The following is a 133,948-nucleotide window of genomic DNA, read 5'->3' as shown; positions in this document are numbered from 1 at the left end:
CGCCCCTGTTGAAACATTTTGCATATATTTATGAAAATGGGGGAATTTGTCAAATAGTTTTTTGCAAAAAAAATTCTAAATGTTCTGCTTGTCAAACAGATGGACGTACCACCAAAATCTCTGCTTTATAGCAGCATCATTTTGTAAGACTGTTTGTAAGAATGTTACTTTAATTATAGGGACTGCAGGAAACTACCAGCCCCCTTAAGTTTGGTAAGAAATATCCTTTTCTATAATTTGATCTTTCATGGGAAATCTCACCTGTTTATCCATTAAAAAAATTACCTCCAAAGTCTTATGAAAATGAGCAGAGAAGAGTATTTTTTTGTCTCACTTTGAAGAGCTGAGGGGGAGAGTCACTTGAGAAGACCTACCTTTGGATCTTTAATACGTAGATTTATCATAGTGACGTCACATGATAGAGGCCACGCCCCTGAGCCCTCTCCATAGCAGGAAACAGGCGCTGACTTACTCGGAAGCTTTTCCTTAAAAAAGGCTTTTTTTTATTTAAGCCATAAATGGCGATAAAACAATAAAAGGTTCTTACAATAAAAAATTGGAATAACGCGTTTCGCGCTAGGACTTAGCGCTTCCTCAGATTCCTTGACATACAATTAGCTGCTTGACATTTATAGATGACAGGGAGCAATCAAACAAACAAACAAACAGGAAGTCCAACAGTGAGACTTCCGGCCCAGAACCGCATAGGGATAGGCGGGCCAGTGGCGACATCAAAACCGTAGCTAACAACAAGTTAAAATAGGTTTAAATAAAATCAAGTATTAGCAGGTGAAATACATGGCATTTTTCGGAGTAAAAAACATAAATATGATTTAGCATGATTTGATTGAAGTCCTAGGACTACAAAAATGAAGCTGCCCTTGGAACTACAACTACGGAGGCCCTGACGGACCAAGTGTGGATCCACTGGCATGGCTATAGTTGTACAGGGGAGTCGGGAACTACAAATATGGGGTAGTAAGGTGGCCTGACGGGATCAAAATTAGACTGGTTCCTGCATCAGTGTGGATGTACTCTGAGGGTATCTAGTGGTCATTTTGCAGATTTACTCTGGGGATAAGAAATTAAGCCCGGAACTCATGAATGATGTGACTAGATGGACTTGTTTTTAAGGAAAAGCTTCCAGTCCCGGGTTGCGGCTTGTACTCTCTCAATCTCCCGCGGTGGTCCAGAAAGTTCACTGGTCCACAGACTCCTCCCTCCGGACTCTTCCCATAGAGACTTTTAGTTTAGTTGTCTGTGTGACCGTTACAGGAGGCTTTATGAACCAGGCAATATCAGGATTTTCCATAGGCTACTGAGGAAGGAGCTAGTAGCTCCGAAACATGTATAGTATAGCAGAGCTTAGTAGAGACATTGATAAGATGCTCCATTCTGATGTTCCTTTGACTCACTATTTGGTATCCATTTGTTGTAAGTTACAAGTGCATCGATACTCGTCTTCCAAATACTTGGAGACATCACTTATCGTAGAGAAGCACACTCAACTAGTCGTTCTGCAGAACCTTGTTTAATACGATAGTGGCGGACCTTCCGCAGCTTGTACCATCAAACGCATCTTACCAATGAGTGTACCTTATACATTATTATTCTATATTCTATTTTATATATTCAAAATAGTTGTGTGGCAATAATATAAAATATACTGAACTTGGATGTCCATTTTTGAGTATAGTGAGGGTGCCTGAATATCTTTGTTCATTTACATAATCTCTGGAATTTGCGTTGTGTTAGTTTTCCTCCAAACTGTCAGGCTCCAGGGGTAGTGGACCCACTGGACCACTGCAGATGGTGACGTAAGCTGGGACCTTGGACCGGAATCTAAGTGGAACGCCAGCATGTCGGGCGAGGGAGCGCAGCTACGAGAAGCTGCGCGACGCACACAACAGGGTAGGAGGAGTAACGTGGCTACTGGGGCATGGAGTAGCTGCGCCGTGTAGCCTCGTGCCCGGCTACTCCACGACCCAGTAGCCGCATAACAAAATTTACATATTAGTTGAATAAAGTTTACCAAAAGTTAGCGGGGATGTGAGGATTAGCTCTAAAAAGAGCTATCCTCACGTCCCTTACATCCACCTACCACCCGTTCTACCTTTATAGGTAGAATCGTGGTGGTAGATTCCCTTTAAAGGGAGAGAATTGGCTCTGCTGACGAGGAACAGACGATCCAGTGTAATCAACTTGAGGCCCAAAGCTGAGACTAAGGCAAAATCAACTAAATTGGTTACAGACCCAGAATCAATCAGGGCCCATCCAGGCACAGACTTATTTAGCATTCAATGGACTGCCGATAGAATCTTAGCATCAAATGGGACTTGGGTGGCTGAGAGGCCTCCTCGACTACAACTCAGACACAGTAGATTTTCTAGTGATGACCTGTGTATAGTGGGACAGTTCTGCAGGTAATGACCAGACAATCCACAGTAGAGACACAAAGCATTATTCAAACAATGTTCCCTTCTGACTTTAGCTTCCCTGGTCCCCAGTTGCATAGAATCAGGTTCAGAGAAAAAAACATGAGGGACAAAGAGGACAGAGAAGGTAAAACATAGGGCTGATAAGGATCTGTTCAAGCCTTGCATCTATCTCTGACTTTACGGTCAATATGGACTGCTAGAGCAATAGTTAGTTCTAAGGAACTGGGATCAGCATGACCAACCCAGGCAGCTCTAATAGGCTTTTGGTGCTGGACAGCAAGAGGTGCTGCAGCAACTTCAGACAGTTGTGCAATGGTATGGACCTGGGTAGCCAACTCAGAAACCAGACCTCCCAACCCCTCTACCCAGTTCACAAGATCTAAAATGGTGTCCATTCTGGACGGGACCAGAAGGGGATTTGATTATAAGGCCGGTTTAATATAATGAGGGCTCTGGACCCGGGAAGGACAGACAGGACAGTGAGCCCTAAACTGAGTATCCCAAACAAGAGGGTTTACTGAATGCAGAGGAGAACATGGGGGGGCTCACTGAATGAAGAGGAGGAGAACATGAAGGGGGTCTGAGTGACGAGAGGGGAAAACATATGGTTTTGAAAAAGCTATGGAGCCCTCTCCATACAAGCCAGTTGTTTTCTGTTTATTGTCAGCTCTTGTCCCGCATAAAATAACACCTTCCTCAACTCTGTACACAGAAATACTGAATGTAACAGATTTGGATGTCAGAATATGGAGAAATAGCAAAAAAAAATTTCATTTTGATTTAAGGGTATCAAAACATAACAAACTAATACATTTGTGTGACATAACAGACCCAAAGAATAAAAGGGGGTGTCTTATAGAACAGGCAATGAAAGCTAAAAACGAAACACATAAGGTTTTTTGTGAATTCTACTGCATTAGGATATTTTTTCAGCTTCCCGGGACATTGCATTGAATATAAAATGGTACAAGTAGAGAGCACCACCTGTCCTGCAGATAACAAAGCCTAATATCTGGACATGTTAAAATAAAAAGTTATGGAAGGTGAGGAGATATAAACAGAAAAGTGCTGTGTATTCAAGTGTACAAGAATGGGGGTCCATTGTATCCTAAATGACTGGAGTGGCAGGGTGGCTATGTTCACTGCTCCATTCACTGTCTACACACTAACAGAGATAGCTGAATACGGTGCTGAAGTATCTCCGTCAGCTCCATAGATACAAATAGAGCAGCAGGGCGCATGTTGTACTTTGTTCATTTCAGGTACAAATTCTCATGTCCCATGTGAACCCCAATGGATTATTTGCAGTGATCATAGTATATAACCATTTGTCTGGGAGTGGGGGTGCCATTCTATAGTTCGGCTCAGGCAGCAAAGAGGCCAAGTTCACATGCCGGGTGCCGGTACATGGAGATGGCTCACGGGCTGAGCCCTCTCCACAGCTGGTAAGTCTTTGCTACATATTGCAGCAAAGACTTACCAGTAACACACGCGATCGGTGCCGCCATCTTGCCGAGGATCGTCGCTCCCCAATGACATCGTCATTGGGGAGCTGCGATTCATCGCCATTACAGCCAATGTGCTATCAGCACATTGTAATAAATAAGGAGGAAAATCCCCATATACTGACAAACTGTAGTATGGCAGTTTATAATAGGATTGTACAGACAACCTAGGGTTAAAGTACCCTAGGGAGTCTGAAAAATAGTAAAAAAAAAAAAAAATTAAAAAAAATAAATGATGATAAAAAAACATAAAAATTATAATCACCCCACTTTTTCTAGAACTGATATAAATATAAATAAACAGTAAAAATCCTAAACACATTAGGTATCCATGTATCCAAAATGCCTGATCTATCAAACTATAATAACGTTTTTTTCACTGTGTTTAACCCCGTAACTGAAAATAGTGTCCAAAGTCGAAAATGGCACTTTTTTACTTTACTTTAACTTTTTTACTTTATTACCTTTCTTCCCCATCAAATTCTAAAAGCTGTATCTTTTAAATTTTTTGGTATCTTTACCTTGTAGCTGTATCTTTTTTTCTTTTGCGGTGTCCATTTGGGGTGCCTATAATTTATCCTTTTTTGAAAGGATTTGAAAAAAAACCTCACTAATTTTGGCATTTATGTTTTAATTTTAAATTTTTCAACATATTGCATATAAATTATTAATTCTGCGGGACAGTCAAATTCAGATGATACCAAATTTACATTTTTCCAAACATGCCAAAAACAGCATTTTTCCGCAATTCTGTATTTTGTTTACGGTGCTCACTAAGTGGGTTAAATCATACAATATATTTACAGATCTGATTTTTAGGGATAGGGATTTCAGTAAAGAATAAAGGGGCTTCTTTTAACTTTTTTTATTTTGTGTCAGGTGGGTACTGGAACATGTGACACACTAGGCCCCCAGCTGTTGTGGCAATGCATCACCACCCTCGTGGCACGGGGGGGGGGTAATGCAGGGGGGTGGGGGGCAGCTGTATAACTTTATAGGTGCTGTGGTCACTACTTTTAAGGATTTAAAAGGCCTTGATCAGTACATGACTGTGGACACTGCTGCAGAACCCTGGATGTCAGTATATGCCGAACTCCTTCTCCAACCGCACAGATTCTGATTCTGTTGCGATCACCACGACAGTATAGTACATCATGGTGCTTTAGAGCAGCCCTCACCACAATGTACTTTACTGTCCTAATGTGTGTACAGGTTAGTGGAAACCCCCTTTAAAATTTAAATCTTCAAACTTTGACTTAACAACCAGAGATGTTGGAGTTGACTATGATTCTCCGGACTGGTTGAGTGGTCAAGTATCAAGGTTCTTTCTTATGCAGATGAGGTAAGGCCAAGTGAGACAATGTAAAAACCTGTTTTTTCTCTTTGCTGTGGGTCTAAATAAGAGGAGGGGGTTGATTAAGGTGTTTTTTGGAGAAATATCATACTCATTCAGAGTTTGGTCATTGGGTTTGCTGAGAAAGTTGCTGGTGGATAAATGAAGTTTAAGAACTGGAATTGAGTTCTCATTTAGGTAAGTTCTTCACCTTACGGTTATTCTTTATGGGATAAAAGCTATAGATTACAATTTGTCTGCAAAACTGTAGTAGGGGTGGAACAGTAAATCCCTCCATAACGAATATGAGCATGCTGCCCAAATTCTGCTCGAGAAATAGAGGTGCAAAATGAAAGTCTGAAGGACATTGGAAATGTTGTGGTGAATTTGCTGCTCACCGAGAAATAAGTTTGTAGCGTAGATACAGAGGGTGGAGGAATAAACCTGGAACAGTATGTATACCCATATACTCGCATATGCATGTATGTGAAGATATAGCCAGGGGCTGGAAAAGGGAACCCACTCCTGCATTTGTGCTTACTAGTAGAGTTGCAAATTGGGTGCAGGGATCCTACATTGACCAGCTTTTTGTGCCGCCTACAATTAAGAACATGTAGGAGTTGGCTCCCATTGAACTTATGGCTTTGGGCTTCCTTCTTATATAAGCCAAGGAAGCACTTGCCAAATAGTGTTGTGTAATTCTAGATACAACTCCTGCAGATTATATGATTAATACAATTTCCTAAGGGTCTGCAGCTTTTTGGGTTAGGTCATTTAATGGTAGAAGACAACCCATTTGGACATTGGAATGATCCATCTCAATAGAGGTAACAATTAGTTCTTAGCATTAGCATATTAGTGATACGAAACACAAACAGACTACATTCTGTTGTTGAAGAAAATGCAGTAAGACTTGCTTTCCTTGTGATCTTGTGCATGTGGGCAATATCACTGTAAACATTCAGCTTTCCCAGATTCTCCTACAACAAGATACAATGCCCTTGAAGAAGTGGCTTCTCACTAGCATACAACCCATTAGGAAGATGGAATGGGAATTCATTTGAATCAAAACTAGAGAGTGATATTCAGAAATTAAGTAAAACATACTTTATGTTTTGGGTGATAATTAATTTAGTCTCATAAGTAAAATATATTTTGTGTTTTTTTGTCGTAGCTACAACAAAATTATTGAAACATATGACCACAAAGTGACTTGTTATCCAAAGTGCTTCCTGAGATTCCAAACGCACATCTTCACATGTCTACCACAGAGCAAATAGTCAAACTAAACAAGATCTTATTTCTGATCTTATTACAAATATTCCTTTCTATGACATTTTTCACAATGTTCTACAGAAGAAAAGTTCCTGCTTCAACCAATGAAAATTCACACGAGAATTTGTCGAATGCAACCATTTTATCAAGAGAACCAACCCTAGTTATCCTACTGTGGACATTTCCCTTTGGAGAACAATTTCCCCTTAATAAATGTCCTCAGCAATTTGATGTTTCTGATTGTTTCTATACAGCAGACCGTACCCAGTATACATCAGCACATGCGGTTGTACTCCACCACAGAGATGTGTGCACTACTAAGACACAACTACCTCAAGCACCAAGACCATCTAACCAGCGCTGGGTCTGGTTTAATCTTGAATCTCCAAGTCATTGTCCAAACCTTGCAATTATGAACGATCTTATCAACCTCACCATGTCCTACAGGGTTGACTCTGACATCTTTACTCCATATGGTTGGATAGAAAAACACAATGGGCCGACTAATTTTACCATCCCCAAGAAAACAAAGCTAGTGGCTTGGGTGGTAAGTAACTGGAACCCAAATACTAGAAGAGTCAAATATTATGAAGATCTAAAAAACTATTTACAGGTTGATATTTATGGGCGACAGCATCTCCATCTTCCAAGAGATGAACAATTAGAAACACTTTCCACTTACAAATTCTACTTTGCGTTTGAGAATTCTATACATGTAGATTATATAACAGAAAAATTCTGGTACAATGCACTTTACTCAAGATGTGTTCCAGTTGTGATGGGTCCACCTCGCGAAAACTATGAGCGTTTCATCCCCAGAGACGCCTTCATTCACGTTGATGACTTCTCAAGTCCTCAGGAATTGGCTTCTTATCTTCTGAATCTGGACAAAGATGAAGAGAAGTACAAGCAATACTTCAACTGGAGATCAGAATATTATGTGCCACCTAAGGACAACCCCTGGACTGTGTCCTACTGTAGAGTCTGTAAGGCCCTGAAAGAAGCTCCACCTTATAGGACCATAGCGAGCATTGAAAAGTGGTTTAAATAATGGACAATGATTAAATGTATATGTTATATTTGTCATACTCATAAGATAAGTTAGTGTCTTGATTGAGAAGATATGAGAAGGTTTGTGACATTAGGTCCAATTCTCAAGCACAATAATAGGACCCAGAGGTCCACCAGTATCAAGGATTGCAAACTGAGCACACTGACAGACGAAGGCTCATTTGGAGCCGAAACGTGCGTCGGGGCGGGCAGCCATCCCGGGCAGTGGAACACTCAAGCTCCCTCTACTTGGTAAGGACTGCTTCTTTATTTGAGTAGACCTCCATACTACTTATTTATTGTTCAGGCACGGTATTCCCCACCAGCATGTACTTTAGAGGTCCCCTCGGTATACATATTGACCCAGTCCTGTGTAACATTTCATACCACCATGTTCCTGTACTGTTCCGGTTCTTGACTGCTATTTTTCTGTGACCCACCGCACTGTGTGCTATGTATCTTTTTCATGTATTTTTCATATTTTATGAAATTCTTTCTTGGTATAAATAAAATTTCTACTTTTTACACTATTGTCATAAATTAGTCGTTCCTCTCTTCCCTCCACTTTCGTTGGGGGGGATACCATTGGTTTCATTTAGTGTCTGAGGTACTAGACTTCATGCGTACACCATATGAGGGGTGCCACTTGGGCACTGAGTGAGGGATCCAGTACTATACACTTATAATTCATTATTTTTCCCCCTTGTTCCTTCCCCTCGATCTGCTCCTTCTCGTTTGGTTCAGTGTGCCCCCTTTGGTACGATCTGCTCTTCTTTTAGCTTCATATTCCGTGTTTTTTTTTTAAAGGATTTAAAATTTATGTAAATGAGCCTGAGGGGCTCTGGGCTCCATAGGTTTAAAAGGATTTTATTCTTAAAAACAAGGGCATAATGAACAATATATTGTTCCAAATACTTTCTGTATCAATTCCTCACAGATTTCTAGATCTCTGCTTGAGGCATTCTATAGAATTTAGAATTTCCAGTGGACATAGAAATCCGACCGTGGTCACACAGGTTCACAGCTTGTTAATATCAAAGAGTTAGCAGTGGCTTATACCGAACCATGCACCTGTGACCATGGTCAGATTTATGTCCACTGGAAGTAAACATAGAAGCTTCCTATAGAAGGACAGCAAGCAGAGATCTAGAAAACTGTTACAGATACAGAAAGTATATTGGAAAATTGTATAACTTTTCATAATACAAACAATATCATTTTTTTTTTACTGAAATGGGAACACCCCTGTAAGATAAATGTACATAGTGGGGCTCATTTACTTACCCAGTCCAGTCGCGATCCCGCGGCGCGTTCTCCGACTTTGATTTGGGTCTGCCGGGGTTCACTAAGGTCGTGCGCCCGATATCCAGCAGGTGTCAATGTGCAGCAGTGTGTCAGGTTGGATGCTGGGGCCCCCTGACACTGTGGGCCCCATAGCGGTTGCTATGGCTGCTAGTTACTGTAGTTACCCCCCATGGGTAGGTTGATTGGATTGTGAGCCCCATTGGGGACAGGGACCGATTTGGCAAACTCTGTGCAGCGCTGCATAATCTGTGTGCGCTATATAAATAAAGGAATTATTATTATTATTATTAAACAGTGATGTACAGAATCTAAGACAATATAAAAATGGAAGGAAGAGAGAGTACAATTAAATAATAGCAACATTAGCAGATTATATATATATTTAAAGTTTTTAAAGATTTTGTAATTGATGACCTTCAGATAGATGATCAATATCAGAATGGTGGGGGAAGACTCCTGGCAACCTCAAAATCAGCAAACATAATCAGAAGTATATCATTGGCAAAAAAACAACAACGTATGGCCAAAAAATCAAAAAGCAAAAAATAGATACATAAAAATAATAACATATTCAAATAAGAAATTTATAACTTCATTTATATGTACAGACAGTAAAGTGGTTATTAACCGCTAACTCACATGTTACACAGTACATGGGGCACTAGATGGCAGCACTGCACTGTTTTTATGAGGATATACTTCCTTGTCTGTAAAATCCAATAATACAAGGTTTGTACATATACACAGGTAAGTTAATGCAGATGAAACTACACTCCAAAGATAAGATTAACAACAAGAAATATATTCACAATTGTTAGGATCCCAAGTGAAGTCACCAGGGCAAGAATATTAGTAGTTATATAGTCATACAAAAATCTTAAAATATATTGTAATATATTGTACAAAATAAAGTACTATTGGGCCCCTGTATGAGAATACATTATGGGGCAGATTTACTTAACCGGTCCTGATGCAATCCCGTGGTGCGTTGTCCGATGAGAATTCGGGTCTGCCACGATTCACTAAGATCGTGCGCCCGAGTTCCTGCATCCGTCGCTTTCGCGGCGAGGTCCGATGGAGTTCACTTTCCTCTTCCCGGTGCATGTAAGTGCGTGTCTTGCGACACAAATCTAGATGTTACATCTTGCGTGTTGTCCGAATCCATCGGGTTGTTTGACGGCCACGCCCCCCGATTTCTGTTGCGTGCAAGCTGGCGCCGATGCGCCAAAATCCCGGGGGAATTCAGCACAAAACGGAAATAGTAGGGAAACCCTACGAAAATGCGCTCCGCGGACCCTTAGTAAATGAGCCCCAATGTATGCGCCCCCTGCGGCCGCACTTTAGTTGGATTTTCCGACATTTCCAGGGATCGCAGTTCTGTCACAGGTATTTATATTTAGCAGAGGATTGCGTCATGCGCGATTGTATTTTGGTGCAGTTGTGCTGGCTTTCATTCAACAGAAATGGGGGGGGGGGGGGGGGCGGACGATCCGACTGATTCGGACTGAGTGCGGGATTTAACATTCAAATTGTGTCGGAATACAATGAACTTACATGCACCAGGAAGAAGGTGAACTCTAACGGACCTGAGCAGGGGAAGTGACACATGCAGGATCTTAGTGAATGGCCGCACAGGGCATTCTCGTCGGACAATGCACTTTTGGTGAACTCCTCTGGACGGGTAAGTAAATGTGCCCCAATGTGCAAGAAAACAGTATCTATAAACTTCTGTTCACGAAAAGTATGTACTGGACCTTGTATAAGCATACAGTACATATGGGCTACCAGTGCAAAAATACATTGGGGCACATTTACTAAGGGTCCGAACGCCGCATTTTCGCGATCGGATTGTGTCGCATTGGCACCGGCTTGCATACAACATGAATCAGGGAGGCGTGGACTTTGGACAACCTGACTGATTCGGACGAGCCGCGGAATTTAAGAAGCAAATTGTGTCACAAGATCAGCACTCACATACACCGGGAAGAAGAAGGTGAACTCCGGCGGACCTCAGCGGGGAAGCGACACATGCAGGAAATTGGACGCACGATCTTAGTGAATTGTGGCAGACCCGAATCCTCATCGGACAACGCACAGCGGGGATCGCGACGGGACAGGTAAGTAAATGTGCCCCATTATGTCTTTAGCCGCAGGCCTAGGCATAAAAAGATCTTTGTAGAGATCCTTGAACTGCCCGTTCAGGTATTTGTACATTGTAATGAGGTCTATCCTTAGGCATCTTTTTCCTAAACTGAATAATCCCAAATTTAGTAATCTGTCCTTGTATACTACTCCGCCCCTATCCCTTAATAATCTTGGTTTCCTTTCACTGCACCCGTTTCAGTTCTACTATGTCTTTTTTATACACTGGAGCCCACCCATGTGTGGTCTGACCAGTGATTTGTGTAAGGGTAAAAATTCTCTTGAGAATCTGTTCCTCTCTTGATACATCCCATCATTTTATTTGCTCTATAGGCAGCTGTCTCGCTCTGGTCACTAAAATTAAAGGGAACCTATGGAGACATAAGACAATGGGACACTAAATGGGACATGGGACACTAAACCTGCCATAGGTCCCTACAGACTGGTGGTTTAGTGTCCTAAATCAACCTGTATGATTTTTAAAGGACATCTACCACCAGGATGAAGGATTGTAAACCAAGCACACTGACATACTGGTGTGTGTCCCCTCCGGCAGGTTCTGCTTTTCTTTAATCTCCCTATGCCCTTGTAAAGGTTTTAATAATTATGCAAATGAGCATGAGGGTTAATATGCATAATTTTTAAAACCTTTTTTTCCCCACAAAAACTAGGTCATAAGAAGCTAAAAGAAGAGCAGATCCTGCCAGAGGGGACACACACCAGCATGCTTGTGTGCTTGGTTTACAGTCCTTCATCTTGGTGGTAGATGTCCTTTAAGCATTCGGGGGAAGAAAACTTTATACTCACCTTGTCCCTTGTTCCTTGGTGTAGGACCTGTAGTTGGTGTAGGGTCCCAAATTGACGCAAAAGGTCCTTTTTAAGTTTACTGTCCACAAATTACCCCAAGTATTTTTATGCTGCAATTTTATCAAGTAAATGATTGTTTAGAACATAAATGTACTTTTTGTTTCTATAGCCCAAGTGCATAACTTTCTATTCTCCTTCCTTACTACAATCCTCTGTATTAAATACTTTACAGCTCCTAGTATCAAACTCTACTGTGTAAACCCTCCATAAGGTCAATCATAAAAATATAAAATAGAAAGGGGCCCAATACTGACCATTGGCACTCATTTTATGTACCAACCTTTTATGCAGTATTGTATTGAATACCTTGGAAAAGTTTACATACACAACATTCACAGCCTCCCCCAAGTGCAGTCTACAACTGACATCCTTATAGAAGCCAATCAGATTAGTCTGACAGGACCCTCATAAACCCAAGCTGATGCTGTGTTATAAGGTTATGTATAGTGAGATACTCCAGGATAGCATCTCTATCAAACCCCTTAAATATATTCCCCACAATCAAGGTTAAACTCTACAAAATGATATTGGTTCCAAAAATCAAATAACTGATGCAGGTTCTCCCCATCAGACTATCCAACCATTCATTCGACTCATTGAGGAAAGCTGCCCTCTCATACATCTGGGACAAAAAAGGGCACAGATTGGCCTACTCAATCATGACAAGCCCACGACTGAAAGGAGGACCAACTGAAAGGAGGACTAGGTTTAACCGATCTTAAACAATTTTACAAAGCCATCCAATTGACAAGGCTACGGGACTCGTATAAAAACTACAATTCCAAAACTTATGTCCACATTGATGAGGAAATTTTAGGCATATCTCTAACCCAAATTCTAATTCACAAGGATCACCCAGCAAAATATGAAAATCACCTTACACAAGCGGTGACTAACACATGGACGACATTCTCAAAAGTTCCTAGGATAGGGAAAGTACCCCCCCCCCCCCTTAAAAAAATCAAAGATCTTTTATGCTTAGAAGATGCTCTTTCAACAAAATGGCTCCTACCCCAGGCATCAATGGGTGATAAAACAGTCGGTGACATCTTACTAGACGGTTCCTCCCCACTCTTTGCTGATTTTCAACAACAATTCCACAGGTCCAACTTTATCTGGTACTCTCAAATCAAAGCTAATTTTTAAATAATTGTTTCCCAAACTCACATCCACAATCTACAAAAAATTATCAGGAAAGCTCTTCTGGAAAGCTCTTATAATCCACAATACATTGCGGCATGGGAAAAGGAGCTACAGATACATATTGAACCCGAAAAATCAAACATATTGTCATGTGTGTCCCTGCGATCCACGCCCCTCTCAGTGGCGGCGTGACCGTGGGCCCTCACTTACCTCTCCACGCTCCTGCTTCCTCCTCGTCCGGTTGGCGCATGCTGGCTCTCGAAGATTTAAACAGCCAGCGCACCACTGAGTAGCGCTGGTCACTTCTGGGTTTTCCATAAAGGCCAGCTGCTCCCATTAATCCCCGCTGGATCTTTGAGCTACATGCCTGAGAGATAAATTCCCATAATAATAATAATAATAATAATAATAATTCTTTATTTATATAGGGCCTACAGATTATGCAGCGCTGCACAAAGCATGGCAAGTTGGTCCCTGTCCCCAATGGGGCTCACAATCTAATCAACCTAACAGTATGTTTTGGAGTGTGGGAGGAAACCGGAGGAAACCCACACAAACACGGAGAGAAGGCACAAACTCTTTGCAGATGTTGACCTCGGTGGGATTAGAACCCAGGACCCGAGCACTGCATGGCAGAGGTGCTACCGTGCCACCCATGCATAGTGATTCCTGATATCCTGACCTCATGTTGTGACCCCAGACCTGACCCTGACTCTGCATCTCTGCCACCTGCCTTGAACATCTGCCTGCTTCTGACCATGAGATTGTCTGACGTTCCTGTACCCCGACTCATACTTCACATATAAACCCCCCCCTTTTCTCTGGAGACAAGGTTAGTCCCCACTCACCCCTCCCCCCTACCAAGTACAGAGCACCTAGGATAGGCCGACTACGCCTTCTGAAGGTCCTCATTCTCTTCTTACTTTCAATATGTATCACCATTATATTGAGCATTTGTACTGTCGTTTGTATTTCATTCCTAAAGTTTTCTATTCTAAAGCATACTTGCCTAAAAAATGGGTTTTCATATTATGCCTGTAAATCATCATTGTTATATGTATACTATATTGTAGTTTGTTAACTGGAGTATAAAATGAAAAAGAATCAATAAAAAGATTTTAAAACAAATGCTGAAAACCTTTACAACAACTCATGACAATAACCCTACATATTGGAGGGGAGCGCTGATCCTGACTTTGGCAATGGTAAACAAAACTGGGTCATGAATTTCAGTACTGGGCCCCCTGGAATAATACATGCTGAGCCCCCTGATAAATTTTATACCCTGGGCCCCTCATGAATTTTTACACATTGAGCCCCCTCAAGTATTCTATATACTGGACCCCTTCATTAATTATACACATCGCCTCCCCCAAATATTACATAATAGGCCCCCTCATTATACAATCAATTTTATAAACTGCCTCCCTCATTATTTTTTATTCTGGGCCCCTATATTATACAAAATGCCCCTGCCTGAATTGTAAACACTGACCCCCATGGATTTTACATAGGGCAACCTCATTATACACACTCCCCCCATGGATTTTACATAGACCAATATTGTGTCTCCCTCATTATACACACTGAGCCCCCCCATGAATTTTACATTGGGCCCCTTCATATACACTGCCCCCCTCATTATACACACTCCCCCCCAAGAATTAAACATTGGGCCCCCTCATACACACTACCCCCCACATTATACACACTCCCACCAAAGAATTTAACATTGGGCCCCCTCATACACACTCATTATGAACACTCCCTCCATCCCAAGAATGTAACATTGGGCCACCTCATACACACTGCCCCTCCTCATTTTACACACTGCCACCCCACCAACAATTTAACATTGGGGCCCCTCATACACACTATACCCACTAATTTTATATGATGCCACCCTGCATGAATTTTACATTGGGCCCCCATGAATACTTGATTTTACACACTAACCAGATTTTAAATAGGCCGCCTCATTGTTCACACTAAACCCCAGGACCCCTCATACACACTGCCTCCCACCTCTCTTTTGCCAATAGCAAAAAAAATCATGTACTTACCTCGCCCTGCGTCCTGTCGCTGTTGCCACTGGTGCCTCTTCAGCAGGCGCCTCTGCAGTCTCTTCTGCTGTCTCTTCATCAGGCATCTCTGCAGTTTCTTTTGTTCTTTTGCTGTCTCTTCAACAGGCACCTCTGAAATCTCTTCAGCAGGCACCTCTGCAGTCTCTTCTGCATTCTCTGAATATCTCTCATCTTCTGTCCACCAGGATGTGGCCATTGATGATTTCTATGAATGAAATGAAGTCACATGAAAGATCTGCAGATCCCCCCATGTGTTATCCCCAAGATCTACTACATCCATTATCCACTATGCGCTCAGTCACACACATAACTTACATCACAATATACATTACCTCATGTTCCCTTAGGCCACAAAATTTGATGAGGTCTTTGTTCACTTTTCATTATTTTGAAATAAAGCAAGTTGATTGGAAAAGTGTTAAGCTCGCAACCCACGTCAAGGAGCCTCTCTTGCGAGACCCTACACTAACTACCAAAATAACAAATGTAGAAAATAAAAAAAACTAAACTAAACTAAGATTCCAAAGACATAACATCCACATGGTCTTTAGATGTTACGTGGCAGGTGGATGGTAACCTGCCTCTTCCCGCTTGGTCTTTAGATGTTATATAGCAGGTTGATGGTAACTGCTTCTTTAGGCTTGATGTTCGGAGCCTACATGGCAGGTGGATGGTATCAATCTGCCCCTTGTGATTTGCTGTACAAATCCAGAATTTTGTCTAGCGGGATCTTGTCGGCATGTGTATCAACCATGTCTTTGGAATAACGGAGGCAGAGAATCACACAGATGACTATGGCCACGAAGACAAATATCACTATCTGCTTCATAGTTGATAGAACCTCCTCCAGTCCGCTCTTTTTAGGAGGGGGAGGAGGCGGCCTGTTCAGGATGTTAAATAGGCGGAGGTCTCTTACACGCTGTTGGGTTGTTGTTATTATCCCATGGTGAGCGGCTAGTCTTTGCTTGATCCTGTTTCTGAGGGCGTTCCGGTTATAGATGTATTCTGCCGCGCGCTGGTTACCCAGATCAGGATCCAAGATGACTTTATAGCGATGAAAGGGGCCGCCGTCAGGTTCATCTGTGGTAGCAAGATGAGGACTATCTGCCTGCTCATCCATCTGGGGTCTTGGATATGGTCTTGCTTCCAGAGGACCCAAGAGGATCAGGCAGAGCAGTAACAAAAGGCATGTGCCGCTCATTATATGCAGAAGTGCGTACAAAGTCGGGGCACTGGGTGAAGAACAAGGTTCTGTAGACTGTGAAGTCGCAGAGAGAGAGCTGGACACTGTTACTCCGAGAGAAGTCAATGAACAACTGAGAAAATACCCCGGCGTGTCCTTATTTATAGGCTGCGGCTTCTGTGACATCATCGATGACATCACAATGGATTATGCAAATTAGGCAGTGTGAAACTAACCCAGGCTTCTTAGAATTATCTGCTGCTTGTTCTGTGACATCACAATGGATTATGCAAATTATGGAACTAGGGAATTTTTTATTTTAGCTCAGCATTAAAAAAAGGATTCTCCATTCATATGTCATTGGTCAAATCCCAGATGTATGTTGGCAGGTGGGAAGGGGAATATGCAGCTCATGGGCTGAGCCCTGCCCTCACAGCCTAGGTGTTTGCTGCTTATTCAAACACACAAAATGTAATACAAAGTTATCAATAGGTTATATTGGTAGCAATAAAAACGTCAGCTTGTTCCGCTAAAAGTGACATCTCACACAGCTCCCTACACCGAAGTTTAAATTAATAATAAGTGTGAGAACATGGCAAAACCAAGATATTTGTTTGGGGGGGAAAAGGTTTTCATTTTTTCAAATCAAACGGGAGTAAGTCCCTATGTAAATTGAGCTATTTTGAAGCCTGTATAAAAGTGGGTTCGTTGTGTATATTCCTATCTTGAGCTTGCCATTGGTTTGTCTCAAACATTGTAGTGTACGTTTTAATTAGAGATGAGCAAGCACTAAAATGCTCGGGTGCTCGTTATTCGAGACAAACTTTTCCCAATGCTCGAGTGCTCATCTCGAATAACGAGCCCCATTGAAGTCAATGGCAGACTTGAGCATTTTTCAAGGGGACCAAGGGTCTGCACAGGGAAGCTTGGCCAAACACCTGGGAACCTCAGAAAAGGATGGAAACACCACGGAAATGGACAGGAAACAGCAGGGGCAGCATGCATGGATGCCTCTGAGGCTGCTTAATCGCACCATTATGCCAAAACTATGGGCAACAGCATGGCCATGACAGAGTGACCGAATGAAGCTAGATAGCATCTAAAACATCCAATAATTGACCCTGACACTATAGGGGACGGCATGCAGAGGCAGCGGCAGCAGCGGCAGGCTAGAGAGTGGCATGGCGACATACCCCAAATGAACTCAGGCTTCAAATCAATTAAAAAAAATTCCTTTTGGCGAGGATAACATGTAGCACTGTATGTATCAGTATTTTGCCTGGTTAAGGCGGCAGAGAACCAAAGGAGGTGAGCAAGAAGCGCTGAAATGATTTCCTATGTGAACAAAAGGTTGACGGAATATTTAGTTAAAGGGCACCTACCACCACGAATCTACCTATAAAGGTAGATCGGGTGGTAGGTGGATGTATGGGACGTGAGGATAGCTCTTTTTAGAGCTAATCCTCACGTCCCCGCTAGCGTAGTATAAACTTTATTGCCCTAATATGTTAATTTAATTAAGCGGCTACCGGGGCGTGGAGTAGCCGGACACGAGGCTACACGGCGCGGCTACTCCACGCCCCAGTAGCTGCTTTCCCCCGCCTACCCTGTGATCTTCGGCGCGCAGCTCCTGGCAGCTGCGCGCCCTCGTCCGAGAAGCCGGAGTTCTGCGCATGCGCAGTAACTCCGGCCTCGTTCCCGAGATCGCGCATCTTGACCGGAGTTACTGCGCATGCGCAGAACTCCGGCTTCTCGGACGAGGGCGCGCAGCTGCCAGGAGCTGCGCGCCAAAGATCACAGGGTAAGCGGGGGAAAGCAGCTACTGGGGCGTGGAGTAGCCGCGCCGTGTAGCCTCGTGTCCGGGTACTCCACGCCCCGGTAGCCGCTTAATTAAATTAACATATTAGGGCAATAAAGTTTATACTACGCTAGCGGGGACGTGAGGATTAGCTCTAAAAAGAGCTATCCTCACGTCCCATACATCCACCTACCACCCGATCTACCTTTATAGGTAGATTCGTGGTGGTAGGTTCCCTTTAATAACACAGCATGGTGGCGACATAGTGACCAAGTTCCATAATGTATCTGGTGAAACACGCGAAAAATTAGCCTGACACAGCTCGTTTGATAAGGGGACGACATGTGGAGGGAGCCATGGAGACTACTTCCTTGATTAAGAGCGACAGTATGGGGCATCTATATTGTGCTGCTATGATTGAAACTTCAGGTCTCCAGCATGGCGGCGACAGACGCGCCGAGTTCCATTGTGTATCTGGTGAAACACCTGAAAACTCTGCCTGACACAGCTCGTTTGATAAGGGAATGTTGTGCTGTATTTCCTCTCGCGCTCCAGCGTCTGGGGTATAGAGAGTTGAAAGTTGCGCATGAAGACATTGGTGGACGCTGTGGAGGATCGTGGAGGCGAAATGGACAGGAAACAGCAGGGGCAGTATGCATGGATGCCTCTGAGGCTGCCTAATCTTGGGATGGAGCTGGCGGTCCGCTGCCAGGCGAGCTTTCTCCTGTCCAAGCCCCTGCCTCTCGGCTCCTCCCCACCCAAAATGGGCCTGGGGGCCAGAAGTGTTTACTTTGAAAAAATTATAATTTTCAAAGCAGGCGGCGGCTACAAACAGCACTTCTAAGAACCTTTTGTATAAGATCAAGTGTAGTACTGTTCTTATAAGTAATTGGCTTGGTTATGGCGGTTATTTAGGTTGAGCTTCTTTCACCTGGTGGAGAATGGAAATCCTGAGAAATCCAGGTTTTATTCATCTTGATAAGCGTCAGCCTGTCAGCGCTGTCAGTCGACAGGCGTGTACGCTTATCGGTGATTATGCCACCAGCTGCACTGAAAACCCGCTCAGACAACACGCTTGCGGCAGGGCAGGCAAGAACCTCCAAGGCGTTCAGCGCCAGTTCGTGCCACATGTCGAGCTTTGAAACCCAGTAGTTGTAGGGAGCTGTGTGATCATTTAGGACGATGGTATGGTCAGCTACGTACTCCCTCACCATCTTTCTGTAAAGATCAGCCCTACTCTGCCGAGACTGGGGACAAGTGACAGTGTCTTGCTGGGGTGACATAAAATTGGCAAAGGCCTTGTAAAGCGTACCCCTGCTAGTGCTGGACAAGCTGCCTGCTCGCCTACTCTCCCTTGCTACTTGTCCCGTAGAAGTACGCCCTCTGCCGCTAGCACTGTCAGAAAGGAAATACTGTTTCAGCTTGTGCACCAGGGCCTGCTGGTATTCATGCATTCTCACACTCCTTTCCTCTCCAGGGATAAGAGTGGAAAGATTTTGCTTGTACCGTGGGTCCAGGAGGGTAAATACCCAGTAATCGGTGCTGAAATAAATTCTTTGAATGCGAGGGTCACGGGATAGGCAGCCTAGCATGAAATCTGCCATATGCGCCAGAGTCCCAACGTGCAAGAATTCACTCCCCTCACTGGCCTGACTGTCCATTTCCTCCTCCTCCAACTCCTCTTCTTCTGCCCATACACGCTGAACAGTGAAGGACTGAGCAATGCTCCCCTCTTCTGTCTCGCCAACATTCTCCTCCTCTTCCTCCTCATCCTCCTCCACCTCCTCCGATATGTGCTGAGAAACAGACCTGAGGGTGCTTTGGCTATCAACAAGGGAATCTTCTTCCCCGTCTCTTGTGATGAGGGCAAAGCTTCCGACTTCATGCTGACCAGAGAGTTTTTCAACAGGCCAAGCAGCGGGATGGTGAGGCTGATGATGGCGGCATCACCACTGACCATCTGTGTTGACTCCTCAAAGTTACTCAACACCTGACAGATATCAGACATCCACGTCCACTCCTCATTGTAGACTTGAGGAAGCTGACTGACCTGACTACCAGTTCTGGTGGAAGGTGACATCTGGCAGTCTACAATCGCTCTGCGCTACTGGTAAACTCTGGATAACATGGTCAATGTTGAATTCCACCTCGTGGCCATGTCCCACAACAGTCGGTGAGCGGGCAGTTGGAGGCGGCGCTGCGCTGCCCTGAGAGTGGCAGCATCTGTGCTGGACTTCCTGAAATGCGCACAGATGCGGCGCACCTTCGTGAGCAAATCAGACAGATTGGGGTATGTCTTGAGGAAATGCTGAACTATGAGATTTAACACATGGGCCAGGCATGGCACATGTGCCAGTCTGCCGAGTTGTAGAGCCGCCACCAGGTTACGGCCGTTGTCACACACAACCATGCCTGGCTTCAGGTTGCCAGTCTGCGCCGTGATGCCCTGTAATAGCTCTTGGGCGGTGTGCCTTTTATCGCCTAGGCTCAGCAGTTTGAGCACGGCCTGCTATCGCTTATCGACGGCACTGCTGCTGTGCCTAGAGCTACCGACTGATGGCACCATGCCCACGGATGGTAATTCGGAGGAGGAGGTGGAGGAGGGGTGGGAGGAGGAGGAGGCATAGTAGGCCTGAGAGACCTGGACCGAGGTAGGCCCCGCAATCCTCGGAATCGGCAGTATATGACCAGTCCCATGGTCAGACTCGGTCCCAGCCTCCACCAAGTTAACCCAATGTGCCGTCAGCGATATATAGTGGCCCTGCCCGGCAGCGCTCGTCCACGTGCCCGTAGTCAGGTGGTCATTGTCAGAAACGGAGTTGGTCAGGGCACGGATGATGTTGTCTGACACGTGCTGGTGCAGGGCTGGGATGGCACATTGGGAAAAGTAGTGGCGGCTGGGGACCGAATACCGAGGGGCGGCTGCCATGAGGTTGCGAAAGACCTCGGTCTCTACCAGCCTATAGGGCAGCATCTCCAGGCTGAGTAATTTGGAGATGTGGACGTTGAGGGCTTGGGCGTATGGGTGGGTTGCAATTTATTTCCTCTTGCGCTCCAGTGTCTGGGGTGTAGACAGCTGAACGCTGCGCATGGAGACATTGGTGGATGCTGTGGAGGATCGTGGAGGCGAAGATGTGGTTTTCGCACGGGAGGTGTTTGGGCCGGGGTCCTGGGCAGGGGGCTGACTAGCAGAGGCAGCAGGTGACACAGGGGAAGGAGCAGTGGTGTGCCCGGCCGGAGGTGAACGGCATTGGTTCCATTGAGTGGGGTGTTTAGCATTCATATGCCTGCGCATACTGGTGATGGTTAAGCTGGTAGTGGTGGAACCCCTGCTGATCCTGGTGTGGCACCTGTTGCACACCACAGTCCGTCGGTCATCCGGTGTTTCTTTAAAGAACCTCCAGACTTCCAAAAATCTAGCCCTCGCCACGGGAGCTTCACTACGTGAAACATTTGGCGCTGATGCACCAGCTCTGGCCCTGCCTCTCTGTCTGGCGCCACCACTGCCTCTTTCAACCTGTTCTCGTCGAGGACTCGCCTCCGTCTCAGAAGCACTGTGTTCACCCGGCCTATCAACCCAGCTTGGGTCTGTCACCTCATCATCGTCCGATCCCTCAGTCTGCTCCCCCCTCGGACTTCCTGCTCTGACAACAACTTCACCAGTGTCTGACAACCGTGTCTCCTCATCGTCCGACACCTCTTTACACACTTCTTCCACTACGTCAACAATGTCATCATCACCCACAGACTGCGACCGGTGGAAAACCTTGGCATCGGGAAAGAGCTCAGCAGCATCCGGACAAGTGGTTTGTGACTCTGGGAAGGGTCCAGAAAACAGTTGCTCAGAGTATGCCGGTTCAAATGCCAAATTTTGCTGGGAGGGGGCAGACTGGGGGGAAGGAGGCTGAGGTGGAGGAGCTGGAGGAGTGCTGATTTCGGTGACATGGGTGGACTGCGTGGAAGACTGACTGGTGGACAAATGGCTAGAAGCATTGTCCGCAATCCACGACATCACCTGTTCACACTGTTCTGGCCTCAACAGTGCTCTACTACGAGTCCTAGTAACTTGAGACCTGAACCTAGGGAGTGTAGCTCTGTGGCGTTCCCCTGCTCCCTTATCAGCAGGTGGTGTCTCACCCTGCCCAGGACCACGGCCTCTGACTCCTGCAGTAGTTGAATGCCCACGCCCACGCTCTAGTCCTCTACCCCTACCCCTAGCCCTTGGGTTCAACATTTTCAAAATTAAAGTGTAAACTGTTTTTTTTGTGTTTTTTTTTTTTTTTTGTGCCACAGAAGATGATTGCTATGGCTAGTTTCTAACCTACACTGACAGCACACAACAGGATTTTGTGCTGTGCCTGTGATGACTTTCAGTTTTGAAAAAAAAAAATAAAAATCGGCCGAGTGTGCCTTATTCAATCAAACCCCTAATAAATTGTCCCACTTAGGTGTTTGAGATGGATATGTGTGTCACTAAGAGCTAAATAGAACGTTCGCAAGTCTCACTGCAAATTCCTCACAATATGGTACTAGCTGCACTACTAGTGCCAGCAAGCCCAGCCAGCAAACAAAAAAAAAAAAATATTCTAGCCCTAAGGGCACATTCACATGGCCGTCTGCGGGGACGTACATGCGGCCGCAAATTTGCGCCCGCATGTACGTCCCCATAGACGGCAATAGCGGCGCGGCGCAGATGCGGTGCCACACATGTGTGGCACCGATCCGGCCTGCACACCGCAAAAAGATAGAGCATGCTCTATCTTTTGGCGTGTGTGCGGCCGTGCGCCACTATTCTCTATGGAGGGAGGAGGGGCCGCCTCCTCCTCCTCTCCAGCACACGGCGGTATGTCCGCACGGCGGGCATACCGCTGTGTGAATGTACCCTAAGAAGGGCTGTTGGGACTCACTTCTGCTTAACATTAAGTCAATATAACACCCTAAAGCTATCCCTGCAGCAGCAGCAGCTCTCTCCCTAATGGCATCCAGACAGAGAATGATGCGAGCAGCGCGGGCAGGGGCTATTCTATTTCAGGGTCACCTGATCAGGCCAGCCAACCACTGCTATCGACGTGTAAGGGTACCACGTCATGCTGGGTGGAGTGCAGAGTCTCCTGGCTTGTGATTGGCTCTGTTTCTGGCCGCCAAAGATGGCGGGAGATGCCATTTTCTCGAACTGGCGAAATATTCGTCCGAGCAACGAGAAATTTCGACTACGCTAATGCTCGAACGAGCATCAAGCTCGGACCAGTGTGTTCGCTCATCTCTAGTTTTAATGCTTTCGTTCTCTAGCAGGGAGTGAAAAATCAGCTGACCATTAGTCCGTAGGGGCAAGACTTTTTTTTGCCAGGTAAAATGAAAGTACCATTAAAGGGAACAAATCAAACAAGGGTCTAGGTCGACACTCATTGTAACAATTTTGCCTATGTTTACATTACAGTTACTGAAGTAACCAAACGTTTTGAAAGTCTCCATCAATGCCGGTAGAGATGAAAGCGGGTCAGAATGAACGGTAGCAGTATGAAATTTAGTGGACATGAAACATGACTGCAGAATGAAAGCTAGAGCTATATGGAGGGGGTAGAGTTGAGAGTTGAAAGTTGAGTTGAAACCGGAGCTGTTTTGGGGTCTGCATTTAACAAGTCAGCAGCAGTGGTGGCTAGGAGACTGGAAGCGGTGGAATTTTGGTTTAAATTAAGGGGGTTAAAGTCATTTACAGTGTGTCAGGCAATGAAGGGGTTTGGTAGGCTGATGTTGGTTAGGGACACTTGCAGGCCTGTATCATTTGAGATACAAGGAGAGAGTTATTTAGGGATTTAAGAGATTGCCTCCGGGAACTCCCAATTTTTGGGATTTTGTAAATGTTTTGTTTTTGTTAATTTAATGTTAAAGAAATAAAATGTTGTTGTTTAATAAATACAGGCCGCGGTGGCCTTTCACCCAATAAAGTGTCTGTCTTCTATTTGGGAGAGATAGATGGGTGGGAGGTTGTCCTCACCGGTAGGTTTTAAGTCCATAAGTCCATGAAACCCTTGAGGAAGTCACTGAATAGTGACGATACGCGTGGGGAGCCTCCCACCCCTACCGGAATTTAGTGTGCGGTGTGTAGTGTGGCCTTGGTCCTGAAGCACACTGAGCACATTTACTTACCCGGTCCAATCGCGATCCAGCGGCGGGTTCTCCAACGCTGATTCTGGTCCGCCCGGGATTCACTAAGGTCCGTGCGCTGATATCCTCTAGGTGTCACCGCTGCGCCGAGGTCTGCTGGAGTTCACCTTCTATTTGTTGGTGCGTGTCAAGCGACACTTTAAAAAAAAAAAAAAAAAACGTGTTTTTTCCGAATCCGTCGGGTTTTCCGACAGCCACGCCCCCGATTTCGGTTGCATGCAACCCGGTGCGATTGCGCCAAAATCCGATCGAGTACGCAAAAATTGTGGCAGAATTCGGCGCAAATCGGAAATCGTCGGGATACCTGACAGAATTGCGCAATTCGGAACGTTAGTAAATGAGCCCCACTATGTCCTGTTTATTGGTAGAATTGGGCACTTTTGCAGGAAAGGTTCCATCCATCATGATTTACCTTTGATCTAGATGTTGACTTATTATATGTGCATTGTATTTTTGCCACACACCAGTTGTAACCCGGACATTCTACCTTGTTACTCAGGTCTGACCGACTTGTTAGCACACTTGCGGTTCCACTCACTCTACCATGTGTTTTCTTGGTATTTTTAATTGATTTGAGTTGTGTATTTCATGAATTGTTCAATAAAGATTATCTTGCTTTATGCTTTGGTCCTCAGTAGCACACTTCTTTTTCTTCCAGTATTTATATTGCTAATTGTTGGTGTGCGGACCAGTTTGCACTCTAGCTGTGCACGCCCAAACTGTGTTTTGTGTCCATAAGTCACGTGATGTATAGGATAACATGGTCTGCCAAAGCAGAATATTTGAAGTGCTTTGATGTCATTATTGCCTCGGATAAGGCTTTGATGTCATTATTGCCTCGTATAGCTACCAGTAGGTGCTATATCAGTAGAGCATATAACGTGGTTGAGAAAGGGCACCCTTGCCTTGTGCCATTTCATATAGTGATGGGTTCCAACATATTTGTGCTAAGGAATCCCGATAAAGAGTCTTACTTGCGTTATCATATTAGGTCCTGTCACAAACCCCACACCCGGGGTCCAAACACGGAGTACCTCTGCTCTACACAGTCCGAGACTCTAGCCCTTAATTTCCGCCCACTTCCATAAAGTGGCGTCCTAACGTTAAATTTACTCCATGTAATCTCAGCACCCAATCCATACTGCCACCACCCATGAGTTACTTACGCAAAGAAGGCCGTGGGCACCTCAACCACACAGACAATGCACACTGATGATTTGCTTGTGACCTCTGGTAACGTAATTCCCTTCAAAGACTCAGATCCTTCAAGGCTACAAGCAGAGGCTTATTAAAGTTAAGACTTTAATATACATTAAAAATACAGCACACTCAAAAACAAAATTCTCAGATAAAACAATTCACATGTGAAACTTACAAACAGTTAGGGAAACAGAAACAAATACTCTTGCCATGGAAATAGGTAGAAGTTCCTTGGTCCAAGGACAGGGCATGGAGAGCAGTCCAGTCTTCTAATGTATAGAAGACACTGAACGCCGATAATTTACAGTTAATGTTTCGATAATTTAAAGCCAGGAGGTTTTTGACCACCAACTATGGCGGTGATGTCACTGTGAGGGGGAGATTTTCTATCCCCCTCCCATCAGAGAGGTACTCTCTGGGTCTGGGGTTTTATTAAAACTCCATAACTTTTGAGTGGAAGATAGCAAAATTGTACCATTGCTTCCAATCAAATGGGTATCGTATTACCATTTACCCCATACCAAACTCGGGGTGTCTAAGCTTAACATTAGGGTTGTTCTGCAGAGTTCAGCAGAGTTCCCCTGCTGCTAGGCTTTCAATACTCCATCTAGTAGTGTATCTAGATCCTATAACTGCCTGGTGTAACTGGGGTCCCATAATTATGAATTATGCCCCAATTATGGACAGCTATGATATTCCCTTTGTCTGAATTTTGGAGGGAAAGTTACACACACAATGAAACACAATCAAATGTACAGTTGGTGCAATATTATCACACCTTTCTCCGTAGATTTGAAATAGGATTTTGATATTCTAACTAATATCCCTGTAGTCATACCTGGTGAAGTCTTACCGCTGTAGGGCTGGACCCCATCTCAGCAGCTGCAGTTTCAGTAGGGCCCACAGAATGGCCATACATATTGTTATTGTGGTGGCATTGGCCACCTCCTCTGGTCGGAGTTTCCTACTCAGGGGTACTATCCCTGGCTTTAGTGTCCCCCCCACCTGGTGGATATCCCAGGTACTGCACCTTAGTCATGCTTTTCTGACACTTTCCTGGCTTGATAGTCAGACTGACTTTCTGGGTGTACTGGGACACCTGTGACAGACGGGTCAAGTGCTTCCCCCGGATCCGGCAGAACATGGCAACGCTGTCCAAGTATGCAACAGCTGAAACTTCAGACACGTTTATTTGCTTCTTCATCAAGCGCGGGAAGGTGACAGGTGTTGTGCCACCGGGAATGACTTTGGACTCATAGGGGCTTATTTACTAAGGGTCCCACAGCCGCATTTCCATTGGGTTTTCCGACGCTTTCTGGGATCGCGCCACTTGGACAGGTGATTGTGTCGCACGTGATCAGATTTTGTTGCAATCGCGGCCGCTTTCATGTGTCACAATTTAGGGAGCGGGCTGTCGGACGATCCACAGATTCGGACAAACCGCAGGATTTAACTTAAAAATTGTGTCGCAAGCCAATCACTTACATACACAAGGAGGAATATGGTGAACTCCAGCGGACCTGATCGGGGAAGCGACACATTCAGGAATCGGGCGCACAATCTAATTGAATTACGGCTCAGTGCATTGTCGTGGAATCCTCCAGATCGGGTAAGTAAATGTGCCCCATACAGTCCAACTAGATTGCACATTGCTAATTTTTCCCGGGTGTCTGGGAACATGGGGATTGGCCAATGCCCCTTATTCCAATCCTTAATCTTGAGGGGGTTGGCACAGGCTAGATCAGTGATGGCGAACCTTTTAGCGGCCGAGTGCCCAAAAAGACACCCCAAACCCCCTTTTTTATTGCGAGGTGCCAACCAAAAATTAAAGCGTAACTTACTGCTCCATGTTCTTCAACAATCATATTGGCCTCCTGAGGACAGCAACACAGTAGAAAGATGGAAAATTTGCATGATTTTAGCTTTCCAGCGTCCCTCTGTAGACCTGTAGGGGCCAGCAGGAGGTCCTCCAAAAATAATTCGGCCCTGTCTATTCATTCTCCCTCTTCATACAGTCCCAAGTAGCGAAGTAAGTATCAAAATATGACTGAAAGCAGCATCTTTTAAATTGCGTGGAACTGCAGGAAGATTCTTCGAGTCCTGTCTGGTGTGCCAGGGTGATGGCCCGGGTGCCAACAGAAAGGGCTCTGAGTGCCGCCTCTGGCACCCGTGCCATTGGTTCGCCACCACTGGGCTAGATGATCCAACATCTCAACTATGTGGGGCTTGGGGAATGCGTAAGAAACTGTGATGCGGTTCTAGCCCCTGTAGTCCACACAGATTTTTGGACCACCCCCAGTCTCAACACCTCTTCAACTTCTCTCCTTTTGTCAGAATTCACCTTTACAAAGGCCTGACACATAACTAGTGTAATGAATAGGTGGTCCCCTGTGTCTATGTGTGGTGTAACTAATGGGATCCCTCCTTATCTCCCTGTAGTAAAGGCAGGGAAACAGTTACCTACCTCCCTTAGCTGAGATTTCTGAAATCCCAACAACTGGGTACTAACTATGGCCTCCTCTGTGCCCCCTCCCTCCTTTGCTGACACCTCTACATTAGACACGACCTTCCCTTCTCTTTCCCTGACCATGTGATCTGACCACCCCTGCAAGTTTGATGGTGTGTGTATCATATCTCCCGGGACCATTACTGTCAGGTTATCCCCAGAGTGAAGGGCAGCCTGGGACAGGTGATAACCTTACTCTACAGTGGTTAATGACAATACATCAGGACTGACCTCCGCCACTGATGACAGGCTGTCAGTCCCCTCTGCAACATCCCCCACTGGGGCCTAGCCTTTTCTTGGGGTCTGGAGTCAGCCGGGGCCCGCAGTACCTGAGTGGCTGGCGGTTGCGGCCTAGGCACACTAGTGTCACGGTGCTTGGTATGGGGACCGGAGGGCTGTCCTACAGCCTGGCAGGTCTCCAGCAGGGTGGTGTAGGCAAGAAATGATGAGGGAGAGGCTGCTATAGCGGATCTCCCTTGGGCAACCCTTTGGTGTCTAGAGTATGGGTCTCTGTGTGGTGGACAGGGTGCCCGTGATGGTGACAGCCGTGGTAGCAGGGACCAGACGGAGGCAGACGTTGAACAAAAACAACTTACAGTTCTTTATTGGAACCGACAGGAACCGCAGCAACGTGCCTTAACAGAATGGTAGATTGCTGAGATGGAGTTGGAAGGAGCCACAGGATGTGGTTCATCAGCCTGGATGCAAGGGCAGGCTGGGAGATAGCTGTGTCCTAGAAAGATGCTTCAGCTTGTCCTGGGTTGCTTCAGATATCACCCTTGAAGGTAGGATGATATCCCTTTCTTAACTAACTGTCTCACTACAGTCTTCAGCAGGGAGCTGGGCTCACCTGCTCTGGTCTGATGTGCTAGCTGCACTGACTCCTCAGAGTCTCTAATCTGAGAGAGTGAACTCTCTCCTCACACTGCACTCTCTTCTGAGAGAGAACTGACTTCACTGGATTAATTCCAGTCTTCTTCTGCTTCTAGAAGATTCCTGACCAGGGGTTTTGTTACTCCCACTGGTCAGGTGGTGGCTACTCCTCCAATTACATCTCAGCTCACAGAAACAGAGTGTAACACATGTGATTGGCTGACACATATGATATCACACAAAACACTTAACTCCTGTCTTACCAGGCAGGTTCTACCACTGCAATGCCCATCTATGTAAGGTATTTGTTATGTAGTGACCTGCTGTGGGATTGATCAGACCCTACACAGGCTGCAAGCTACATGGTGGGACGTATTCGCAACCACTCCTCTGCCTTGCATCGGCGAGGGTGTTGCACCTCTATTTCATATGTAGCCACAACAGCAGAAGGCTCCAGCCTCACAGACCAGGGAGGTTCTGGGACAGTCTGGCTGCTGGTTACAGAGGACACCCCACACTATTCATCTGGGGGGCAGAGCTGTGGATATGCACATACCACAATCCATATGTACAGTTATCACATTTCCTGATGATAGATATTCACTGGCTTCCACACTACTGCTAGACTGATCAACATCATCCATGACAGGTGTATGTACATTCACATTAACAGCAGTGTCTAATGCTATGTCATCTATAGCTTCCACATCACAGTTATACATGACATCACTACCTACTGCACATGAAGTGACGATCATGCTATCTCTAGGCAGGGACATACTATCTACAGGATTGGATAACACATTGCAGTCAGAGCCTGATGATACATCACTACTAGTCATATCTATGTTCGAACTATGCATGCAGACATCATCTAACAGAGTTGGTATTACTTTTACGTGAGTATTATGCAGATAATCAGTAGACAGTTCGGACATATGACTATCACAGTCCTTGGTGGGCACAATTTCCATGTCAGGTACCACAGTACCACTCAACTCACATGTGGTACCGAGTGTGCCAGGGTCCTCCTTGGCATTCATACGCACATATTTGGACACTAATCGTCCCAAATCAGTCCCCAACAAAACTTTGGTGGGAAGGTTATCCGTTACCCCCATGTCCATCATCCCACTTCCCGCCCCACAATCTCACACGTGCAATGGCCAGTCCCCCCCCCTGCACCAAGTAGAGGAGCTGCGGGGGAGAGTCGGAAAGGTGAGTACATAGTTTTTTATTTTTCCACTGGTGGCCAGTCCGTCCCACGATAGAAGCCCTGGCTGCGAGCCAGATGTGGCCATCAGAAGAGCAACATCTGGCTCACGAGCCATAGGTTCCTGACCCCTGCTTCAAGCTACAAACTACAAGCAGAGGCTTGTTAAAGTTAAGACTTTAAAATACATAAAAAATACAGTACACTCAAAAACAAAATTGTTAGGTAGACGTTCCTTGGCCCGAGGACAGGGCATGGAGAGCATTATTGAAAGAGCATGAATCACATTACATGCATTTGCATGATATTCACAAGAATAAATTAAGATTCACTCTTAGCACTAACAGCTTTATTGAAAGAGCATAAATCACACATACATACATTTTCACAGTATTTACAAGGGTACATACATACAGCATATACTGGGGCTTATTTCCGTTGGGTTTTCCAACGTTATCGGGGATCGTGCTGCTGGGAGAGGTATTTAGTAGGCGATTGTGTCGCACGCGATCAGATTTAGTCGCAATCACGCTGGCTTTCATGCGACACAAATCGGGCGATCCAATGGATTCGGACTGAGCATGGGATTTAACTAAAAAATTGCGTTGCAAGTCATGCACTTACAAACACCGGGAGGAAGATGGTGAATTCTGGCAGACCAGATCGGGGAAGCGACACGTTCTGAGCTTCAGGGGTAGTGAACCAGCTCACAGCAGGGGGTCCATCAAGTTGGGCATAGCCTGATCTGCTCTCACTGCTTCCTTGCAGTAAAAACATAGACTCCTGCTTGGGCAGCGTCGTCGTCCCCTCCGCCCCTTAAAAAAGCAGAGAGGGGAGGGGTCCCGCCAAAGAGCTCCTCCTCTTCTTTGTCTCACTGTCTATTGCACAGTCCTGTAGGTTGCTGAAGACCAGTCTGTAGCAGTCCAATGTTGTCAAGGTCGTCTTGTGCAAAGTGAGGAGTCTCCTGGCATACCAGATAGCATCCTTAAAGCAATTTATAAGGAGCCAGGTGTCCTGGGTGTCCTCAATGGCATGAGTGCCCTGAAACAGATCATAAAGTACTGCATGGTGCAGAGGGGTCTCCTCCTTCCAGGGGCACCTGGGGCAGTAGAGAGTGTTGCTCAGTCTTCGGGCATACATGAACGACTGAAGGGGCAGCCCTCCCCCCTCCTGAATGGCCATCCACGATAAGTCCTTGTGCCTATTGAACAGTCTGCTCCAAGACACATTGGCCCAAACAGTCCTGACCGTGTCCAGGGTGACTCCCAGAACAGATTTCAACAAATCTTTTGCTCGGATGAGCATGTGCACTGACGTCGGCTTCCACAGATAAGGTTTGAGTCCCTCCAGTTGGTGATCCCTCGCGAAGCAGACGGCCAGGGCATAGCACGAAGGAGCATCCCAGTTTTAAGGGAAGGAGCTGTCCCACTTGTCCCAGCCGAGGCCCCTCCAGCGGGGCAGGAGGAAAAAGCGAGACATGGACTTTCCAGCAGATCTTGCAGAGTTCCTCAGGGTCCTGCTCACACAGTCGCAAATGAAAAAAATCCAGAGAAAGGTTGAGATGTCTGGGATGCCTTTGCCACCCTTGCTTGGCTCCTTGAACATGACTGTTTGCTTGACCATGTCCATCTTTGAGTCCCAAACAAAATGTAAAACGGTCCTGGTAACCGCCTTGTAGATGGGGGTGGCCACACCTGCGCGGCATACTGGAATACGAGCAGCACCTCGTTATACAGGACAAGAGTTTTCCCCTCCAAGGAGAGCTACCTGTGGCCCCACAGGGTGACTCTGGTGTTGTCTTTGGACAAGTATTCTTGCCAGGTCTTTAGGGCTGTGCCTTCCTTCCCGAACCAAATCCCCAGAACCTTCATGAATTCCTGTTGATTGGTAAAGCGGAAGGGGTTAGAAGAAGCAAGCTGCCAGTCTCTGAAAAGCATGGCCTCTGACTTCTTGCAGTTGACTTTCGCCCCCAAGCCTGTCCAAACTCCTCACAGGTCTTCATGGGCACCATCACTGAACGCTGGTTGGAGCAGAAGTCACGTCGTCCATGTACAGCGAGCACTTGACCTTGTCGTGTCCTGGGCCCGATGACTTCCTTCAGCCTGTTGGCCAGCACCTTGGCCAGGATCTAGTAGTCCACGTTGAGCAGAGAGATGGGACACCAGCTCTTCAGGTCGCACCTCTCTCCCTTCCACTTGTACAAGACCGTGATCAGTCCTTGCCTCAGAGCTAGCAGTATCCTGCCCTTCGCCACCATCTCCTCGTAGAGCATCAGCAGGTTCCCCAGCTCTACGTAGAGCTCGGCCGGGCATCCTGCCGGGTCTGAAGGATTTAGCGGCAGAGAGCAGCTCATCTGCCATATGAGGGGCATCTGTAATCTCAGCACCTGCAAGATGAAGGGTGTTAGCGATACCTGACAGGAACCACTTTGGCATGAAAGATGATTTGCTTGGATTCCTCCTCAAAGTGACTCTTCAGGCCCTTCTTGGTGTCCTCCAGCATCTCTCTGAAGTCCCAGCCGCAGCTCTGGAGGTCCTACAGGGATCTCAGCTTTAGCTGGAGGTCTCTAAGGCCTCTGTTTGCTGCGGCATATTCCCACCACTCCGCTTACACTTTCAAACAAGCATGGGAATCAGGGGAAGCATATATGCCGATTAGCCGCATGGGCTTGCCTGCCTAGGAACTGTCTACAACCAGAAGTCGGACGCAGACGAGCTCCTGGATGGAATCAAGCATGAAGGCGGTCCCCTTGATTGCCAGCATACCTGAAATCGCCCCCATCGGACCAGTAGGAAGAACCGTGATTCCATCTCCTAGCCAGATGGTTGTTGGACCTACAGGAGGGGATATCACATTCCTGTAACATGTACACCTCACGTGACTGGGAGGCAAGGTAGGTTAGTCTGAGAACGAAACTTATCTCTAATGCTTCTAACATTGATGGAGAAAATGATTAGGTTGGCCATCATGAGGGAAGAAAAAGAGGGTGGCAACCCTGGTTTCTTTTTCAGAGCACCCAGGCCTTCTGCGACCTGTTTGTGAATTGTTAGTAGAGAGGAGAGGAGGGAGCCCAGTAGTTTGCGCAGCGCCCTGCAAGCCGGCTGCTGCACAAACTGAAGATGTGATGCACAATGCAATACAGCTCCCGAGATCTTGGTGACATCACCGACTCCTGGGAGCAAGGGAGGTTGGAGAGAGCTGGGGACGCCAAGCTAAGTTCTCGGGAGCTTGGTGATGTCACCGGCTCTTGGGAACGAGCGGGGAGGGGTGGGAGAGGCAGGGACTTCAAGCTATGCTCTTGAAAGCTCTGTGACGTCACAACCTCTTGGGAGCAAGGAGGGGAGGGTGGAGGAAGGGGGGGCGGCAAGCTACGCTCTTGAGACCTTGGTGACATCACCGCTTCTCAGGAGTGAGGAGGAAAGGGTGGGGGAAGTGGAGACTGCATGCTACATGCCTGAATAATTATGCTAATGCAAAAGCGGGATCGGCATGTGTGACTCACATAGAAGCGCCGAATGGGAACTTAGCATAATATAAACGGACGGTTTCTGTGGTTAAAGCAGATATGTTCTTGCATCATCTCATCTAGAGCTATGTGCAGGTATGAGTAGATCAGAAGACCATTTTCATATGGTAGGTTTCCTTTAAGCTATTTCTTACGTCAAGTGGGGACTGGGTGTGTTATTTTGCACATGGTACAGAATGTTTTTCGTTTGAAAAGGAAGGTAAGTGATTAGGAATGACCTTAATTGTAAGAATGCATGCCTCTTGCTGTAGCTACCACACCTTTGCCATTCACAATCTTTAGACAGCAAATGTAATTATAAATATGTAGGACTAATGTAGGAGTGAGGACTAAATATCATGTCAAAATATCATGCATCATAATGTTAGGTATACCTATATAGCTAAGGAACTGTTTAGTGGAATCATCCTTTTTAGTTTGGCAATACAGTCTCACAGTCGACTATTAAGCGGAAAAACACCTTGATTACAATATTCAGATTTTTGTGTTAAATTAGCCTAACCTGCTCTATATATTTACTAATATGCAAATTTCAGGCAAAGGCTACTGGAGCATGGAGTAGCCTCTCGACCATGATCCCAAGCACATCGCTAGGACAATGAAGGAGCAGCTTCTGAAGAAGAAGAATTTCAAGATCCTGGAGTCATGGCCAACTACGAGTTTCGGTAGACTCAAGTAGCAGCATTAAAAATTCAGAAACTAAAAAAGTCTCCTGTTGTGCAGTTCTAGGGTAGATGAGTAACTTGAAGCTGTTGGGCACCAATGTACAATCTGTATCAGATCCCCACTCGTATAATGTATTATTTATAGTACTTCATAGTACTATAGTACTATAGTATATTCCAGATATAGTGCAATTTTAGTACTGTTTTACTCTTGGTGAAAGTTTTGTATGGGGGTTATTCCTGGGTGTCCTGGATTCTCTATACTTTTTAGTACCTGGATAACAGATAAATTGGATGTTTAATAATTGCCCCTATCACTGTCCCATGCACAACAAAATGTTGTGTAAAACTACTTCCTATTAAACCCTAAAATATTATCATCCCAAACAACCCCTCACGGTTATATTATACACAGCCCCACATGATTATATTATACAAAGCCCCACATGGTTATATTATACACAGCCCCACATGGTTTTATTATAAACAGCCCCACATGGTTATATTATACACAGCCCCACATGGTTATATTATACAAAGCTCCACATGGTTGTATTATACACAGCCCCACCTGTTTGTACTGTACACAGCCCCACATGGTAATATTATAAACAGCCCCACATGGTTATATTATATACAGCCCCACATGGTTATGCAACACCCTCGCCGATGCAAGGCAGAGGGGTGGTTGCGAATACGTCCCACCATGTAGCTTGCAGCCTGTGTAGGGTCTGATTAGCCTCACAGCATGTCCCTACATAACACAGATGAACTCTGCAGTGGTAGATCCTGCCTGGTAAGGCAGGAGTTAATTGCTTTATGTGATGTCATATGTGTCAGCCAATCACAGGTGTTATACTTTGTCTCTGTGAGCTGAGCTGTGAGCTGAGATGTAATTGGAGGAGTAGCCACCACCTGACCAGGGGAGTAACAAGATCCCTGGAAACTTCCAGAAGAAGTTAGTTCTCTCTGAGAAGAGAGTGCAGTGTGAGGAAAGACTTCACTCTCTCAGATTAGAGACTCAGAGGAGTCTGTGCAGTCAGCACACCAGACCAAGAGCAGGTGAGCCTAGCCCCTGCCTGAAGAGTGAAGCTAATAGCTAGTTAGTGAGGAAAGGGGTATCATCCTACCTTTAAGGGTGATACCTGAAGCAATCCAGGATAAAGCTGAAGCATCCTATTAGGACACAGCTACCTCCCAGCCTGCCCTCTGCATCCAGGCTGAGAATCCCTCCTGTGGCTCCCTCCAACTTGCATCTCAGCACTCCACCACTCTGTTAAAGGCACGTTGCTGCGGTTCCTGTCGGTTCCAATAAAGAACTGTAAGTTGTTTTTGTTCAACCTCTGCCTCCGTCTGGTCCCTGCTACTACAGCTGCCATCATCACCGGCACCCTGTCCACCACACAGAGATTCAAACTCTAGACACCAAAGGGTTGCCCCAGGGAGATCCGCTATAGCAGCCTCTCCCTCATCATTTCTTGCCAACACCACCCTGCTGGAGACCTGCCAGGCTGTAGGACAGCCCTCCGGTTCCCCCATACCAAGCACCGTGACACTAGCGTGCCTAGGCCGCAACTGCCAGCCACTCAGGTACTGCGGGCCCCGGCTGACTCCAGGCCCCGAGTAAAGGCTAGGCCCCGGTGGGGGATGTTGCAGTTATATTATAAACAGCCCCACATGATCATATTATGAACAGTCGCACATGATTATATTATACACAGCCCCACATGGTTATATTATACACAGCCCCACATGGTTGTATTAGACACAGCTCCACATGGATGTATTATGCACAGCCCCACATGGTTGTATTATACACAGCCCCACATGGTTATATTATACACAGCCCCACATGGTTGTATTATACACAGCCCCACATGGTTATATTATACACAGCCACACATGGTTGTATTATACACAGCTCCACATGGTTATATAAGAAACAGCCCCACATGGTTATATTATACACAGCCCCACATGATTATATTATACAAAGCCCCACATGGTTATATTATACACAGCCCCACATGGTTGTATTATACACAGCCCCACATGGTTATATTATACACAGCCCCACATGGTTGTATTATACACAGCCCCACATGGTTATATTATACACAGCCACACATGGTTGTATTATACACAGCTCCACATGGTTATATAAGAAACAGCCCCACATGGTTATATTATATACAGTCCCAAATGGTTGTATTATACACTGCCCCACCTGTTTGTATTATACACAGCCCCACATTATAATATTATGCACAGCCCCACATGGTTGTATTATACACAGCCCCACCTGTTTGTACTATACACAGCCCCACATGGTTATATTATCCACAGTCCCACATGGTTATTTTATACACAGCCCCACATGGTTATATTATACACAGTCGCACGTGGTTATATTATACACAGCCCCACATGCTTCTATTATACATAGCTTCACATAGTTATATTATTACAGCTGACACCGCACTCTAACACTCGCGAGTCTAGCTATTATTTAGGCCTCTCACAGCCAATTAAAAGTTAAGCAGGTCCATCTAAATAGTGATTTTTCCAATAAATGCAAAAATATGGCACCCAAATTCTAAGCCTCATAACATTCTAGTAAAATACATGGAATGTTAAAAAACCATGGCAGCATAAAGCAGACATTTGGAAAAGGTAAGTTATGAATTTATTTGGGTGCAATGACTATCTGCATCAAAAGTAGAAAATTTAGAACTTTGAAAATAAAGAATTTTTCATAAATTTTGATAAATTTCTATTTTATTTTAAAACTAAGCACAAAAGATCTTATCCAATGTTTTAAACTAAATTGAAGTCAAATGGGGGTTATTTACTAAGGGTCCACGAACCGCACTATCATCGAATATCCAGACGATTTTCGTTTTACGCCGCATTTAGCAGGGGTTTTTGGCGCACACAATCGGATTTTGCCGCATCGGCGCCAGCTTTCATCTGACACAAATCGGGGTGGGGGAACCGTTGGGCAATCCGACTGATTAGGACTAATCATTATATCGTTATATCACACAGCTCTGAGTACTGCATCGATCTGTGCACCTGTGTGACCATGGTCAGATCTCTGGCCACTGGAAGTAAACATACAAGCTTTCTACAGAACAACAGCAAGCAAGCAGAAGTAGAAAACCATGAGGAATTGATACAAAAAGTATCAAATGGCAATACCCCTTTAAGGTCTACCTATGATGCCATAGGTGTCATGATGTATATAATATCAAGATGGCAGCCGTCTGTAGCCAACATACTGCTATCATGTTTATATTATATACCCTCTTATACCTCTAATAGTCTCTACTATTGCCCCCATTCACCGTATCTCTCTGACTCCTGTTACGGGTGCTGTTGTTCTCTTCTCTTAATCTCTAAGCTTTCATAGCGTTTCTCTACAGTTTCTTGGGGCTCATTACTGTCAGCACATTTATTGATTAGTTTCTCGCATTTTGACACTTCTCAGCACCATGTATATGTTACCAGGAAGCTTGTTTTCATGAGAATTTTTCATAATAATAATAATAATATTTCTTTATTTATATAGCGCACACAGATTACGCAGCGCTGCACAAGCATGTCAAATTAGTCCCTGTCCCCATGGGGCTCACAATCTAAACAACCTAACAGTATGGGGGTCATTTACTAAGGGCCCAATTCACGTTTTCCCGACGTGTTATCCGAATATTTCAGATTTGCGACGATTTTCCCTGTATAACCCCGGGATTTTGGCGCACGCGATTGGATTTTGGCGCATCAGTGCTGGCAGAACGAAAACCCGACGGATTCGGAAAAAACGCCGCATTTAAAAAACAAAAAGTGTCGCGGAGCTTGCACTTACCTTCACCAGGAATAGGCCGGTGTGCTTGAGTGCATTTCAGCGGACTTCAGCGCAGCAGCACCACCTGGTGGACGTCGGAAGAACTACCTTAGTGAATCCCGGCCGGACCCGAATCCACCGCAGAGAACACGCCGCTGGATCGCGAGTGGACCGGGTGGGTAAATCTGCCCCTATGTTTTGGAGCGTGGGAGGAAACCCACGCAAACACGGAGAGAACGTACAAAATCTTTGCAGATGTTGACCTGGGTGGGATTCGGACCCAGGACCCCAGTGCTGCAAGGCAGAAGTGCTACTCACTCAGCCACCGTTTTTCATGAGAAGGATGAAGCAATTTCCCCTGCTGATTAAGAAATTCTGGCGCTACAAGAACTTGAGGAACAGAATGGGGACAACAGAAAAGGTAAGTTCCCAGCGTCTTTACTTACAAGATCATGCAAATTTCCAGTATTATCTAACCGTCCGGATATTGAACTGTTTGTGAAATTGGTTACCCAAGAATTGAAAAAAATCCCTAGGGTTAGCCGAGACAGTAACTGTACTACGATACGGAGAAGGGCAATTACGGAACTTAGCAAGATGAGAGATTTTGTGATCAAACCCTCTGACAAATGGGGGAATGTAGTTGTGTGGCCCACTAGGGACTACGAAAAAGAGGCCTTTCGCCAACTTCGTGGCTTCGAGGCTGTTGAATGCAACATCTTATCAGAACAACAAATGACTAGCTTAATAAGAAATAACCTAAGGTCTCCTTATTTTACCTGCTTCCCAAGGTACATAAGCGCCCCTTGAATCCACCTGGTCACCCGATTGTTTCGGGCATGGAGAGCTTGTGTGAACCAATTTGCGAACTGATTGATTATCATCTCCATCCTTTGGTAGAAACATTACCTTCATATTTGAAGGATACCAAGGATGTGTTGAGGAAATTCAATGGTTTACACTTAGATCACGATATGTATATCGTCACGTGTGATATCGAGTCATTGTACACCTCGATTCGCCACAGTGATGACATTAAAAATTCTTTCTTGAGTCTTCTAACCTTGACCCAGATATGGTTACGTTTTTGGTGAGGCTCCTGGAATTTGCCCTCTCCCGTAATTTTTTACTTTCAAAGGGAATTTTTACCTACTGCTACAGGGCACAGCTATGGGGGCGCCTTGTGTGCCCTCATATGCTAATTTGTGCCTGGGGCTGTGGGAGAGGGAGATTTTCCTCACTAACCCTTTGTGTCATATAGACAAAGTACATCTTTATGCCAGGTATATTGTTATGATCTGGCAGGGACAAGAGACCGAGCTCCACAAATTTATACTGGAGCTGAATAACAATACAATCAATGTGAAACTAACCTATAAAATGGGACGAACGAATATGGAATTTCTGGATTTTCTCTTTAATGTGGACAATAATGCTACGGTGTCATCTAATGTTTACAGGAAATAAACGTCAAGCAACACACTTCTTCATGCCAGCTCTTTACACCCTTAAAAATTAATTGACAGCATCAACATTGGTCAGTTCCTCCAAATTCGTCGATTCTGCTGTAATGATTCAGATTTTGAGAACCAGGCCATTGATTTACAACAACACTTCAGTGAAAGAGGATATTCCGATCGATCTATCAGGAATGGATACCTCAGAGCGAAGAAAAGTAGGAGGGAAGACCTACTTGCTCCGAATTGCAAAGTTGAAAAGAAAGGGAACATGGTAAGATTTATAACTACTTACAACCCCCAGTGGGACAAAATGAGAGAAATTCTGGCCAAGTATTGGCCGATATTGAAGAGCGACCATATGTTGCACCCTATCTACCTAGGAACCCTTCTATTACATACCGTCGTTTTAGAAACTTGAGGGACTATTTTTTTTTATAATGGAAAAACACCAATTTTGGGATCCCGGGGTTCGAGATAGGGCAATCGCCCATGTGGTAACTGTGTAGCCTGCACTAATGTTGAGAACATCACTTTCTTTGGCTCCAACAGACAATGACAGTACAACATTACCCACACTACCACATGTACGACAATAGGGGTAATTTACTTTGCGACTTGCCCGTGCGATTTGATCTACATTGGACTTACCTCCAGGGAACTTTGCCGAAGAGTAAGAGAACATGTATTAGGCATTTAAGCAGCCAAAGATGAAGAGGTCTGAAGACAATTCCACAACATTTCAAGCTACATCACAATTGTGATAGATCTAAATTGAAGGTAAGAGGGATAGACAGGGTACTGGTGGAAACCAGTAGAGGGGGAAATTGGAAAAAGAACTTGGCACAGAGGGAAGCAAAATGGATATATTTGCTTGATAAGGTATCCCCTAAAGGGCTCAATGAGCATTTGAGTTTCGCCCCATTCTTATAAATAGTTTGGTCTTAAATACTTGGTTCCGCTAATATCCGATTCCTCATTTTTATTATAATTTGCTTTTAGTGTTTGGTTTTATTATGTTGACTAATTGTTTTTCTGTATTTTTTTCCCTTTGTTCCCCTATTTCCGTTTTTTCCAACCATATTTTAGATTCGTATTGATGTATTCCAGAAGATCTTGCACTGGTTTTATTACCCGCTGTTTTTCATCTTATTTTTTTTTTTTATATTTTATTGGAGTTTCAACATTTTAACAGATCCACAATTGTACAAGCATTTGGCCCATTGGACCACAATAATTCTTCAGGGTTCCCTTTTGTCCGCAACCTCTCCAACACCCCGGGGGGTGTAGAGGGATAAATTTTGCTTAATCTAGCGGGGGTGAAATACCACCTCATATGTGTTTTGATAAAAGCTTCCACATGCGATATGCTTCGGAATGTGTTGTGTGCTAGCTTTTGAGATTGCTGCCATTGGAGGGGTGTGTATGAGGTATTTAAATCCTTCTCCCAAGCCAACATATTTGGGAATTTCTCTGCTCCTGTTTTGTTACCTATGTGATTATAAAAGAAAGAGATCCCTTTTCTCCTAAGAGAATTATCTTTTAGCCATGAGATGATTTGCTCATTCAGCAAAGGTATATGTTTTAGTTTGTTAGTTAGAAAATTTCGAATTGCAAGGTAGTTGTATATTTCGCTCTGTTCAAGAAAGAATTTTGAGACTAAAGTGCCAAATGGGCTTAGGACCCCATTCTTTACAATATCTGCAAGATTATTTATTCCTTTGTTTTTCCAAGTGTTCACATTCTAGAAGGTTAATGGGTATTAGGTCTAGAGGTAGTTTTTCTGTTCCTGAACTTGTTGTGGATGTTTTCCAAGCCTGTTCTGTAGTATGCATTGTCAGTAAGGGAGATGGGAGACTTTGTAATTGCCATAAAGAGTTAATTATCCTAAGATTTAGTGAGTGTCCTTTATTATAGTGTTGTTTAATAGATTGCCATTTATTATCTCCTAGATCTCGTCGCCAATGCCCTGATTGATCTAGGGTTGCTGCGTAATAATAATCTTTGAGCTCTGGTACTGCCAATCCTCCGTTCAGTTTGGGCCTTGTTAGGATGTGGAGAGCAACCGTAGGTTTACTATCCTTCCAGATAAATTTCCTAGTTTGTGATCGAGCTTTCCTAAAATAAGCTTCCGGTATTGGGATAGGAAGGGTTCTAAAGAGGTATAAGTATTTGGGGAGTATCATCATCTTATAAGATGCTATCCTGCCGCACCATGATAAGAGACCTTTGGAGTATTCAGCTAGCTCCTTGTCAATCTTATTCATTAGGGGAACATAATTATATTTAAATAGATTAGAGGTTGAGTATGCAAGTTCAATCCCAAGGTAGGTGACGTGTTCTTTCTGCCAGTCCACCAAGTATTGTTCTTTTAATTCAAATTGCTAATGGAGTTGGTCGGCACTCGGTGACTCTTCCCTCGTGCTCGTGGATAAGTGTGCTGATTCCAATAGAAGAAATGATCCCGGCACTTCGAGGTAGGTCAATCTTAGAAAGGTTTTTAATTAACGCAATTTCAAGTATAATACAAAGCATATCGCGTAAACACGTTTTTCGGCTCTTCCCGAACCTTCGTTAGCTGATTTACTGCCGATTGTTTCAAAGTTTATAAAGAAAGTAAGTGTCCAATGATTGTTTGATACGTCGTCTGCTGCGTCATCTGTCACGTGACTTCCGGGTCATGTGATCGATCGTTCTTGTGCGTCATCCGTCACATGATCTTGTCATGTGATCCATCTTCCGTGACGTGCTTGTCGGCCACATCTCCGTGAGTGTATCAAAAAGATATACAGTGTAACATCTACAGGTATGTGCATAACAACTTCAATCTTGTCTTAAATCTTATAATTCTATTACATTGGTAATTACAGCCTGGTTATATTAAATATCGCCTATAACTTGCAACCAAAATAGGTAACGAAGGATATGAAAAGAATGAAGGAAAAAGGGAAAGAGGAACAATATAGTTCATTTCTCGGAGGGTTAGTAATGGTTATAATTAGAGATGAGCGAGCACTAAAATGCTCGGGTACTCGTTATTCGAGACAAACTTTTCCAGATGCTCGAGTGCTCGTCTCGAATAACGGGCCCCATTGAAGTCAATGGGAGACTCGAGCATTTTTCAAGGGGACCAAGGCTCTGCACTGGGAAGCTTGGCCAAACACCTGGGAACCTCAGAAAAGGATGGAAACACCACGGAAATGGACAGGAAACAGCAGGGGCAGCATGCATGGATGCCTCTGAGGCTGCTTAATCGCACCATTATGCCAAAATTATGGGCAACAGCATGGCCATGACAGAGTGACTGAATGAGGCTAGATAGCATCTAAAACATCCAATAATTGACCCTGACACTATAAGGGACGGCATGCAGAGGCAGCGGCAGCAGAGGCAGGCTAGAGAGTGTCATGGCGACATACCCTAAATGGACTCAGGTTTCACCAAAGGAGGTGAGCAAGAAGCACTGAAATGATTTCCTATGTGAACAAAAGGTTGACGGTATATTTATTCGATAACACAGCATGGTGGCGACATAGTGACAAAGTTCCATAACGTATCTGGTGAAACACCCGAAAAATGAGCCTGACACAGCTCTATTGATAAGGGGACGAGATGTGGAGGCAGCCATGGAGACGACTTCCATGATTAAGAGCGACAGTATGGGGCATTCATATTGCGCTGCTATGATTGCAACTTCAGGTCTCCAGCATGGCGGCGACAGATGGGCCGAGTTCCACTATGTATCTGGTGAAACACCTGAAAATTCTGCCTGACACAGCTCGTTTGATAAGGGGATGATGTGCTGCATATCCTCTCGTGCTCCAGCGTCTGGGGTATAGAGAGTTGAAATGAGACATTGGTGGACGCTGTGGAGGATCGTGGAGGCAAAATGGACAGGAAACAGCAGGGGCAGCATGCATGGATGCCTCTGAGGCTGCCTAATCTTGGGATGGAGCTGGCGGTCCACTGCCAGGCGAGCTTTCGCCTGTCCAAGCCCCTGTCTCTCGGCTACTCCCCAAACAGCACATCTAAGAACCTTTTGTATAAGATCAAGTGTAGTAGCGTTCTTATAAATTTGGGAGGGTGAGGGGAATGTAAACAGATGCGCAAGAAGCGCTGAAATAATATCGGTAAATGATAAAAGTTTGCCAGTATATTTTGTGGATTACACAGCAGGGTGGCGACAAAGTTAACAAGTTGGATGTGGAAGCCATGAAAACAACCCAAAATTCTGCCTGACGCAGCTCGTTTGATAAGGGGACCATGTATGGAGGCAGTGAACTAGTAGATTAAAGGTGCTGCAGTTAAAACTATGTTAGTTGGATCTTGGGATGGAGTTGGCGCTCCGCTGCCAGGCGAGCTTTCGCCAATCCAAGCCCCTGTCTCTAGGCTACTCCCCAAACAGCACTTCTAAGAACCTTTTGTATAAGATCAAGTGTAGTAGTGTTCTTATAAGTTTGGGATATGGCGGGTGAGGGGAATGTAAACATATGCGCAAGAAGCGCTGCAATAATATCGGTAAATGATTAAAGTTTTCCAGTATATTTTGTGGATTATACAGCAGGGCGGCGACAAAGTTAACACGTTTGATGTGGAAGCCATGAAAACAACCCAAAATTCTGCCTGACACAGTTCGTTTGATAAGGAGATGTATGGAGGCAGCTATATGGACGACTTTTGGAGACAGCTATGGCGATGACGTGTGGAGGTAGCAATGGAGACAACGTGTGGAGCCAGCTAAAAAGACGACATGTGGAGGCTGCTATGGAGACAATTTAATTTGGATAGTGCCTGTATGTGGCAGTCCCAAAAAGTTTTCAAACCAGAGGAGCAGGTAGGTGGTCCTCCAGAAAAATTAAATAAATTGAGTGCCTGTATGTGGCAGTCCAAAAAAGTTTTCAAACCAGAGGAGCAGGTAGGTGGTCCTCCAGAAAAATTAAATAGATTGAGTGCCTGTATGTGGCACTCCCAAAAATTGCTTAAAACAGAGGACCGGGTAGGTGGCCCTCCAGAAAAATTAAATACATAGAGTACTATAGCTAGAGCAGGTTGGCCCTGGCAAAAAATAGCCAGTTTCCTCTGCTTTAGTGTACATAGAGGAGGAGAAGGAGGACAATGAGGAGGAGTGCATACATTATTCAGGTTCAGCTTCTTTCACCTGGTGGAGAATGAAAATCCGGTGAAATCCAGGCTTTATTAATCTTGACAAGCGTCAGCCTGTCATCGCTGTCAGTCGTGTACGCTTATCGGTGATGATGCCACCAGCTGCACTGAAAGCCCGCTCGGACAACACGCTAGCGGCAGGGCAGGCAAGAACCTCCAAGGCGTACAGCGTGCCACATGTCCAGCTTTGAAACCCAGTAGTTGTAGGGAGCTGTGTGATCATTTAGGACGATGGTATGGTCAGCTACGTACTCCCTCACCATCTTTCTGTAAAGATCAGCCCTACTCTGCCGAGACTGGGGACAGGTGACAGTGTCTTGCTGGGGTGACATAAAACTGGCAAAGGCCTTGTAAAGCGTACCCCTGCCAGTGCTAGACAAGCTGCCTGCTCGCCTACTCTCCCTCGCTACTTGTCCCGCAGAAGTACGCCTTCTGCCGCTAGCGCTGTCAGAAGGGAAATACTGTTTCAGCTTGTGCACCAGGGCCTGCTGGTATTCATGCATTCTCACACTCCTTTCCTCTCCAGGGATGAGAGTGGAAAGATTTTGCTTGTACCGTGGGTCCAGGAGAGTGAATACCCAGTAATCGGTGCTGGAATAAATTCTTTGAACGCGAGGGTCACGGGATAGGCAGCCTAGCATGAAATCTGCCATATGCGCCAGAGTACCAACGCGCAAGAATTCACTCCCCTCACTGGCCTGACTGCCCATTTCCTCCTCCTCCAACTCCTCCAACTCCTCTTCTTCTGCCCATACATGCTGAACAGTGAAGGACTGACTGACCTGACTACCAGTTCTGGTGGAAGTTGACATCTGGCAGTCTACAATCGCTCTGCGCTGCTGGTAAACTCTGGATAACATGGTTAATGTTGAATTCCACCTCATGGGCACGTCGCACAACAGTCGGTGAGCGGGCAGTTGGAGGCGGCACTGAGCTGCCCTGAGAGTGGCAGCATCTGTGCTGGACTTCCTGAAATGCGCACAGATGCGGCGCACCTTCGTGAGCAAATCAGACAGATTGGGTTATGTCTTGAGGAAACGCTGAACTATGAGATTTAACACATGGGCCAGGCATGACACATGTGTCAGTTTGCCGAGTTGCAGAGCCGCCACCAGGTTACGGGCGTTGTCACACACAACCATGCCTGGCTTCAGGTTCAGCGGTGCCAGCCACAGATCAGTCTGCGCCGTGATGCCCTGTAATAGCTCTTGGGCGGTGTGCCTTTTATCGCCTAGGCTCAGCAGTTTGAGCACCGCCTGCTGTCACTTAGCGACGCCACTGCTGCTGTGCCTAGAGCTACCGACTGATGGCGCCATGCCCATGGATGGTAATTCGGAGGAGGAGGTGGAGGAGGGGTGGGAGGAGGAGGAGGCATAGTAGGCCTTTGAGACCTGGACCGAGGTAGGCCCCGCAATCCTCGGCGTCGGCAGTAAATGAGCAGCCCCAGGGTCAGACTCAGTCCCAGCCTCCACCAAGTTAACCCAATGTGCCGTCAGCGATATATAGTGGCCCTGCCCGGCAGCACTCGTCCACATGTCCGTGGTCAGGTGGACCTTGTCAGAAACGGCGTTGGTCAGGGCACGGATGATGTTCTCTGACACGTGCTTGTGCAGGGCTGGGACGGCACATCGGGAAAAGTAGTGTCGGCTGGGGACTGAATACCGAGGGGCGGCCGCCGCCATGAGGTTTCGAATGGCCTCGGTCTCTACCAGCCTATAGCACAGCATCTCCAGGCTAAGCAACTTGGAGATGTGGACGTTGAGGGCTTGGGCGTGTGGGTGGGTTGCACTATACTTCCTTTTGCGCTCCAGCGTCTGGGGTATGGAGAGCTGAATGCTGGTGGATGCTGTGGAGGATCGTGGAAGCGAAGATGGGGTTTTCGCACGGGAGGTGTTTGGGCCGGGGTCCTGGGCAGGGGGCTGACTAGCAGATGACACAGGGGAAGGAGCAGTGGTGTGCCCGGCTGGAGGTGAACGGGCTTGGTGCCATTGAGTGGGGTGTTTAGCATTCATATGCCTGCACATACTGGTGGTAGTTAAGCTAGTAGTGGTGGAACCCCTGCTGATCCTGGTTTGGCAAAGGTTGCACACCACAGTCCGTCGGTCATCCGGTGTTTTTCTAAAGAACCTCCAGACTTCTGAAAATCTAGCCCTCGCCACGGGAGCTTGACTACGCGAAAAATTTGGTGCTGATGCACCAGCTCTGGCCCTGCCTCTCCGTCTGGCCCCACCACTGCCTCTTCCAACCTGTTCTGCTATAGGACTCGCCTCCGTCTCAGAAGCACTGTGTTCACCCGACCTATCAACCCAGCTTGGGTCTGTCACATCATCATCCTCCGATCCCTCAGTCTGCTCCCCCCTCGGACTTCCTGCCCTGACAACAACTTCCCCACTGTCTGACAACCGTGTCTTCTCATCGTCCGACACCTCTTTACACTCTTCTTCCACTACGTCAATAATGTCATCTTCACCCACAGACTGCGACCGGTGGAAAACCTGGGCATCGGAAAATAGCTCAGCAGCAACTGGACAAGTGGTTTGTGACTGTGGGAAGGGTCCAGAAAACAGTTCCTCAGAGTATTCCGGTTCAATTGCCAAATTTTGCTGGGAGGGGGCAGACTGGGGGGAAGGACGCTGAGGTGGAGGAGCTGGAGGAGTGCTGATTTCGGTGACATGGGTGAACTGCATGGAAGACTGACTGGTGGACAAATGGCTAGAAGCATTGTCCGCAATCCACGACATCACCTCTTCGCACTGTTCTGGCCTCAACAGTGCTCTACCACGAGTCCCAGTAACTTGAGACATGATGTACCTAGGAAGTGTAGCTCTGCGGCGTTCCCCTGCTCCCTCATCAGCAGGTGGTGTCTCACCCCGCCCAGGACCAAGGCCTCTGACCCCTGCAGTAGTTGGACGCCCATGTCCACGCCCTCGTCCTCTACCTCTTGCCCTCGGGTTAAACATTTTCCAAATTAAAGTGTAAACTTAAAATATTTTTTTTTTTTTGTGTTTATTTTTTTTTTTATTTTTTTTTTTTTTAAACAAAACGATGCTATCCTATTGCTATGGCTAGTTTCTAACCTACACTGACAGCACACAACTGGATTTTGTGCTGTGCCTGATGACTTTGAGTTATAAAAAGAAATAAAGGTAAAAAAAAATAAATCAGCAGACTCTGCCTAATTCTAATCAAACCCCTAATAAATTGTCCCACTTCGGTGTTTGAGGTGTATATGCGTGTCACTAAGAGCTAAACACAACGGTCGCAAGTCTCCCAGCAAATTCCTCACAATATTGTACTAGCTGCACTACTAATGCCAGCAAGCCCAGCCACAAGCAAACAAAAAAAAGGAAAATATAACGCTATTGTAGGCCTAAGTAAGCCATTGGGGTTCTCCTATGGCTATTTTCTAGCCTACACTGAAAGCAAACTGCTTTGCAAGATGACTTTGAGCTATAAAAAGAAATAAAGGTAAAAAAAAAATAAATCAGCAGACTCTGCCTAATTCAAATCAAACCCCTAATAAATTGTCCCACTTCAGTGTTTGAGGTGGATATGTGTGTCACTAAGAGCTAAACACAAGTCTCCCTGCAAATTCCTCACAATATGGTACTAGCTGCACTACTAATGGCAGCAAGTCCAGCCACAGGCAAACCAAAAAAAAGTAAAATAAAACGTTATTGTAGCCCTAAGAAGGGCTGTTGGGTTCTTGTAGAATCACTCCTGCCTAACACTATTCTAATAGAACACCCTAACGCTTTCCCTGACCATCAGCAGCTCTCTCCCTAGCGGCATCCAGACACAGAATGATCCGAGCAGCGCGGGCAGCGGCTAGTCTATTCCAGGGTCACCTGATCTGGCCAGCCAACCACTGCTATCGACGTGTAAGGGTACCACGTCATGCTGGGTGGAGTGCAGAGTCTCCGGGCTTGTGATTGGCTCTGTTTCTGGCCGCCAAAAATCACAACGGCGGGAGATGCCATTTTTTCGAGCGGGCAAAGTATTCGTCCGAGCAACGAGCAGTTTCGAGTACGCTAATGCTCGAACGAGCATCAAGCTCGGACGAGTATGTTCGCTCATCTCTAGTTATAATGCAAGTTTCATAATATCTCACATATGGTACAGTGGCATATTGGTTAGTATTTAAACAAAACTGAATGAAGAAATTTTCTATACCATTCATACTATATCTTCTCCCCCATATCCGTGGAGCTCAAATATTCTGTGTCTGTAAAAAAACAATATGGAGTCAGACTAGAAGTGACAAATTTCATAATCCCTATTAAGACCATGCGGTTCCAGGGTTTTTAACTCATGTATCCAATATGCCTCTTTCTGTAGAAGTAATTTAGTAATGTCTCCACCTCTTCTAGGAGGATTGATTTTGTCAATTAGCTGGTATTTTAATTGAGGTAAGGAGTGATTACATTTAATTGAGGTAAGGAGTGATTACATTTTAATTGAGGTAAGGAGTGATTACATTTGATTGTGGGAGGAGGAGGAGGCATAGTAGGCCTTTGAGACCTGGACCGAGGTAGGCCCCGCAATCCTCGGCGTCGGCAGTATATGAGCAGCCCCAGGGTCAGACTCGGTCCCAGCCTCCACCAAGTTAACCCAATATATATAGTGGCCCTGCCCGGCAGCACTCGTCCACGTGTCCGTGGTCAGGTGGACCTTGTCAGAAACGGCGTTGGTCAGGGCACGAATGATGTTCTCTGACACGTGCTTGTGCAGGGCTGGGACGGCACATCGGGAAAAGTAGTGGCGGCTGGGGACTGAATACCGAGGGGCGGCCGCCGCCATGAGGTTTCGAATGGCCTCGGTCTCTACCAGCCTATAGCACAGCATCTCCAGGCTAAGCAACTTGGAGATGTGGACGTTGAGGGCTTGGGCGTGTGGGTGGGTTGCACTATACTTCCTTTTGCGCTCCAGCGTCTGGGGTATGGAGAGCTGAACGCTGGTGGATGCTTTGGAGGATCGTGGAGGCGAAGATGGGGTTTTCGCACGGGAGGTGTTTGGGCCGGGGTCCTGGGCAGGGGGCTGACTAGCAGATGACACAGGGGAAGGAGCAGTGGTGTGCCCGGCTGGAGGTGAACGGGCTTGGTGCCATTGAGTGGGGTGTTTAGCATTCATATGCCTGCACATACTGGTGGTAGTTAAGCTAGTAGTTGTGGAACCCCTGCTGATCCTGGTTTGGCACATGTTGCACACCACAGTCCGTCGGTTATCCGGTGTTTTTCTAAAGAACCTCCAGACTTCTGAAAATCTAGCCCTCGCCACGGGAGCTTGACTACGGGAAAAATTTGGTGCTGATGCACCAGCTCTGGCCCTGCCTCTCCGTCTGGCCCCACCACTGCCTCTTCCAACCTGTTCTGCTATAGGACTCGCCTCCGTCTCAGAAGCACTGTGTTCACCCGACCTATCAACCCAGCTTAATTTTCCAATTTAAAGTGTAAACTTAAAATATATATATTTTTTTTGTGTTTATTTTTTTTTTATTTATTTTTTTTTTAAACAAAACGATGCTATCCTATTGCTATGGCTAGTTTCTAACCTACACTGACAGCACACAACTGGATTTTGTGCTGTGCCTGATGACTTTGAGTTATAAAAAGAAATAAAGGTAAAAAAAAATAAATCAGCAGACTCTGCCTAATTCTAATCAAACCCCTAATAAATTGTCCCATTTCGGTGTTTGAGGTGGATATGCGTGTCACTAAGAGCTAAACACAACGGTTGCAAGTCTCCCAGCAAATTCCTCACAATATTGTACTAGCTGCACTACTAATGCCAGCAAGCCCAGCCACAAGCAAACAAAAAAAAGGAAAATATAACGCTATTGTAGGCCTAAGTAAGCCGTTGGGGTTCTCCTATGGCTATTTTCTAGCCTACACTGAAAGCAAACTGCTTTGCAAGATGACTTTGAGCTATAAAAAGAAATAAAGGTAAAAAAAAAATAAATCAGCAGACTCTGCCTAATTCAAATCAAACCCCTAATAAATTGTCCCACTTCAGTGTTTGAGGTGGATATGTGTGTCACTAAGAGCTAAACACAAGTCTCCCTGCAAATTCCTCACAATATGGTACTAGCTGCACTACTAATGGCAGCAAGTCCAGCCACAGGCAAACCAAAAAAAAGTAAAATAAAACGTTATTGTAGCCCTAAGAAGGGCTGTTGGGTTCTTGTAGAATCACTCCTGCCTAACACTATTCTAATAGAACACCCTAACGCTTTCCCTGACCATCAGCAGCTCTCTCCCTAGCGGCATCCAGACACAGAATGATCCGAGCAGCGCGGGCAGGGGCTAGTCTATTCCAGGGTCACCTGATCAGGCCAGCCAACCACTGCTATCGACGTGTAAGAGTACCATGTCATGCTGGGTGGAGTGCAGAGTCTCCGGGCTTGTGATTGGCTCTGTTTCTGGCCGCCAAAAATCACAACGGCGGGAGATGCCATTTTTTCGAGCGGGCAAAGTATTCGTCCGAGCAACGAGCAGTTTCGAGTACGCTAATGCTCGAACGAGCATCAAGCTCGGACGAGTATGTTCGCTCATCTCTAGTTATAATGCAAGTTTCATAATATCTCACATATGGTACAGTGGCATATTGGTTAGTATTTAAACAAAACTGAATGAAGAAATTTTCTATACCATTCATACTATATCTTCTCCCCATATCTGTGGAGCTCAAATATTCTGTGTCTGTAAAAAAACAATATGGAGTCAGACTAGAAGTGACAAATTTCATAATCCCTATTAAGACCATGCGGTTCCAGGGTTTTTAACTCATGTATCCAATATGCCTCTTTCTGTAGAAGTAATTAAGTAATGTCTCCACCTCTTCTAGGAGGATTGATTTTGTCAATTAGCTGGTATTTTAATTGAGGTAAGGAGTGATTACATTTAATTGAGGTAAGGAGTGATTACATTTTAATTGAGGTAAGGAGTGATTACATTTGATTACTTTTAAGTGTTGTAAATTTGTTGGGTGGATATTAACAGGGAGAATTTGGGATTTGTTTTTATTTATTTTATAGTAGGAGATATCTCCAAACTCATTTAAGGTGTCAAATATATGTTTTAGAGAGGTTTCAGGGTTCGTAGATGTTAATATTATATCGTCGGCGAAGAGGGCAACTTTGTGCTCCTCTTTGCCAAATTAATGCCAGATATATTCCGGTTGGATCGTATGGCTTCAGCTAAGGGCTCTATTGATATCACAAAAATGATCGGGGAGAGGGCGCAACCTTGTCTGGTGCCTTTTGACAGGGTGAACGATTGGGACAGCGTGCCATTACTAAATACTTTTGCCGTTGGGCATGAATAAAGAGCTTTAATGGCCGATATGATGTGACCTTATAGGCCATATTTCTGTAGAGCTTGAAACACATATTCCCAGTTCACCCTGTCGAACATCTTTTCGGCGTCTACCGTAAGAAAGGTTGCTGGGGTATGGTTGATTTCACATGTTTGTAAGAGATTTATTAGTTTCCTTGTGCTATCTGATATTTGCCTCCCAGGTATAAAACCTGTTTGGTCAGGTGTTATTATGTTTGGTAGTATTGTTTTAAGTCTGTTTGCTAATATTTTTGCATATAATTTTACATCTTCATTCAGCTGTCTGCTGTCTTTCCTTGTTTGGGTAGGGTTACTATTAGAGCAGATAGCATTGCTTGTGGAAATGTTACTGATTGTGATGCTTTTTCAAATACTTTCCTCAAGTGGGGGGAGAGAATGTGGGGGTATTTTTTATTGTAAGAGCCTGGAAGTCCATCAGGTCCGGGAGTCTTATTAGCTTTTAAGCTTTTAATAGTGCTGAGAATTTCCTTCTCAGTTATAGGGGTATTAAGTTTTGTTAATGTTTCTGGGGATATTTTGGGGAGGGATAATCTATCCCAGCGATGGCGAACCTATGGCACGCGTGCCAGAGAGGGCACGCAGAGCCCTCACTGCTGGCACGTGGGTCCTTTGAATTTAACTCAGCTTTAAGCAGTATCGGAGCCGCACTCCGATACTGCTAAAAGCCATGACAGAGCAGGGCGCTGACACTGCCTGCTCTGTCTGATCATTACAGCGCACAGGACGGTAAGCGTCCCAGTGCTGGCAGCGTAATGATGTCATTACGCTGCCAGCGCTGGGCACCTTGCTCTGTGTGCAGAACAGAAGAAGCCGGAGGAACGCGGAGTCTGAGGTAAGTTTATTTTTTTTATTCAGGGCATAATATACCAGCAGGAGGGATGATTTCCTGCTCGCTCCCGCCCCTCCCCTAAACTCCGCCCGCAAGCCGCCGAAACTACCAGCACAAACTGCGCCTGCAACCACAAGCCCTCCCCCCGCCCGGACCCCAGCCCGCTATCGCAAACCCACTATTGCGAACCACCATGGCCGCTACCACAAACCCCACCACGGCCCAAACTTCGCCCGCTACCGCAACCGACTCCGAACGCTACCAAACGGCCCCTCCGCCCGGACTCCGCCCGCTAGACCCCCCCCCCCCCGGCCGGACTCCGCCCACTACTGAAATTCGCCCGCCCGAACTCCGGCCGCTATCGCTACCCCCCCACCCCAACTCCGGTCACTGCACCCCCCCATCACCCCCTCCCCTGGAACTCATGCCTCATAAACCCACTGCCCAGATCTCCAGATGCCGCATTCCCCCCCCCAGCCCTAACTCTGGCCACTCGCCCTCTGCCCATCTACCCAACCGACCCCTCCCCCCCCCCCCCTCTGCAACACCAGACACCTGAACTTTTGCCCGCCAGCACAGCCGCCACCTTGGACAACCAAATAGCAAGTAATATATGTATTTCTATGTTTGTATGTATGTATGTATATACATATTATATATTTATATCTGCATTTATATATAGCGGTGTGAGGGCTTATTTTTTGCGTAACTCAGTTATTTATTATTCCATGTCGTGTACTAGGAAGCTGGAAAAAAAATGGTGAAGATGGCGGAAAAAAAAATTGGAACGCTGTGTGCGTTCCAATCATTTGTCTCCTTTATTCTTTGGTTCGATGCAATCACAGTGATACCAGTTTTGTAGGTTTTATTGTGTTTTAAAACTTTATCAATAATTAAAACAGTGTACGAAAAAGAAAATGGTTTCGCCATCTTGTGACGCTAATAACTTTAGTGCACGGAGCTGGGGAGGTGTGATTTTTTGCTTAATGAGCCGTTGTTTTCATTGCTACCATTTTGAGGACTGTGCAACCTTTTGATAACTTTTTATTACTCTTTTACATGATGTAAAATGGTGTAAAAGTGGCGTTTCAGTGTGTATAGGACTGCTGCCTCTTCCTCAATGTATGAAACAAGTATAGGAGTTTTGAAATGCAAATAAAATGCAATGGGAGGCAAGCTACCTCTGATTGGGAATGTATCATTTTATTGATTCTAAATAGAGATGAGCGAGCACTAAAATGCTCGGGTACTCGTTATTCGAGACGAACTTTTCCCGATGCTCGAGTGCTCGTCTCGAATAACGAGCCCCATTGAAGTCAATGGGAGACTCGAGCATTTTTCAAGGGGACCAAGGCTCTGCACAGGGAAGCTTGGCCAAACACATGGGAACCTCAGAAAAGGATGGAAACACCACGGAAATGGACAGGAAACAGCAGGGGCAGCATGCATGGATGCCTCTGAGGCTGCTTAATCGCACCATTATGCCAAAATTATGGGCAACAGCATGGCCATGACAGAGTGACAGAAAGAAGCTAGATAGCATCTAAAACATCCAATAATTGACCCTGACACTATAGGGGACGGCATGCAGAGGCAGCGGCAGCAGGCTAGAGAGTGTCATGGCGACAAACCCTAAATGGACTCAGGCTTCAAACCAATGGGTGGCAGAGAGGAACCAAAGGAGGTGAGCAAGAAGCGCTCAAATAATATCGGTACATGATAAAAGTTTGCCAGTATATTTTGTGAATTACACAGCAGGGTGGCGACAAAGTTAACAACTTTGATGTGGAATCCATGAAAACAACCCAAATTTGTGCCTGACACACCTCGTTTGATAAGGGGACGATGTAGGGAGGCAGCTATATGGACGACTTTTGGAGGTAGCAATGGAGACAACGTGTGGAGGCTGCTATGGAGACAATTTAATTTGGATAGTGCCTGTATGTGGCAGTCCAAAAAAGTTTTCAAACCAGAGGAGCAGGTAGGTGGCCCTCCAGAAAAATGGAATAGATTGAGTGCCTGTATGTGGCAGTCCAAAAAAGTTTTCAAACCAGAGGAGCAGGTAGGTGGCCCTCCAGAAAAATGGAATAGATTGAGTGCCTGTATGTGGCAGTCCAAAAAAGTTTTCAAACCAGAGGAGCAGGTAGGTGGCCCTCCAGAAAAATGGAATAGATTGAGTGCCTGTATGTGGCAGTCCAAAAAAGTTTTCAAACCAGAGGAGCAGGTAGGTGGCCCTCCAGAAAAATGAAATAGATTGAGTGCCTGTATGTGGCAGTCCAAAAAAGTTTTCAAACCAGAGGAGCAGGTAGGTGGCCCTCCAGAAAAATGAAATAGATTAAGTGCCTGTATGTGGCAGTCCAAAAAAGTTTTCAAACCAGAGGAGCAGGTAGGTGGCCCTCCAGAAAAAATGAATAGATTGAGTGCCTGTATGTGGCACTCCCAAAAATTGTTTAAAACAGAGGACCGGGTAGGTGGCCCTCCAGAAAAATTAAATGCATAAAGTACTATAGCTAGAGCCAGTGGGCCCTGTCAAAAAATAGCCAGTTTCCTCTGCTTTAGTGTACAAAGAGGAGGAGAAGGAGGAAAATGAGGAGGAGGAGTGCATAAATTATTCAGGTTGAGCTTCCTTCACCTGGTGGAGATTGGAAATTATGAGAAATCCAGGCTTTATTCATCTTAATAAGCGTCAGCCTGTCAGCGCTGTCAGTCGACAGGCGTGTACGCTTATCGGTGATGATGCCACCAGCTGCACTGAAAACCCGCTCGGACAAGACGCTAGCGGCAGGGCAGGCAAGAACCTCCAAGGCGTACAGCGCCAGTTCGTGCCACATGTCCAGCTTTGAAACCCAGTAGTTGTAGGGAGCTGTGTGATCATTTAGGACGATGGTATGGTCAGCTACGTACTCCCTCACCATCTTTCTGTAAAGATCAGCCCTACTCTGCCGAGACTGGGGACAGGTGACAGTGTCTTGCTGGGGTGACATAAAGCTGGCAAAAGCCTTGTAAAGCGTACCCTTGCCAGTGCTGGACAAGCTGCCTGCTCGCCTACTCTCCCTCGCTACTTGTCCCGCAGAACTACGCACTCTGCCGCTAGCGCTGTCAGAAGGGAAATACTGTTTCAGCTTGTGCACCAGGGCCTGCTGGTATTCATGCATTCTCACACTCCTTTCCTCTCCAGGGATGAGAGTGGAAAGATTTTGCTTGTACCGTGGGTCCAGGAGAGTGAATACCCAGTAATCGGTGCTGGAATAAATTCTTTGAACGCGAGGGTCATGGGATAGGCAGCCTAGCATGAGTCCCAACGCGCAAGAATTCACTCCCCTCACTGGCCTGACTGTCCATTTCCTCCTCCTCCAACTCCTCCAACTCCTCTTCTTCTGCCCATACACGCTGAACAGTGAAGGACTGAACAATGGTCCCCTCTTCTGTCTCGCCAACATTCTCCTCCTCTTCCTCCTCATCCTCCTCCACCTCCTCCGATATGTGCTGAGAAACAGACCTAAGGGTGCTTTGGCTATCAACAAGGGAATCTTCTTCCCCCGTCTCTTGTGACGAACGCAAAGCTTCCGACTTCATGCTGACCAGAGAGTTTTTCAACAGGCCAAGCAGCGGGATGGTGAGGCTGATGATGGCGGCATCACCACTGACCATCTGTGTTGACTCCTCAAAGTTACTCAGCACCTGACAGATATCAGACATCCACGTCCACTCCTCATTGTAGACTTGATGAAGCTGACTGACCTGACTACCAGTTCTGGTGGAAGTTGACATCTGGCAGTCTACAATCGCTCTGCGCTGCTGGTAAACTCTGGATAACATGGTTAATGTTGAATTCCACCTCGTGGGCACGTCGCACAACAGTCGGTGAGCGGGCAGTTGGAGGCGGCGCTGCGCTGCCCTGAGAGTGGCAGCATCTGTGCTGGACTTCCTGAAATGCGCACAGATGCGGCGCACCTTCGTGAGCAAATCTGACAGATTGGGGTATGTCTTGAGGAAACGCTGAACTATCAGATTTAACACATGGGCCAGGCATGGCACATGTGTCAGTCTGCCGAGTTGCAGAGCCGCCACCAGGTTACGGCCGTTGTCACACACAACCATGCCTGGCTTCAGGTTCAGCGGTGCCAGCCACAGATCAGTCTGCGCCGTGATGCCCTGTAATAGTTCTTGGGCGGTGTGCCTTTTATCGCCTAGGCTCAGCAGTTTGAGCACCGCCTGCTGTCGCTTAGCGACGGCACTGCTGCTGTGCCTAGAGCTAGCGACTGATGGCGCCATGCCCACGGATGGTAGTTCGGAGGAGGAGGTGGAGGAGGGGTGGGAGGGGGAGGAGGCATAGTAGGCCTTTGAGACCTGGACCGAGGTAGGCCCCGCAATCCTCGGCGTCGGCAGTATATGACCAGCCCCTGGGTCAGACTCGGTCCCAGCCTCCACCAAGTTAACCCAATGTGCCGTCAGCGATATATAGTGGCCCTGCCTGGCAGCACTCGTCCACGTGTCCGTGGTCAGGTGGACCTTGTCAGAAACGGCGTTGGTCAGGGCACGGATGATGTTGTCTGACACGTGCTGGTGCAGGGCTGGGACGGCACATCGGGAAAAGTAGTGGCGGCTGGGGACCGAATACCGAGGGGCGGCCGCCGCCATGAGGTTGCGAAAGGCCTCGGTCTCTACTAACCTATAGGGCAGCATCTCCAGGCTAAGCAATCTGGAGATGTGGACATTAAGGGTTTGGGCGTGCGGGTGGGTTGCACTATATTTTCTTTTCCGCTCCAGCGTCTGGGGTATGGAGAGCTGAACGCTGGTGGATGCTGTGGAGGATCGTGGAGGCAACGATGGGGTTTTTGTGCCAGGGTCCTGGGCAGGGGGCTGACTATCAGCTGACACAGGGGAAGGAGCAGTGGTGTGCACGGCCGGAGGTGAACGGGCTTGGTACCACTGATTCGGGTGTTTAGCATTCATATGCCGGCGCATACTGGTGGTAGTTAAGCTAGTAGTGGTGGAACCCCTGCTGATCCTGGTTTGGCAAAGGTTGCACACCACAGTCCGTCGGTCATCCGGTGTTTCCTTAAAGAACCTCCAGACTTCTGAAAATCTAGCCCTCGCCGCGGGAGCCCTCGCCACGGGAGCTTCACTACGTGACACATTTGGCGCTGATGCAACTGCTCTGGCCCTGCCTCTCCGTCTGGCCCCACCACTGCCTCTTCCAACCTGTTCTGCTATAGGACTCGCCTCCGTCTCAGAAGCACTGTGTTCACCCGGCCTCTCAACCCAGCTTGGGTTTGTCACCTCATCATCCTCCGATCCCTCAGTCTGCTCCCCCCTCGGACTTCCTGCCCTGACAACAACTTCACCACTGTCTGACAACCGTGTCTCCTCATCGTCGGACACCTCTTTACACACTTCTGCCACTACGTCAAGAAGGTCATCATCACCCACAGACTGCGACTGGTGGAAAACCTGGGCATCGGAAAATTGCTCAGCAGCTACCGGACAAGTGGTTTGTGACTGTGGGAAGGGTCCAGAAAACAGTTCCTCAGAGTATGCCGGTTCAAATGCCAAATTTTCCTGGGAGGGGGCAGACTGGGGGGGAGGAGGCTGAGGTGCAGGAGCTGGAGGAGTGCCGATTTCGGTGACATGGGTGGACTGCGTGGAAGACTGACTGGTGGACAAATTGCTCGAAGCATTGTCGGCAATCCACGACATCTGTTCGCACTGTTCTGGCCTCAACAGTGCTCTACCACGAGTCCCAGTAACTTCAGACATGAACCTAGGGAGTGTAGCTCTGCGGCGTTCCCCTGCTCCCTCATCAGCAGGAGTTGTCTCACCCCGCCCAGGACCACGGCCTCTGACCCCTGCAGTAGTTGGACGCCCACGTCCCCGCCCTCGTCCTCTACCCCTAGCCCTCGGGTTAAACATTTTGAAAATGAAAGTTATAACTTTAATTTTTTTTTTACTTTTTTTTTGTGTTTTTTTTTTTTTTTTTGTGTTTTTTAGTTTTTAAAACCAAACGATGCTATCCTATTGCTATGGCTATTTTCTAGCCAACTATGAAAGCACACTGATGAGATGACGCTGAGTTATGAAAAAATAAACGTAAAATAAAAAGGAAATGGCAGACTGTGCCTAATTGAAATCCAACCCCTAATAAATTTTCCCACTTCGGTCTTTGCGATGGATATGTGTGTCACTAAGCGCTAAACACAGCGGTCGCAAGTCTCACTCCAAATTCCTCACAATTGGCTAGTATATGCACTGCAGCAAGGACAGCCACCAGCAGATCAACCAGAAATAAAATATATATAACGCTATTGTAGGCGTACATAAGCCGTTTGGATTCTCCTTTGGCTATTTTCTAGCCAAGTATGAAAGCACACTGATGAGATGACGCTGAGTTATGAAAAAATAAACGTAAAATAAAAAGGAAATGGCAGACTGTGCCTAATTGAAATCCAACCCCTAATAAATTTTCCCACTTCGGTCTTTGCGATGGATATGTGCGTCACTAAGCGCTAAACACAGCGGTCGCAAGTCTCACTCCAAATTCCTCACAATTGGCTAGTATATGCACTGCAGCAAGGACAGCCACCAGCAGATCAACCAGAAATAAAATATATATAACGCTATTGTAGGCGTAAGTAAGCCATTTGGATTCTCCTTTGGCTATTTTCTAGCCAAGTATGAAAGCACACTGATGAGATGACGCTGAGTTATGAAAAAATAAACGTAAAATAAAAAGGAAATGGCAGACTGTGCCTAATTGAAATCCAACCCCTAATAAATTATCCCACTTCGGTCTTTGCGATGGATGTGTGCGTCACTAAGCGCTAAACACAGCGGTCGCAAGTCTCACTCCAAATTCCTCACAATTGGCTAGTATATGCACTGCAGCAAGGACAGCCACCAGCAGATCAACCAGAAATAAAATATATATAACGCTATTGTAGGCGTAAGTAAGCCGTTTGGATTCTCCTTTGGCTATTTTCTAGCCAAGTATGAAAGCACACTGATGAGATGACGCTGAGTTATGAAAAAATAAACGTAAAATAAAAAGAAACTGGCAGACTGTGCCTAATTGAAATCAAACCCCTAATAAATTTTCCCACTTTGGTGTTTGAGGTGGATATGTGTGTCACTAAGAGCTAAACACAACGGTAGCAAGTCCCCCTGCAAATTCCTCACAATATGGTACTAGCTGCACTACTAGTGCCAGCAAGCCCAGCCACAAGCAAACAAAAAAAAAAAAAGTATAACGTTATTGTAGCCCTAAGAAGGGCTGTTGGGTTCTTGGAGAATCACTCCTGCCTAACAGTAATCTACCTGCACACTAACGCTAACCCTGACCAGCAGCAGCTCTCTACCTAGCGGCATCCAGACTCAGAATGATCCGAGCAGCGCGGGCAGCGGCTAGTCTATCCCAGGGTCACCTGATCTGGCCAGCCAACCACTGCTATCGACGTGTAAGGGTACCACGTCATGCTGGGTGGAGTGCAGAGTCTCCTGGCTTGTGATTGGCTCTGTTTCTGGCCGCCAAAAAGCAAAACGGCGGGAGCTGCCATTTTCTCGAGCGGGCAAAGTATTCGTCCGAGCAACGAGCAGTTTCGAGTACGCTAATGCTCGAACGAGCATCAAGCTCGGACGAGTATGTTCGCTCATTTCTAATTCTAAACTAAACCGTCAGTTTTCAGGTTAAATTGCCGTACTGGCACTTTGCGATAAGTAATTAGGTTTTGGGTTGCAGTTTGGGCACTCGGTCTCTAAAAGGGTCACCATCACTGATCTATCCAAAAAATTTTTGATTTATTCTGAGTTTGGTATATATAAAGAAGTATCTTTGTTAAGATTATATAGGTCTGAATAATATGTCATAAATAAAGTTGAGCGAGCACTAAAATGCTCGGGTACTCGTTATTCGAGACAAACTTTTCCCGATGCTCGAGTGCTCGTCTCGAATAACGAGCCCCATTGAAGTCAATGGGAGACTCGAGCATTTTTCAAGGGGACCAAGGCTCTGCACAGGGAAGCTTGGCCAAACACCTGGGAACCTCAGAAAAGGATGGAAACACCACGGAAATGGACAGGAAACAGCAGGGGCAGCATGCATGGATGCCTCTGAGGCTGCTTAATCGCACCATTATGCCAAAATTATGGGCAACAGCATGGCCATGACAGAGTGACCGAATGAGGCTAGATAGCATCTAAAACATCCAATAATTGACCCTGACGCTATAGGGGACGGCATGCAGAGGCAGCGGCAGCAGTGGCAGGCTAGAGAGTCTCATGGCGACATACCCTAAATGGACTCAGGTTTCACCAAAGGAGGTGAAATGATTTCCTATGTGAACAAAAGGTTGACGGTATATTTATTCGATAACACAGCATGGTGGCGACATAGTGACCAAGTTCCATAACGTATCTGGTGAAACACCCGAAAAATGAGCCTGACACAGCTCTTTTGATGAGGGGACGACATGTGCAGGCAGCCATGGAGACGACTTCCATGATTAAGAGCGACAGTATGGGGCATTCATATTGCGCTGCTATGATTGCAACTTCAGGTCTCCAGCATGGCGGCGACAGATGGGCCGAGTTCCACTATGTATCTGGTGAAACACCTGAAAATTCTGCCTGACACAGCTCGTTTGATAAGGGGATGATGTGCTGCATATCCTCTCGTGCTCCAGCGTCTGGGGTATAGAGAGTTGAAATGAGACATTGGTGGATGCTGTGGAGGATCGTGGAGGCAAAATGGACAGGAAACAGCAGGGGCAGCATGCATGGATGCCTCTGAGACTGCCTAATCTTGGGATGGAGCTGGCGGTCCACTGCCAGGCGAGCTTTCGCCTGTCCAAGCCCCTGTCTCTCGGCTCCTCCCCACCCAAAATGGGCCTGGGGGCCAGAAGCGTTTACTTTGAAAAAATTATAATTTTCAAATCAGGCCGGGTTGTTTGAATATTTCACCTAGGAATAATGGAATAGCCTAGTGGTTCTATTTTTAATTGTTTTTATGGAAATGGTTCCATGATTAAGAGCGACAGTATGGGGCATCCATATTGTGCTGCTATGATTGCAACTTCAGGTCTCCAGCATGGCGGCGACAGATGGGCCGAGTTCCACTATGTATCTGTTGAAACACCTGAAAATTCTGCCTGACACAGCTCGTTTGATAAGGGGATGATGTATGGAGGCAGTGAACTAGTAGTAGATTAAAGGTGCTGCAGTTAAAACTATGTTAGTTGGATCTTGAGATGGAGCTGGCGCTCCGCTGCCAGGCGAGCTTTCGCCAATCCAAGCCCCTGTCTCTAGGCTACTCCCCAAACAGCACTTCTTAGAACCTTTTGTATAAGATCAAGTGTAGTAGCGTTCTTATAAGTTTGGGATATGGCGGGTGAGGAAAAAGTAAACAGATGCGCAAGAAGCGCTGAAATAATATTGGTAAATGATAAAAGTTTGCCAGTATATTATGTGGATTACACAGCAGGGTGTCGACAAAGTTAACAAGTTTGATGTGGAAGCCATGAAAACAACCCAAAATTCTGCCCGACATAGCTCATTTGATAAGGGGACAATGTATGGAGGCAGTGAACTAGTAGTAGATTAAAGGTGCTGCAGTTAAAACTATGTTAGTTGGATCTTGAGATGGAGCTGGCGCTCCGCTGCCAGGCGAGCTTTCGCCAATCCAAGCCCCTGTCTCTAGGCTACTCCCCAAACAGCACTTCTAAGAACCTTTTGAATAAGATCAAGTGTAGTAGCGTTCTTATAAGTTTAGGATATGGCGGGTGAGGGGAATGTAAACAGATGCGCAAGAAGCGCTGAAATAATATTGGTAAATGATAAAAGTTTGCCAGTATATTTTGTGGATTACACAGCAGGGTGGCTACAAAGTTAACAAGTTTGATGTGGAAGCCATGAAAACAACCCAAAATTCTGCCTGACACAGTTCGTTTGATAAGGAGACAATGTATGGAGGCAGCTATATGGACGACTTTTGGAGGCAGCTATGGCGATGACGTGTGGAGGTAGCAATGGAGACAACGTGTGGAGGCAGCTAAAAAGACGACGTGTGGAGGCTGCTATGGAGACAATTTAATTTGGATAGTGACTGTATGTGGCAGTCCAAAAAAGTTTTCAAACCAGAGGAGCAGGTAGGTGGTCCTCCAGAAAAATTAAATAAATTGAGTGCCTGTTTGTGGCAGTCCAAAAAAGTTTTCAAACCAGAGGAGCAGGTAGGTGGTCCTCCAGAAAAATTAAATAGATTGAGTGCCTGTATGTGGCACTCCCAAAAATAGCTTAAAACAGAGGATCGGGTAGGTGGCCCTCCAGAAAAATTAAATACATAGAGTACTATAGCTAGAGCCAGTTGGCCCTGGCAAAAAATAGCCAGTTTCCTATGCTTTAATGTACAAAGAGGAGGAGAAGGAGGACAATGAGGAGGAGGAGTGCATACATTATTCAGGTTGAGCTTCTTTCACCTGGTGGAGAATGAAAATCCGGAGAAATCCAGGCTTTATTCATCTTGATAAGCGTCAGCCTGTCAGCGCTGTCAGTCGACAGGCGTGTACACTTATCGGTGATGATGCCACCAGCTGCACTGAAAACCCGCTCGGACAACACGCTAGCGGCAGGGCAGGCAAGAACCTCCAAGGCGTACAGCGCCAGTTCGTGCCACATGTCCAGCTTTGAAACCCAGTAGTTGTAGGGAGCTGTGTGATCATTTAGGACGATGGTATGGTCAGCTACGTACTCCCTCACCATCTTTCTGTAAAGATCAGCCCTACTCTGCCGAGACTGGGGACAGGTGACAGTGTCTTCCTGGGGTGACATAAAACTGGCAAAGGCCTTGTAAAGCGTACCCCTGCCAGTGCTGGAAAAGCTGCCTGCTCGCCTACTCTCCCTCGCTACTTCTCCCGCAGAAGTACGCCCTCTGCCGCTAGCGCTGTCAGAAGGGAAATACTGTTTCAGCTTGTGCACCAGGGCCTGCTGGTATTCATGCATTCTCACACTCCTTTCCTCTCCAGGGATGAGAGTGGAAAGATTTTGCTTGTACCGTGGGTCCAGGAGAGTGAATACCCAGTAATCGGTGCTGGAATAAATTCTTTGAACGCGAGGGTCACGGGATAGGCAGCCTAGCATGAAATCTGCGATATGCGCCAGAGTACCAACGCGCAAGAATTCACTCCCCTCACTGGCCTGACTCTCCATTTCCTCCTCCTCCACCTCTTCAACTCCTCTTCTTCTGCCCATACACGGTGAACAGTGAAGGACTGAACAATGGTCCCCTCTTCTGTCTCGCCAACATTCTCCTCCTCTTCCTCCTCATCCTCCTCCACCTCCTCCGATATGCGCTGAGAAACAGACCTGAGGGTGCTTTGGCTATCAACAAGGGAATCTTCTTCCCCCGTCTCTTGTGACGAGCGCAAAGTTTCCGACTTCGTGCTGACCAGAGAGTTTTTCAACAGGCCAAGCAGCGGGATGGTGAGGCTGATGATGGCGGCATTGCTACTGACCATCTGTGTTGACTCCTCAAAGTTACTCAGCACTTGACAGATATCAGACATCCACGTCCACTCCTCATTGTAGACTTGAGGAAGCTGACTGACCTGACTACCAGTTCTGGTGGAAGTTGACATCTGGCAGTCTACAATCGCTCTGCGCTGCTTGGGATAACATGGTTAATGTTGAATTCCACCTCGTAGGCCTGAGAGACCTGGACCGAGGTAGGCCCCGCAATCTTCGGCGTCGGCAGTATATGACCAGCCCCAGGGTCAGACTCGGTCCCTGCCTCCACCAAGTTAACCCAATGTGCCGTCAGCGATATATAGTGGCCCTGCCCAGCAGCACTCGTCCACGTGTCCGTGGTCAGGTGGACCTTGTCAGAAACGGCGTTGGTCAGGGCACGGATGATGTTGTCTGACACGTGCTTGTGCAGGGCTGGGACGGCACATCGGGAAAAGTAGTGGCGGCTGGGGACCAAATACCGAGGGGCGGCCGCCGCCATGAGGTTTTGAAAGGCCTCGGTCTCTACCAGCCTATAGGGCAGCATCTCCAGGCTAAGCAGTTTGGAGATGTGGACGTTGAGGGCTTGGGAGTGTGGGTGGGTTGCACTATACTTCCTTTTGCGCTCCAGCGTCTGGGGTATGGAGAGCTGAACGCTGGTGGATGCTGTGGAGGATCGTGGAGGCGAAGATGGGGTTTTCGCACGGGAGGTGTTTGGGTCGTGGTCCTGGGCAGGGGGCTGACCAGCAGATGAGACAAGGGAAGGAGCAGTGGTGTGCCCGGCCAGAGGTGAACGGGCTTGGTGCCTGTGAGTGAGGTGTTTAGCATTCATATGCCTGCGCATACTGGTGGTAGTTAACCTAGTAGTGGTGGAACCCCTGCTGATCCTGGTTTGGCACAGGTTGCACACCACAGTCCGTCGGTCATCCGGTGTTTCTTTAAAGAACCTCCAGACTTCTGAAAATCTAGCCCTCGCCACGGGAGCTTGACTACGTGAAACATTTGGCGCTGATGCACCAGCTCTGGCCCTGCCTCTCCGTCTGGCCCCACCACTGCCTCTTCCAACCTGTTCTGGTATAGGACTCGCCTCCGTCTCAGAAGCACTGTGTTCACCCGGCCTATCAACCCAGCTTGGGTCTGTCACCTCATCATCCGCTGATCCCTCAGTCTGCTCCCCCCTCGGACTTCCTGCCCTGACAACAACTTCACCACTGTCTGACAACCGTGTCTCCTCACCGTCCGACGCCTCTTTACACACTTCTTCCACTGCGTCAATAATGTCATCATCACCCGGTGGAAAACCTGGGCATCGGAAAATAGCACCGGACAAGTGGTTTGTGACTGTGGGAAGGGTCCAGAAAACAGTTCCTCAGAGTATGCCGCTTCAAATACCAAATTTTCCTGGGAGGGGGCAGACTGGGGGGAAGGAGGCTGAGGTGGAGGAGTGCTGATTTCGGTGACATGGGTGGACTGCGTGGAAGACTGACTGGTGGACAAATGGCTAGAAGCATTGTCCGATATCCACGAGATCACCTGTTCGCACTGTTCTGGCCTCAACAGTGCTCTACCACGAGTCCCAGTAACTTGAGACAACCTAGGTAGTGTAGCTCTGCGGCGTTCCCCTGCTCCCTCATCAGCAGGTGGTATCTCACCCCGCCCAGGACCACGGCCTCTGACCCCAGCAGTAGTTGGATGCCCAAGTCCACGTCCTCGTCCTCCACCCCTAGCCTTCAGGTTAAACATTTTCAAAATTAAAGTGTAAACTGTAAATTTTTTTAGTTTTTTTGTGTTTTTTTTTAAATGTATTATTTTTTTAAACAAAACGATGCTATCCTATTGCTATGGCTAGTTTCTAACCTACACTGACAGCACACAACTGGATTTTGTGCTGTGCCTGATGACTTTGAGTTATAAAAGTAAATAAACGTAAAAAAAAAAAAATCAGCAGACTGTGCCTAATTCAAATCAAACCCCTAATAAATTGGCCCACTTCGGTGTTTGAGGTGGATATGTGTGTCACTAAGAGCTAAACACAACAGTCGCAAGTCTCCCTGCAAATTCCTCACAATATGGTACTAGCTGCACTACTAGTGCCAGCAAGCCCAGCCACAAGCAAACCAAAAAAAAGTAAAATATAACGCTATTGTAGGCCTAAGTAAGCCGTTGGGGTTCTCCTATGGCTATTTTCTAGCCTACACTGAAAGCACACTGCTTTGCCAGATTACTTTGAGTTATAAAAAGAAATAAACGTAAAAAAAAATAAATCAGCAGACTGTGCCTAATTCAAATCAAACCCCTAATAAATTATCCCACTTCGGTGTTTGAGATGGATATGTGTGTCACTAAGAGCTAAACACAACGGTCGCAAGTCTCCCAGCAAATTCCTCACAATATGGTACTAGCTGCACTACTAGTGCCAGCAAGCCCAGCCACAAGTTATTGTAGCCCTAAGAAGGGCTGTTGGGTTCTTGTAGAATAACTCCTGCCTAACATTATTCTAATAGAACACCCTAACGCTTTCCCTGACCAGCAGCAGCTCTCTCCCTAACGGCATCCAGACAGAGAATGATGCGAGCAGCGCTAGTCTATTCCAGGGTCACCTGATCTGGCCAGCCAACCACTGCTATCGACGTGTAAGGGCTTGTGATTGGCTCTGTTTCTGGCTGCCAAAAATCACAACGGCGGGAGATGCCATTTTCTCGAGCTGGCGAAATACTCGTCCGAGCAACGAGCAGTTTCGAGTACGCTAATGCTCGAACGAGCATCAAGCTCGGACGAGTATGTTCGCTCATCTCTAATCATAACACCTCTTTTCTTTTTCTGGAAAGAAGATAAAAAAATATGCGGAAATAAGGGGTGGGATATATTAGGAGGGTTGGAGGTTCCCACGTGAATTTTCTGAATACACAGGATATAACATTTTTCTTTAACTGCTTCTCTCCAGAGTTTGTTACGTTTATATGGACTATTAAGTCCTTTCACATTAAGTGATAGGAGGGTCACTGCCATGATTTACATTTTTAAACAGAGATCATATTTTTGAAGGATATGTTGGTGGTACTAGGGTAAAGCATATTTGTCTGTAGAGAGTGAGTTTTGTACAGTCTTGGATATTGAGCTAGGCTTGAAAACAAAAACTTAATAACAATTACAACAAAAACAACAGGGTTATACAAGTTTTTTGCTACCCACGATACACGCAGTAGTTCATCAGGGGTCATCTGTCCTTGTGGAAACATGAGGTCCAGGACCTGCCCTTATTCTTGTTTTTCCGGCTACGGAGAAAAGTATCTGGATGACTTATTTGACTTGCTATTCTGGGTCAATGCGGTCTTGACGTTGTGGTCTTGTTGGAGAGATAGATACTTCTTTTCCTAATCCCCAGGATTCCAGGATTTTTGCTCCTTCTTCCACTGATTTGATGGGGACTATGGAATTTTGCCATTTCACGAGAATCTTCGTGGGGAAGCCCCATCTGCATGGGATTTCTTTTTCCCTTAGGATAGATGTAATGGGTTGGAATTTTCGTCTTGTTTGGAGTGTTGCCGCGGACAAATCAACAGTACCTATATACAGTCCCCCAGCATTAACTACATGAACTATATACTCCCATAATAACTATGTACCCCCCTATAATAACTAACTATATACAGTCCCCCTATTGTAACTTTATACACCTCCTATAATAACTAACTATATACAATCCCCCTATAAAACCTATATACAGTCCAAGGTAAAATAATAAAATTATACTTCACCTTTCCCTGTTCCCGCAGTGGGGGCGCCGACCTCATATTCTTCCCTCACGTTGTCCCATGGAAGTGTACAAAGGCGGCGGCATCCTGTCGTCAGGAAGCGCATTGACGTCACTCTCTGCATAGGCGCAGTGATGTCCCACACTGCGCCGGCACCAGCGGCATGGCGCCACCATCTTGGTTTACCTCAGACGGTCTAATGGCAGAGCAGGGAATTTATTGTTCCCTGGCTCTGCCATAGGCTGAAGTCGGAGCATGCCCCATGTCTGCCTGGTACGGCCCGGGAAGCCCAGATCCAAATACACAGTGGACACAGACGCATGACTGCCCCTTTGGGGGCCCCTTTAAGGGTAAAGTGGTGGGGGCCCCCTATAATCTGGCGCTGAAGCTGCTTGATTGGCTGCTTCATCTTGGCCCTTTTTCCCAAACACAGACCCGGATTCCGAACAGAAGCACTTGTTTAGTCTCTGGCTCGTTGGGTGCCGAACCTGCCAAATTCAGTATGGACCCAAACTTTGCAGTTCAGTTTTGCTCATCTCTACTGCTGACGTAGATCACTAGACATGCAGACACTTCCTCCAATACATACCTTGACTATCTTGGATGTACTGTGCTAAATCCACATGCTGTATTTTTATGGTATTTGCCCTTGTTTATATGTATGCTTTGTATGATTTATGATTCAACTGATCATTAATATCAAGATAATATTGCAGGACCTGAAAGTGCATAATTGAAGCAGGAAGTGTTGGGAAACGAGCAAACAGAGACTCATTAAATCTTTATACAGGCTATTCAACATTCTTTTAGACTATTACCATATATATTAATTGAAAACTCCCTAAGCATAGAAAAGGTTCTTTTTATCTGAAGATCTGTTTAGAAGTACCGTGTATCTTCTTAGGAGAAGGGGTTTGGGTGTGGATGTGTCTTATTTAGAAATATTCACATTCGTTGACATTCGGAGTTTGTTCATTGGGCATATTTGTAATTTAGTGGAGTTTACGAACTAAAACTGAGGAGCAGACATTATCATCCAAGTAAGTTCTTTAATTTTCTTTTGCTCTTTAATCTTCATAATATTGGAGATTTGCTTCGGGGGGGGGGGGGGGGTATCATATACTATATTAGATTTTAAACTACCTGTTGACATAGAAGAGTATTTTTACTAGAACCATTTGACATTAATTTACCCTTTCTAGAGGATAATGAAAAAAAAATTCTACTACAGTTTTGTGCATATTTTACACTTTTTTCAATAAATTACACGTTGTCTTAGTTCATTATTGTTAAAACCAGTAATGTCATTATAATATAGATTTTTGGTATCTAATAGTTTTGCACAATAAAGGCTCTTTTCTTATAAAACATAGCTTTTGAATTTCTCCTTTTAAGTCCCATAACTTTTAAATTTCTCTTACATTTTACTTTGTGGGAAGACACACAATTTGTATAGCTGTGTGAGTTGTACAGCGCCAAAAATGGCAAACTATAAAGGGACGATTTATTTGTTACATTTTTCTCATTGTCTTTTTAGATTTATAAAATTGTCTTCATAAACGATTAAGAATTCAATAATGTTATGTCTGGTAACGCATTTGAGAAATTCTTATTCTTTTATAAAGAGGAGTTTTCATAAATGAACTTTGGACTATGCTTTTCAGGTTTATTCTTTTCCCTTTCTTTTACTGATCTCAAGGGCCAGTCTGTATCTTCTTTTGTTCTAATTCTAGAAGAATTTGTGATATATTGATTCAAGGCTACGTTTATGGGTGAGGTGTGTATGAACACAACAGTGTAGTGTTTATACAGGTCACTAATAAAACTTTATACAAACTTTCGAGAATTTGACTGTTTCAGTTTTTCCAGTTGCTCAGGTTATATGTTGCTATATAACTGTGATGACGAATTATACTTTATTGTGTGTTTTTTAGCAAAGTTATGGAAAATGTTATGATTTTTCATTGATTCTTGTATATATCCTTTCTTTCCTTCCTATATTTTGTATAGGTCATCTGACAATCAACACTAGGGTTTTTTTATGTTCATAGTATCATAGTATCATAGTATATAAGGCTGGAAGGAGACGCAAGTCCATCAAGTCCAACCTTTAAGAATTAAATAAATGTTTTATCCCCATAACCCGTGATATTTTTTCTCTCCAGAAAGTCATCCAGGCCTCTCTTGAACATGTACATAGAGTCCGCCATTACAACCTCCTGCGGCAGAGAGTTCCATAGTCTCACTGCTCTTACAGTAAAGAACCTTTGTCTATGTTGATGGTAAAATCGCCTCTCCTCTAGGCGTAGAGGATGCCCCCTTGTCCTGGTCACAGGCCTAGGTATAAAAAGATCTTTGGAGAGATCCTTGTACTGTCCGTTCAGGTATTTGTACATTGTAATGAGGTCTCTCCTCAGTCGTCTTTTTTCTAAACTGAATACAGGCGGTCCCCTACTTAAGGACACCCGACTTACAGACAACCCATAGTTACAGACAGACCCCTCTGACCTCTGGTGAAGCTTTATGAATGTTTTACTATAGTCCCAGGCTGCAATGATCAGCTGTAAGGTGTCTGTAATTAAGCTTTATTGATAATCCTTGGTCCCATTACAGCAAAAAATGTTTAAACTCCAATTGTCACTGGGGCCAAAATTTTTTTTGTCTGGATCTACAATTATAAAATATACAGTTTCGACTTACATGCAAATTCAACTTAAGAACAAACCTCCGGACCCTATCTTGTACGTAACCCGGGGACTGCCTGTAATCCCAAATGTTGTAATCTGTCAGTGTATTCTAATCCCCCCATTCCCCTAATAATCCTGGTTGCTCTCCTCTGCACCCGTTCCAGTTCTCCTATATCCTTTTTATACACTGGTGCCCAAAACTGTACACAATGGGGGTCATTTACTAAGGGCCCGATTTGCGTTTTCCCGACGTGTTACCCGAATATTTCCAATTTGCGCCGATTGTACCTGAATTGCCCCGGGATTTTGGCACACGCGATCGGATTGTGGCGCATCGGCGCCGGCATGCACGCAACGGAAATGGGGGGGGGTTGGCTGATCGAAAACCCGACGTATTCGGAAAAACCGCTGCATTTCAAAACCGAAAATGTGTCGCTTGGGAAGCGCTTACCTTCACCTGGTCCAGCTCGGTGTATTCCGGCGCGTTCAGATGATTTTCAGCGCAGCAGCGCCACCTGGTGGACGGCAGAGGAACTACCTTCATAAATCCTGTCCGGACCCGAATCCTGTTCAGAGAACGCGCCGCTGGATCGCGAATGGGCCGGGTAAGTAAATCTGCCCCAATATTCCATGTGTGGTCTGACCAGGGATTTGTATAAGGGCAAAACTATGGGGGATATTTATCAGGACCTCTGCGCACCGCCAGTGGCGCAGAGGCCCTGAAATAATCGCAAATGCTAGCTTATTGCTAGCTTTTGCGATTATTTTCCCCAATCCGTCACCTTCACGCCAGTGGGGCGTGAAGGGGCGTGAAGGGGGGGCGCGGCCGGCCGAGCGGGGGGGGGGGGGCGCGGCCGGACAGGAGTGGGCCGGCGCGGGGACAGTAACGCACTCGCTGCTGCCGGCGACTTTTCAAACGTGGCGTAGGATAAACGCTGCGCAGCTGGCAGCCCGATACATCAAGAGGCAGAAGCCTCTTCATGTATCGGGCTGCGAATTCGGGCTGCGCACGAGCGCCAGCGTATGATAAATATCCCCCTATGTCTTTATCATGAGAATCTATTCCTCTCTTGATACATCCCATAATTTTATTTGCTTTAGCAGCAGCCGCCTGGCTCTGGTCACTAAAATTAAGTTTACCATCCACCAATACCCCCAAGTCCTTTTCAGCTCCAGTTTTACTAAGTAGTAGTGTCTGTGAATTTAAGAAATAATTGCAACTTTGTATCTTCTATCACATTTGCATACTCTCCAATAACTTGCATTATGTGTGTGAATTTAACAGATTGCCATATTCCTTATGGCCTTGTATTCTTCAGCGCTTTTGCATGCGCATACTATTTTATACCATGTACATAAAATCTGCATAAAAGACTCAATGGCCATACTTACTAGTGGCAAAGTACCTTTAGTTTAGTATACTGTGCGCACACACATAAGCAATGCATTTACAACTCTTTATTGCTCATGCCAGTGTGATGGGAAATTCGCCATGGCGGAATGCATAGGCCTCTCTTCTCTTCACATTGTGCCCTTTGACTTTTTTTGGATTACTTAAGTTTCCTCTTATATTCAAACCAATTTTTTATTTGTTCTACAGTTTACTGTGTACTGTTGTCTGCTCATTGTTATCATTGATCCCCTTTTATCTAAGGAGGACTCATGCATGCATGTTTACATGCTCATTCACTCCTGAGAAGGAAATTACTGTGTATCTTCACAGTGACAGGAATTTTGTAGGTGGCAGCCCTCCAGGTGCCCTTCAACTTGTTGTCAGTAGCTTTTTAGCTCTTTTTAAATGTTTTTATCTATTTGAGCAGAGTCCCCCTTTACAGAAATGTCCACAGCAGAGCCCTCCTTTACCGAAATGTCCACAGCAGAGCCCTCCTTTACCGAAATGTCCACAACAGAGCCCTCCTTTACCGAAATGTCCACAACAGATGCCTTCTTTAATAAAATGTCCACAGCAGATGCTCCCCTTTAACCCCTTCCCGACATTTGACGTACTATTACTGCATGGCGGGAGGTGCGTTCCCGCAAAATGCAGTAATAGTACATCAAGCTTCTGACGCCGGCTCCTAAATGGAGCCGACACCAGAAGCTGCGGGTGTATCAGCTATATATTATAGCCGACACCCGCCTCTAACACCTGCGATCGCGGCGTGTCAGGGGCATTTAGCTGGAATTGGACCCCCCCGCGGCGCTTGCCGGGGGGTCCGCTGCTCCGATCGCAGCCCCGGGACTGCCAGTGCCTGGGGCTTCGCGATCTGCTTCCGGGGAGCCGGGTCCTGCCTTCTGCGCAGCATGCTCAGTGTGTCACATAATACAGGGTAATACATCTGTATTACACTGTATTAGGTGAAGAATAGCTTGAACAAGCGATCAGTGGATAAAGTAAAGAAAAAAAGTAAAAAACACTAATTTAAAACACTTTTGAATAAAAAGAATTAATTGAATAATGTTAAAGTCCCCTAAACACAAACATTGCCTATACACATCTAATAAAGTGAAAAAACCTGAAAATCACCAAAATACCCCACATATTTGGTTTCGCCACATCCGTAACAATCTCTACAATAAGTCAGAAACATTATTGGACCCGTACAGTGAACGCCGTAAAAACAAAACGCGCAAAACTCGCCAAAAATGTAAATTTTCATAAAATCCCTTCACAAAAATGTTCCAAAAAGTGATCAAAAAAAAATTATGTGCACCAAAATGGTACCACTGAAAAGGACAACTCAACACGTAAAAAATAAGCCCTAAACCAGCTCTGTCAACCAAAAAATATTAAAGTTATATCTCTGAAAAGATGGCGATGCAAAAACAAATGAGATTTTCTTTATATTCGTTTTTTTCCTGTAAAATTGTAAAATATATAAAAAAAACTATATAAATGAGGTATCACCGTAATCGTAGTGATCTATAGAATAAAAATATTCTAGTATTTTTCGTGTACGACCCCCAAAATATACAAAAAAAAAAGAAACCCAAAATTGACAATTTTCTTTTCCTCCATACATTAAAGAGTTAATAAAATCTCATCAAAAAGCTACAGACCCACTAAAATGAAGTATTTGTAAAGTGCATCTCATGTCGCAAATAACAAGCCCTTATATGTCCAAATTGCCAAAAAAAATAAAGATTGTATAGCCAATAAAATGTGACAATGCATAATCTACTCTGAATGGCGCAGCTTCCCTTCGATGCCACCACATATGGGGTATTGTTACACTCGGGAGAGTTTGGGTATCAAATTTTGTGGAGCGTTTTGGTATTTTATCCACTAAGAATTTGTACATTTTATGAAAAACACATTAATTTAGTAAAAAAAAAAAAAAAATTTAAAAATTGCATCCGATTTTGTTTAATCCCCTGTAAACCAATTAAAGGGTTAACTTCATAAAAGTTGTTTTACGTACGTTGAGGGGTGTAGTTTCTATAATGGGGTAATTTATGGGGTTTTACTTTTATTTAGGCCTCTCAAAGTGACTTCAAACCTGAGCAGGTCCCTCAATAGCAGGATTTTGCTTTTTTTATTTTGCTTTTTTTATGAAAATGTGAAAAATTGCACCTGACGTTCAAAGCCCCATAACATCCTACAAAAATGATAGTATGCATAAAAAACCACGGAGGTATAAAGTAGACATTCGGCGAATGTTAGTTATTACGTTTTCTGGTGTTATGACTTATATGTGGAAAAAGTAGAACATTTTGAATTTAGAAAATTGAGAATTTTTCCAAATTTTCACCAAATATCTGATTTTCTCATAAATAAATGCAAAACATAGCACCAAAATTTTGTAACTAACAAGAAGTACAATGTGTCATGAGAAAACAATTTCAAAATCACTTGGATATGTTAAAGCGTTCCAAAGTTATAACCACTTATAGTGACACAGGGCAGATTTGAAAAAATGGGCGGTGTCAGGAAGGTGAAAAGTGGCTTCGGCGTTAAGGGGTTAAATAAACCTAAAACCCCAGACAGTGTATATATTTATTTATTGGATATGTCTAGACTGCCAGCTAATCACAGCCTGCTATACCTCAGGAAAGTTACAATTGTTTCAGACATAAGATAAATAAAATCATTTTACTTGTGGCAGCACAGCATGAAATACTTGTACACACACCCTTTTAGACAGTATATGGAAGCAATGTATTAATATAATTTAGAATAGGTAAAGGGGGAAAAGGCTCTTAAAGGGGTGACCCAGCACCAAGGTGCTATGAGCTTGAAGGTGGCATGGGAGAAGTCTGCAGTCCTCTACAGCCAGCACCAGTAAGGTAACTCGGTGCAGAATTTATTAAAGACGCATCCTGCCAGACATTACATACCCTCCAGGTAGAAGAACGAGCTGCTCTGGCTTGGCTATGGACCTGATGAACAAGAAACTGGACCTAGGGAAATAAGACAGGACTGTTACATTTGGTCACCTGTTTGTGGCATGGGCCCCCCAGTGATGTAGCCTCTTGAAAGGACATATGTCTATGCCATGGCTAGGATTGGTGCATCGGTACCCTTACTACAGCCAAAAGGGGAGCTCCATGTCCCTCAGAAGCTGTGTTTTCCAAAACACAATAAAATGCACAATTACATACACATAGGCTCAATGAGGTCTGACTCCTCTGCAAAGCCTAAGGGAGGTTAGTAAACACTAGTGCAAATACACTGCACAAATTTAATACCCAGGATTTTAACTAGGCGCTGTTGTTACAACATGTATGATCTCTATAGACCACTTAGGACAGTGATGGAGAACCCTTTAGAAATCGGATGCCCAAACTACAATCTTTACAGCTCTAAAGATAATCCACCCCTTTCCACATGTTCTACCTCTTCCTGCAGTCCGAAGCAATCAAGAACGTGTTGCTTTAAAATAGCACTGAGAGCACTTGATTCGCCTGGAACTGCAGGATAATTCTTTGAGTTCTATGTCGAGTGCTATGTTGATGCCTTGGGTGCCCAAAAAGAGGGCTCCAAGTGCCACCTCTAGCACCCGTGCCATGGGTTCGCCACCACTGATTTAGGAAGTTAAGTTCCACACTAGACATGAATAGAAGGCAAAGACCAATAGGACTTTAACCAATCTACCAAAGACACAGGAGCTGAACTCAGATAGGTGAAACATACAGAAGGCAAAGGTTAGTATAATAAAAAAGGGGTGTCTTGATCCTGTAATCCTGTTGCATATACATTCAGTTAAAACATTTTTAGCAGCAAAGTTCACAGGGATTTCTTGTTAGTAGTAGTGTAAGTATCGCCGCGTCCCAAAATGTCCGATCTATGAAAATATAAAAATGTTTTTTCCTGCCGTAACGAAATATTGCACCCAAAGGCCTTATAGTTCTTAAAATGGTAGAATTGAAAACGTCATCAAAAGTCACAAAAATGACAAGACCCACAGCTCCGTACACCAAAGTATGAAAGACAGAAAATGGCAAAATGAAGAACTCTTTTCTTATACAGGGGGTTTTAATTTTTCTAAATGTATAAATATGTTTTTCTGCACTTCCCCTGCATATGGGATTTTTTTTTCCTGATTCCCAATACATGGCATGGAATATTAAATACCATCACTATGAAGCGCAATTTGTTACTCAGAAAAGAAGCTATCACACAGCTCTTTACATGGAGAAAAAAAAAAAGTTATGGATTTTTGAAGGGAGGAGTGAAGCGAGTATGCCAGACAGATTATGCTGCTCTACAATAAAATAGTATTGTAGAGCAGTGTATTGAACTTGAACCAGCGATCAGAGCATCACTGGTTCAAGTTCAAGTATGTCTAAGTAAAGAAAAGGGAAAAACACTGAACATTACACATTAGAATAAATAAAAAATAAATACATTAAAATATAAGCCCCTAAATTGTCACTTTCCCATAAAAACACTTAATAAAGTATAAAAAACACAAAAACACAAAAACCCCCCGCATATTTGGTATTGCCGCGTCTGTAACAATCTGTATATTAAAACAGAATCTTTACTGGACCCGCACGGTAAACGCTGGAGAAAAAAAACGCAATTTTTAATTTTTAAAAAATGCTCTAAAAAGTGATTTAAAAAATGTTATGCACTCTAAAATAAGCCCACTCAAAAGAACAACTCTTCTCGCAAAAAATAACCCCTTAACCAGATTTGTCAGCCGAAAAATAAAAAAGTTATGCATATGAAAAGATGGTGATGCAAAAATTAACAAGATTTTCTCCAAATTAGTTTTTATTCAGTACAATTGAATAAAATACACAAAACCCCCACATATTTGGTATCCCTGCGTCCGTAACAATCTGCATAATAAAACAGAATCATTATTAGAACCGCAAAGTGAACCCCGTAAAAAAAAACCCAAAAAGCTCCAAAAAAAAGATAATTTTCAATTAATACCCTATAAAAAAATGCTCGTAAAAGTGATTTAAAAAATGTTATGCACTCTAAAATAAGACCACTAAAAAGAACAATCCTTCTTGCAAAAAATAAGCCCTTAAACAGATTTGTGAGGCGAAAAATAAAAAAGTTATGCATATGAAAGACGGTGATGCTAAAATTAACAACATTTTTGCCAAATTACTTTTTATTCAGTAAAAATGGGAACAAATAAAAAATCTATATAAATGAGGTCTTTTCGTAATCATGGCGACCCATAGAATAAAAATAATATACCATTTTTACGGTATGGTTAACGACCAAAAAAAAACTATAAAAATTTTCCTAAAAATTGATGATTTTCATTTCCTCCACCAACAAAGAGTTAATAAAATATCACCAATTAGCTATAGATGCCCCAAAATTACCTACCAGAAAAGTGCATCTCATGTGGCCTCCTTCCCTTCTATGCCTGGCCGTGCGCCCATACAGCAGGTTACCACCACATATGGGGTATCAGTGTACTCGGGAGGAATTGGGTATCAAACTTTGTGGAGCCTTTTTTCATTTAATCCATTGTAAATGTTTAATTTACCACCCAAAATGAGTGTATTGTGAAAAAATATTTCAATTTGCAGACTGCACCTCCATTTTGTTTTAATCCCTATAAAACACCTAAAGAGTTAACAAACCTAAAGAGTGAAAAAAGTGGTTTTTCATACGTTGAGGGGTGTAGTTTCCATAATGGGGTAATTATTTAGGCCTCTCAGTGTCAATTAGAAGTTGAGCAGGTCCATCTAAATACGGGTTTTGGTGATTTTACAAAAAATTTGAAAAATGATACCTAAATTGTAAGCTTCATAACATTCTAGTAAATTATGTGGAATCTTAAAAAAACATCCAACATAAAGCAGACACTTGGGGAATGTAAGTTATGAATTTATTTGGGTGCTATGACTATCAGGATCAAAAGTAGAGAATTTAGAACGTTGAAAATAAAGAATTTTTCCAAATTTTTGCCTAATTTAGTTTTTTTTCATAACTAAACACAAAAGATTTTATCCAAATTTTTAAACCAATTTGAAGTACAATGTTTCACGAGAAAACAGTCTCAAAATCCCCTGGATATCTCATAGCGTTCCAAAGCTATAACCACTTATAGTGACACAGGGCAGATTTGAAAAATGGGGCCGCGTCCTTAAGACCAAAGAGGCTGAGTCCCCTAGGGCAGTGTTCCCCAACCACCGGTCCGCGGCCCAAGACCGGGCCTTGGAACACCTGGTACTGGGCCGCGTCTGACCTCTGTAAAACAAAAAAAACCCCACCAAATAATGCACTGCTCTATTGACGACAAGCGTCATGATGTCATAACATCATGCTATTAGTGAAGGGAAGGAAGAGAAGACTGTTGCAGGGGAATGAGGAAGGTAAGTATTTTTGTTTTTGACAGAGTTCGGCTGGGAAAGGGGACATTGGAAGCATATGGTGAGGGTAGCAAAGGAAAGGAGACATGGAGGGAAGACATAATGCAGTAAAGGGGACATGGGAGGGGAGCATGCTACAGGAAAAAGGACAATACAAGTTGGGGTGCTTCTTCAGGAAATGGAACGATGTAAGCTAAGCACACAGGGAGTTATGGTGGAGCATTCAAATATACATTTTTAGCTATGAAACTATGACACCAGACCGCAACCCCCCACCGAACTGGTCCCTGAAGAAAATGTATGTTTACAGCTGGTCTCTGGGCAGAAAAAGGTTGGGGATCACTGCCCTAGGGGTTAAACTGGAGAGACCTTTCTGCTGGGCAGACACAGCAGGGACAAGAGAGAATGTAGTAGCTGGTGTCCTGCTATGGATCGCGCGATCCTGGGGACAAAATAGATCATCCAAATGCGGCAACAGGCTGCTAATTTGGACAATCTATTTTGACCATAGTTATTAAGCAGTTAAAGAAAAAATAGGAAAGGTGATTTTAATGCCGGATATGTAAAAGCACAGGTGACTTAGACACAAGTAGTGAAGGCCCTGGGGCTGTATATTAGTGGGTATATAGATAGTAAATGTTGACCCCAGAAATAATAGTGCTTCTAAAGAGATCTCATATAATAGCATTGCTTTAAACTGATACATAGTAATATCACAATAATTGACAGCAGAACCTCATCATAAACACCTCAGCTGCTACAGAAGATCACCTCAGCTGCTCCAAAACATCACAAATCAACAGAGCATCGAAATACACACCCCAGCCAGAGCCGTATTTAGTGTTGGTGCTGCCCTAGGCACTCTCAGCGCTTATGTCCCCTATTGGAGCCGTGAACCCTCAGCACGTTGCTAGAAGAAATCAGCACCGGACCCAGGAGGAGTTTCTCTAATGATTCACTGTTAGCATTAGAATCAAAACTGCTTACGGCTCCGTTCACACAATGCGTTTGCATTGTGTTTTGAAATGCATTGGGCAACATACTTCATCACATGTAAATACATTTTTATTAGTAGCAGCATGTGTGTGACATAGTTAATCATCACTATTAAAGGGGTTGTCTCATCTACAGAATGGCAGCTGCCATGAGGCAAGAGGAAAATCTTGCCTCAGGCGGCAGAATGCAGAGCCCTTTAAGGAGCGGCAAAATTTGCTGCTCTAAAGTGGACGATTGCGCCCGTTTCCGCCCGAAATCCCCACCAGATAAATAAATCGCACCTGTCTCTTAAAGATACAGGTGCGATTTATATGCGGAGTGACACAGCGCCTTTCCAGATGATGACGTCACGCCGCCTGTGTCTCTGAGTGGAGCTGCAGCTGACAGAAGAGCCGTGAGAAGACAGGAGCTGCGTGCCGTGGGTGAACCCTGCCTCGAGCTGAGCATAAGTTTTATTATTTTTCATGTACACTTATAAATTAAAGGTGGCTCTCTATATATTTCTAAGGGGTCCAATGCTAATATGGCAAATTATAGGGATAAGGGGCTGTATACTTATATGGGGCCAGATTATTTTTTTCCTGGGGGGCTGTATATATTTATATGGAGCCAGATTCTGTTATACTGGGGGGGGGGGCTGTATGTATTTATATGGGACCAGATTCTTATTTTCCTGGGGGGGGGCTGTATATATTTATATGGGGCCAATTATTTTTATCCTGGGGGGGGGGGTTATATATACTTATATGGGGCTGGATACTGTTCATACTGGGGGCCTATATACATTTATATGGGGCCAGATATGGTTTATACTGACAGGGGGGGATATGTATATAGGGTACAACAGATTATTTTGCACCAAATGTTGGGGGGGGTTGTATTAATAAATAAGGGGTGTTGTATATTGATTGGTGCTGTGCATGCTATAATTCCAGTAGAATATATACATATATATATATATATATATATATATATATATATATATAATGTAGGGATGTTTTATATGTGAGGGAGAGTAAGGTCAGTTGTGTTGTGAGGGGTATATATTATTTAGGAGCACAGTGTTGTTAAACAGGAGACTTTGTACTGTAAGTTACAGTGGTATTTTTAGGGACGCCAGGTGGAGTTGATACGTCAATGCTGATACTAATGGAAGAGATTGTCATCTATAAGTTACTAGATGCGATTAACGACTCTTAGAACCTGTAGTCAGTCACACAGTGTCAGTGAGCCTGTCTGTGGGGATGTTAATTGTTAGTGAAGTTTTCAGCATTTACTGAACAGGGAGCGGGCAATGGAATAGGAGCGGGGGGGGGGGGGTTTGGGATGCAGCATTTTAATCTTCGCCTCAGGCAGCAAATATGCAAGAATTGGCCCTACCCATCTAGCAAATACGGCGATCAGCAATCTCCGTCAAATCCATAGAGATACAATACAATACAGTACAACTTTATTGATCCCTTGGGGGGCAATTATTTTGTACATAGTGTTCCGGCGATTGTTACACAGTTAGAGACAGGTTTAACAAAACAAATATATAAATACTTATAGAGGCGCATTCTTACATGTTGCTACTTCTGTGGTTGCAAAAAACAGTTCCAGGACATTACAATACAGGCGGTCCCCTACTAAAGGACACCCGATTTACAGACAACCCATAGTTACATAGTTACAGACAGACCCCTCTGACCTCTGATGAAGCTTTCTGGATGCTTTACTATAGTCCCAGATTGCAATAATCAGCTGTAAAGTGTCTGTAATGAAGCTTTATTGATAATCCTTGGTCCCATTACAGCAAAAAATGTTTTAACTCCAACTGGCATTGGGGCCAAATTTTTTTTTGTCTGGATCTACAATTATAAATATAAAGTTTCGACTTACATACAAATTCAACTTAACCAGTTGTGCGTAATAGAGCCCCTACTGCTCATGGTGGGGAGTGATAAAGTGAGAGGCCAAGTTAATGCCGCCGGGCGGGTAGGGGGTTCAAAAGGCAGAGCCAATGCACAGGCAGCCACCTACAGCGGCAACATCTTGACAGTGCCACCAGAAGTACGCAAAATTTGGAGTGAAAATGTGATGGAGGAAAGAGGTTATTTTATTTTTCATTTGAAAGAGTTAAGCATGTTCTTACAGATAATGGAGCTCATTTACTAAGGGCTCTGCGGCCGCACTTTCGTTTTCGTCAGGCTTTTGGCGCACGCAATCGGATTTTGGCACAATCACGGCGGCTTTCACGCGACAGAAATCGGGGGGGGGGGGGGCGTCGGATTTGGAAAAACCGCAGAATTTAAAAAACTAAAAGTGTCACAAGATCAAGCACTCACATGCACCGGGAAGAAAAAACACAAGCCCGGACAACCCCTTTAATCATGAAGTCCTTGTATTTTTGATATTTTGAGACTTTTTAGGTGCATTTTTGTCAAGGTTAGCAAGTGGGCGTGTCTGTAGCACTGTTCCTAAATGTATCCTTCCAAGACAGATCGTTATTGTTACTATTATTATTAGAGATGAGCGAGCACTAAAATGCTCGGGTGCTCGTTATTCGAGACGAACTTTTCCAGATGCTCGAGTGCTCGTCTCGAATAACGAGCCCCATTGAAGTCAATGGGAGACCCGAACATTTTTCAAAGGGACCATGGTTCGGGAATAAAATGTGTTATTTAATTGAAAAAGAATGTCTTCTGATAAGTGATCAGATGTATGCAAACATCTGTAATCTATTCTTCACTGTTCCGTGCGTATATTATCTCCCGACAAGTTAACAGATGTGAAGAACAGTGAAGAATAGAATAAAAACAGTGAACACAGGATGATTTAAGTGAAAAACGCAGTGAAAAACACAGTGAAGAATAAATTACAGATGTTCTGCACATCTGCTTACTTGTCGGGGTGATACGTTGTCCCGGGATCCGCTCCTCTTCTTCCACTGAAGTCTCCCCGTGCTGCCCGATGTCTGTCTCCCCCGTGCTGCCCGATGTCTGTCTCCCCCGTGCTGCCCGATGTCTGTGTCCCCCGTGCTGCCCGATGTCTGTGTCCCCCGTGCTGCCCGATGTCTGTCTCCCCCGTGCTGCCCGATGTCTGTGTCCCCCGTGCTGCCCGATGTCTGTCTCCCCCGTGCTGCCCGATGTCTGTGTCCCCCGTGCTGCCCGATGTCTGTGTCCCCCGTGCTGCCCGATGTCTGTCTCCCCCGTGCTGCCCGATGTCTGTCTCCCCCGTGCTGCCCGATGTCTGTCTCCCCCGTGCTGCCCGATGTCTGTCTCCCCCGTGCTGCCCGATGTCTGTGTCCCCCGTGCTGCCCGATGTCTGTCTCCCCCGTGCTGCCCGATGTCTGTGTCCCCCGTGCTGCCCGATGTCTGTCTCCCCCGTGCTGCCCGATGTCTGTCTCCCCCGTGCTGCCCTATGTCTCCCTGCTGCTTGATGTCTCCCTGCTGCTTGATGTCTCCCCGCTGCCCGATGTCTCCCTGCTGCCCGATGTCTCCCTGCTGCCCGATGTCTCCCTGCTGCCCGATGTCTCCCTGCTGCTTGATGTCTCCCTGCTGCCGTTCCGCGCGTATCTTCCGACAAGTAAGCAGATGTGCCGAACATCTGTAATCTATTCTTCACTGTGTTCTTCACTGTCTTTTTCACTTAAATGATCCTGTGTTCACTGTTTTTATTCTATTCTTCATTGTTCTTCACTGTGATTTTTTAATTAAATGCTCGATCTCGAGCAGGGGAAATACTCGTCCGAGCAACGAGCCGTTTCGAGTACCTTAATACTCGAACGAGCATCAAGCTCGGACGAGTATACTCGCTCATCTCTAATTATTATTTATTTATAGAGCACCATTAATTCCATGGTGCTGTACAATCAGTAAGGGTTCCCATTAGAGATGAGCGAGCACTAAAATGCTCGGGTACTCGTTATTCGAGACGAACTTTTCCCGATGCTCGAGTGCTCGTTTCGAGTAACGAGCCCCATTGAAGTCAATGGGAGACTCGAGCATTTTTCAAGGGGACCAAGGCTCTGCACAGGGAAGCTTGGCCAAACACCTGGGAACCTCAGAAAAGGATGGAAACACCACGAAAATGGACAGGAAACAGCAGGGGCAGCATGCATGGATGCCTCTGAGGCTGCTTAATCGCACCATTATGCCAAAATTATGGGCAACAGCATGGCCATGACAGAGTGACCGAATGAGGCTAGATAGCATCTAAAACATCCAATAATTGACCCTGACACTATAGGGTACGGCATGCAGAGGCAGCGGCAGCAGCGGCAGGCTAGAGAGTGGCATGGCAACATACACTAAATGGACTCAGGCTTCAAACCAATGGGTGGCAGAGAGGAACCAAAGGAGGTGAGCAAGAAGCGCTCAAATAATATCGGTACATGATAAAAGTTTGCCAGTATATTTTGTGGATTACACAGCAGGGTGGCGACAAAGTTAACATGGAAGCCATGAAAACAATCCAAAATTCTGCCTGACACAGCTCGTTTGATAAGGGGACCATGTATGGAGGCAGTGAACTAGTAGTAGATTAAAGGTGCTGCAGTTAAAACTATGTTAGTTGGATCTTGGCATGGAGCTGGCGCTCCGCTGCCAGGCGAGCTTTTGCCAATCCAAGCCCCTGTCTCTAGGCTACTCCCCAAACAGCACTTCTAAGAACCTTTTGTATAAGATCAAGTGTAGTAGCGTTCTTATAAGTTTGGGATATGGCGGGTGAGGGGAATGTAAACATCTGCGCAAGAAGCGCTGAAATAATATCCGTAAATGAAAAAAGTTTTCCAGTATATTTTGTGGCTTACACAGCACGGTGGCGACAAAGTTAACAAGTTTGATGCGGAATGCCCTGTAATAGCTCTTGGGCGGTGTGCTTTTTATCACCTAGGCTCAGCAGTTTGAGCACCGCCTGCTGTCGCTTAGCGACGGCACTGCTGCTGTGCCTAGAGCTACCGACTGATGGCGCCATGCCCACGGATGGTAATTCGGAGGAGGAGGAGGAGGTGGAGGAGGGGTGGGAGGAGGAGGAGGCATAGTAGGCCTGAAACACCTGGACCGAGGTAGGCCCCGCAATCCTCTGCGTCGGCAGTATATGACCAGCCCCAGGGTCAGACTCGGTCCCAGCCTGCACCAAGTTAAGTGTAGGAGCGTTCTTATAAGTTTGGAATATGGCGGGTGAGGGGAATGTAAACAGATGCGCAAGAAGCGCTGAAATAATATCCGTAAATGGTAAAAGTTTGCCAGTATATTTTGAGGATTACACAGCAGGGTGGTGACAAAGTTAACAAGTTTGTTGTGGAAGCCATGAAAACAACCCAAAATTCTGCCTGACACAGCACGTTTGATAAGGCGGCCATGTATGGAGGCAGTGAACTAGTAGTAGATTAAAGGTGCTGCAGTTAAAACTATGTTAGTTGGTTCTTGGCATGGAGCTGGCGCTCCGCTGCCAGGCGAGCTTTCGCCAATCCAAGCCCCTGTCTCTAGGCTACTCCCCAAACAGCACTTCTAAGAACCTTTTGTATAAGATCAAGTGTAGTAGCGTTCTTATAAGTTTAGGATATGGCGGGTGAGGGGAATGTAAACAGATGCGCAAGAAGCGCTGAAATAATATCCGTAAATGGTAAAAGTTTGCCAGTATATCTTGTGGATAACACAGCAGGGTGGCGACAAAGTTAACAACTTTGATGTGGAATCCATGAAAACAACCCAAATTTCGGCCTGACACACCTCGTTTGATAAAGGGACGATGTATGGAGGCAGCTATATGGACGACTTTTGGAGGTAGCAATGGAGACAACGTGTGGAGGCTGCTATGGAGACAATTCAATTTGGATAGTGCCTGTATGTGGCAGTCCAAAAAAGTTTTCAAACCAGAGGAGCAGGTAGGTGGCCCTCCAGAAAAATGGAATAGATTGAGTGCCTGTATGTGGCAGTCCAAAAAAGTTTTCAAACCAGAGGAGCAGGTAGGTGGCCCTCCAGAAAAATGGAATAGATTGATTGCCTGTATGTGGCAGTCCAAAAAAGTTTTCAAACCAGAGGAGCAGGTAGGTGGCCCTCCATAAAAATGGAATAGATTGAGTGCCTGTATGTGGCACTCCCAAAAATTGTTTAAAACAGAGGACCGGGTCGGTGGCCCTCCATAAAAATTAAATGCATAAAGTACTATAGCTAGAGCCAGTGGGCCCTGTAAAAAAATAGCCAGTTTCCTCTGCTTTACTGTACAAAGAGGAGGAGAAGGAGGAAAATTAGGAGGAGGAGGAGTGGATAAATTATTCAGGTTGAGCTTCCTTCACCTGGTGGAGATTGGAAATTAGGAGAAATCCAGGCTTTATTCATCTTGATAAGCGTCAGCCTGTCAGCGCTGTCAGTCGACAGGCGTGTACGCTTATCAGTGATGATGCCACCAGCTGCACTGAAAACCCGCTCGGACAAGACGCTAGCGGCAGGGCAGGCAAGAACCTCCAAGGCGTACAGCGCCAGTTCGTGCCACATGTCCAGCTTTGAAACCCAGTAGTTGTAGGGAGCTGTGTGATCATTTAGGACGATGGTATGGTCAGCTACGTACTCCCTCACCATCTTTCTGTAAAGATCAGGCCTACTCTGCCGAGACTGGGGACAGGTGACAGTGTCTTGCTGGGGTGACATAAAGCTGGCAAAAGCCTTGTAAAGCGTACCCTTGCCAGTGCTGGACAAGCTGCCTGCTCGCCTACTCTCCCTCGCTACTTGTCCCGCAGAACTACGCACTCTGCCGCTAGCGCTGTCAGAAGGGAAATACTGTTTCAGCTTGTGCACCAGGGCCTGCTGGTATTCATGCATTCTCACACTCCTTTCCTCTCCAGGGATGAGAGTGGAAAGATTTTGCTTGTACCGTGGGTCCAGGAGAGTGAACACCCAGTAATCGGTGCTGGAATAAATTCTTTGAACGTGAGGGTCACGGGATAGGCAGCCTAGCATGAAATCTGCCATATGCGCCAGAGTACCAACGCGTAAGAATTCACTCCCCTCACTGGCCTGACTGTCCATTTCCTCCTCCTCCAACTCCTCCAACTCCTCTTCTTCTGCCCATACACGCTCAACAGCGAAGGACTCAACAATGGTCCCCTCTTGTGTCTCGCCAACATTCTCCTCCTCTTCCTCCTCATCCTCCTCCACCTCCTCCGATATGCGCTGAGAAACAGACCTAAGGGTGCTTTGGCTATCAACAAGGGAATCTTCTTCCCCCGTCTCTTGTGAGGAGCGCAAAGCTTCCGACTTCATGCTGACCAGAGAGTTTTTCAACAGGCCAAGCAGGGGGATGGTGAGGCTGATGATGGTGGCATCGCCACTGACCATCTGTGTTGACTCCTCAAAGTTACTCAGCACCTGACAGATATCAGACATCCACGTCCACTCCTCATTGTAGACTTGAGGAAGCTGACTGACCTGACTACCAGTTCTGGTGGAAGTTGACATCTGGCAGTCTACAATCGCTCGGCGCTGCTGGTAAACTCTGGAAAACATGGTCAGTGTTGAATTCCACCTCGTGGGCACGTCGCACAACAGTCGGTGAGCGGGCAGTTGGAGGCGGCGCTGCGCTGCCCTGAGAGTGGCAGCATCTGTGCTGGACTTCCTGAAATGCGCACAGATGCGGCGCACCTTCGTGAGCAAATCAGACAGATTGGGGTATGTCTTGAGGAAACGCTGAACTATCAGATTTAACACATGGGCCAGGCATGGCACATGTGTCAGTCTGCCGAGTTGCAGAGCCGCCACCAGGTTACGGCCGTTGTCACACACAACCATGCCTGGCTTCAGGTTCAGCGGTGCCAGCCACAGATCAGTCTGCGCCGTGATGCCCTGTAATAGTTCTTGGGCGGTGTGCCATTTATCGCCTAGGCTCAGCAGTTTGAGCACCGCCTGCTGTCGCTTAGCGACTGCACTGCTGCTGTGCCTAGAGCTACCGACTGATGGCGCCATGCCCACGGATGGTAATTCGGAGGAGGAGGTGGAGGAGGGGTGGGAGGAGGAGGAGGCATAGTAGGCCTTTGAGACCTGGACCGAGGTAGGCCCCGCAATCCTCGGCGTCGGCAGTATATGAGCAGCCCCAGGGTCAGACTCGGTCCCAGCCTCCACCAAGTTAACCCAATGTGCCGTCCGCGATATATAGTGGCCCTGCCTGGCAGCACTCGTCCACGTGTCCGTGGTCAGGTGGACCTTGTCAGAAACGGCGTTGGTCAGGGCACGGATGATGTTGTCTGACACGTGCTAGTGCAGGGCTGGGACGGCACATCGGGAAAAGTAATGGCGGCTGGGGACCGAATACCGAGGAGCGGCCGCTGCATTGAGGAGCTTGACTACGTGAAACATTTGGCGCTGATGCACCAGCTCTGGCCCTGCCTCTCTGTCTGGCCCCACCACTGCCTCTTCCAACCTGTTCTGCTATAGGACTCGCCTCCGTCTCAGAAGCACTATGTTTACCCGGCCTATCAACCCAGCTTGGGTCTGTCACCTCATCATCCTCCGATCCCTCAGTCTGCTCCCCCCTCGGACTTCCTGCCCTGACAACAACTTCCCCACTTTCTGACAACCGTGTCTCCTCATCCTCCGACACCTCTTTACACACTTCTTCCACTACGTCAATAATGTCATCATCACCCTCAGACTGTGACCGGTGGAAAACCTGGGCATCGGAAAATAGCTCAGCAGCCACCGGACAAGTGTTTTGTGACTGTGGGAAGGGTCCAGAAAACAGTTCCTCAGAGTATGCTGGTTCAAATGCAAAATTTTGCTGGGAGGGGGCAGACTGGGGGGAAGGAGGCTGAGGTGGAGGAGCTGGAGGAGTGCTGATTTCGGTGACATGGGTGGACTGCGTGGAAGACTGACTGGTGGACAAATGGCTAGAAGCATTGTCCGCAATCCACGACATCACCTCTTCGCTCTGTTCTGGCCTCAACAGTGCTCTACCACGAGTCCCAGTAACTTGAGACATGATGAACCTAGGGAGTGTAGCTCTGTGGCGTTCCCCTGCTCCCTCATCATTTTTTTTGTGTTTTTTTTGTTTTTTAAACAAAACGATGCTATCCTATTGCTATGGCTAGTTTCTAACCTACATTGACAGCACACAACTGGATTTTGTGCTCTGCCTGATGACTTTGAGTTATAAAAAGAAATAAACGTAAAAAAAAATAAATCAGAAGACTGTGCCTAATTCAAATCAAACCCCTAATAAATTGTCCCACTTCGGTGTTTGAGGTGGATATGTGTGTCACTAAGAGCTAAACACAACGGTCGCAAGTCTACCAGCAAATTCCTCACAATATGGTACTAGCTGCACTACTAGTGGCAGCAAGCCCAGCCACAAGCAAACAAAAAAAAAGTTAAATATAACGCTATTGTAGGCCTAAATAAGCCATTGGGGTTCTCCTATGGCTATTTTCTAGCCTACACTGAAAGCACACTGCTTTGCCAGATTACTTTGAGTTATAAAAAGAAATAAACGTAAAAAAAAATAAATCAGAAGACTGTGCCTAATTCAAATCAAACCCCTAATAAATTGTCCCACTTCGGTGTTTGAGGTGGATATGTGTGTCACTAAGAGCTAAACACAACGGTCGCAAGTCTCCCTGCAAATTCCTCACAATATGGTACTAGCTGCACTACTAGTGGCAGCAAGCCCAGCCACAAGCAAACCAAAAAAAAGTAAATATATACCGTTATTGTAGCCCTAAGAAGGGCTGTTGGGTTCTTGTAGAATCACTCCTGGCTAACACTATTCTAATAGAACACCCCAACGCTATCGCTGCAGCAGCAGCAGCTCTCTCCCTAGCGGCATCCAGACAGAGAATGATCCGAGCAGCGCGGGCAGGGGCTAGTCTATTCCAGGGTCACCTGATCACGGCCAGCCAACCACTGCTATCGACGTGTAAGGGTATCACGTCATGCTGGGGGGAGTGCAGAGTCTCCTGGCTTGTGATTGGCTCTGTTTCTGGCCGCCAAAAATCACAACGGCGGGAGATGCCATTTTCTCGAGCTGGTGAAATACTCGTCCGAGCAACGAGCAGTTTCGAGTACGCTAATGCTTGAACGAGCATTAAGCTCAGACGAGTATGTTCGCTCATCTCTATTGCCTATCTTTTGAGCTTAACTGAGGTTGCACTGTTTCACAACTGTATCAGAGGATACTTATATTGGACCAATATAAGTATCTAAAACTAGATAAACTAGACAATCTTACAGTGGACTAAACTACTTTGTCCAATGCTTAATGATATCTAAATTTAGGACTTTTTACTCCATAAATATCCTATTTGACCTATACACCCATTTTTTAAAATAAAATGATGATGTTTTTATTAGACCCTAACACTTTTGATGTGCCAGTCACTACATTTTCTAAAAATTTCAACCCCCCCCCCAAAAAAAAATAACAGTCACAATAATTTTTACAGCATTATAGATGTACATATTAAATAACCAGTTGTAGACTATTGATGGAACAGGGCGGGTGGAGGTAGATGTTTCTTTCAGTTTTTTGGGGGAGAGAAAGAAAAAGAGAGATACAGGAGATGAAGTGACATCTACTCCTGAGCCCCTCCCTTCTCACATACTACACTATACACCACCTACTATGTTCTTTTAACAAGGGCCATCATCTTACATTAGAACAAATATATGCAGGTTTCATAATCAGCTTCAGGGTCCTCTCCACAATCGTTATTGTCTAATGGGAGTGTGGAGGGTTTTTTAGGAGATGACTGAATGTTTATTGAGCACCATAATTTCACTCTCCTTTGACACTGTGGAGAGATGATTTTTCTAATAGTTGATGTAGAGCTTATTCAGATGGGTGTGTCCACTGCACACCCGCTAAAAATGCGGACATGTGATGTCTGTGTTCATTCCATATTGTATCCGCATCCATATTTTTCGCATTCCGTATGTCATCCTTTTTTTTCACATCTGCAAAAAAAAATGTATGGGTTTCTTATCTAGTCCCATTTTTTTTTTTTTTTTTTTGCGGATGCATTAACTTCTATGGAGGTTCGTGGTCTGCATGTGAGAAAAAAATGTTTTTCAAAAGTAGCCAGGCAACCAACTGGGCTGTGCAGAAAATACATTAGAAAACCATCCGGATACAATACAGACTGAATGGACAAAACCACCTTACACTTTGCTCTTAAAAAGACAATTGTCTTGACATTATACCACTAACAAGTGAAATTTATTGGACACATTGAAGAATTGAAATGCAATGGTTTGAAGGTGAACTCCGGCAGACCTCAGCGGGGAGGCGACACATGCAGGAAATTGGATGCACGATCTTAGTGAATCACGGCAGCTCCGAATCCTCGTCGGACATTCCGGATCGGCGTCGTCAACGAGACGGGTGAGTAAATGTGCCTCAATGTCTCCTTCCCAACCTTTAATAAAGAAAGCAAAGCTTCTTTACCTTGCCTATAACCTTTAACTATTGTGTAGTGTTTATATGAAGTTGTCATTACACAATTTCAGAACCTTCTGAGGAACCAATGTTTTTTCTATCAAGTCTTGAGTCAACTTATGGGGGACTCAAGACATAATGGATAAACATTGTTTCCTCAGAAGGTTCTAAACATACATAACAACATATATGAACGCTATAGATTCTACTGTGTTGCTATTTACTCACCAAAAATAGAGCTAATATGGAAAAGTCACGTTTGAAAAAGAGCACCCATCAATATCACATAGAACCAGCATTTCTGTTATGGCGTGCAGCAACCACTTTGTGTATGACCTTTTCAGTTTCTTGCATTGTTGAGGTAAAATTTAGTCTCACTCTTTTTTACAACATTGTTTTGAATTATTACATTTTGAACCATTTAGTTATACACAGCTCTATGATTGTCCCAGACAGGTCTAGGTGTCTCAATTATGTGGTAGCTTTACTGGTTCCCCTGTTTGTCTTGTTGCATGAACTAGTTTTGTCCAAACATTCAGCTGTTAGATTGATGGCCTCACACATAACTCTTGGATAGTTTAAAGCTACTTAAAAACTGCAATGTACTCAGGTCCTGTGGCTACTTAGCAAAAGCCTAAATCATTAATCCCTTCAGCATTTGAAGGTTCATAAAAGTCCTGTTGTGGGAGGGGGAAAAAGAAAAGAGCTCACAGGCTGAGCCCTCTTCATACTCACAGGGTGTTTGCTGCATAATGCAGCAAACACCCTTCGCTATCTCTTTAAATGCCAGCGGCAAAGGTGCCAGGGGGCATGTAAATGTCGGCGAAGCATGAGGGCTGCCATCTCGGATTCGATCGGCACGTCCTGTGAAGTTATCAGGACACGGAGATCAGTTGTCAAGAAATCCAGGAGTGTAAGTCAAACTCCCTTGCTTCACTTGTGCCAGTCAGTCTGTCTTGATAAAGAAGGTGTCACACTTGAGGAGAGAGAGTGTGTAATAGTCGCTTGGAAGAGTCTGTGGACCCTCTGGACCACCGCGGAGATGGTATGAGGCCCGCGGTGGCAGCCAAGGTAGTGCAGTCCAAACCTGAGATGACATCAGGAAACACGGAGGAATACTGGTAACGCTGTCACACAGAGGAACACTGATGATGCTGGCATGGACTGTAGATTCCGCTGGACAGGAACCCTGGAAGGCACAGCAGGACAGGAACCCTGGAAGGCACAGCAGGTCACAGGAATGGTAGCAATGCAGAGGATCGCTGGGATCGCTGCGGAGGAACACAATAAACACAGTTGAACACTGGAGGGCTTTCTCTTAGCAGGAAATGATGCTGAAGATCCAGCAGGGAGTCAAGGGAGGTGCAGGATTATAAGGGCGAGGCTGGATTAGCGAACTCCAATCAGGAGCGCGCGGTTTGGAAGGCAGGAGGCGTGCTGCCTACACGCCGTGACCCAAAGCACAGCCAGGAGCCAGGAGAGGTAAGTCCGGGAAGGGGACTGGAACAAGCACACAGCGGAGGACGGGTGTACACGCGATCCGAGACAGACTGGAGATGCAGACTCTAAGCTAAGCAATAACCCTTGTCCCTGCAAATTTGCCCACACTGAGATAACCTGCAGAACAGATGTTGAACAAACCAAACAGATAGACACAATGGAAGTCAGGATAAGCAGTTCAAAAACAAGATGCTATAGTATAGGCAAAGAAACATAAAGTAACAAGGGGCAGAATACACAGCAACAGCACAATAGAGGATGTAGAACAACAGTTGTAAGAATAACATTATAACTAGCACCTGAATTGAGGTGTAGGTATATGTATATGAGTTCCTGGATGTCCCCCTGACTGCTGATTGGCTGTTTTAGCTGTCCATCACTCAAAACACAACTGAAAAACCCCAGCTCAGAAAAAAATATGTAACCACTAGAGATGAGCGAACACACTCGTCCGAGCTTGATGCTCGTTCGAGCATTAGCGTACTCGTAACTGCCGTTTTGCCGTTGTGATTTTTGGCGGCCAGAAACAGAGCCAATCACAAGCCAGGAAACTCTGCACTCCACCCAGCATGACGTGGTACCCTTACACGTCGATAGCAGTGGTTGGCTGGCCTGATGAGGTGACCCTGGAATAGACTAGCCCCTGCCCGCGCTGCTCGGATCATTCTCTGTCTGGATGCCGCTAGGGAGAGAGCTGCTGCTGGTCAGGGAAAGCGTTAGGGTGTTCTATTACAATAGTGTTAGGCAGGAGTGATTCTACAAGAACCCAACAGCCCTTCTTAGGGCTACAATAGCGTTATATTTTACAGTTTTTTTTTGGTTTGCTTGTGGCTGGGCTTGACGCCACTAGTAGTGCAGCTAGTACCATATTGTGAGGAATTTGCTGGGAGACATGCGACCGTTGTGTTAAGCTCTTAGTGACACACATATCCACCTCAAACACTGAAGTGGAACAATTTATTAGGGGTTTGATTTGAATTAGGCACAGTCTTCTGATTTATTTTTTTTTACGTTTATTTCTTTTTATAACTCAAAGTAATCTAACAAAGCAGTGTGCTTTCAGTGTAAGCTAGAAAATAGCCATAGGAGAACCCCAATGGCTTATTTAGGCCTACAATAGCGTTATATTTTAATTTTTTTTTGGTTTTCTTGTGGCTGGGATTGCTGCCACTAGTAGTGCAGCTAGTACCATATTGTGAGGAATTTGCAGGGAGACATGCGACCGTTGGGTTTAGCTCTTAGTGACACACATATCCACCTCAAACACCAAAGTGGGAAAATTTATTAGGGGTTTGATTGAATAAGGCACAGTCTTCTGATTTATTTTTTTTTATGTTTATTTCTTTTTATAACTCAAAGTCATCAGGCACAGCACAAAATCCAGTTGTGTGCTGTCAGTGTAGGTTAGAAACTAGCCATAGCAATAGGATAGCATCGTTTTGTTTAAAAAAAAACACACAAAAAACACACAAAAAACATAAATTTGAAGTTTACACTTTAATTTTGAAAATGTTTAACCCGAGGGCTAGGGGTAGAGGACGAGGGCGTGGACGTGGGCGTCCAACTACTGCAGGGGTCAGAGGCCACGGTCCTGGGCGGGGTGAGACACCACCTTCTGATGAGGGAGCAGGGGAACGCCGCAGAGCTACACTCCCTAGGTTCATGTCTCAAGTTACTGGGACTCGTGGTAGAGCACTGTTGAGGCCAGAACAGTGCGAACAGGTGATGTCGTGGATTGCGGACAATGCTTCTAGCCATTTGTCCACCAGTCAGTCTTCCACGCAGTCCACCCATGTCACCGAAATCAGCACTCCTCCAGCTCCTCCACCTCAGCCTCCTTCCCCCCAGTCTGCCCCCTCCCAGCAAAATTTGGCATTTGAACCGGCATACTCTGAGGAACTGTTTTCTGGACCCTTCCCACAGTCACAAACCACTTGTCCGGTTGCTGCTGAGCTATTTTCCGATGCCCAGGTTTTCCACCGGTCGCAGTCTGTGGGTGATGATGACATTATTGACGTAGTGGAAGAAGTGTGTAAAGAGGTGTCGGACGATGAGGAGACACGGTTGTCAGACAGTGGTGAAGTTGTTGTCAGGGCAGGAAGTCCGAGGGGGGAGCAGACTGAGGGATCGGAGGATGATGAGGTGGCAGACCCAAGCTGGGTGAACACAGTGCTTCTGAGACGGAGGCGAGTCCTATAGCAGAACAGGTTGGAAGAGGCAGTGGTGGGGCCAGACGGAGAGGCAGGGCCAGAGCTGGTGCATCAGCGCCAAATGTTTCACGTAGTCAAGCTCCCGTGGCGAGGGCTAGATTTTTAGAAGTCTGGAGGTTCTTTAAAGAAACACCGGATGACCGACGGACTGTGGTGTGCAACCTGTGCCAAACCAGGATCAGCAGGGGTTCCACCACTACTAGCTTAACTACCATCAGTATGCGCAGGCATATGAATGCTAAACACCTCACTCAATGGCACCAAGCCCGTTCACCTCCGGCCGGGCACACCACTGCTCCTTCCCTTGTCTCATCTGCTAGTCAGCCCCCTGCCCAGGACCCCGGCCCAAACACCTCCCATGCGAAAACCCCATCTTCGCCTGCACGATCCTCCACAGCATCCACCAGCGTTCAGCTCTCCATACCCCAGATGCTGGAGCGCAAAAGGAAGTATAGTGCAACCCACCCACACGCCCAAGCCCTCAACGTCCACATCTCCAAACTGCTTAGCCTGGAGATGCTGCCCTTTAGGCTGGTAGAGACCGAGGCCTCTCGAAACCTCATGGCGGCGGCCACCCCTCGGTATTCGGTCCCCAGCTGCCACTACTTTTCCCGATGTGCCGTCCCAGCCCTGCACAAGCTTGTGTCAGACAACATCATCCGTGCCCTGACCAATGCCGTTTCTGACAAGGTACACCTGAGCACGGACACGTGGACGAGTGCTGCCGGGCAGGGCCACTATATATTGTGGGGGCTGGGACCCAGTCTGACCCTAGGGCTGGTCATATACTGCCGACGCCGAGGATTGCGGGGCCTACCTCGGTCCAGGTCTCAAAGGCCTACTATGCCTCCTCCCACCCCTCCTCCACCCCCTCCTCCTAATTACCATCCGTGGGCATGGAGCCATCAGTCGGTAGCTCTAGGCGATAAAAGGCGATAAAAGGCACACCGCCCAAGAGCTATTACAGGGCATCACGGCGCAGACTGATCTGTGGCTGGCACCGCTGAACCTGAAGCCAGGTATGGTTGTGTGTGACAACGGCCGTAACCTGGTGGCAGCTCTGCAACTCGGCAGACTGACACGTGTGCCATGCCTGGCCCATGTGTTAAATCTCATAGTTCAGCGTTTCCTCAAGACATACCCCAATCTGTCTGATTTGCTCACGAAAGTGCGCCGCATCTGTGCGCATTTCAGGAAGTCCAGCACAGATGCTGCCACTCTCAGGGCAGCGCAGCGCCGCCTCCAACTGCCCGCTCACCGACTGTTGTGCGACGTGCCCACGAGGTGGAATTCAACATTAACCATGTTATCCAGAGTTTACCAGCAGCGCAGAGCGATTGTAGACTGCCAGATGTCAACTTCCACCAGAACTGGTAGTCAGGTCAGTCAGCTTCCTCAAGTCTACAATGAGGAGTGGACGGGGATGTCAGGTGCTGAGTAACTTTGAGGAGTCAACACAGATGGTCAGTGGCGATGCTGCCATCATCAGCCTCACCATCCCGCTGCTTGGCCTGTTGAAAAACTCTCTGGTCAGCATGAAGTCGGAAGCTTTGCGCTCGTCACAAGAGACGGGGGAAGAAGATTCCCTTGTTGATAGCCAAAGCACCCTCAGGTCTGTTTCTCAACGCATATCGGAGGAGGTGGAGGAGGATGAGGAGGAAGAGGAGGAGAATGTTGGCAAGACAGAAGAGGGGACCATTGTTCAGTCCTTCACTGTTCAGCGTGTATGGGCAGAAGAAGAGGAGTTGGAGGAGGAGGAAATGGAGAGTCAGGCCAGTGAGGGGAGTGAATTCTTGCACGTTGGTACTCTGGCGCATATCGCAGACTTCATGCTAGGCTGCCTATCCCGTGACCCTCGCGTTCAAAGAATTTATTCCAGCACCGATTACTGGGTATTCACTCTCCTGGACCCACGGTACAAGCAAAATCTTTCCACTCTCATCCCTGGAGAGGAAAGGAGTGTGAGAATGCATGAATACCAGCAGGCCCTTGTGCACAAGCTGAAACTGGTGTATTTTACTTCTGACAGCGCTAGCGGCAGAGGGCGTACTTGTGCGGGACAAGTATCAAGGGAGAGTAGGCGAGCAGGCAGCTTGTCCAGCACTGGCAGGGGTACGCTTTACAAGGCCTTTGCCAGTTTTATGTCACCCCAGCAAGACACTGTCACCTGTCCCCAGTCTCGGCAGAGTAGGGCTGATCTTTACAGAAAGATGGTGAGGGAGTACGTAGCTGACCATACCATCGTCCTAAATGATCACACAGCTCCCTACAACTACTGGGTTTCAAAGCTGGACATGTGGCACGAACTGGCGCTGTACGCCTTGGAGATTCTTGCCTGCCCTGCCGCTAGCATGTTGTCCGAGCGGGTTTTCAGTGCAGCTGGTGGCATCATCACCGATAAGAGTACACGCCTGTAGACTGACAGCGCTGACAGGCTGACGCTTATCAAGATGAATAAAGCCTGGATTTCTCAGAATTTCCATTCTCCACCAGGTGAAAGAAGCTCAACCTGAATAATGTATGCACTCCTCCTCCTCATTGTCCTCCTTCTCCTCCTCTTTGTACACTAAAGCAGAGGAAACTGGCTATTTTTTGCCAGGGCCAACTGGCTCTAGCTATAGTACTCTATGTATTTAATTTTTCTGGAGGACCACCTACCCGGTCCTCTGTTTTAAACAATTTTTGGGAGTGCCACATACAGGCACTCAATTTATTTAATTTTTCTGGAGGACCACCTACCTGCTCCTCTGGTTTGAAAACTTTTTTGGACTGCCACATACAGGCACTCAATCTATTAAATTTTTCTGGAGGACCACCTACCTGCTCCTCTGGTTTGAAAACTTTTTTGGACTGCCACATACAGGCACTATCCAAATTCAATTGTCTCCATAGCAGCCTCCACACGTCGTCTTTTTAGCTGCCTCCACACGTTGTCTCCATTGCTACCTCCACACGTCATCGCCATAGCTGCCTCCAAAAGTCGTCCATATAGCTGCCTCCATACATGGTCCCCTTATCAACTGAGCTGTGTCAGGCAGAATTTTGGGCAGTTTTCATGGCTTCCACATCAAACTTGGTAACTTTGTCGCCACCTGCTTTGTAATCCACAAAATATACTGGCAAACTTTTATCATTTACCGATATTATTTCAGCGCTTCTTGCGCATCTGTTTACATTCCCCTCACCCGCCATAACCCAAACTTATAACAACACTACTACACTTGATCTTATACAAAAGGTTCTTAGAAGTGCTGTTTGGGGAGTAGCCGAGAGACAGGGGCTTGGACAGGCGAAAGCTCGCCTGGCAGCGGAGCGCCAGCTCCATCCCAAGATCCAACTAACATAGTTTTAACTACAGCACCTTTAATCTACTACTAGTTCACTGCCTCTATACATGGTCCCCTTATCAAACGAGCTGTGTCAGGCAGAATTTTGGGTTGTTTTCATGGCTTCCACATCAAACTTGTTAACTTTGTCGCCACCCTGTTGTGTTATCCACAAAATATACTGGCAAACTTTTATCATTTACCGATATTATTTCAGCGCTTCTTGCGCATCTGTTTACATTCCCCTGTTTTAACTGCAGCACCTTTATTCTACTACTACTTCACTGCCTCCATACATCATCCCCTTATCAAACGAGCTGTGTCAGGCAGAATTTTCAGGTGTTTCACCAGATACATAGTGGAACTCGGCCCATCTGTCGCCGCCATGCTGGAGACCTGAAGTTGCAATCATAGCAGCGCAATATGGATGCCCCATACTGTCGCTCTTAATCATGGAACCAATTCCCGAAAAAACAATTAAAAATAGAACCACTATGCTGTTCCATTATTCCTAGGTGAAATATTCAAATGACCCCGCCTGCTTTGAAAATTATAATTTTTTCAAATTAAACGCTTCTGGCCCCCAGGCCCATTTTGGGTGGGGAGGAGCCGAGAGACAGGGGCTTAGACAGGCGAAAGCTCGCCTGGCAGCGGACCGCCAGCTCCATCCCAAGATCCAACTAACATAGTTTTAACTGCAGCACCTTTAACCCCTTAACGCTCTGCGCCGTAGCTCTACGGCGCAGAGGTATAAAGGATGTATGAAGAGGGCTCACGGGCTGAGTCCTCTTCATACAGAGGTGGGGGTTTTTGCATTTTGCACAAAACCCCCATCGCTAACAACCGCGGTCGGCGCTTGCACCGATCGCGGCTATTAACCCTCTAAACGCCGCCGGCAAGGTCGCCAGCAGCGTTTAAAAGACGGCGGCGCGCGGGCGCCGCCATCTTTTTTTCGATCGCCACGCCCCCGAACGTCATCGGGGGGCGGCGATCGGTTACCATGGTAGCCTCGGGTCTTCTTTTGACACGAGGCTACCATGGTAACCGATCGCCTGGTTTATGCAGGTTCGTTACAATGAGCCAGTGTCTCATTGTAATGTATGACCTGCAAAAATGCCATATATTGCAATACTGTAGTATTGAAGTATATGGTAGGAGCGATCTGACCATCTAGGGTTAATGTACCCTAGATGGTCTAAAAGATAGTGAAAAAAAAAAAGAAAAAAAAAAGTTTAAAAAATAAAAAAAATTAATAAAATATTAAAAGTTCAAATCACCCCCCTTTCCCTAGAACGGATATAAAACATAACAAACAGTAAAAATCACAGACATATTAGGTATCGCCGCGTCCCAAAATGCCCGATCTATCAAAATATAAAAACGGTTACGGCAGGTGGTGACCTCCGAGGCGGGAAATGACGCCCAAATGTCCGAAATGCGACTTTTACACCTTTTTACATCACATAAAAAATGAAATAAAAAATGATCAAAATGTCGCACAGACCTCAACATGGTAGCAATGAAAACGTCGCCTCATTTCGCAAAAAATGACCCCTCACACATCTCCGTGCCCCAAAGTATGAAAAAGTTATTAGCGTCAGAAGATGGCAAAAATGTTTTTTTCTTTTTTGTACACATTCGTTTAATTTTTGAAAATGTATTAAAACACAATAAAACCTATATAAATTTGGTATCACCGCGATCGCACCAAACCAAAGAATAAAGTAGGCATGTTATTTGGAGCGAAGAGTGAAAGTCGTAAAAACTGAGCCCACAAGAACGTGACGCACGTGCGGTTTTTTTTCAATTTTTCCACATTTGGAATTTTTTTTCAGCTTCGCAGTACACGGCATGTTGAAATAAATAACATTACGGGAAAGTAAAATTTGTTACGCACAAAATAAGCCCTCACACAGGTCTGTACACGTAAAAATGAAAAAGTTATGGATTTTTGAAGTTGGAGAGCGAGAAATTAGCCAAAAAACCCTCCGTCCTTAAGGGGTTAATCTACTACTACTTCACTGCCTCCATACATCATCCCCTTATCAAACGAGCTGTGTCAGGCAGAATTTTCAGGTGTTTCACCAGATACATAGTGGAACTTGGCCCATCTGTCGCCGCCATGCTGGAGACCTGAAGTTGCAATCATAGCAGCGCAATATGGATGCCCCATACTGTCGCTCTTAATCATGGAACCATTTCCGAAAAAACTATTAAAAATAGAACCACTATGCTGTTCCATTATTCCTAGGTGAAATATTCAAACGACCCCGCCTGCTTTGAAAATTATAATTTTTTCAAAGTAAACGCTTCTGGCCCCCAGGCCCATTTTGGGTGGGGAGGAGCCGAGAGACAGGGGCTTGGACAGGCGAAAGCTCGCCAGGCAGCGGACCACCAGCTCCATCCCAAGATTAGGCAGCTCAGAGACATCCATGCATGCTGCCCCTGCTGTTTCCTGTCCATTTTGCCTCCATGATCCTCCACAGCGTCCACCAATGTCTCCATGCGCAGCTTTCAACTCTCTATACCCCAGACGCTGGAGCACGAGAGGATATGCATACTGTCGCTCTTAATCATGGAAGTCGTCTCCATGGCTGCCTCCACATGTCGTCCCCTTATCAAACGAGCTGTGTCAGGCTCATTTTTCGGGTGTTTCACCAGATACGTTATGGAACTTGGTCACTATGTCGCCACCATGCTGTGTTATCGACTAAATATACCGTCAACCTTTTGTTCACATAGGAAATCATTTCAGCGCTTCTTGCTCACCTCCTTTGGTGAAGCCTGAGTCCATTTAGGGTATGTCGCCATGACACTCTCTAGCCTGCCACTGCTGCCGCTGCCTCTGCATGCCGTCCCCTATAGTGTCAGGGTCAATTATTGGATGTTTTAGATGCTATCTAGCCTCATTCTGTCACTCTGTCATGGCCATGCTGTTGCCCATAATTTTGGCATAATGGTGCGATTAGGCAGCCTCAGAGGCATCCATGCATGCTGCCCCTGCTGTTTCCTGTCCATTTCCGTGGTGTTTCCATCCTTTTCTGAGGTTCCCAGGTGTTTGGCCAAGCTTCCCTGTGCAGAGCCTTGGTCCCCTTGAAAAATGCTCGAGTCTCCCATTGACTTCAATGGGGCTCGTTATTCGAGACGAGCACTCGAGCATCGGGAAAAGTTCGTCTCGAATAACGAGTACCCGAGCATTTTAGTGCTCGCTCATCTCTTTTCACTGAAAATACACCTAACTCAGCCAAAGGAACTAACACTGAAGACTGCCAATCGCAGCCTGAAGCAGAGCAGACCATTCTTTAGCCTCAAATTGCACATACCCATGTGCAGATATTCTGAACCACGGCACCTAGAAACACAATTCGGTTCCTCAGAATCGGTGATATCCACTGAAGTTGCAGTAAAAAATTAAAATTTTTTTATTCAGGTCCCCATTCCTGACTATAACCTTAACAGTGAATATTTCTGGTTCTGTGGCATCTATAGACACAATCCCGGTGCAATATTAAAGGATACATTATCATTAGGAAGGAACATACTCCAGCTTTAAGAGTGACTGTTGAGATTGCATTGATTAAATCTCTTATTTTGCCTAAAATATTATACATACCTTTGGTAGTAGCTATTTGGATAAAACAGACCTTTTTTTTAGGAAAATTGCATCTTTATTCAACAGCTTAATTTTTTTTTTTTGGGGGGGTGAGAGTGAGGTTGAAGTTAGATTATTTAACGTTGATGGATGGAGGAGTTGGTATTTCAAATAAATGAGTATATTATTTGATGACACAATTTCAATATTTATACAAATTACTCCAATATTTGAACAAAAGGTATAAAAACCAGGAGAAATGGATTTTTAGAAACATTAGAAGCGGGACAACAAATTTTAGGTGGTGTGAAAGGATTTCCATTAGTCGATATGCTCTTTTAATGTTGGAATTATGTTATCAAACTAGAAGGTAGAAATGGATTTCTAGGGTTTAAACCTCTATAGGGAGATTCAAAATAACCAGAAATACTGAATATAGGTACATTAAGGTAAATTAAATTAAAGAGCTGATACTGATCTGGGTCCCCAATACACAAACATCAGGTTGGTGGAACAAGGGCTCATTAGAAATCTCCATATGAAACCATTCTGTTCAATGTCAAACTGTAAGACTTGAATGTGGTCCCTATAAACTGACCAGGTATAAAAAGGATGATACTTCTGATCGCTACAGAGCACCTCCAGCAATGATAACTCTCAAAGGTGGTCAAAACTGCTCAGTATTTTTATTTTGTCATCTAATAAAGTGGAATGCAAACCATTCCAAGTTAGATTCTATTCTGACATTTAGCAGTCACCTCATAGGTCATCATTGATGGAGGTGAGTTTTATTTCTGGTAATACTTTAGAACAGTTCAAATATAGAATCCAGAAGAATAAGGACAGCTGATGAGGTGCTAAGTCATATAGTAAAGAATAGGTAGTGATAAGTAGAATTGCCTCCCTCGATCCTTCTTTGCTTCACCGGCTGTGTTCATTCATCGGCTGTGTTCAGACAGCAAGCTCCATTATAAATATATAGGGGCCAATTCCACCCAGTATTAATGTAGCATAGCATACTTGCCCCTCCAAGTATAAATGCAGCAATGCATATGCAACACCCCTGCCAACACATGGGCAGAGGAGTGTTTGCGAATGAGGTCCTTTATCTGTATCTTCCCATCAGGTGAGCCTGCGCAACTCGCCTTAAGGATAATGCAGTCACTGTTAGGCATCAGCAGCTGTAGATAATGCCTGTACAGGCAAGGGTTAAGAGATGTGTGATATGTCATCCAATTGTATTCCTTTATGTGAACTGGAGTGCGATCGGAGAGTGAGCCTCTACCTGACCAGGAGTTAACAAAACCCCTGGACAGGGAGGAGCAAAAGTTCTTTTACCACAAGTCTGCTCTTAGGACAGACCATATGAGCTCTTAATGATGAATACCAACATAAGATATCCCAATCCCCTCTGTACTATCCTACTACTAACAATAAACAAACAATACCAATGGGAGTATATAGGATGCCTCAGTAACTGAACATTAATACTTCAAAATTCCAATATAACTTTATTAAATCGGCCATTAACACATAGTTAAAAACACACACATATAAAAACCACAAAAGATGTGGCGGTGGTCATGAGTGATACAGTACATGTTGTAGGAGATTAGCTCCGGGGATCGTCGTCTCCTAAGCAGACGACCAGCACACACAGGGAATTCACACAATGTGAGTAAGGTTAAGACTGGCCTCAGCCAGCTTTATTTGGCAGTACACAAACTGAAAACATAAAAATAATACCTAAGCCTCTCCGGCACTAACTAAACATCGAGGTTCCCTACCTCACCAGGTGCTGGCCTACTGCCAGCCACCCCAAAAACACAGTAACAGTTCGCTGCCACCGCTCCACAGGCCTTTGCCGTCGCCTGTCTCTTCCCCAGGGTGGAGCCCAGTGTGAAGTCTGCCCCATGTATTAGTGCAGCCCCTCCAGCTGAAAACTAATCAACTTAATTAGACAGACCCAACTTTTCCAGGTCTGTCTTCTACTCAGCTTTTCATAAGGCAAAATGCACATTTTATGCCCAAAAGCTTCTCTAGTGGCAGCCACCCTGCCACATATCCTCCCCCTGTGATCAAGGCCGTAGGCCTGATCAATAAGCTTAATTCTCCCTCCGGGGTCAAAGCTCCTATATTGGGGTCTAATCCCTACGGTTCCTAGAAGCACTGTAGAGACCCTACTATCTACTACATCTTCTATACCTGGAAAATGACAGCTTTTTTCCTTAACTGCAGGAGACACAGACAGCTCAAAATTAGTCCCAGCATCTCTTCCTTCACACAACTGATCATCTTCAATCATGTCTCTATTAACAATGATAGATTTTCTTCTCCTCTTTCTCTTGCATTTTACTGGAGACTCCACATACCTCTCAGGGCTTGGCATGGTTAGGCCCCATCTCTTCATCACCTTGCGGTTACCATCCACTGAGGCATATGCACTGTGCTTTTTCCCCTTAGCATTGCACACGACATTGCCCGTTTTCCAGTCTTCAGCTTCGGCACCTTCTTTGTCATTGAAGGGGGCATTACCGTTCAGAACCAGGGCACGATTCACATTGGTGAGCTTCTGGTCACATGTCTGCAAAGCTGTGCGCTTGCTACCTCTGAGGTCACAACCTCCGCTCTCGGTGTAGGTGAAACTCATCTCAACATCAGCATCATCCTCATCACCTCCAGTTAACACTTCGGACTTCGGACCCAAGTCCTGGCATGGACTTTCCACAATGGCAGCCTTAAGCTCTTCATGGCTTGCACTAGGTTCCTGGCTGACCTTTTCCTCGGTCAGTCCGTCATACGCCTTGCTGGCCAACACCACAGTCTTCACCGAGTCTTTCCTGTGTAGGAATTTCGAGGGCTCTGTTGACATTATATCAGGCACCTTCTCCTCACATCCACTGCAGTCATCACCCGGTATATCTTCAAGGCACTTCTCACCATCCAGACCATCTTCACTTTCGCTCTTCAGATGATCAGGCAGATCTACCGTTGGGTGCAGCTGTGCTGGAGTCTCTGTAGGGCCCATCTGGGTATTCCTCCACTTGCCCAGAGAATGCTGGCATGCACTATGACAGAGACGAGACGACAGAGCTTCCACACATACACAGCAACTCGGCTGGTCCCTTTGTTGTAGACTTGGCGCCACTTCAACCTTCTCCACAGGTTCAGCAGGCTGAGACCGCTCTTCATCTGTCTTCAGGGGGTAACCATTAACCCATTCTTCGGATTTTCCCAAGACTGTATTCAGACTACCGGTTATAAGCGATCCCACTTGGGTGGCCATCACGGTTGAGACTACAGACTTAGTCACACCCACACCGCCTTGTACTGCACCAGCTTCCCAGCCCAATATATCGGACGTCGCACCTGTAACAGTGTCTCGGGCACCAGTCACTGTATTTGTCTTCAATACGGCTTTTCCAGTTGGCTGCTGAAGAAAAGCCAGGTTGGACTCCTGTTTCCCCAAACCTTTGCGAGCAAAGTCATTACTTGTGGCAACCGGTGGCTCCAGAATGCCTATGAGAGGCCTTGATCCAGTCACTGTAACGTCAGTCAAGGGCTTCTCCTCCTTCTCAGCAACATCACGATCACTGCGGATGCATGGGCGACCTTCCCTCACAGAGTTGTAGACTGCACTCACCACACTGCAGGCAGAACTACCAAAGGGCTGGTGCATCACATGTTCCACCACCTTCTGTGGATCTGGGGCCCCCTCATCCGTAGGTGTATGATTAAGAGTGGCGCTTCCACCCTGTTCACACACAATTTCAGTCAGCACGCCATCATGCGTATTCTGCGGTTCATCAGCAGGTGTACAGGGGTCTGGTTTACGCCTGGTCTCCTTCCTAGGACACTTCTGGTGCCACATCCCGACAGAACACACCTGGAGGTCGGCATCACCATTTTGGCACTTTCTTTTGTTCCCCGAACACGTACACATGTGAACCTCCCATTCACTTTTCTTTGCAAACACTGTATCACAGAAAGGACAGTACGAGATATCAACCTTCAACTCATGTTTCTGTAATATATGTCTCTTTAGGTCATCTTTTCTTCTATAAGACACGTGACAATTGTAGCATTTATACCAGTTATTCCGCAAACCAGTATTCACATGACGCTTCAGTTTATTGATGCTTCTCCTGGCCTTGTTCCCACACGAACTCAGTACCTCAATCTCCTCAGAAGCCTCAGGTGTATCAGATGTCTGGTCTCCCCCTGACATTTCCTGAACACTGATGTGAGACTCCTCCACAGGTGACTGACACAGGCTATCCTCACCTCCTGCAGGTTCTGAGCGAGTAGCTGCTTCTCTAGGGCTCTGTTCACACTCACTGTTTGTGTAACTCTGGGCTGAAGGGAAACCACCAACAATCAGGATCTCATTATCTTCACCTGCCCTTGCTATGGCGGTATCCCTATCTGAACTGCCATTAGCTACATTACACATCTCAGGCTCGCTACCTGTGTCATTACAACTCACAACCTCTAGGGGCACCTCTGAGCTAACTCTCTCAGTATCTAGGGCTGCACCTAGTTCACACTCTGCATAATTTTGAACAGACATTGTAACGCTATCAGATGTTATCGGCATTGCAGAATTGTCACATGTTACAGGTAGTGTCATATAATCACAGTTAACACTATAATCACAGGTTAGAGGCAGATTATGCACAACATTACACTTTTCTGGTTTAACTTCAGAAATTAAGGCATCACAAATATTATCATCATCACATAGTCCATCAGACTTTATCAGTCTCAGTGGCAGAGTCTCCTTCTGTGGGATCAAGACCCCTTGGTCACAGTTCAGACTGCAACCTGTTGAGACTCCACCCACCATCACCTCAGGTCGCTGAGACTTCTCCAGATCGTCCTTTGGGGAGATTGGGACTGTACCCGATGTCAGAGGGGTCTCCCAGGAAAAGCAGCTATTCCCACTACTTGGAATACTTTCCCACAAGTCCCAGAAAAAAGGGAGGTTTTTCCCCAGGATGAACTCCACCTCCAGATCTGCACAAATCTCCAGCTTATGTGTCACAATCGCAATATCACTTTCAAAGTCAATCCAGACAGTCTTACCCTTCCCTGGCTGGTACTTCAGGAACAATAAGATGTCCGGATTAACTCTGGAGACATCCTGAGAACAGTCCAGTTCCACCATCAGCGGGATTCCACCCACTATCATCTCACAGGTCTTGACTGGCAACTTCTCTGGTCTCCTGACCAGAGGACAATGAGGTGCACTGACCTCACATGGCACAGCCGCATGCTGTCGCCGTTGGTTGCCCCTAGCAACCACATCTTTGCGCTGCTGCATACACGCTGCAACACGTGGCCACTTGGCCGCAGGACATTCCGCCACACACCGGTTCATCCGTAGACATCTGCAAAGCTGCTCCCGTCGGTTGCCCCCGGCAACGGCACATAGCAACCTCTCCTCAGGAACTGCAGACCGATCACAGACATCTCGAACCATCGGCTGGGATCCGCTCGCCTTGGCAGTTGGGGTCTCCATAACCCGAATGGCTTCTGGCATTCCAAGGTCCTCCCACATCATCTGCCGGCAGCGTCTCTGGAACTCATCCATCGGACCCATGGCGATTACTCCCACAGCAAACAAGCAGTCTCTGTATATCTCTCACACCAAGACAAATCTTCCCGTGACCACAGCGCCTCCAGCAGCAGGAACAACAGTCTCTCACATGAGGGTTACTGGCCCTTTAAATCTCGCTGTGTGTGCTGATTTCCATGCCATAGCATACCGCCACCATATGTAGGAGATTAGCTCCGGGGATCGTCGTCTCCTAAGCAGACGACCAGCACACACAGGGAATTCACACAATGTGAGTAAGGTTAAGACTGGCCTCAGCCAGCTTTATTTGGCAGTACACAAACTGAAAACATAAAAATAATACCTAAGCCTCTCCGGCACTAACTAAACATCGAGGTTCCCTACCTCACCAGGTGCTGGCCTACTGCCAGCCACCCCAAAAACACAGTAACAGTTCGCTGCCACCGCTCCACAGGCCTTTGCCGTCGCCTGTCTCTTCCCCAGGGTGGAGCCCAGTGTGAAGTCTGCCCCATGTATTAGTGCAGCCCCTCCAGCTGAAAACTAATCAACTTAATTAGACAGACCCAACTTTTCCAGGTCTGTCTTCTACTCAGCTTTTCATAAGGCAAAATGCACATTTTATGCCCAAAAGCTTCTCTAGTGGCAGCCACCCTGCCACAATGTAAATACATCCAAAATTACAAACACCAGTTTATACACAATGGGGCTATGACCAATAATATTACCCACCAGGGTGTAATGAACAGCCAATAATTGTGAGATAATAGGTCTGACCACCGCCACAGCACCCCGACGCGCGTTTTGCCGTCACTTCCTCTAGGGGGTGTGCTGTGGTGTGGTAGGTGCCCAGTATAAATATCTTAAGCTTGAGCATAAGAAAATACCTTGGGGCCAATGAGGATGCAGGACGAGATTGGCGGCAGGTGGATGGTTTAGCGCTTCATCGCGGTCTCCATACACACTATCCGGAGGCGGGGCCCGGTTCCGGGAGACGAATGACGCGCAGGAACTGCGCCTCATCGTGACCGGAAGTCCGGCGCCGCCATCCGGATGCGCGCATGCGCCGAAATGATGCGCATCCCGCCGCCATCTTGGAACCTGGCAAGGGTAAGGGCAGTGATTACAGGGCATGAATGAAGCTAGTATGGCTACATATATCAACTAGTTACAATATAATTCACATACAGAATATATTCCGGGCTATATTAAAGTGCAATGGTGCAGTTCATATTGCAATATATTGATTTAAAGTGCCAAAACCTATAGTGTAAACAATGAACTGAAATTGTGCAAATAATATCACTAGCATGAGTGTAATAGAGTGCATTGTGGAGTAAACATGAAATATTGGATAAAACTCATGTAAACCACTTAACTCATACTAAGTAAAAATATGAAGTATGAAAAGGTATGAGATTAGTGTAATGAAGTGCATTGTATAGTAAACATGAGATATTAAATAGGGCTATTGAAAAACACTTACCACGTACTGAATAAAAATATAAAGTTTGAGAGGGTAGTATGGTATACATGTCTGATGTTTATGTATGAAAATATGCGACACACAAAGGTGTCAATTTACCCAAACTTGCCCCTCCAAGTATAAATGCAGCAATGCATATGCAACACCCCTGCCAACACATGGGCAGAGGAGTGTTTGCGAATGAGGTCCTTTATCTGTATCTTCCCATCAGGTGAGCCTGCGCAACTCGCCTTAAGGATAATGCAGTCACTGTTAGGCATCAGCAGCTGTAGATAAGGCCTGTACAGGCAAGGGTTAAGAGATGTGTGATATGTCATCCAATTGTATTCCTTTATGTGAACTGGAGTGCGATCGGAGAGTGAGCCTCTACCTGACCAGGAGTTAACAAAACCCCTGGACAGGGAGGAGCAAAAGTTCTTTTACCACAAGTCTGCTCTTAGGACAGACCATGTGAGCTCTTAGGCCCAAGCTCTCCCACGAAAGCACACCTACTACACCTTCTAGAACACACTGAGTGACCAGAGACGGTGTCTGTGCACCACTAGAACAGACACACAGCTAGTCCCAGAAGAAGTTGCAGCATCCACATCTGGACACAGCTTCATCCCAGCCTGCATTTACTTCCAGCTGGTGAATCTATCCCTGAGGACACTCTCCATGACTACTCCAGTAATCTGGAATCTCTTCAGTAATCCAGAATCTTTTTCAAGATTGTTTTGGCCCGTTGCCTGCAGTTTTTCTAAACTGCGAAGAATAAAGAACCATGAGTTATTTTGCACAACGTTGCCTCCATCTGATCCATGGATACGGCTTTATCACCATGCCGGGCGCCCATCCATTACCAAGGGACATATCGTACAAACACTCAGGGGTTGCCCGAGGGAGAACCAGTACACCAAATACATGAAACCTATGTCTACTGTGTTGAAGTGGTTTCCTATATGCATTCCCATGATATGGATGAGTTACAAATCACTGAGGGTCTGACCGATGGGATCCCTAGCAAATGGCAAAAGACAGGGCCAAAAGTTCCTCCATAAATGGTGAGCTTGTGAAGTACATGTGTGACTGATGTCTATAAGGCTGCATGAGATCACCAATGGATAAGTGTCCAGTCTACCAGGCACACAAGAGCTTTATTAGCAGAGACACTTTGGTTTCCTATCCCTGGAACACAACTACAAGCCTTACGTGATCTAAAAGATGAGATTCTTATCTTTACTACCCTGTTTCCCCGAAAATAAGACTTATATTAATTTTTGCTCCTAAAGAGACATTAGGTCTTATTTTCAGGGGATGTCTTATTTTTCCATGAACAAGAATTTACATTTATCGTTGATCAAAAGATCAACTTCTCTAACATCCTTATCACTATGGCGAGGGGGGAGCTGCTGCAATAACGGCTGCTAGGTCTTATTATCAGGGGAGGCTTTATATTTATATTTCTGAACAAAATTGTACTAGGTCTTATTTTTGGGGGATGTCTTATTTTAGGGGAAACAGGGTATAACACAATAGTCACTAGTCCCAAGGTGCACCTCACAACATCTCCTTAACTGGCATTTCTGGACATCACAACTTATCTGCAGTTAACTCCACCTCGTACTCTGATTCCTCCTGTCCACACAGCACCTTCACCCTCAGTTTCAGTGAAGTCATAGGGAAACCGCAGGCTGAAACTCATCTGTCTGAGCAAAAGAGCACATACTGCTCAGGGCCTATGGACTGCGATCAAGGACCTGACAGATGAATGGTTACTGCCTCTGAACTTCATGACCAAGGTGATGTGTGACACCAACCGGTACCTTATAGCAGCTTTGGGCCTAACCCAATGGAAGCATATGCCTTGTGTTGCCCATGTGCTCAAATTAGTGGTGCAGAGGTTTCTAATCAATTACACAGACATATGGATGCTGCTGGATAAAGTGCCCATTGTGTGCACTGCAGAGGAACTTTGACTTTCCCAACGTCTCATATGTGATGTACTAACATTTGTGCCATGCTGCAATACTTCTAATATGCCACCAATATGGTCAGCACTGATGATGTCATTGTCAGCGCAGCCATCTTTTCCCATCTTTTGCCTGCTCCAAAATGCTTTTTAGGTCATAGGGTAAAATGAAATGGTGACACAGGAGGGAGAAGAGGAGGAACATGTTTCAGGCCACTCCACTTATGGCTCCACATATGGTGGGTTGCTGGACCATTTGTTAGGTACTGCACTGTGCAGCCAGGGGACAGTCTTGGAGGAGGATGAGGAGGAAGAAGAGGAGCAGTTTCCCTAACAGCAAGGTGACAGACAGAGTAGCTCACATGTGTGACAGGAGCATTGCTGAGGGGCATGTGGCAGAGGAGTCAGAGATAACTCACACTGAGGATAACTTGTCAGTATCTCTGGGCAGCCTGGCCCACATGAGCCACTATATGCTCCAGTTCCGACGCAATGACACCCAAGTAGATCAGATAGTCACCAGTTTCGATTACAAGGTGAGCTGGCTACAAAGATAGAACAACATCCTTCATTCCACCACTAGAGCGCAAGAGAAAAATGAGGGACTTTGCTCGAGGCACTACTGATGAAGCTCCAATCCAACACAGAGGGCTTAGTAGCAGCAAGAGGAGAAGGAAGTCATCAATGCAGCAGGATCACCAGCACCACCTTGGGAGGGAGATATATCATCATTCACAATGTGAATTTTCATGTTCAATTTTACTCAACCTACACCAGCATCGCTTACGGCATGTAGTATCAGGAGGCATACTGTCACTCACTTGGTAGAAGATTATCTGTCGACTAGGCTCCTGGTACTGGAAAATTTGGCACATGGTCAGGGCTTAGACTTCTATGCCTTGGAGGTTCTGCCATGCGTCAAGTGTGCTGTCAGAGTGTTTCTTTGTAAACAACCGGGGGTATCATTACCGACGAGAGGATTTGGCTACCCACAGCCAATGTGGATATCCTCATTAATAAAATGATGAACCAGACATAGAACCCACACATCTTGGCTGTGCCAGCACACAAATGAGTAGAAGAAAAAGATTGCGATCCAGCACTCCAACAAATAGTGAAATAAAGTAATTTTATTAAGATTAAAATTCCATAGTACACATACGTAGAAACATGTACATCAACACGTTTCGACTTTACAAAGTCTTAATCATGGTATGACCATAGTATGACCTGCATAGGTCTGTGCACACTCTGAATGTGGAAGGATCAGGTGAGCTGAGTATATGGACTAGCAAACAAATGAGTGGTTATAGAGTAAAATTAAGTAAAATACTGCAGTAGCTGGATTAAAAATTGAAATCCATCACATACCGCAGTAGCTGGATTTTAACCGCAGTGAAAGGAAGAGTATATGGTTTTCCTATTTCTACTTTTACCGGTATGAGAATAAATGGGCCTGAAAAGTGCCTTAAACCTCAGTGTTAACAGTATTATAAATATGTTTTTATTGAGCAACTGCCTTGTAATTACCACAATTTTGAAGCCATTTTTGGGTGCTAAAATTCAGGTCCACATTGATTTTAATGAGTTTTTTGTTCTAGTCCAAGTTCAGGTCAAGTCTGGTTACACAAACCAAACTTTTCACTGGAGTTTGTCCAAACTCAACAAACCCGCTCATCACTATTCTTAATCAGAACATATTTTACTGCTGTGGAAGCCAGCCGGTATGGAATTAAGCTGGCTCCTCAGCAGCATGGAACATGTTTTTTAGATGCAATTCTCTAAGTAAAATATATACATTTTGTGTTTCATCATAGGTAAAACAATACCAAACTGAACTGTGAACTGAAGTGTTCCCTGAAAATTCAAACCATATGTCAAAGACAGAGAAATTACGCAATGCAGGCAAGATATTCTTCTTCATTAATTTGCAAATACTTCTTTCATTTATTTTTTTCACAATGATCTACAGAAGAGAAGCTCCAGCTTCAGCCAATGCTGATTCACAAGAGAATTTGTTGGTTTCAAGAGTTTTATCAAAAGAACCAATAATTATCCTACTTTGGACATTTCCTTTTGGAATAAGATTTCCTATTTATAAATGTCCTCAGCAATTTGATAATTCTGATTGTTTCTATACAGCAGACCGTACCCAGTATTCATCAGCACATGCGGTTGTATTCCACCACAGAGATGTGTGCACTACTAAGACACAACTACCCCAAACACCAAGACCATCTAACCAGCGCTGGGTCTGGTTTAATCAGGAATCTCCAAGTTATAGTCCAAACCTTGCATTAATGAACAATCTTATGAACCTCACAATAACCTACAGGCTTGACTCTGACATCTTTGCTCCATATGGTTGGTTAGAAAAGCACAAGGGAGCAATGAATTTTACTATCCCCAAGAAAATGATATTTGATATTTGATATTTATGGGAAGCAGCACCAAAAACCTCCAAAAGATAAAAAAATAGAAACACTTACAAATTCTACTTTGCGTTTGAGAATTCTATACATGAAGATTATATAACAGAAAAACTCTGGTACAATGCACTTTACTCAGGATGTGTTCCAGTTGTGATGGGTCCACCACGTGAAAACTATGAGCGCTTCATCCCCAGAGACGCCTTCATTCACGTTGATGACTTTGCAAGTCCTCAGGAATTGGTTTCTTATCTTCTGAGTCTGGACAAAGATGAAAAGATGTACAAGCAATACTTCAACTGGAGATCACAATATTATGTGCCACCTCAGGACAACCCTTGGACAGTTCCCTACTGTAGAGTCTGTAAGGCCCTGAAAGACGCTCCACCTTATAGGACCATCGCGAGCATTGAAAAATGGTACAAAAATGAGTACTGGGTGATAGACGAGCGCAGTGTTGGGCTCCCGTTGATCTGATTGTTTTACTAGTTCTGTAATTCAGGAAAAAGTGTACCTTATCATTAATGGGGAAGCACTGCTGGGGACATTGTGTTGGGTGGCACAGCTGAGGATATTTAATTGGGTGGGGGAGTTCTGCTGGGGACATTTTATTGGGTGGGGGGCTCTGCTTGGGATGTTTCCTTAAGTGGTGTGGAGCACTGCTGGGGTCATTACATTGGATATTTCAGTGAAAAGCCCAAAGGAGACATTATATGTGCATGGTGGTTGCTATAAAAAAGGGGTTTTATAATGTCCCCTTTTCTGTAGCCGTCTACTTATCAAGACATTAAGAGACACTACAGCAAAAGGGGCACTGTAGAGGGGGATGCAGGAAATGGGAGTCTGTAAGGGTTGGGGTTAGATATGGAGTATTTGTGGGGCACACAATGTTCGTTTTCCAATGACCATGGTAAGAGGGTTGAATTTAGGTTCCCAGATACAAAAAGGTTTGAGAACACTGCTTTAAGGGGTTTAAAAACATATTTTTATTGTCACACTAGTGAGAATAGCTGATCTGTGGGTCTGCAGGGTTTTGGACTTCAATAATCTTATACTCAGGACCTATCAGGACTATCCTCAGATAGTTTCCCCTTGCTGACTCCTCCAATGGAGGTACATATAAATATAAGGTATAGAATAATCCAGATTGCAAACTTTCTACCCCCAAGTTCCAGGAAGCTCGCTTAGCGCACACTCTTTTAAGCAACTCCGACTTTAGAGCCCCCCGATTGCTAACTACTGCTGCTGATCTATATTATGGTGTCACTGTATGCCCATTTTGCAATCTAGTATTGTCCTTTTTACTGATTAAGGACTCTTATAGATATCTCAGAACAGGTACCAATTACGTGGACTCAGCATAGGGGGGGACTATTATTCAGGGGGTACAGTATAACAAAGTGATGGAAGCATTGACAGCCAACACAACTGGTACACTACCCGACTACAATTGTAATTGGAATATATGGTGTTCCTTTGTGGGCTCAAACTCTCATCCTTGCTAACATGATCAGTTTTACCTTTCCATATTTCTGAAATGTATGGTGCAGCACATTTTCTCCATTTTGACACCCAGTGTTACATGAATCTATTTGAAAGTGCTTGGACTATAGAGTAGATTCTTGAAAAATGTCTCAAAGTAAGGATACATTCAAACGACGTATATTCACCTTGACCGTAACCTGGGCGAACATAGAACCGCGCACTGGAGAGGAGGAGTGAGTGCTGCTCAGCCCCCCTCTCCGTAGAGAAGCGAGTGGCCGGCGCCGTAACATGCCGAAATATAGGCCATTGTGCTATATTTTACTGTGCACGGTCACGGAGCAGTGAGACAATGGGGCACATTTACTTTACCATCCCGTCGTGATCCCTGCCGTGCGTTGTCCGACGAGGATTCGGGTCTGTCACTAAGATTGTGTGTCCAATTTCCCCCGCTGAGGTCTCCCAGAGTTCACCTTCTTCTTCCCGGTGCATGTAAGTGCTGATCTTGCGATACAATTTGCTTTTTAAATTTCGCGGTTTGTCCGAATTAGTTTGGTTGTCCAACGTCCACGTCCCCCCGATTTCTGTCGCATGCAAACCGGTGCCAATGGGGCACAATCCGATTGCGTGTGCCAAAAACCCGGGGCAATTCAGGACAAATTTGAAAAAAATTGCAAAACCTGACGAGAATGCGGCATTCAGACCCTTAGTAAATGTGCCCCACCCAATGTATGCTCACCACACAGTGACCGGGTGCCATAGATGTCAATGGGGACAGCTGCATAATGGTCCCCATTATGTTTGCGTGAATGAACCCTAAGACAGATTTAGGCAGCTGTTTACTATTGCTTCCTTTTTGTCACCTTTGTTTATTACTATGTGTGGCATCTCAACTGTGATTACTTCAAACCTCATGTTTTGTATTGTTTGTGAGATTTTGTGTATGCCGGAATTCTCTCCTTCCATGTAAATTGTTAAAAATCCAATAAAAACTTTATTAAAATTTATTTTGGACAAATTAATCAGGAATTACAAAGCCAAACACCCATCATAAATCAAGAACTCAAAATTAAATATGATAAAAAAAGTTGCAATTAGGGCTCATTCAGACGGCATTTCAGTTGCGTCTCAGCAAAAAATGCAGATGCATGAAATGCGTATGCAGTTCATAATGTTTCCATATGTCATCCATTTTTTTCCTGTCCGCAAATAAATTATTTAATTAAAAATAATAATGCTTTTATTTATACAGTGCACACAGCACTGCACAGAGCTTGCCAAATTGCTCCCTGTCCCCGATGAGGCGCACAATCTAATCAACCTACCAGTATGTTTTCGGAGTGTGGGAGGAAACCGGAGGACCTGGAGGAAACCCACGCAAACACAGAGAGAACATACAAACTCTTTGCAGATGTTGACCCTGGGACTTGAACCCAGGTCCCCAGCACTGCAAGGCTGTAATGCTAACCACTAAGCCACCGTGCTGCCCTACAGATGGGTTTCTACTTTCTGCCCTACCCAGTTGGTTGCCTAACAACATTTGAGAAAAAAACTATTGCATATGGATGTCATTGGTGTGCCGTCCGTGTTTTCATGGATATTGACTTCTATGGAGGTATGTCGCCGCATTTGAGGAAAAAAATTACCAGAGCCCCCGTGCTCTCGCTTCAGACTGTTACACTGTGAAAGAGCACTTCTCCTTCCCACTGTGTGCTACGACTCCTCACTGCCATGGGATCACAGCAAGCAAAGGGAGGGAGGCAGTTAGAGACATTAAATATACACCCTTGTAGCCAAAACACCTGTGACCTCCATTAGAATGGGGCAAGTGTCACCAGTGGGAGGTGGATCAGCTTTAAACCTATATTTTTTTTACTCGAGTATATTTGGGTTTTCAGCACATTTTTTTGTGCTGAAAAACTAGGCTTATACTCGAGTAAATATGGTAATGGGTTTCAGTGAGGACCTATTTTGTAAATATTGTTGAAACATAGATGGAACCGGTCGTTCACCATATCCACTATTGTGATTCGATACACTCATATACACAAGGAGGGGCCGTTTTACGCAACATGAACCCTGGGCTGTATGCAGACTGTGCCTCCCCCTCCCAAAAAAAAGTTAAAATTTTAAGATATTGTGGCAATGTCAGAATTACTGTTATACAGAATCATGTTTTGTACATATATATCATATATATATGTACTACAAAATGTACTACATAGATATGGAACCAGAACCAAGCTGTCTCAATAGATATATTACCAAGCAAGATTACTACATAGATATGATCGTAGAACCAACATTACTGTATAGATACAAGACCGAGCTTACCATTTAGAGTCAGCAACAGAACCAAGATACTACATACATAGGGATTCAGAACCAAGATTACTACATACATAGGGATACAGAACCAAGATTACTACATACATAGGGATATGGAACCAAAATTACTACATACATAGGGATTACATACTTAATTAAAGTTAATGTAGTCTAATACCAATTTCGGACATTTTTGTGGGGGGATGTGTAGTGGTTAGGTTTATTGAGTTGAAATAAACCACCATTAGAAAAGGTTTAAAAGTGAATGGGAGGCTTAAATGAATGATGATACAGCCACTCTGTTTCTGAAAGGGTACGTCCAAAAGTTCAGTATTAAGATGTAGTTTTAAGATGCATCTGAGGTTCTTCCCCATTATGATCCACACCTGCTTTTGGTTTCAAAAACTGCATCTAAAAAACTGAACGTGTTGATGCACTCGGAGGATGTGTTCACACAAGGTGTTTGCCTTTTGTTAAGAAATGAATGCCAAACAACCATGGTCTTGCACAACCCTTCAGGTGCAGATTTTTTCTGTCTTGTCAACACATTGCAGCCGCGATATAAAACTGGTACAAACACTTCATAAATACCTGTGCAAGATCCAAAGTCATTCTTTTAAGTGCAAAGTAGGATAGAAAAGTGGTGCAGATCTGGCCCTATGGGGCAGATTTATCAAGCAGTCTGAAAGTCAGAATATTTCCAGTTGCCCATGGCAACCAATCACAGCTCAGCTTCCATTTCACCAGTGCTCATGAATATTTTAAAGGGGAGCTGTGATTGGTTGCCATGGGCAATTGGAAATATTCTGACTTTCAGACTGCTTGATAAATCTGCCCCCATAGGGGCAGATTTATCAAGCAGTCTGAAAGTCAGAATATTTGTGCGCCTGCCCATAGGGGCAGATTTATCAAGCAGTCTGAAAGTCAGAATATTTCCAATTGCCCATGGCAACCAATCACAGCTCCCCTTTAAAATATTCATGAGCACTGGTGAAATGGAAGCTGAGCTGTGATTGGTTGCCATGGGCAATTGGAAATATTCTGACTTTCAGACTGCTTGATAAATCTGCCCCTATGTTCCTGATCTGCATTTTGAAATGCAGATCAAGAACATAGAGCCAGATCTGCACCAGGTTCCCCAAATGTGCTTGAATGTGTTTCAAAATGCAGATAAAGCATATGGGGGTCATTTACTTACCCGGTCCTGTTGCGATCCAGCGGCGCGTTGTCCGACGAGGATTCGGGTCTTCCGGCGATTCACTAAGGTTGTGCGCCTGATGTCCACCAGGTGTTGCTGCTGCTCTGAAGTCCGCCGAGGTCCGCTGGAGTTCACCAACCTATTCCCGGTGCATGTGAGTGATTGATTTTGCGACACAATTTGTTTTTTAAATTCTGTGGTTTTTCCGAATCCGTCGGGTTTTCCGACGGCCGCGCTTCCCGGGGAAATTCGGCGCAAATCGGAAAAATTTGGGAAACCTGGCGGAAAAAACGTGATTAAGACCCTTAGTAAATATGCTCCATTGTGTGAATGTGGTCTCAAAAGTGAATAGGACACATGCAAACCGTTCTTAATACAAAAAAGTATACAGTATACAGGGCACAACACCAGCACACATGAAACTACCTCAACGGAGCTCAGTACATGAATCTAGGACCATGGAGGAGTCAGTAAGCAGAGGTGTCTTGGCAGCAGGAGTGGATGGTAGACAGTCAGGGTCTACAACCTACCGGCCGCTATAATTATATCTTCTCTGAAGGAGAGGAGGTATAATTACAGAAACTTTACGGTAAGCTTGATGTGATGTGGTTGTGGCTTGCTAGGTGCTTTGGCGTCTGATGGGCTGGTGATTTTACATGCAAGCTTTTAATCTTGTAGTTAGAGTAGAATAAAAAGTGTTTTTTATACTTACACCTGAAGGTTTTTCACTATCTCTTTGCCAGATTGCTTACCAGGTGCCACTTGGAAAGATTATGCACGAGAGCAGGTTGGCCTCGGGAGTGGTGGCGGATTATTAGAATCGGACTATTGGATCCACAACCAAAGAATCAGTGAAATTTCATTTAAGGTGGAATTCCTTCTTTTTCTATTTTTTCATTGTATCATAATTTATACAGTTGACAAAAGACACTTGTCCATCAAGTTCAACCACAGAAGGGAAGGGATTAGATGGAAAGGGATTTAGGGGAAACAATTCTATATAACATAGCCATCAATGTTATTTAGGTGTAAAAAGGCATCTAGACCCTTCTTGAAGCTCTCTGCTGTCCCTGCTGTGACCAGCGCCTGAGGCAGGCTATTCCACAGAGTGACAGTATTCATAGTAAAAAAGCCCTGTCGCCTCCGGTGATTAAACCTCGATTTCTCCAGACGGAGACAGCGCCTCCTCGTCTCTTGATTTGATTTAATCTGAAACAATATACCACCATATTTTTTGTATGGACCATTCATATATTTAAGTAAATTAATCATGTCCCCTCCTAGTCGTCTCTTTTCCAGACTAAATAAATCTAGTTGTTTTAATCTTTCCTCATAACTGAGACCCTCCATACCCCTTATCATTTTTGTGGCTCTACGCTGAACCCTTTCCAGCTCCAGGGCATCCTTTTTATGGATCGGTGCCCAGAACTGGACAGCATATTCCAGGTGAGGTTGAACCAATGCCTTGTACAGTGGTAATATTACATCCCTATCACAAGGGTCCAGACCACTTTTGATACATGACAACATCCTACTGGCTTTAGAGGCAGCTGATTGACATTGCATGCTGTTATTCAATTTATGGTCTACTAGTACCCCTTCTCAACAAAGAACTCTCCCAGGTTTACTCCCCAAGGACATATTTTGTCTTTGGATTATTAACCCCTGGGTGCATAACCTTACATTTATCCACATCGAACCTCATTTGCCAAATGGATGACCAAACACTTAGTTTGTTCAAGTCACCTGCAGCCTATGAACATCCTCCATAGACTGTGTTACACTACACAGCTTGGTGTCATCTGCAAAAATAGACACAGTGCTATTAATTCCTACCTCTATATCATTAATAAATATATGAAATGGGTCAAGCACAGAACCCTGGGGTACACTCATAACTGGTGACCATTCCGAGTAGGAATCATTGACCACAACTCTCTGGATATGATCCTTCAGCCAGTTATCTATCCAATTGCAAATGATTTCTGCAAAACCAATAGACCTTATTTTACCCATCAGGCGTCTATGAGGGACATTGTCCAATGCTTCTGCAAAGTCCAGGAACACAATATCAACAGCTGCTCCTCCATCCAGGCATCTTCTCACTTCTTCATAGAAGCAGATCAGGTTAGTCTGACAACTTCTATTCTTAGTAAAAACCTATGCTGGCTGTCACCTATTATACCAAGTGATGTCACATACTCCAGTATATAGTCTTCTACTAGCCCTTCCAATATTTTCCCCACAATGGAAATTAAGCTTACAGGCCTGTAATTGCCTGGCGAAGTTCTAGAGCCCTTTTTATATATTGGCACCACATTTGCCTTGCGCCAGTCACTTGGCACCACACCAGACATTACGGAATCCCTGAGGATTTTGAACAGCGGTACAGTAATAACTGAACTGAGTTCTTTAATAAAACTCTGGGGTGTAATCCATCTGGTCCAGAGTACACACAAGAGTACAAGAATTGGTTGTCCTAGAAAAGAAGCCCAGACTGGTAGGAGAGAGCACTGACATTTATTGTTACAAGAATGCATGAGGAAACTGAGACACAGGCTGCTGCAGCTGTTCCCCCTCTCCCCTTCCCCAAGGACTCATCACTTGCTGCTGGCAGGGAGCCAGGTTCTGAGAAATAAACTTTTTTAGTAAAGGAAGAAGTGGCAGTATTCAGAATTCTGACACATGCATTTTAAGGACTGGCATAGCATTGGTTATTTGAGCCTGTCTCCAGCTAAAAATAACATTTCTGGTGTACAGTAATGTATAGGTTGTCTTCAACTCCATAACTTTTTAATTTTCCTTTTTGCAGAGATGCATGAGGAGTTACTTTTTTCCGGGTCAGGTTGCTTTTTTGATTGGCAACACGTATTAATTGTGCCATTTATCAGTCGATATAAATATGCTTTAGCACTTTTAGACATTACAATCTGTGTGATTTGTAAATCATTTTCATCCTCGTGCTTTTTAGTAGCCACCTTTTTTTTATTATTTTTTAAAATTTACTTTATGGTGGAATTTTTTCCTGGACAAGTTTTTTGATTGAAGGGAATTTTTGAATTCCTTTTATGGATTTTTGGGTGGAGCTGTAAATGCATTTTTTAGTTGTAGGAACACTGAACACATATCTATTTTTGAATTTTTTTTACAAATAAAATCTAATCCTTAACAATTGTTACATTTTTTATCAGTATGTTGTACACTTGTGTTATTTAAAACTTTGTTTGATAGGGGTGTTTCTGTTTCAGCAAATAAATGTAATTGTTTGTATGAGGAAATGTTAAAAAATTTCCAATACACTCTCCACATCAATTCTTTAGGCATGGCCTGGCATGGAATTCCCTGTTGGCACAACCGCTCACTGGAAACATCAGGAGTTCTAAGCCTCTTCATGTATCCGATATAGCGGCGGCAGGTCATTATTAAGTTGCCTTCTACTATTCTTGTTTTTCCTAATCGGAACATCTTTTACTGCTGTGGAGGCCAGCCACAATGAAACAGAACTGGTTCCTCGCTTGCAAGGAACATGTTTTTTTATTCAATTCTCCATTTTAAAAATAAATACATTTTGTGTTTTCATCATAGGTAAAACAATACGAAAGTGAACTGTAAACTGACGGACACCCTGAAAATTCAAACCACATGTCTAAGACAGAGAAATTACACAATCCAGGCAAGATATTCTTCTTCATTAATTTGCAAATACTTCTTTCATTTATTTTTTTCACAATGATCTACAGAAGAGAAGCTCCAGCTTCAGCCAATGCTGATTCACAAGATGATGTAATGGTTATAACAAAAGAATAGAGATGAGCGAACATGCTCGTCCGAGCTTGATGCTCGTTCGAGCATTAAGGTACTCGAGACGGCTCGTTGCTCGGACGAGTATTTCCCCTGCTCGAGATCGAGCATTTAATTAAAAAAACACAGTGAAGAACAATGAAGAATAGAATAAAAACAGTGAACACAGTGAACACAGGATCATTTAAGTGAAAAACACAGTGAAGAACACAGTGAAGAATAGATTACAGATGTTCGGCACATCTGCTTACTTGTCGGAAGATACGCGCGGAACGGTGCGAACAAAATAGTATGTGAAGAACAATATATATGTGTGAAGAAGACATTGCAGAACACGGTGAGCAGGACGGAGACACAAGGGAGCAGCACAGAGACACCGGGGAGCAGCACAGAGACATCGGGCAGCGGCACGGAGACATCGGGGAGCGGCACGGAGACATCGGGGCACGGAGACATCGGGGCACGGAGACATATGGGCACGGAGACATATGGGCACGGAGACATATGGGCACGGAGACATCGGGGCACGGAGACATCGGGGCACGGAGACATATGGGCACGGAGACATCGGGGCACGGAGACATATGGGCACGGAGACATATGGGCACGGAGACATCGGGGCACGGAGACATATGGGCACGGAGACATATGGGCACGGAGACATATGGGCACGGAGACATCGGGGCACGGAGACATCGGGGCACGGAGACATATGGGCACGGAGACATCGGGGCACGGAGACATATGGGCACGGAGACATATGGGCACGGAGACATCGGGGCACGGAGACATATGGGCACGGAGACATCGGGGCACGGAGACATATGGGCACGGAGACATATGGGCACGGAGACATATGGGCACGGAGACATCGGGGCACGGAGACATATGGGCACGGAGACATATGGGCACGGAGACATATGGGCACGGAGACATAGGGGCACGGAGACATCGGGGCACGGAGACATCGGGGAGACTTCAGTGGAAGAAGAGCAGCGGATCCCGGGACAGCGTATCTCCCGACAAGTAAGCAGATGTGCAGAACATCTGCAATCTATTCTTCACTGTGTTTTTCACTTAAATGATCATGTGGTCACTGTTTTTATTCTATTCTTCACTGTTCTTCACATCTGTTAACTTGTCGGGAGATAATATACGCGCGGAACAGTGAAGAATAGATTGCAGATGTTTGCATACATCTGCTAACTTATCAGAAGACATTCTTTTTCAATTAATTAACACATTTTATTCCCGAACCATGGTCCCTTTGAAAAATGCTCGAGTCTCCCATTGACTTCAATGGGGCTCGTTATTCGAGACGAGCACTCGAGCATCTGGAAAAGTTCGTCTCGAATAACGAGCACTCGAGCATTTTAGTGCTCGCTCATCTCTACAAAAGAACCAATAATTATCCTAGTTTGGACTTTTCCCTTTGGACAACTATTTCCTCTTAATCAATGTCCTCAGCAATTTGATGGTTCCGGTTGCTTCTATACAGCAGACCGTACCCTGTATTCATCAGCACATGCAGTTGTACTCTTCCACAGAGATGTGTACACTAGTAAAAAACAACTACCCCAAACACCAAGACCATCTAACCAGCGCTGGGTCTGGTTTAATAATGAATCTCCAAGTCATTGTTCAAACCTTGCAATTATGAACAATCTTATCAACCTCACAATGTCCTACAGGGTTGACTCTGACATCTTTGCTCCATATGGTTGGATAGAACAGCACAATACGACAATGAATTTTACCATCCCAACGAAAACTAGACTAGCAGCCTGGGCAATAACTAATTGGAATCCAAATTCTAGAAGAGTCAAGTATTATGGAGAACTAAAGAACTATTTACAGATTGATATGTACGGATATGGACGTCGTAATCTGCCTAGAAATAGGCAATCAGAAATACTTTCCACTTACAAATTCTACTTTGCGTTTGAGAATTCTATACATGTAGATTATATAACAGAAAAACTGAGTCTGGACAAAGATGAAGAGAAGTACAAGCAATACTTCAACTGGAGATCAGAATATTATGTGCCACCTCAGGACAACCCTTGGACAGTGTCCTACTGTAGAGTCTGTAAGGCCCTGAAAGAAGCTCCACCTTATAGGACCATCGCGAGCATTGAAAAATGGTTTAAAGATTAGTATTGTCTGAGGTAGAAAGATAATTATCATACATGTGTAGACATTTTTGTGATCGTTTATAAACAGATTAGATAGAAACGGCTATGGAACTACTTGTGCTGAATCACTATCCTACTTTCCCTAGAACATATATAAAAATAGACAAAAATAAACAAATTATGTATTTGCTAGAGTTTCTGCTATCACCAGGCTTCTAGGAGTGCATGGTGTTGCACTCCAGCTGATCTGATTGGTTTACTAGTTCTTTAAATTTATACATTTATATAGAGTATATTATGAAACTATGATTGTGACAAAAAGCAGTGTATCAATACTTCAGGTTGTGGTCTCTAAATTAAATTGTTTACATTGAGATATAATCTGTCAGTAGCTTTTACACCACTGAACGTCTAGGCCAGTGATGGCGAACCTATGGCACGGGTGCCAGAGGCGGCACTCGGAGCCCTTTTTGTGGGCACTCGGGCCATCGCCCCAGCACACCAGATAAGACTCAAAGAATCTTCCTGCAGTTCCAAGCAACTTAAAAGATGCTGCTTTCTGTCATATTTTGATACTTACTTCGCTACTTGAGACTGTAGGAAGAGGGAGAATTAGACAGGGTCGAATTATTTTAGGACCTCCTGGTGGCCCCACGCTCCTGTGTACAGAGGGACACTGGAAAGAAGCTAAAATGATGAAAATCTTCCATCTTTCTACTGTGTTGCTGTCCTCAGGAGGCTAATATGATTAAAAGTTGTTGAACAGGAAGCAATAAGTTACTGCTTTAATTTTTGGTTGGCACCTCCTGATAAATAAGGAGGGTTTCGGGTTGCAGTTTGGGCACTCGGCCGCTAAAAGGTTTGCCACCACAGGTCTAGGCCCTGCAGGTAGGTATGAAATATCCTTTCTAGAATTTCTTCTTATATGTTACATCTTGCACATTTACATACAGTATAAAAAAGAAAATCCCCTCCAAATCATGACAAGCAAAGAAGAACAATCTTTTGCCATAGAGGATTTAAGTTTAGTAGCTGAAGGCGGAGAGTTAATTGTGGCTTGTGGTTCTGTGAACTATAGAACTAGAGATACAGGCAGATTGAAGGGTTATGCCCATGAAGACAAGATTCTTAAATATACTCAGGTTAACAAAATAACACATTCTTTAATTCACTGTAATTAACAAAAATTTATCATTTCACTGAAATAATTCCAACCTGTCTCTATCAGTCCTAGTATATTTAATTTTGGTTGGCCCGGGATATGACCCTAAATCAGAAGTCTAGGGTCGCACAGGACAAATTGTTCTCCTGTCTGACACTGCACTGAGCTCCTCGCTGCCCCAAGCCTTCTCCTTTGAATTCCAAGACGAGTTCACACACACACAGACTTCCTGCTGGTAAGCAACAGTGCGATAAGAGTAAAATAAACAAGCTACAGGCAGATAAGGTCTTAATCCAGGGGACTGAGACACAGCAGAGCTGACACCTTATGTTATGGCTGAGATCTAGCAGCGCTGAGAATGTAATTGTGTGTTATATTCATCTCATGTATCTCATCATCTCTCATCACTGAGCTGTCTCATCTCTCTTTCTATGTGTCAGATACTAGTGAATGTTGAGAAGTGAAAGTGTAGATAAACCTGTACCCTCATAATGTAACCAGATTGTCAGCACACAGGGATCATGAAGTATCTGCTATAAAACTGAGTAAAACTGTAAAGTAAAAGGTTTAAAATGATCTAGGGGATTGAATTTTATGAATTTTCTTTCATGGGCGAACCCCTTTTAGGAGTAGATAGTAATTGGATTATGATCTGCATCTCAAATTGCCTTCTATAACTGCTTGTATACCTGGTTCTGTAGCTCATAGAAACACAAGCCACAAAGTATTTGGTCATGGTATTCCTAGGTACAGTAGAGGACAAGATCTGGCATCTGAAGCGATTCTATCATCTCAGCCAATCAGAGTGACTTATGTCAAGAACTCGTCACCCATTTTCAGCTCATTTGCATATGACTTTGGAGAATTTTTTATAGTTAACAGGTGAGATTTAACTCATAAGAGGGAAAACCAACTCTTTCCATTTCCTCTTCCAACTCTCTGCATCAGTTACTACCCTGTTTCCCCGAAAATAAGACAATGTCTTATATTAATTTTTGCTCTTAAAGAGGTGCTAGGTCTTATTTTCAGGGGATTCTTATTTTTCCAAGAACAAGAATTTACATTTATCGATGAACAAAAAAATCTACTTCTCTTATGACTCTCCAAACTCTGAATTTCATGCTGTATTTCTTGTGACTCCATTTCTATTAGAATCATTGGCCCCAGTCTCTCATGTTTAATAAAAGCTCTTTCCATAAATGACCCTTCTTATCCTGGAAGCTGCTGGTATCACATTTGCAGCACAACAGTCAGTGATTTACTTCCATTAATTCTTCCCCATGTCACAACCTTCTGCAGAATCTAAACGATCCACTAATACTAATATATGTCCCGAGGGGAGCTGCTGCAATGACTGCCACTAGGTCTTATTTTCAGGGGAGGCCTTATATTTCTAAGACGGAGCAAAATTGTACTAGGTCTTATTTTCGGGGGATGACTTATTTTAGGGGAAACAGGGTAGTTGACAGACTCTCAATTTTGTTTTACCTCTGCACCACTCCCGTGCAATCATTTTCAGTGAATTTTTCTTTAATTGTCTTTATATCATTAATTTAATTAAGCAAATGGAAGGGTCATTTATTACTACCAAATGCAAATAGCATTAAGAAAAGGGCATAGTAAGCAAAAAATTATTTTTTTGCACATTTTTATTTTCTTTTTGTGTCCTTTGTTTTCTGGTTAATGTTTATCTTAATAAACTTATACATAATTGTAAGATTGTCTGTATTTCTCCCAATGCTCTGTTATGAGATATTTTGTTAATTAAAGGAAATTTAACATTTGATTTGATGCATTATGAACCAAACAATGCTGTGGCTACACTGATGCAGGATCATATCTTCTTTAATCTGTTGAGTGGTTTTGCTTAAAAAAAACTATTATTAACTATTATTAACTATTAACATTCTGGACCCTGGAAAAGCTGGATGCTGCTGGCTGTCTACATAAACACATTACACACGGAGCTTCCTGAACGGTCCAGACTAGACTAATGAACCTGAGCCAGATCACTCATACACAGCAGCTGGGGAATGGTGCAGCGATTGATTACTTCTGCCTGTCAGGCACAACACAGTGATTATATAATTCTCTGGAACAGTGCATACTTAATGTGAGAGAAGAAGCGCCAAGCCCCAGCACAGAAGCAACAGCGCCTCATTGTCATAATTTTATAATTGTATTTTGATCAAAACCACTCGGATCAGGGATTAAACAAGATATGTTTCTGTATCATTGTAGCTACTGCATTCTTAAAGTGTTTTTGGTTCATAATGCATCAAATCAAATGGTAGATTTTCTTTAAGTTGATGGGTTAGTATTAAAAATGATGCATAGAATCTTTCCAAGAAGTATTTCAAGGCGATCTGTCACTCTCTATTTATTTTATAATTGAACTTGGAACCAACATAATATTATGGAGACATACTGGAAGACAGAGCAATTGTCTGGAGGTGAGTTTAGAATAATTATCTGCTAACTAGTGAAATTGCTTGTGCTCCAACTTGGATGAAGTGACCGCTCCGTCACCAGCACAATCCAATCATCAACAAACTGTACTTCAATGTGTTTTTACTTTTGGACTCATGATCTTGACAAGGACTCAGTGGTTAAATAACCCAAATGAAAATACAATGGATCAGATTAAATTAATTTGTGATAAAAAAACCCCTTTGTTTTAAATTACCTTGAGCCACATTAATCAAGGGTTTTTTAGACAGTTTTTACACAGTTTTATGACTAGTTCTAGCTGAAGTTCACGGTGTTGCCTGGGATAGTAAATAACTGCTTTTAGCAGTAGATAGGGTTAACAAAAAATATCTTGGGCATAAAAAGTTCAAACCATAGACTGAAATTTGCTCTGCTCCTGAATCCACCCATGTTTAAACTACTTTCCTCTGGTCCTGGAACTGGGCTATTTCTCCTGTAGGGGGCACTATAGCAGTTGAGGTCATTAGAAGAAGGCCCTGCAGTTTTGTGATGTTTATTCTGCCATGTGCCCATACGTCACATCGGACTCACATCTCTACATCTGTGTTGTGTCAAGTGAAGCCAGATAATGTCCGGGCTCCACTACTCATACCTATAGCGCTTGTGCAGGGAATCCCAGGTGTACTACGCTGGACAATGCAGACACTAAATGGAATGAGGGACAAGGTGAGTGTAAATTTTTTTTCCATACACCCATAATAACCCACATATATATATATATATATATATATATATATATATATATATATATATACTACTTATTCTAGTTTATACATACTACATAGTTCCCTTTGTGCCCGCCCCAATTACTGCCCATCCACAATACATTGGCCCCATTCTTTACATTACCCCCTTATTGTGCCACCGACCTGATAATGTTCCCTAAACATGGCCTAACATGTCATAATGCATTTAATACCAGTCGCCTGTGCTAATGCCCCTGCAAAGTGACCCTTTCTAATTATTTGTAGTAAAAGGAGCCACCTAATAATACCCACACTAAATAAAGCCCCCACCCACTGAATAATTCTCCCACATGAAATAAGTCTCACCAATAAGGGATGTCCCCACAGACCCCATTATTTAATGTCTCCCACAATCCTACAGTATACTGTATAATGTTATATATATATATATATATATATATATATATATATATATATATATATATAATGGGCAATTAACTATCCCAAAAAAAACTCATGTTCCCCAAAGCCACCCAGAAATTCATGTTCTCTGCAGCCCCCATGACAATGGATGTCCCTCCGGCCTCTCACACTTATTGATGCCCTCCCATCACATCCCAGTAATTGGTGTGCTAAAGCCCCCCAGCAATTCATGTACCCCTTTAAAAATGGATATCCCCCCAAATCCCAACAATGCATACCCCCCAGCCATTAAGAAACGGTCGTCCCCACCCCCAGCAATGCATGTGCCCCATAGACACCCAGCATTGGTGTCCCCCCCTCCAAGCAATTGATGTCTCCCACAAATCCCCCCAGAAATGAATGTTCCCATTAGATCCCCATCAATGTATGTCATATACAATTCCCCCAGAAATTAATATTCCACCACAGCCCGCCCAGAGCAATGGATATCGTCCACACCCCCCTTCCCCCAGAAATTAATATTCCACTCCACCCCCGAGGAACAGATGTTCCCCTCAGCCCCACCGCCAGCAATTGATGTGTCCCACAAACCCCTCCAGAAATTAATGTCCCCATTACCTCCCAAGCAATGAATGTCATCCACAGCCTACCCTGCCTCACAAAATTAATATTCCAGCCCCCAGCAAGGAATGCCCCACCCCACCAATGGATGTTCCCCGCAGAGCCCCTCTCAGCAATTGATGTTCTTCCAGACACACCACCTGCTATTGATGTGCCCCACCCCAGCTATTGATGCCCCCCACAAGCCGCCCCACCCCGCCTCAGAATTTAATATTCCCATTAGCTCCCCAGTAATGGATTCCCCCCAACAAGGGATAATATCCCCCACATAGATTAATATTCCACCCAGCCTTGAGAAATGGTCCATACACCCACATAAATTAAATGAATGTCCCCATAGCTTTCCAGAAATGATGCCCCCTGTCATTTAAGGCCCCCCAGTCCCTGTCCCTCGAGCAAATTGCTACAATATGAATTTAAAAAACAGCTTCATGCTCACCTGTCTGCTTGCCTCTCTCCTCTTCTGGCTGCGCGGGATCAAGTGGCAGTGACGTCATCACACTGTGTCTCTGGCTCCCAGCACTGTAGTCAGCTGGTAGAAGCAATTGACGCAGATAGAAGTGAGAGTGGGGTGAGGGCCCGGAGAGTGGAACAAGAGTCCCGCTGATCCGGGGCACAGGCCAAAAGATCCGGGGCATCTTTTAGCCTAGTGACACCTCTGGATTCCCTATATTATACACTTTTATACTTTTACTTAAACAGTTTTATAATTTTAAAATGAATTCTCTAGAATGTAAAAATCCATACTGTAAATTATTTATATACATTTCTTTCTCTTGCTCGAATCTAATAAACAGCCAATAACATGATCCTATATGTATGTGGTCAGCATAAAAAACCATTATATATTTATATACTATAAACTCCTTCTAAAAAACATACATGCAATCCAATAGTGGTATCACACATGATAAACCAGGGTAAATGACTCACAGATCCTGGCACTGTAATTGTGTTAGTCTTGTTATATTTATTACCCACTGACTCCTTGCTTTTAAAATCAATGTTTAAAATTCTACTTATGAACCAGGAGGGTTCTGCGGGACATAACCAGAGCCTTTCCATGCCTTCACAGGCTGTTACACTGTCGCAGTACCACTGGCGTAGTGTACGTGATTTGTTGCCCGTGCGGGCTCAAATACGTAGGCATGACCACACGTGAGTTGAAAATTCGTCTCCAGGAGCATATCAAGGACATCAGGACAGCAAGCAAACTCCTTCCCACTGATTTGGAGAAGTTAGCCAAACTTAAACCTGTGCCAAAACATTTTTTGGAATATCATGGAGGCAGATGGCAGGATCTTCGAGCATATGGGATAGACAAGATAATTCTGGGAGCCCATGGAGGAGATACCTTCAAGAAATTGGAGAGGATTGAATTGAAATTGGATACCATCTTTCCCTCAGGATTGAATGAGAAGCTATCTTTCTCCCCATTTATTTAATCAGAATTTGGTAGTGGGTCGCTGATTTTAATGTTTTGTGTATATCTATCGGTTTCAACATCTCATTCGTTATCTATTGGCGGTAGTGGTTTGCGATATTTTATGGGGGTCACACTGATTCTTGTGGTATGCTTTCCTCCCCTTTCCTTAGGGGGTAGGTATATAAAGTTTATTGTGAGTGAGATTAGTGACGAATATGATTGTATCGGTGGTATTGTGGAGGTCCTTTGTATCTATTTTCATGCATCCTGGTAATAGGTGTGGATGCATAATGTCGGCTCTTCCTCCTGGGGGTGTCTTTTATTATTATTATTCTTACTGATTCCCCTCTTCCTCTTGTCCTTTTTGCAATTATGATTATGATTAGGACATGGGGTTTATATAATCAACTTTTGATCCAGTCATGGCAAGACTTTTATACACAGTCACTACAGCATTATGCACACGGCACTTTACACTCTTAGCACTTTATTTAGCTTGTGACTCACATAGCATACACTCAAGCTGTTGGGTTATTTTATAAGTAATCCCATCAGCTAGTTCACGTCATTAGTAGAGATGAGCGAACATACTCGTCCGAGCTTAATGCTCGTTGAGCATTAGCGTACTCGAAACTGCTCCTTGCTCGGACGAATACTTCGCCCACTCGAGAAAATGGCATCTCCCGCCGTTTTGATTTTTTGGCGGCCAGAAACAGAGCCAATCACAAGCCAGGAGACTCTGCACTCCACCCAGCATGACGTGGTACCCTTACATGTCAATAGCAGTGGTTGGCTGGCCTGATCAGGTGACCCTGGAATAGACTAGTCCCTGCCCGCGCTGCTCGGATCATTCTCTGTCTGGATGCCGCTAGGGAGAGAGCTGCTGCTGGTCAGGGAAAGCGTTAGGGTGTTCTATTAGAATAGTGTTAGGCAGCAGTGATTCTACAAGAACCCAACAGCCCTTCTTAGGGCTACAATAACGTTTTATTTTACTTTTTTTTGGTTTGCCTGTGGCTGGGCTTGCTGCCATTAGTAGTGCAGCTAGTACCATATTGTGAGGAATTTGCTGGGAGACTTGCGACCGTTGTGTTTAGCTCTTAGTGACACACATATCCACCTTAAACACCGAAGTGGGACAATTTATTAGGGCAGTGATGGCAAACCTTTTAGAGACTGAGTGCCCAAACTACAACCGAAAGCCACATATTTTCAAACTTATTGGCGTCCTGAAGACAGCAGTACAGTAGCAAGATGGAGAACTTTGGATTATTATTGTAGCTTTCCTCTAAGGTCCCCTTAACAGGATGAATCACAGGCCCTGAGAAGGGGCTTCAATGATAATTCAGCTCTGTCCACTCCTCCTGTACTTCAAGTCACTTTAAAATAGTGCTGAACATGGCACATTCTGTGCTGCCTGTGACTGTAGGGGGAGTCCTGAATGGTGGCCTGTGTGCTGGGTGATGGCCTGGGTGCCCACAGAGAGGGCTGCGAGTGCCACCTCTGGCACCCGTGCCATAGGTTCGCCACCACTGTATTAGGGGTTTGATTAGAATTAGGCAGAGTCTGCTGATTTATTTTTTTTTACGTTTATTTCTTTTTAAAGCTCAAAGTAATCTAGCAAAGCAGTGTGCTTTCAGTGTAGGCTAGAAAATAGCCATAGGAGAACCCCAACGGCTTACTTAGGCCTACAATAGCGTTATATTTTACTTTTTTTTGTTTGCTTGTGGCTGGGCTTGCTGGCATTAGTAGTGTAGCTAGTACCATATTGTGACGAATTTGCAGGGAGACTTGCGACCGTTGTGTTTAGCTCTTAGTGACACGCATATCCACCTCAAACACCGAAGTGGGACAATTTATTAGGGGTTTGATTTGAATTAGGCACAGTCTGCTGATTTATTTTTTTTTACGTTTATTTCTTTTTATAACTCAAAGTCATCAGGCACAGCACAAAATCCAGTTGTGTGCTATCAGTGTAGGTTAGAAACTAGCCATAGCAATAGGATAGCATGGTTTTGTTTAAAAAAAAAATTTTAAGTTTACACTTTAATTTGGAAAATGTTTAAAGGACACCTACTACTTGAAGTGGCAGGTTTAAGAAGAAAACACCGAGCAGCAGCTCAGGGTGAGCTGGTGCCGGAGCTTATTTTTGTTAGTGTTTTAAACCGCTGTTTCGCGGTTTAAAACACTTTTTAAACTTTATAGCCGGCGCAGGGAGGTACGTGCCCAGCGCTTACTCTGCGCGCGGCTCTCCTTCACTTCCTATGTAGCCGCGCTCACGGTCGCGCGCATGGTAAGCGCCGAGCGCGTACCACCCTGCGCAGGCTATAAAGTTTAAAAAGTGTTTTAAACCGCGAAACAGCGGTTTAAAACACTAACAAAAGTAAGCTCCGGCACCAGCTCACCCTGAGCTGGTGCTCGGTGTTTTCTACTTAAACCTGCCAATTCAAGTGGTAGGTTTCCTTTAACCCGAGGGCTAGGGGGAGAGGAGGAGGGCGTGGACGTGGCCGTCCAACTACTGCAGAGGTTAGAGGCCATGGTCCTGGGCGGGGTGAGACACCACCTGCTGATGAGGAAGCAGGGGAACGCCGCAGAGCTACACTCCCTAGGTTCATCATGTCTCAAGTTACTGGGACTCGTGGTAGAGCACTGTTGTGGCCAGAACAGTACGAAGAGGCGATGTCGTGGATTGCGGACAATGCTTCTAGTCATTTGTCCACCAGTCAGTCTTCCATGCAGTCCACCCATGTCACCGAAATCAGCACTCCTCCAGCTCCTCCACCTCAGCCTCCTTCCCCCCAGTCTGCCTCCTCCCAGCAAAATTTGGCATTTGAACCGGCATACTCTGAGGAACAGTTTTCTGGACCCTTCCCACAGTCACAAACCACTTGTCCGGTTGCTGCTGAGCTATTTTCCGATGCCCAGGTTTTCCACCGGTCGCAGTCTGTGGGTGATGATGACATTATTGAAGTAGTGGAAGAAGTGTGTAAAGAGGTGTCGGACGATGAGGAGACACGGTTGTCAGACAGTGGTGAAGTTGTTGTCAGGGCTGGAAGTCCGAGGGGGGAGCAGACTGAGGGATCGGAGGA

At 45.1% G+C, this 133,948-nt stretch overlaps 2 protein-coding genes and 1 pseudogene across 2 annotated transcripts; all 3 read left to right on the top strand.

Annotated features, from left to right (window-relative positions):
• The first annotated feature begins 6,621 nt into the window (after nucleotides 1-6,621).
• Nucleotides 6,622-7,602, top strand: LOC140070249 (4-galactosyl-N-acetylglucosaminide 3-alpha-L-fucosyltransferase FUT6-like). Its single transcript, XM_072116602.1, has one exon. It carries the CDS (start codon nucleotides 6,622-6,624, stop codon nucleotides 7,600-7,602), a length of 981 nt encoding a protein of 326 aa, XP_071972703.1.
• A 61,404-nt stretch (nucleotides 7,603-69,006) lies between these two features.
• Nucleotides 69,007-115,553, top strand: LOC140071026 (3-galactosyl-N-acetylglucosaminide 4-alpha-L-fucosyltransferase FUT3-like; annotated as a pseudogene).
• A 6,294-nt stretch (nucleotides 115,554-121,847) lies between these two features.
• LOC140070248 (4-galactosyl-N-acetylglucosaminide 3-alpha-L-fucosyltransferase FUT6-like) lies at nucleotides 121,848-126,826 on the top strand. Its single transcript, XM_072116601.1, has 3 exons — nucleotides 121,848-121,901; nucleotides 123,297-124,463; nucleotides 124,928-126,826. Exons 1-2 carry the CDS (start codon nucleotides 121,848-121,850, stop codon nucleotides 124,074-124,076), a joined length of 834 nt encoding a protein of 277 aa, XP_071972702.1. The 3' UTR covers nucleotides 124,077-124,463; nucleotides 124,928-126,826.
• The last annotated feature ends 7,122 nt before the right edge of the window (nucleotides 126,827-133,948 follow it).

Source organism: Engystomops pustulosus, chromosome 7 (assembly GCF_040894005.1).
Source record: "Engystomops pustulosus chromosome 7, aEngPut4.maternal, whole genome shotgun sequence".
NCBI lineage: Eukaryota > Metazoa > Chordata > Amphibia > Anura > Leptodactylidae > Engystomops > Engystomops pustulosus.
This window is presented reverse-complemented; position numbering and strand designations above follow the sequence as displayed.

Excerpts from the sequence above, each read along its gene's own strand:
- LOC140070249 (XM_072116602.1), top strand. The coding sequence starts at position 6,622 with ATGTTCTACAGAAGAAAAGTTCCTGCTTCAACCAATGAAAATTCACAC.
- LOC140070248 (XM_072116601.1), top strand. The coding sequence starts at position 121,848 with ATGATCTACAGAAGAGAAGCTCCAGCTTCAGCCAATGCTGATTCACAA. Across the intron at positions 121,902-123,296 it reads ATGCTGATTCACAAGATGAT|TGCTCGCTCATCTCTACAAA; the intron begins GTAATGGTTATA and ends CGAGCATTTTAG.